Source organism: Mustela nivalis (genome assembly GCF_964662115.1).
Source record: "Mustela nivalis genome assembly, contig: HAP1_SCAFFOLD_195, whole genome shotgun sequence".
Classification (NCBI taxonomy): Eukaryota; Metazoa; Chordata; class Mammalia; order Carnivora; family Mustelidae; genus Mustela; species Mustela nivalis.
Window position 1 is genome coordinate 958,885 of NW_028136437.1, and position 144,179 is coordinate 1,103,063.

General features: G+C 38.3%; 1 long non-coding RNA gene across 1 annotated transcript; it reads left to right on the top strand.

Moving 5' to 3' along the window:
- Window positions 1–10,349: 10,349 nt before the first annotated feature.
- LOC309857016 lies at window positions 10,350–104,422 on the top strand. Its single transcript, XR_014307442.1, has 3 exons — window positions 10,350–10,392; window positions 76,401–76,428; window positions 104,390–104,422. It is a non-coding gene; the product is annotated as an uncharacterized lncRNA (long non-coding RNA).
- The last annotated feature ends 39,757 nt before the right edge of the window (window positions 104,423–144,179 follow it).

A 144,179-nucleotide genomic window follows, 5' to 3' on the forward strand; every position in this document is an offset into this window, starting at 1 on the left:
GCCATTAGATAGTACATCATTGGTTTCAGAGAATTCAGTAACTCATCAGTTGTGGATAACCCTTGGTGCTCATCACATCACGTGTCCTCCTTAATGCCTATCAACCAGTTTCTCCATGTCTCCCACTCCCCTCCCCCCCAGCAACTCTCAGTTTGTTTCCTATAGTTAAAGGTGCCTCATGGCTTGTCTCCCTTTCTGATGACTCCCATTCAGATTTCCCTCCCTTCCCTCTGATCCTCTGTACTACATCTTAATCTCAACAGTCAAGCAGTGGTAGTAATTCAGTCATGGAGTCATGCATATTCTAAATCTAATGAGGTGGATTCCCATACTGCCTTTGTCTCTTCCAGAGCGCTTACATTTGTTATATTATTGCTGCTGTGTTCATGTTTCTCGTTCACTGAATGTCTGATAAAAGAATTAGTAAAATGTGTGACTGCAGAAAATACAATGGTCATGGATGATGAAGATTTTCTCCTTGACCAGACTCGAGTCAAGTTCCTCTGAGTCCTCTTTCTGTCTAGCCTTGACCTTAGGCTCCGCCCACTTAGCCCAGTTTTAGCAAGAAATCTGCTTGGTCATTTTTCAGCAATCTTCTATCCTACTCTTGATATCTGATCAAATTCCTTATCTCTCACCCCTGGTATCTTACCACTTTTTTTTTTTTTAAGATTTATTTATTTTGACAGAGAGAGAGCCTGAGCAGGGGGAATAGCAGAGGGAGAGAGAGAACCAGACTCCCCACTGAGCAGCAAGCCCAATGCCAGGCTTGATCCTGGGATCAGATCATGACCAAGCCAAAGCCAGAGATTTAACCAACTAAGCCACCCAGGTGCTTCAGTATCTATAACCCTTAATATCTGATCCAATCCCTTATTCCCAGGGCACCTGGTTGGTGCAGCTGGTTGAACGTTTGACTCTTGGTTTCTACTCTGGTCATGATCTCACGGTCCTGAGATTAAGCCTCACCTCAGGCTCTATGCTCAGTGAAGAGTCTGATTAAAATTCTCTTTCCCTCTCCCTCTACCCCTACCCCTGCTCCCTCTCTCTAAAATGTATTAATAAGTCTTTTAAAAAATTCCTTATCCCCTGATCTCAATAGTTTATGACCCTAGCCTTCCTTCAACAATATTACTGTCCAGATGGTTTAGCCAGAATCCCTTCATCCTTACCCTTGATGTTCCATCTTAATTTTACATTCAGTGATCCCCACCATGCTCTTTAGCTGTAAATCTCCATTTGTCTGAGCTGAGCCAGATTTCTCTCCCATACTATACAATAAAATCTCATCATAGTAGCATCCCTTGAATAAAATCTTCCTTACTCTCTTTAATGGGTGTCACAATATTTTTTTTTTCTTTAACAGTCAGGAGGGTGCTAATGGAGTACCATGACAAAAGGCCTAACTTCCTATAATGGACATTTCCTTGGTTTACCTGACAAATACTCTTTCTCTCTTCTAAGGAAAATTTCCGGTTCTCAGTATAACTGCCAACTGGCCCAGGGGTGGACAAGTGAGGCAGATGAGACCAAAATGAAAATTCTGTTGAGACACTGGACCTTGAGGATTCAAGCCAAGGACATAAAAGTGTTGGTACTCCATTATTCTGATGGTCCGTTAACTCTTGCTTTTTTGGTTCCTGTGTCTATCACTGCCCCTGCCTTTTTGAAGATAATGACCATTCATCTGAGTACACGGTTCACAGAATCCCTTTGCAGTGGCCCATGCGGGCCAAGGTAGTAGAACATAATAGATCTCTGTAAGTTTTTAAAAAATGTCTTTGTCCCTGTTGCCCATGGCCATTAAAGACCAAAGGTCGGGGGTAGGGGGATATTGGAAAAGGTGAAGTTATAGTTACTCACTGATTTTTTGATTGGTAGAGAGAAAGCAACACCTACATACAGGGCCAGTGGGTGAGTGGAGGAAACATCTTTGGCTCTAGGAGGAATGGGGGAAGGAGAAATATTAATAATCTTTGTCTTTGGAACTGCCCCTGAAGACTTCCCCACACAGGAAAATGACCTAGCGTGACTCTCCTAAACTTCGGCAAGCCCCTTAAATTTAACTGACTTCTAGATCTGATACTCCCTGCTGGATAACTCTGATCATTATTGGATTGTTACTTATTTTATTTTAAAATTATTTTTAAAGAAAATTTTAATCTAAATACAATTAATTAACATATAATACTAGTTTCAGACATACAGGTTAGTGATTCATCAGTCTTTTGTAACACCCAGTGCTCACTGTATCACATGCCTTCCTTAATGTCCATCACCCAGTTACCCCATCCACCCATCCCTCTCCCCTCCAAGAACCCTCAGTTTGTTTACTGTGATTAAGAGTCTCTTCTGAGGGGTACCTGGCTGGCTCAGTGGGTTAAAGCCTCTGCCTTCAACTCAGGTTATGATCTCAGGGTCCTGGGATCGAGCCCCACATCAGGCTCTCTGCTCCCTGGGGAGTCTGCATCCTCCTCTCTCGCTCTTCCTGCCTCTCTGCCTACTTGTGATCTCTGTTTGTCAAATAAGTAAATAAAAATCTTTTTTTTTAAAGTCTCTTCTGGTTTGTCTCCCTCTTTGACTTCATCTTGTTTTATTTTTTTCCTTTACTCCCCTATGATTCTGGTTTGTTTCTTGAACTCCACATATGAGTGAGATCATATGATAATTGTCTTTCTCTGACTGACTTATTTCGCTTGGCATAATACCCTCTACTTTCACCCCTGTCATTGCAAATAATTGCCATTTATTTTAACTCGACAGAGAAGGCCACTAGAAACAGCAGGTGATGGCCCCAGCTCCTGTTCCTCCATGCAGAACATCTGTCAACACCTGTGGACATCTTTTCCTCCCCCCATTCCTATGAATGTTGCTCAGTTGTTACATGGCATGGACAAATGCTGTTGGCTGGTGGCATGGACACACTGGACAAGCTTGGCCTTCGGTAAAACAAAGACTGGCTTCAATTACTCCAACTGAAACAGGAATGCTTGGATGAACAAGCCTGCCAGGAAGTCCCACTGGAGGTACTCAACCTGTGCCCCTTCCCTCCTTGGACCAAGAACCTGAACTTGAGAGATGAATGGCTTATCCAAGGTTATGGCAAGGTTACACAGAGCTGAAACTAGACACAGGTGTACATGCCTATTGATCAAGGCTGGCTGAGAAATCGAACTGCCTCAAATCTTGATTCTTTTTGCCACTTCTTATTCTCTGACCCTGTTTTTCATAGATTAGGATGTAGGAATAATAAAAATATCAGCTAATGGGGTATCCTGACTTTTTGATCTTTTAGTTCTTGTCAGACATTTACCATAATGCTTAGCACATGGATATGTGTGTGCACACACGTGCACATGCATGACACTCAAAAAATTGTTCCCTGATATTAACTTTATCAGTGCACTTTGCATCCACCACCAATTGGCTGTTTTGTCACAAACTGATTAAAGCAGAACTGTCAAGTGAGGAACTTCAAAGCCAAAGCATTAAGTGCTTTGAAAAACCAGCACCTGGGAGGATTTGTCTCAGCATCTGTGATTAGAAGGCAGCAAAAAGAGACTTTGGGGACACAGTTCACCCCTTCATGAAGCAGCCATTCAGAACTTTCTCCGAAGGGCTAATGGCTAATCTTCCAAAGACCAGCAAGAACAAGCTTATGGTCTGTTAAAATCAGATTTTTAAAAGATTTTTATTTATTTATTTGAGAGGGAGAGAGAGAGAGTGAGAGTGAGAGCATGAGAGGGGAGAAGGTCAGAGGGAGAAGCGGACTCCCCATGAAGCTGGGAGCCTGATGCAGTCCTTGATCCTGGAACTCCAGAATCAAAATCAGTTTGATTGACTCAATACAGTCAGGGAGGACAGTCCTCAGGAGTCACAGAATGCTGGTTGCCATGAGGGAGGAGTCTTTTACAAAGTCTGGGCTCTCACAGAAGGAGTCTGAAGCACGTGTATGGAAAGCAGAGGTCAGTTCTGGATTAGAAGCTCTTTCTGAGGGGAAATGAGTAGAAGCAGGGATTAACCAGGACTTGGGCTCTGCTTTATTCAGTTCAAGTTGCTGCAACAAATGATGACAGACTGGGTGGCTGAAACAGCAAAACATGTACTATTCCTTGCAGTTCTAGAGACTGAGAAGTCCAAAAGCAAGATCCTGGGAGATCTGATATCTAGCAAGAGACTGCTTCATTATCTACAAATGCCCATATTTCTGTTGTAGACTTGCATGGATGACAGCTGGCAGAACAATCTCTCAGGTCGTTTCTCAGAAGTGCTTTTATCTCATTCACAAGTGTTCCAATCTCATGACCTCACCACCTCTCAAAGCCCATACCTCCTGATGGCACTCCTTGAGGGTCAGGGCTTCAACATCTGAATTGGGACAAGACACAAACATTCAGTCCATTAGCAAGTGTTGTCATGAGGACAGCATAGCTTATCAACTGGGTATCCCCAGGAATCCATGGGACTAGCAAAGCAGAATCTGGGGGTGTCACTGGTAGGAAAGCAGGAGGTCCCCAAGAGACAGTCCTCATAGCATTTTACAGAGACAGCAGGACCCTTGAGAAACAATAGTTTCCGTGACCCATACACCAGCCTTTATCTATGCCTGTCCTCCCTGCTGGATTCACAGCAAGCCTACTTCTTTCTTTTCCAGTACAAATGGATTTCCACTCTCTGAATCCTGATGAATTTTTGCTCTTTTGCAGTTAGTAGGTTGTCCCTCAGGATTCTGCATGTCTGGATTTGCAATCGTGGAAACTGCCAAAGGTCTAGGGACCTGCATGGCAGAACCCGGCCTCTACCACTATTGCCCAAGGTAGGGACTCTGGTCCCTTGAGTGTCCTGTGCTGCTGTCAAAGGTCTGTGTGCATTGGCTTATTGTTTTTTTTTTTTAATGTAATTGCTTATACGTGTGTTTCATCATGCTCAAGTGGCCTTTCTGTGAAAAAGTGGCCAAGCTACACCTAGAAGTCACTGAAGAAAGTTCTAAGAACTCCTGGTTAGTATGAGGCTAGAGAGAGAGAGAAAGAGAGAAAAGAAATCTGCCTCTCTGCATTTTGCAAGTCCCTGGGCAAAATCTGTTGGCTGTGCACTCCTCACACGAAGATTCCAGGCAGGGAGACCCTCCTGAGCCTCATCTCCCTGAGTTCCTCTTCCAGAAGCAATCCCTAGTTTGAGACCAGGGTTAGCGAAAATAGAGCAGCAAAGCAGGGTCCAGAAGGAAGGACTGCCACAGACCATGGAGCACCAGGGGGACAGGCTGGTACCTCCTCACGGTTGGGGTACAAATGGGCTCAGCTCAGCAGGTATAGGGGTGCCCTTGGCCCCTCTGGTGGGCTTTGCAGTGCCCCAATCTCAGGAAGAAAAAAGGCTGGCTCAGGTGACATATTTTTGACTGGGAAGGAGCTGACAGCAATGGAAATAAACAAGTAGGGAATGATGTTGTAAAGTTGGAGGGTTTGTCCTTTATATCTCAGCTTTCTCTCCTATCTTCCCCTGCTCTGTAGTGTGTTATCAAAGAAGTTTTTGGCATGATATTCCTGTTCACTGATTAACTCTTGAGCTGTGTCTTTTCTGCTGTTCAGCTCATCTGGTGAATTCTTTTACTGTAAAAAGTATCTTGCCCTTGCAAGGGCAATGGCAAGACCTGAGAAATCCCAGAGATTTCAGCTTGCCACCCAGAAGGAAACCAGGCTATTTGGAATGCTGGAAAGGATTCAGAGTAGGGGAAATCGTCTTGGACATCTGAGACCACCCCCACATTCAGCGGTCCACTGGACACAAACCCAGACCTTGATACTGATCCTGAACCATGCTCTCAACTCAGACCCCTGTGATCCTCGCCACAGTGCTTTCAGATCAGTGCAGCCATGCCCATAGGCACAAACTCTTAAGCCTAGATTCTGTCCTGAGAGGTGTGTCCCCGACGGCCTGGCTCCAAATCCTCAAAGATTGGGGACAGTGAGGAACACCATAGGACTCACCCTGCCACCCTGAAAGGAACCATGCCATTTGGAACTCCAGAAAGGATTAAGAGGAACTGAAATCTGCAGTCCTACCTCTGGACACCCCGATATTCAGCAGGCCCCTGGATGCAAACCTGGAGCTTGACACTCACCCTGAACAAATCCCTCGACTGCTTCCTCCCCCAGAAAGATGGACAGAGTGCTGGCAGATCGGGCCTGCCATGTGGTGGGCCCTAACCATAACCTTTGGTTTGGTTCGGTTCTCAGGATTGTGACCCCAAAGGCCTTGCAGTAGGTGCCCTACAATTTGGGGACACATGGGCAATCCCAGAGGACTCAGCCTGCTGCCCAGAAGGAAACTGTGCCATTTGGAACTCCGGAAAGGATTCAGAGGAGCAGAAATCTGCATGCCTAGCTGAGGACACACCCACACAGAGCTGACTCCTGGACACAAAGCCAGAGCCAGACACTCACCCTCACCTCCACTGTCAACTCAGCCACCCTGACAGCTCTCCATGGGGTCTTCAGGTCAGTCCTGCCATGTCCCTGGTTCCTAACACTAACCCTTGGATGGGTTCTGTAATGATCTCCTCATTTCAGGTTATGTGGTGGTTCTGCAGGACATTGTCCTGGTGTGGGATCAAACACACTGAAGCATCCCGTGTGAAGTGGCAAACGTGGTAAAGAAATGACGACTGGGGAATCTGAGTGTGGAGACAGCACGTATTTGTGCTGCTATAACAAGCTGACTGCACTTTGAAATCACCACAGAGGAAATGAATCTTCCAAACAACCATGTTAGCACGACGACACGGAAGCAGAGAGAACATCAGACTTTGGGATGGAGTCCAAGCCCTCCCAGATCCAGGTCACACAACATGGAGAGGACACATGTTAGCAAGAGACTCGTGGGAGAATTAAATCATGGGCCCCTGTATCACAGGTGCAGTAGAAGCAGTGGATTTGGAATTTCAGTTTTTCCACAACGTTCCACCACAAGCTGGTTAGAACTGTGCAAAAGCAGGAAGGGAAGCCCCAGTAAAGTGGACTGGGGATGCCAGAAGGGGAGGCTGGAAGGGGGCGCCTGGTGCTCAGTGCCCATTACAGACTCCACATTGCAATCCCCCACAGGAGAGACTCACCAATTCCAGGCCCCACACGGGAAGCTGGAGGTTCATCTCCTGACTTTTTGTAGGAGCTTTGCAGCTCAGCTGGTGAGAATTCTCCATCACCCTGCCTTTCTCCAAGGGACTTTCCTTCAAGCACCCTTCCCAACTTCTTCCTCCTCCATGAAATAATGTTCCTCTCCTTTGTTTCTCGCACTTGCCTGTGATGGGACCTTAGCTTGCTCAGCCCAGACTGCCATTCTCTGCTCTTCCCAATTAAATCCATGCTGCTGGTCAAATAACTGGCAGATTGAGTTTAAGGCCAATCGAACAAATAAATTCAAGATCTTGCAAGGAACAAAATCAATATGCACAAATTAGTGGCACTCCTAGGTGCTCGGAAGGAACCATCAAAAAGAGACTGCGGAGAACGATCTCATTTACACCTGCATCCAAGACAGCAAGATACCCGGGAGGCCCCTGAACCAAGAAGGTGACAGACCTGTCATCTGACAGCCCTGCAACAATGACGACAGACAGGGAGGGGTACACACGGAGATGGGGAGGCACTGTGCTCAGGGTAGAACCCACACTGGGAAAATACCTACTCTCCCCAAAACCGTCTACAGAGTCCTCACTCTGGCTCCCGAATTTCCGGACTCGGTGCAAGCCTGGAGTGGGTGTGGACACGGGAAGGACCCCGCAGGGCTGAGGTGGGGAGAGCACAAGCACCAAAGCAGGGGGACGCTCCCTGACTGCAGACCATCTGAGGAGCCCAAGGAACCTAATCCGCGAGCACACAAACACAGATGAGGACCTAGGAGCACCCGAGCCCAGAAAGGGGGGACCCCACAGCCCCGCGCACAGCACAGCAGGAGGCCACGTCTCCTCACACAAAACGACGGAAGCCCCAGTGTCTACACAGGGCGCCCTTCCTCTGTGGGGTCCTGAGACCACGAACCCCTTGACAGTGCACTCAGGCGGCTTCTCCTCAGCTCCTCCAGCATCTGGTCCTTAGGAGGTTGGACTGCTGCCAGTGTGGGCGCGTCCTCCACAACGGGTCCGGTCAGTGTGGATGCAGAGCCACACCCTCCTCAGCTTGTCCTGTCAGGGTGGGAGGCGCCCCACATTCTCCAGAAGTCTCCACAGTGGGTCCTGAAGAGGCGGGGCTCTGGTCCCAGCTGTGGCTGTGCAGCCTTGGCTCAGGGCGGAGCTGGGGTCTGGCGCCCTCTGCAGGCGGTGCAAGGCAGTGCAGGACTGTGGGAGCTCACCCTTCAGTGGAAGGTCCTGCTCCCTCCTGGGGTCCAGCTGATGCCATTTCATTCCGGAAATTCAAGCTGCATGGAGCCCAATACCCCCCAACTTCCCCCCAAATAGCTAAGGAACAATGAATTGGAAACAATGTGGAATTACAACAGTCCTTGACCCAAACAGTGTCACTGAACATGGCCCTGATGCAGACCCACACTCTGACCTCAACTTGGTCTCAAGCCTGGACCCTACCCTAATCCAAGACCCTAACCCTAGCCCCCAACCCAAACAATGTTCACAAGAATCAAAAGGTAGAAACTGCAAATATCCATCAATGGCAAGTGCCTAAGCAAATTGTGGTGAAGCATTTGAATTTGGGTACAGGTTCAGGTTTTAGTCACAGTTCTAGATCAGGCTTTGGGTTTAGTGTTAGGGTGAGGGTTTAGAGTGAAGGACAAGGGAACAGAGTTATAGTTTAGGGCTTTAAGTTTATGATTTAGGCTTTAAGACTCAGGGCTTATGGGATAAAGTTCAAGGTCAAATTTGGCGTTTGACTTCATGCTGAGATTTGGGTTCAGGTTTCATGACTTGGAGGTCTGGTTTAGGGTTTGGGTTCGTGGTTCAGGGCTTGGATCCAGGGCTCAGGTACAGGCTTTGGGTTCCATTCCAGGTTTGGGATTCAGGGTTCTAGTTTGGGCTTTAAGGTCAGCTTAGGTTTCAGCGTTGGTAGGGTTTAAGGTTAGGTTTAGGGATGACACATTTTCTTCAGTTGTCATCATGGACAAAATAATTCTATCTGAAGTTTCTAAGTCAGAAATGTATTTCATCTGGGGGCGCCTGGGTGGCTCCGTGTGTTAAGCCTCTGCCTTGGGCTCAGGTCATGATCTCAGGGTCCTGGGATCAAGCCCTTCATCAGACTCTCTGCTTGACCGGGAGCCTGCTTCCCCATCTTTCTCTCTGCCTGCCTCTCTGCCTACTTGTGATCTCTGTCTGTCAAATAAATAGAATTAGTAAAAGCTATTATATGATCTTTTACAAACCATTTCCTATCTTTGCATTCTCATGTGCCAAGACAGACAGGGATTATTTAAAACCCTGAAGAGAGTGCTCTTGCTTTTAAATTGCCTGTAACCTTCGTGTAATAGATTTATGATTGATGATAGATTTAGTTAAAATATAACTATTTAAAATATTTACTCTCAGTAAACGATTTCAACCTATGCTCATTTAAGTAACTTGGTGCATAATCCCTTTTCTATTAAACCATAGTGCAAGGACCAATGCAGCGTTTCCAGGAGAACCCCAAGCTATTTTTCTAGAATGGCTGTATGCTTATATATGGCGTCCTGTTTTCACTCCCTTTGTGGAGCACCTACCCTGGAGGTCATGTAATAACCAATGACCAAAAAAAACAAACAAAAAACCCAAACATCCAGGTCGAAGTGCCATCCCTGCCTGGAGTGGAGGAGACTGCTCAGACAGATCCCAGGCAGGCATCTCAGCCCAGGCCTGTGCTGGGGAAGCTGGTTCCTGGCTTTGGGCGCAATCTGGAAGCCAGCAAACTGACCCAAGAGTGCAGCCGGCGTTTAAGACTGATGATCTATTCGCAGCCAGGCTGCACGTGGACACCGGCTCAGGGAGCCCGGCTAGGAGGCTGCCCAGCGCTGGCGCTGGCAATGCAGTAGCATGCCAGGGCTTAGCCCCTCACCCCAGCCATGGCTCAGGTTTCAGATGTGAGGGGGCGGGGCCAGCGCAGAGAAGGGTCTTTGCTAATTTCCGAAGCTGGAAGTGAGCTCTCAGAGGACTCAGGAGGGAAGGGGGGGGCGGGTCGGGGGCGGCCTTGAGCAGGGGTTTTGCTAATTGCCCAGGCGGGAAGGAGGGGCGCACAGCGCCAGGGTGCTGTGCTGCAGCCCATTCGGGACTGCAGGACACACCATACTCGCTGCCCCTGTGCTCCCACGCTGCAGCCTAGCCTCTGACGCCGCGGTGTCCTGTTCCCGTTCAGGCCTTCAGGCCCCCTGCTGCCCCTCCCCGCCCCATGGCTTCTCTGGAGGACCCTCTGCTCACAGGTAAAGTGACACCGCGACGCGCCCTCACCTGAAGCAGAAAACGCAGGACAGGAGCGGGGTGTGGGGTGGTCGGGGCCCAGCCTCCCGCCAACCCCAGGGCACCAGGACCACCCCGGACGCCGCGCCACACCCTGTCCGCAGGGGGTCGGGCCAGGACGGCGCCACAGGAGGTACCCCCTCCTTCCCCCCGCCAGCCGGCAGGCTAGCCCCCATAGTTCCGCACTCCCACGCGCCTGTCAGAGCCTCCTGCCATTCCCAGGGCACCCAGAACCCAGAGAGTGAGGCCTTGGGTGCTTTCTAGTGACAGATTCAAGGCAATTTTTCGACTTTGGGACTCAGAGTTAACATAGTTTTCATTTGTGATTATTATTTTTGTGTGGGGGCCGTAGCTTTTCTTTTGACCTATGGTTGTTTTCACTCCCGGTTCTGAAGAAGCCCCTAAATCCTAACCCTGTTGAGGACTCCGAAAGCTCTCAGAGCAGCAGTGCTGGGGGACAGTGTGGACACATGGTTTGGTTTCTCCTCTGGCCTGCTTCTGTGGCAGCCCCGCTCTGTCCTCCTCAGACTTCAGAGCAATATCTGAACAAGTGGAGAAGCGACCAGGGGGTCAGGAAGGTGGCCACCGAAGAGTGACTTCTCTGGAGGGTGGCTGAGCTAGCAAGTGAGCATGTTAGTCCAGCTCTGCCTGCATTCAGTATGGAGCTGAACAGGGGCCAGGGAAGGGGAGGAGGAGCAGAGAGCAGGGACAAAGGGACCAAAGAGGAGATTCAGATGAAGGGAAGTAATGGGGAGGAAAGAGAAGAAACTCTAGAAGACAGGTATGTAGAAAGGAAAAGGGATGAAGTGGGCATTGGGAAAGGGCACCACCAGGGAAGGAGAGAGGGGAAGGAAAGAGGGAGGAAGAGAGGAAAGGGGAAAGGGAGAAGGGAGGAGTCAGCATGCCAGGGCTCCCCCTGCATCTGAAGAAGAGGTGGCTGCTCCAGCTTGTCAAACAGGGTGCTCACTCTTTGGCCCCAGTTTCTGCTCCCAGTGCTACTGGGCTTTTCAAGGAAGGCAGGCTGTCCCTTGGGACCTACTGGAGCCCACTGGAGCCCACAGGAGGGTGGGAGAGGTAAGATGCCACCAGGTCCTGTCCTGAGCTGCTCCCAGCCACCAGCCTCACCACATGGTGCAAGAGGGACCCCAGAACAAAGGACGGACACAGGCCAGCATGTCTGCTGGTGGCCCTGGGCACTTAGCTCATCGCAGTGAACCACACGGCCTCCTCAACCCACGCTTTCAAAGCCTCCTTCTTCGTTTCTGGCTTTCATGTCTGTAGGAACATGAGCCAGATCTAACTCATCTCCGACAGACAATTCTGACTCACCCCGTGTCAGATTTTTAAGAGTGGCTGTGATAGAGTAAGATAGCAATGCTCCTACAAACGGACTGTTTCCTCCCACTTGACCTCAACAGTCTTATACATTTTCTTAGCGAAAACATCTTGTCTCCTTCCATTAAGCTCATAACGTGGTCTAGTAGTATACATGCGCCTTCGGTAGATGCGAAGCGATACAGAGGTCCTTTTTTTTTTTTTTAATTTTACAAGGCAAAGTCAGTGAACACATCCAACTTGACCAATACGTCTCTAAAATGTCAATCCAGGCAAAGCTTTTTCTGCCTACAGTTTGGAGCCTACGTAGTGACATTTTTAAAATGCTTTCAGTCCCTCAGTGAGGCTCTTAGAAGCTAGCCAGGGCTTACTACGTGCCAGGCACTGTGTCAGGTGTTGGAGCTAAAGGGAAGGAGAGCTTGGAGGCTGGCTGGGGAAGGACATCCATGACACAACCACAGCTAGAAACGGAGGCCAGTGCTAGAAAAGAGAGAGCAGGCTGCATGGAGAGTGTGTACCATGGGGCTTGTGAGCTCACGAATAAGTGGGAGTAACTGGAGTGGGGAGATGGGGGAGAGAAGAGGGTCTTCCCATCAATGGGAATCACCTGTGCTTGGAGGCAGGTGCCATGAGAGGTCTCCACAGGAAGAAGGAGGCAGTGTGGTTGAAGGGCAGAGAGATGGGGCAGAACAGGCATCAGTCAGTTGGAGGGGTATGAATAGACTGATGGGAGGATTATGGGTGCCTTTGGAGGACTGAGAATTTGTTAGAAGATCAGTGCAGATTTCTATGGAGACAAATGCCAGGAACTGATAGGTCTTTGAAAGGTCACTCTGGCTGCCTTTTGGCAAAGGGGTTGGTAAAAGGCACTTGCAGGTGTGAACACACCAGGTGGGAGGTGAGTGCAGGAAATCGGGTGAGGGAGCATGGGAACTTGGTCCGGGGGTATATAAGGGAGAATAGCCTTTAAGGAGTTCCACAAATTGGCACCAGCTGTGGCTTCATTACAGAGCTGGAAGGGGGAGGTGGGTGTGTCCTGGAGGTTACAGAAATTAGATGAGAAAGGGAAGTCTTTTTAGATCTCTTTTTCAACTAGAGGAACTCTCACCTTATTGATAGAATTCCAGAGTGGGAACCAATGATATGAGGACATCTTTGAAATGTCTGAATATATTCTTCGACATCTTTGAAAGTGACGAGGAGACCTTGGCCTTAGGAGGCCTTGGCCCTCTTTGTAGCCACAAAGATTTCACGTACAGATTTGAGTTCTCCATTTTAAAGTCAAGGAGTCAGTCCTTCCAAAGGACACCTCCTATCATTTTACCCTCTCATCATACCTCACGTGCTGGCATCTCCAAGACCCTCTGTTCCAGGTTGAGAGTATCCACTTTGGCCAGGCTGGTCTTGCCAAGAACACCACCACAGGAAATCTAGAGCCTATAATGCTATTAATAACATCATCTAGGACTGTGTTTGCTGCCCTCATAGCCTCTTCCCACCATGACTCACTGAAGCTTTTAACACATTGTATCCATTAAGCTATAGTTCCCAAAGGTCATCTTCTCTAGTGCCATTAATTTTTAGGGGACCAGGCAAACCTTAAACTTGTCCCCCCTAATTGGACCCCTGTTCCCCCACAATCTATTTGAAAGCCTTTCACCATGATTCTTGAATGAGATCTGAGACCACTGCTGGTACCTAACACTTCTTGGCACCTTGTCTGTTAGGTTCTTGGAAGAGGAGATGGCTATGGAGGTGAGTGGGAATGGGAGTGGGAGGATTTCTCCCTTCACTTTGCTTTTTGTGTTTTCAAATAATGGGTTTTGAGGGGGCGGGAAAGTTTAACCAGACCATTTATTTTCCATCTCCCATCGATAAAAAGTTTACCACTCCCCACTGGAAGAATTTATATCTTTCCTTTGAATCTACAGGAAAATCTCCCAAACCCAGACCACCACCATGTGGATTCAGCCATCTTCTGATTCACCTCCAGATTGTCTCCTCCTAACTGCTCAAGCCACAGGTTAAGGGCGAAATGTTCAATGCCCAAGCAATTAAGTGGGGAACACGTTTATCTAAGCAATTGCATGCAGCTCTCTATCTGCATACAGGGGGTCTCTCCCAAGCCTTTCCAACCTCAGCAAAAGAAGACAAAGCCCCAGCAGTCTGGGGTATATATCATTCATTCATTCCTGTGTTCAACACTCATGGCGGATCCCCACCAAGACAGTGGGAGAGCAAGGACTGGAGAAATCCTGGAAGCTGAAGTCTGAGGAGGATTTCAAATTCAAGTCAGAGATGAAAGAAACATCTGGACTTGGTCCTCAGGTACATGCAGTATTCTGAACTGAGGCTAGAACCAGAGACCATTCTAATGAAAGGCCTCTACAGGTGGGCTCTCACAGGTGGGCCCCAACTCAGTTTCGTGTATATTCATTCATGAAATAGCTCTTTGGGTCAACATGCAGAAGAAAACCATTTCAGAAAACTGACAATGAGGAGAGGAAAGGGAAGCCAAAAGGCTTGTGAATGGGGAGAGAGGAGGAGCCAGGGCAGAAAACCAAGAATCCCTCCCTGCCCTCCTTGCTGCCAGGGAGGTCTGAGGGACTAGTTTCCACCTGGGATCCCAAGTCCAGAACAAAAGCAGCGGGGCCACGGCGGGGGAGGGAAGGGGGTCCTCAGCACGGGCGCATGGGGCTGCGGAAAGATGGGGGCTAGCGTGCCTGCTGGCGGGGGGCACCTCGCAAGGCGCTGTCCCCAGCCCGACCCCATGAGGACCCGGGTTTGGCGCAGCGTCCGGGGTGGTCCCGGTGCCCTGGGGTTCCGGGAGGCTGGGCCTCCACAACCTCCCTCTCCGCCCCCAGGTCGGGTCCGCGCTTTCTGCTCCAGGTGAGGGCGCGGCGCGGTGTCACTTTACCCCTGTGCAGAGGGTGGTCCGGAGAAGCCTTGGGGCAGGGAGGGGCAGCAGGCAGCAGGAGCGGGACAGCGGAGCCTCACATGGGAGCGTATGGGCGGCGAGTCCGGTGGGTCCTGCAGTCCCGACTGGGCCGCAGCACAGCACCGCGGCGCTGCCCGCCCCTCCTCCGCCAGCCCCTCCACCTCCTCCCAGACTCTCAGCCACATCCTCTGTGAGCTCACTTCCAGCTTCGGCAATTAGCAAAGCGCCTTCTCCCCGCCGCCCTCCACCCGCCCCCGCCCCCCTCCCTCCTGAGTCCTCCGCGAGCTCCCTTTTCGCTTTGGCAATTAGCAAAGCCCCTTCTCCGCGCCGCCCCGCCCCCCTCCCTCCTGAGGCCCCGCCCTGGCTGGGGCGCGGGGGGAAGCCCCGGGGGCTGCAAGCTTTGCCAGCGCTGGCGCTGGGCAGCCTCCTAGCCTGGCTTCTTGAGCGGGTGTCCACCCGCGGCCTGGCTGCAAAAAGATCATCAGTCCTGTTAACCCTGGCTGCACTCTCCCGTCAGTTTGCTGGCTTCCTGATTGCGCCCAAAGCCATGAACCAGCTTCCCCAGCACAGGCCTGGGCTGAGATGCCTGCCCAGGATCTGTTTGAGCAGTCTACTCATCTCCAGGCAAGGATGGCACTTCCACATGGATGTTTGGGTTTTTTTATTGTTTTTTGGTCATTGGTTATTATTACATGACCTCCAGCTAGGTGCTCCACAAAGGGAGTGAAAACAGGATGCATGATATACCCCTCACCTCCCATGCTGTCTTTCTCTTAAATAATAAGCACTGCTGAACTATCTTAGATTCTGTACCTTCTCTCCAGCCATGAACCTATCACTGTCTTTAACTCTTGAAAACTTCATTAGACAAATTAATGTGGTGAAGGAAGCAATATGAGAAAGCCTATTAATCTGATGAGCATGGAACTGAACAAACCCTATAGATACTTTCCCTTTGATTTCTAGCCTATCAATACCTACAGTGAGTCACATACACTCAAGATTATTGTTTTTATTGTATACTTCATATATTCATTGATTTTGGACTCGTTATCATTTCGTTGAAGTGTTAAACTATGGTAATAAACAAACTTTTAATTAACTTTTCCTCCTATGATACAAATATAACTTGCACTTGAGCTTTAGCTAATTTTATGTTCTAAAATTGCCAAAACAAAATGATCAAGGTTTCTAGATTATTTACTGTCTTTTCTACTATATAATATTGTTCTATCTCTTCTGTATAAAGAAAATGAATGCTTGGGGCTCTTGGGTGGCTCAGTGTGTTAAAGCCTCTGCCTTCTGCTCAGGTCATGATCCCAGAGTCCTGGGATAGAGCCCCACATCAGGCTCTCTGCTCAGCAGGGACCCTGCTTCCCTTCCTTTCTCTCTGCCTGCCTCTCTGTCTACTTGTGATCTCTGTCTGTCAAATAAATAAATAAAATCTTTAAAAAAAGAAAATGAATGCTTGATAACTAAATGAATGCTTTACTGAACAAATTAAATATGGCAATAGCATTTTATTTTATCATGCTTCACATATTAAACTATAATATTATATCACTAGTCTACAAATAATCTACTCGCATAGTCATTTGGAAGCTTTTAGCAAAAGAATTCTTCCTCCTGATTGTAGTATAAAAGCCACAGAAATATACAGAAGACTCCTAGGATAGAAAGTGAAATCCAGTTATCCGTGATGCCTTGAGGAGGACCTGACCTATGTATGTCCTGGGATGCACTAGTAACTGTTACATGTGATAGGATTATATTTAATATATACAGTTTCATTTACTTCACAAAGGACATATAAATTTGAGAATAAAATATTTGATGAATCTATAAAGTCTATATCTATTTGTAACTAATGTGGTAGAATTAAGATGTTAATTTGAAAAAAAATTCATTGAACACATTCAATTGTTTTTATATATATAAACAGCATTATTTATTTATGTAAATAAATGCATTGTCAGTAAAATCCATTTACTTATCAATCATAAGGGTAATTTTAAGTACTAAGAATAAGAAATATGTGAAAAGATAAGTGTTCAAGAGTGCAGTTTGTGGTAATTAATACAATATGATAGGCTCATGAAAAAGATATATTACTTGAACTTAAAAGCTTCTATAATTAAGCGATGACCACTTGAAATTTGTAATTAGTCTTGCTGCAGTTTTTCCTTGCACTTATTGCCCTTCCCCAGAAGTTCATTAAGAATTTCTGTGAATGTCCTTATGTTTAATCTCATTCATAGATTCCACTGCTGCTCACAAAACAAAGCCAAAAAGAGAGGTAACTCTATGTGGCACTCCATCCACAAGCAATACATTCATAAATAATTAAAAAGCTCTCTACTTCATTTGTTACCCATTCAGCTGATAATTTAAATGAGTAACTGAGGCCATTTTATCAGCACTTTTAATAGAATGCGACTCAGAAACTTCACAGTGTTATTTAAGAAGAAATGCTCACGTGTTAAGGTTTTTATTTTTTTAAATCAACAAAATAATTTTCAAATATTAAAAGCAAATGTCTCCTTTTCCTCCAAGTTTCCTTGCTATGTCAAAGTTACAAATAAATACATTAAAATCGTATTTTGAGTAGTAGATAAAAACAAAAGTTTTGAAACTGTGGGTTGAGTGTCTGGGTTAACTTGTATAAATATCTGAACTCAATGTATTTAGACTTTATTAGATTTTTTTTTAGACTATTTAAAAATACATGCTGAGATAATGACAACATTATTTTATTCATTTTAATAAATAAATTATTTTATTTAATTATGTTTAGATATTTATTTATTAAATTAATGATTTAATATTTAATAATCTAAATTTGAAATATTTTAAATTCTAAAAATATTTATTTAATTAAATTGATATATTTAATATAAATATTTAATAAATTATTTAACCATTATTATAATTATGCAATACATTATGCATTGTGTAATAATTGCATTTTAATAAATAAATAAATGTATTATTTACATTATTTTATTATATTTTATTTCGTTGACAAAGAGAGGGAGAACGCAAACAAAGGGAGCTGCAGGCAAAAGGAGAGGGAGAAGTAGGCTCCCAGCTGAGCAGAAAGTTCAACCTGGGGTTCCATCCCACGACCCTGGGATCACCACCTGAGTCGAAGGCAGATGCTTAAGTGACTGAGCCATCCAGATGCCCAAGGCTTTGTATTCTTCGCTTCTAAATATTGATGCTCCTTCATCTCTGGAGTTAGTAAATTGATGTTGAGAATTCATATCAAAGAATTGATAGTAGCTGTTAAACAGAAACATGTAATTTAGGGGAAAAAAAAGAACAGAAGGAAGAGAAAGGCCAAAAGTCAAAAGCACATTAATATAAAATTTAATTAGATAAAAAAGCTGATATTCCTGAAGGGGGCTAATAAAAGAGCTGCAAAGAGCTGATAGGATTAGGAAAATTGTCCACTCCTGGTCATTTCATAATTTTAAACTATTCCTTATTAATAAATATACATAGTTCCAGAAACACAAGCACATAGGAACATTTCCACCAAGTTTCCTCTAACAGCATTTACAAATTAGACGTTCAAACAATGCAGTTCATTACATGTTGCATCTGTATCTTAAAGTTTAAACACTTTCTGTGACACATTTTCTAACAATTAAAATTAAAATATATATATATATACCTTATCCCTAAATGGAAAATATATATATATATATATATATATATATATATATATATACATAGAAACCTTATTCCTAAATGAAACCTTTCTTTGTTTATTAGCTTAAATAGGTAAATTAGCAACAACAACAACAACAAACAGCTAATATTATAAAGGTAGGAACAATTTACCTTTTCATTTATTGCTATTTTCTAAAAATTCCTATTTTATTTTTTTCTCAAGTCTGTCATAATAATTTTCTAAATCTCCTGCCTTATTCAATTTTTTTCTTTTAGTGGAAATCTCTATTTCATATTTATTTTCTCTTCCTCCACTCTTTGCTCTAATAATTCAATGTATTATTAGATTTTCTGTTTTTCTCTTTATCCAGATATATCTTTTCTTTCTTTCTTTCTTTTTTAAATAATTTGATTTGCTGGCATTTTACATCAGTACATGCTTTCTTATGGATGTTAGAAATGTCTGTGGAACTACTAGAAGAATAAACTTTTTTACCTTTAAGAAGTTTACAGTCTAGAGTGCCTGGGTGGCTCAGTTGGTTAAGTGTCTTCCTTCAGCTTAGGTCATGATGCCAGGGTACTAGGATCCAGTCCTGCATCAGCTGCCTGCTCAGCAAGGAGTCTGGTTCTTCCTCTCCCTCTGCCCCTCCCTCTCTCTCTCTAATAAATAAATAAAATCTTTTAAAAAAAGACTTACTGAAATCTGAGACTGAATTACTAAATTCAGTCTTAATAGAAGACAGCTAAACAAAGCAATGATCACAACTGGAAAATTTAGCGAGATCATGATTTAACATTTTTGGTTGACACAGGACCTCTTTCAGTAACAACTATCCCTAAATATCAATTTCTTTGTAAGGCAAAAAATTTTGACAAGAAATCCAGATCCTTCTGATCGTTTTCATATCAATTTAATGTGACATCCTCAGAGTATATAATCAAATATGTAATTATTCTATCTGTTGCCTTGTATATTGCCTGTATCTTTTTCAGACTCAAAGTTCCATTGAGGTAGAGTTTTTTTTTTTTTAAAGCAGAGATTTTTAAAGTGTTTGATATATACAATATGCTTAATAAGTTTTTAAAAAACCTATGTATTACAGAAGCCTTAAACAGGCTTTAAAAAAAGAAGGTGATATTAGTGGTCATATCAAACAATTTTCAGGTTTCAGTCATGTAAATAACTACATTTCTCAGAGACAGAGAAACATACAAATGATCTGGGTCCAGTAGGATAATGCTAGCATGTGTTGTAAATTCTTTTATATGACCTTATTCTTGCAAGAATTGGTTATGTGGCAGAAAAAAGGTATCACTATCTTATACTTTATTATTTAAAGAGATTTATGGAAGTGTTAATTTCTTACACTACCCCTTTGTTTCAGTGGACCCAATTTCCGTGGTAATGGTGAGAGGAAAGTAGGCAATTTAGGCAGCAGCCAAAATCACCTACAAGGCACTATAAAATAAGGCTTGTTCTAGATCATGGGTCTGTCCAAAGGGGAATGTTAAGGGGTAGAATGGATGATGGATGCATTGTGGACTTATAACTTTAAGATTAATACTGTTATGCCCCAATAATGGGTCTATGATTAAAGGAGCGAGACTGATGTAAAGCAAAGGTCAAGCAAAGCTTTATTTCATGCGAAGCATCAAGAATCTAACCGAACGTTTGGGGCCACACCTCTTATGAGAGAAGGCAACCCTTTGCTGTTTCACAGTCTAGCTTTTAAGGGCAAAGGCCATGCAGTCAGGCCTGGCCACGCACAGGTGACCAATGAGATTTTAACACACACAGGAAACTCCACAGTGAGGCTAGGTGACCAATTGAGGTTCAATTTACCCTAGTATACACATTTGACACAGCCTATTACACCTTGATTAGGATTGGTGCAAAAAAGGTTCCCGAAGGGCGGAGGAGTGGGGCATACTCATTAGTATCTAGGGAGACAACATGCAAACACCGCCCCCCCCCCCTCCGCTCATTGATGTCTCCACCTGGCCTGACCCACCCTTGTATATGGGCTTTGTTACCTGGAGCTGATTTCCAGGACTTGTTTTTAAGTGAATCCCCTGGGGGAAGGGGAGCAAGGACAGTTTAAGGGTTAACCTCAATGAAAGCCTCTTGCTAAAATATAAAAATATAAAATAGGTCCTTACATTACAACAACTCAGTAGGGAAAGTCCCAGTGTGGTGATAAAAGAAGTGAGGTAACTTGCATTGCACATTTTTTTTTAAAAAGTGTAAGTTGTATTATTCCGTGCCATGACATCATACTTTATCTTCATCTCTGTCTACTAGTTTAAAACTAGTTAAACAAATTCAACAATTTTTTTTTAAATATTTTATTTATTTATTTAAGAGCAAAAGCCAGAGAGAGAGAGAGAGCATGAGCAATATGGGGCTCGATCCCAGGACTCTTGAGATCCTGATCTGAACCAAAGGCAGACACTTAACTGACTAAGCAAATGAGACTCCAACAAACTCAACAATTTTATAAAATTTTTATTTGTTGGGGTGCCTGGCTGGAACAGTCAGTAAAATATATAAATCTTGATCTTGGAGTTGTACGTTTGAAATCCACCTTGGGTGTAGAGGTTTTATTTAAAAATAAAATCTTTAAAAAAATTTTTTTCATTTTTTTATTTAAGCCATTGTATGGCAGTGTTGATCACTATATTGTACACCTGAAACTAATATTAACCTTATTTTAACTAACTGGAATTTAAATAAAAACTTTAAAAATAAAATAAAAATAATAATCATAAAAATAAAAAAGAGGAAAAATTATTTGGCAGGCAATTTTCTTAATTGCATTATTATTTATTATTATCATAGTCTGTGTGTGTCGGTGGGAAGTGGCTGGTATTACAGTGAGTTCCATATCTGTGTTACACTGAGTTCCATGTCTGTAGTCAGTCTTTTTTTTCTTTTAGTTTATTTTCAGGGATCCAAAATTCATTGTTTATGCACCACACCCAGTGCTTCATGTAATAAATTCCCTCCTTAATACCCACCACTGGGCTCACCCAACCACCTGCCACCCTCCTCTTCAAAACCCTCAGTTTGTTTCTCAGAGTCCACAGTCTCTCATGGTTTGTCTCTCCCTCCGATTTCCCCCAGCACACTTCTCTCCATCTCCCAGTGTCCTCCACGTTATTCCTTATGTATTGATTCTTATAAGAACTTTTATTTCTTTCCCTATTCTGCTTTGCATATGCTTACCTTAGATGTTAAAATGTTATAAACCTCTCCTGCCTGGTCCATTTTCTCTCTCTTCTCTCATGATTTCTCATGCTCTCCCTGCCAACCCCACATGCCTTACAATATCTGGATATGACTAATTTCTTCCTGAGCTACTTTATTCTACTCTGCCATATGGTTGCCCTTCCCTCTTCTGTACCATAACTTCTATCCCCTGCATTTGTGCTTTAACAATACCTAATTCTTTTCACTGCATCTGTATCTTTGAGGTCAATACTCAGTAGTGCAATCGCTGGGTCATAGGCTAGCTCTATTTTACTGGAAAGAAGGGCCATATGCACCCCAGTGTTCATAGCAGCAATGTCCACTATAGCCATTCTGTTGAAAGAGCCAAGATCCCCTTCAACAGACAAACGGATAAAGAAGATGTGATCTATGGATACAATGGAATATCACTCAGCCATCAGAAAGGATGAATACCCAACTTTTGCATCAACATGGATGGGAATGTAGGAGATTATGTTAAGTGAAATAAGTCAAGCAGTGAAAGTCAATCATCATATGGTTTCACTTATTTGTGGAACCTAAGGAATAGCATGGAGGACATTAGGAGAAGGAAAGGAAAAATGAAGTGGGGGATTGGAAGGGGAAATGAAACATGAAAAACTATGGACTCCAAGAAACAAACTGAGGGTTTTAAAGATGAGAAGGATGTGGGGATGGGTGAGACTGGTGATGGGTACTAAGGAGTGCACATATTGCATGGGGCATTGGGTGTTTTACACAAACAATGAATCATGGAACACTACGTCAAAAACTAATGATGTATTGTATGGTAACTAACATAACATAGTTAAAAAGAAAAGGAGGGGGACAATACCTAACACTCAATCTTTGCTAGTTTCTTGTTTACCTCCTTTTAAGAGTAAGCTCATTAGTGTTTTTTGTTTGTTTGTTTGTTTTTGTCTCAACTAAAAGAAGAAAAATAATACACATTATTTTGAAAACTTTTTGAACAGTGTACAAACGTTAGTCAAGTCCACAATGTCTCATCTCTTCTTCCTCCTAACATGGCTAAGATGAAAAACCCTTTATCTGGGAAAAGATCATTCTCCTGCCACCTTGTGTAAGATTTTGGCTTTAGCTTAGATTATCCTTTCTTTCCTTTTCTGAAAATAAGTTGAAAATATTAATAGCCTCAGTTTCTTCTTCCAAAATATGACTGCTTCTTTACCAAGTGCAAAAGCAACCCATTTTGACCATAGTAAACAGCTTGGACCTACTTTTTTTGGCTCACTGTTTTAGTGAGACAAGTGGAGTGAAGATGACACACCATTTCCAAATGTATTAATAATTGGTAGACCATACTTCTAAATTGAAGATTTGTTGCCATTAAACTATGACCAGACTCGCTATAATTACAGAGGTAAATTCTTTATATTTACTATATTTGAAATTACCATATAATACCAAAATAAAATTATGATTATGTGAAGAGTCTGTAATATTAAGAAGATGACTTTGAAATGATTGCTTATCTAAATGAAATTTCCCATTTTATAATCTTGTATAAGCTTCCGTTGTCATTTCCTATTTAAAATCTATTAGAAGGCACTCTTATTTTCCCTTAAGTGGGAAGTCAAATGTGGAACAAATTCATCCCAAAGGAACTGATTCTATATTCCACTGAAGACCAGGTGGCTTCCATGTGGCATTTTGCCTCTTGCATATTGTTCATCTCCTACAACAAATGGGGGTATGCTCTTTAGTAAACTAATTCAACTCAATTAGAGGCATTGTCTTCAAGGGATAACATCATAGAGACTAGAATCAGAATCATACTTTTGGGAAAATTGGGCCCAGGATTTTTGTTTTGTTTTGTTTTAAGATTTTATTTATTTATTTGACAGGCAGAGACCACAAGTAGGCAAAGAGGCAGGGGGGGGGGAAGCAGGCTCCCTGCTGAACAGAGAGCCTGATGCAGAGCTTGATCCCAGGATCCTGAGATCATGGCCTGAGCCGAAGGCAGAGGCTTAACCCACTGAGCTACCCAGGGGCCCCTGGGCCCAGGTTTTGATGGCTTCTTTCCTCAATCTTATAAAACCTATGTGAACTCTACTGGATGCCAGAACTGCTTAAAAATATTTGGTCCCTTGTAATTTTAACCTTCCAGTATTCAATGCACCTGATCCATGTAATATCCTATAGTATTTTTGTCAAATGAAGACTCTCAAAGTGTGTTTCTTGGGAGACACTTTTCAATTGGTTGCTTACATTTCTGCATTTATTATTTGTTCTAGGCCATCCTTTGAAGATGGATGTATTGAATAGACTTGGAAGACAGAAATAGTATCTTTTTTTTTAACTTAACCTGTTGTGTTTGCAAATATTATCTGCCTCTGTTTTGATTCTTCTTGTGGGAACTGAGGCTCAGAACTGATATATAACTCCCACCCCTACACACACACACACACACACACACACACAAATACACACACACACACAAATACTGTTAATATTCTGGCTACCTCTATTGCTGTGAATAATAAACTATATTATTTCTGAACCATGAGTCTGCGTCTTCTATCAACACCCAAGAAACTACGGCAGACTCATACACCAGCTTTCAAATAAGGGAAAATAATCTCAGATGCTTTATATTTTTTGATAGTGTTACCTACTTCTGAACATATGACTGAACACATATAAAGCTGGAGCCCTTTCCATTTAGAGCTTCTTCTGTGGAAGAACTATGCATTCACTAGTAAACAAAAGTAGATTCATCTTTTTTTTTTTTTTCCTCCTGACACCATTTCCTCTCTCACACTGTTGCTCAAATTGGATGGAGTCTAAGGTCCTTTGAGGAAATTTTTGTTTAATGACTCAAAATAAAATAGGAAGAGTCTAAAGTGCTAAAAATACTTCTAGATAAAAGGTATAAGATAATGCCAGAAAGGATAGTAATTTTATCTAACAACTGCCTGTTCACCCCTTTTTTGTTCATTAACTAATCTCCAAATTCCTGACTAAATCCCTTTTGTAAGCCAGAATGTGAGCTAAAAACTGGGATTTTAAAAAATTTTCATTTGAAATCCAGTTAGTTAACATATATGGTTGTATTAGTTTCATGTGTACAATATAACATATAGCACTCAGTGCTCATCATGACAAGTGCTCTAATTAACCCCCATCACTTATTTAATCCATCACTCCTTTCAGATCCCGTCAAGTAACCATCAGTTTGTTCTCTGTAATGAAATGTCTGTTTCTTGCTTTGTTTCTCTTTCTATGTCTTATTATTTCCCCTTTGCTTGTTTGTTTTGTTTCTTTTATTCCATATATGAGTAAAGGTATTTGTCTTTCTCTGACTGACTTATTTCACTTTTAGCATTATACTGTCTAGTTCCAACCATGTTATTGCAAATGGCAAGATTTCAGTCTTTTTTATGGCAGAATAATATTCCATTGTATATACATACCACTTATTCTTTATTTATTCATCAATTGATGGATACTTGGGTGCTTTCCATATCTTAGCTTTATAAATAATGCTGCTATAAACATAGGGGTGCTAGAATCCCTTTGAATAAGTTTTCTTATATTCATTGGGTAAATACACACCAACAGGATTGTTGGATCACAAAGGACTTCTATTTTTAAATTTTATGGAAATTCCATACTGTTTTCAAATATGGCTGTATCAGTTTGCATCACCACCAACAGTTCACAATTGTTACTTTTTTTTTTAAGATTTTATTCATTTGACAGAGAGAGATCACAAGTAGAGAGAGAGAGAGGAGGGAGCAGGCTCCATGCCTGGCAGAGAGCCCGATGTGGGACTTGATCCCAGGACCCTGAGATCATGACCTGAGCTGAAGGCAGAGGCTTAACCCACTGAGCCACCCAGGCAGCCCCCACAAGTGTTACTTTTTCACATCCTCTCCAACACCTTTTGTTTCTTGTAGTGTTGATTTTAGCCATTCTGACAGGTGTGAGGTGGTATCTCTTTCTAGTTTTGCTTTGCAATTTCCTGATGATACATGATGATGGACATCTTTTCATGTATCTACTGAACATTTGAATGTGTGCTTTGGGGAAACACTTGTTCATGTCTTCTATCCATGGTTTTATTGGATTATTTGTTTTTGGATGTTGACTAAAAACTGGATATTAAGTAACACACAAGACAGGTTTCTTGAGCTTAAATTTTATTTGCATGAGTATCATTAACAGGAAAAAATATGCATATGTGTATGTACAAGTGTGTTTATGTATACATCTATCTATCTATCCTCTATCCCATGTCTTCTAATTGTGGTAAATCCTGTAAGGTGGGGAATGGGATAGTCTGAAGAAATATGCTTCTGGATATGCTGGGTAAGCAAATTTAATTGCACTCAGATGCATTGGATATAAGTGAATCACTGAAATGAGTTATTTAATATTATATAGAAACAAATTAAAAGTTTATGTAGTTGAAAATAATAGGTAGTTAAAATAATTTTTTTGTTTGTTGTTTTTGTGTCTTTTTTTGTTTATATATACTATGGTGTGAATGTTTATGTCTCCCAAAATCATATTATGGAATCTAACTCTGGAAGTGATAGTATTAAAACTTAGGGGCCTTTGGGAGGTGATTAGGTCATAAGTGGGATTACAGTCCTTTTAAAGGAGACCCCAGAGAGTTCTCTTGATTCATTCATCATGTACGTTTACAGTGAGAAGATAGCCATCTATGAGGAAGTGGGCTCTCCCTGGATCTGCCCATTCCTTAAACTTGAACTTCTCCGTTCTAGAACTGTGAGAAATAAATTCCTGTTCTTTATAAGCTATTAAGTCTATATCATGTCCGTTATAGCAGCCTGCATGCAGAAGGACACTATGACCTAAAATGAGAGCAATAAATATAAAGTTTCAGTAAAGTCAGTTGGTACAATGTTTTTTTTTTTTTTTTTTACTTAGAGAAGACATGCTGCTTCATGTTAAACCTTGATATTGTATATGTTTCTTGAAGGGCCACTTCTTACTCCTTTGTGTGTTTTCCACAAAGTCCAGGATGATGCCTTACATAAAGGTAATATTTTATAAATACTGTTGGAAATATATACTTCTCTAAAATCTTATTTTGCCTACAGATTACTTGGATCCACTTTGCCTTGTGTAGAATATTTGAAATATATTAAGTACAGAATGTCTCTCTAAATAACATTTAGAATCATCATTAGTTTATGACTCCTGACTCATTTGTTTATGCAGTGATACTTACTTCAAGAACACTGAAATTTGTAATATAATTTTGAATTAATCACCAAGCTAGTTTATTTTAACTTATGAAAAAATAATTTCTCATGTTGGTTTAATTCTGCTCTTATGTTATGGTCATGACATTTTCATTAAAATAAAGTAGAAAATAGAAGTAAATAATTAATGAAAAATAAAAAATAATAAATAAAAAATAAAAGCAAATCTCTTGTGAAATGTTAAACTTTTCTTACTTATTTTGTTTTGCTTTTCCTCTACCATGCTGGCAAAGCTGTATGTTGCAGATAAGTATAATTTTCTAGGTGGTAGGTTTGTTACTTTTACTAAAATTTTCAAAATATAAAGAGTTGAATAGTCATGGATTGTTTATTAAACTCCTTATCTACACATATAAAAATAAAACAATGATGGTGACCTGGGTATTTCTAAAATTGTATTCTGTTTTTCCATATTATGGTTTACAATGTAATTAATAAAGATTCTGCATATATTAACATCCATCCCCTTCTATCTCATCTGTATGTCCATACAGAGCATGTATGATTTCTATTCATTTCTATGTTGTGGTGAAGAGATTGTCTGAAGTAGCCTATATTTATGCAGGTAGATCTTAAGCTACGGTGCTCTTGTTTATTTGCTTGTTCGTGATCAGTATGTCTGAAAGATGATAACTATTGCATCAGGTGTGACGATTAAAAAATATTATTGGTGCCTGATACACTGTGATGAAATAGGTAAGTCAATTCATAATTTGTTAATTAAATTAGAAAAGAAATTCCTTTGGATTTGTTCTTTATTAAAGTTTTTTTTTAACGAATTCCTTGGGATGTTTTTTGTGTAATATATATCACATGCCTCAACCTTTAAATTTGAATGTAGAAAAGAGTTATCAGAATGAGCCTAGAAAATATTGTTATGGGGGCGCCTGGGTGGCTCAGTGGGTTAAGCCGCTGCCTTTGGCTCAGGTTATAATCTCAGAGTCCTGGGATCGAGTCCCACATTGGGCTCTCTGCTCAGCAGGGTGCCTGCTTCCTCCTCTCTTTCTGCCTGCCTCTCTGCCTACTTGTGATCTCTCTCTGTCAAATAAATAAACAAAATCTTAAAAAAAAGAAAACATTGTTTTGAAATATTTTTGTTCTGTTATATTATGTTAACTTAGGAAATAATGGTAGTTATTTTTATTAGCATTTCCTACTTTCCACATGCCCTTACAGATGAGATATCATGTTTTTCCTACTCTTTTTATCGTGGTTGTTATATTCTTCATGATCAATAACAATCAATGAAAATTCCTAACATTAATTTTCTTTGGGAAAGTGATATTTTAGCAGGAATCCATGACCTAAAATTTTAGCTGTTGTTCTTCCAGGAGATGAGACTATCAATGTTCCCGAAATTTCAAGAAATAGAACTTATTAATTGTGTTGGTTGATGTTTATTGTCTCTGAACTTAGAGGTGCATAATTCAATTTAAAATTTATTTTGGGGGCGCCTGGGTGGCTCAGTGGGTTAAAGCCTCTGCCTTTGGCTCAGGTCATGATCCCAGGGTCCTGGGATCGAGCCCCGCATCGGGCTCTCTGCCTAGCAGGGAGCCTGCTTCCTCTTCCCTCTCTCTCTGCCTGCCTCTCTGCCTACTTGTGATCTCTATCTGTCAAATAAAATAAATAAAATCTTTAAAAAAACGGAGTGGACCTTATGGGGGTGCTTATCTGAAATTGAGGGACATTATAAAAAAATAAAAAATAAAATTTATTTTGAATTGAAAACAAGATCTTACTGAAGTTTAGGCATCCCACTTTATATCAGGCCTCCAGTACATTCTAATTTATTTATAGAAAATATCATAAACATGAATGACACTTTTCCTATTGCATTTATATGAAACTACAATGACTCAAAGATGTCAGATTTGAAAAGCACTACCTTTCTATAATTTCTGTTTCCTAGGAGGAATGGATATACCATTTTAGCTCAATTATCCAACAGTATTCAAAACCACCATGAATTTTAAAACATAGTTATTACACCCTAAAAATCAAGTATGAAAATGTATAAACAACCAAATCTCTATCTGTAAATGAAATACTCCCACACAGACGGGTTTTAAAACTTTCTAACTTAAGGAATTTGATAGCACAGACTCAGGGTAGTAGTTTCAGTGCCTACAGTATACTTTCAGGGAGAGAGTAATGTAAGCTCTGAGTCACTTTCTGCCTAGAGATGACCTAATAGTGGTTCTGGCATTGTTTGTTTGTTTTTGAAAATACGTTCCTGGGCGTCATTCAGAAAATGCAGAGTTTGGCATCTATATAAATTAAGGATGATCTTTTTGAACTTTTGTCTTTCATTACATCAAATTACCATAATTGGACAGAAATTCCACTAAATTAAGCATTGTTAGGAAATGTGTAAATTGGAGCTACTCAAATTAGTTGCTCTTTGAACTATGTGCTGTTGGTTCAGGATTAGATAAGGATTTTGAAGGCAAACCTAAATCATTGCTTCCTTTTTTGAGAGATTCTCAGCATATTTTCTTAAAATTAGCTGAAATAAACAATGTGTTTAGTCGCAAAGTGATTTGCATTTTTGCACAAACTCCCTATCTCCTTGAGAATTATAACAGATATTTCATGAAACATCATTGATCTTTACTTTGTTACACTGCTGTAAAGTACATTCAGAGTTGCCAGTTAAAGGTGTTAGTGTTGAGATGAAATGTCATGCATTTTTCTTCACTTCCATGCAAATGAACACAGTAAATTATTAAGACACAATGAAGAAAAAAAAATTGACAATGAGTTCCAGATTTTAAAAATCACTTGCCATTCAATCCAAATTGTGAGTTTGATCAGTTACCGAACACTTTATAATGCACCCCCGGTAATTTTACAGAGATTACTTTTTTCTTACCAATTCTTGATTATTCTGTCTTGCAATGCAGAGAAAGCTAACTAATTTAAAATAAACTTCCGTTAATTTTGATTGTTATAAACTTAAAATTGACTAATTTCCATATACAGAGTTTAAAATGTTCACAATTTACATTAAATATATATTCTGTGTATACCTTGGAAAAATTATACTGAAAATTGAAATTAAAATGATGTTGTATATAGCTGCAAGAAGCCGCCTGTCCCATTTCATCTTACTATATAAGTTGTGTCAGGTAATTTATAAAATCCCTGCTGCATAACAAATCTATTTTTTGTTGGAATGGGTAGTAATGTTTCTTCTTATTTCGAAATAAGAGTTGGTCTATGAGTGCCTCTGCAACTGTATTTTTCCTAAGTGGCTTCATGGTCTTGAACTGAGAAAGTTCAGAGCATTAAACATCAAAGTAATATATTTTGACATAATTAGACATCAAGGAAATGCAATTAAAATGACACTGAGATATCACTACACACTTACCAGAATGGCTAAAATAAAATATAATGACAAGCCCAAAAGAAAAAAATATACCATTTGATGATACACAATGGCAAGTTGTACCATAACTTAACCATCTCAGACTAGTGTAGTGTTAAATTTGTTTTTCTAAGCCATGTTTTGGGTCACTTACCACTTTTCAAGAATATAAAGTGCTATCATTTTACTTAAAACTGTGAAATTTGGTCAGATTTAAATTTCAATTTATGTTAAAACATTCTGTAAACTGTGTTAGACTTTGACATTTGTTCCCTCAGTTCAGTGAATAACACTATATCATATTCTGAAAAATACGCTAATTTTTTATTATTTTGAAAAATATCCCTTTTTCCTCTTATGGTAATTATGAATATGAATTAATAGTAGAATTTGATATGGTCCAGTATGACCATAAATACTTTATTGTATATTATCAAATTTAATAATGAATATAATGTACTTCTTTGGACAATTTTTAAAGACCAGTCTACTCTTAAAACAAAAAAAATGGAGATGCACTTCTTTAGTTCACACAAATTTCATTTTATTATATATGACCTCAGATAAATTTCAACAAATCATAATTTATTAAAATCATGTCTACTTAAAAATCTCATAGAAGAGTTAAACCATCAAAAATAAATATAAACACACACAACACACACACATCACCCATGTATTGGCAAATCACAATTGCTGTAACAATACATTAGGCATTCCACAGTTAAGGGCTATCAAAATTTCCATCAGTGACAAAAAGATTTGTATCCAAATGGACTGATTTTCCAGAATCCAAGAAAAAGTCTCCTAGGATTTATTTAAAGATAAATATTTGAACAAATACTTCTTAAATTTAGGAAATTCAGAACATACGATTAAAGAATATTTGCAGTGCAGACTATATTCAATCCTTCCTTCAAAATGTGCCTTTGAGTACATAATTCTGTTTTCTCGATCTCAATTGAGCTGTCTTCCAAGGAAGTTTTCCAAAATGTGTGTCTCTGTGTGATAAATGTTCTAAGACCTAACATGCTTCATTGTATTTTTACTGTGCTCTCAAATTTAATCAATAATTTGGATTGATGTATAATACCTAGTTTCAAATATCTTTTCCATCTATAAAAACTCCCAGCTGTCTCTTTATATGCTATTACTATTGAGAATTGTGCTGTCAGTATTATTCTTGTACATTTTAGGTGATCTGTTCTTCTCTTGGGCATCATTTATTCTCTTCTCTGTTTTTGATATTCTTAAAACTCACCATAATGTATACGAGTGGTTTTTAGTGTGTGTAGTTTTTGTTTTGTTTTGTTTCTGATATCTCATGTTTGGCATCATTTTAAGTCTGGTATCTTTTATCTTTCTTTAATTCTCCAAAATTTATCTCAGTACTTATTTAAATATTTTCTTTATTTTTTTTTTCTCTTCTGCTGTATTTGGGCAGAAGTCATTAATTTGTTTGTTTTTCCCAACTCATTTATTCATTTTACAGCTATATTCATCTTAGTCTCCATTTATTGTATTCTTTATTTCAACAATTTTCACTTAATTTATATTCACAGTATAGTATCTTTCTTTTCCTTGTATATGTATATCATTATTTTATCATATACTTTTAAGCTATTTTTAAAAATATTTTATTTATTTATTTGACAGTGAGAGATCACAAGTAGGCAGAGAGGTGGGCAGAGAGAGAGGAAGAGAAGCAGGCTACCTGCTGAGCAGAAAGCCCGATGTGGGGCTTGATCCCAGGACCCTGAGATCATGACCTGAACGGAAGGCAGCGGCTTAACCCACTGAGCCACCCAGGCGCTCCTTTTAAGCTATTTTTTAAAAGTACAGTCATTCTTTTTTTTTTTTTAAGATTTTATTTATTTATTTATTTGACAGAGAGAGATCACAAGTAGACAGAGGGCAGGCAGAGAGAGAGAGAGGGAAGCAGACTCCCTGCTGAGCAGAGAGCCTGATGCAGGACTTGATCCCAGGACCCTGAGATTATGACCTGAGCTGAAGGCAGTGGCTTAATCCACTGTGCCACCTAGGCGCCCCTAAGCTATTTTTTTAATTCCTGTTCCAATAACACTTGGATTGGCATATAAAGTTAACCACATCATATTTTTTAGGTAAGTAATTGTACTTTTTATGTGCATAGTTATTTTGGTCCATGAGTTCAGCTCTTCTTAGGATCATCAAATCTCTGTAAAGTCTGGGTATGCTAGGATTTTCTAAGCAACAATAAAATACATTGAAACCTGGTAGCTTAATTATAATAATGTTTTCTTTCTCAATCATTCATAATAGTATTCCATTCTGAGTAGCTTCCTTCTATTTTGCAGCTTTAGTGTTTGGAAAAACTTGAAATGTGATATTACTGTGATAATGTGAATTAGTCAGGGTTTTTCAGAGAATCGGGAAGAGAAAAAAAGGAAGATATTCTCCAGGGCCAACTCTAGAAGTGACTATTAAAACATCTGTCCAAATTCAATTGAACAAAACTCAGAAATGCCATCTCCAGTGAAATACAAAAAAGATTATATATAGTTCTGGGCACACACATCTCATTTGACCCAATGATGTATATCAATGAAAGACTGAAGGCCAATCACCACTCCATGGGAGAATTTAAAAATAAATTTACTAATGAGGCCAAGAATTCAGAATCACCAATACTTCAGAACTAATAATAACTGCCTTCACTTGATTTTATTCTATAAGATAAATCCTATGATCAAGTTTCAATTTTAAATTCTTACAATTTTAAATTCTTAAATCCTTATGAAGAAGCATCATTTGGAGGGAGCAGTTTTCATAATTTATCATCCATCAGCTTTTTTTTAAAGATTTTATTTATTTATTGGACACAGAGAGAGAGAAAGAGAGAGAGAGAGAGATCACAAGTAAGCAGAGAGGCAGGCAAGCAGGGAGGGAAGCAGGCTTCTTTTTGAGCAGAGCCCGATGTGGGGCTGGATCCCAGGACCCAGAGACCATGACTTGAGATGAAGGCAGAGGCTTAACCCACCACCCACGTGATGAGAGAGCCACTCAGGTGCCCCTCATCCATCAGTCTTAATTGATTGGAGGAAAATGTGTGGAGGAATAATGCCTTAGGGAGCTAATCTCTCTAAAGAATTTTCAAGTCTTTACCCCTTGAAGGTTTTTGTAAAGTTCTGATAGCCTCTAAACATCTAGTGGATTTCTACAGTGACAGGCCTGTTAAAACCTGTCTTCAAACCAGGAATAGAGCTTGAAACATACCAGTCAAGGGCAACTTTGAGTCTTTTAAGGAATTTATCATCATTTCTTTCTTTTTGGTTAATATCTGAAATAGTTCCATATTACACTGGCATAATTTCTCCAGAGCTGACTTTGAAGGAGGCATTCAGTTCCAGCTAGTTCCATATTTTGGCAAGAACTATACTTCTATATTAAAAAAAAAACATATTTTAGGGCACCTGGGTGGCTCAGTGGGTTAAAATCTCTTCCTTCGGCTCAGGTCATGATTCCAGGTTCCTGGGATTGAGTCCTACAGTGGGCTCTCTTCTCAGCTGGGAGCATGCTTCCATTCCTCTCTCTCTGGCTGCCTCTCTGCCTTCCTATGATCTCTGTCAAGTAAATAAATAAAATTTTTAAAAAAACATATTTTATACCAGTTATCCATGTTTATTAACTAAGATATCACAATACAAATAATACAAACAGTTGCTCTTTATTAATACCTTCAACCAAGATCAAAAAATATGTCATATTTTCTCCAAAAATTTTATATCATCTGATAGGTCAGATATATATATAAAATTACTTTTAAAGTTTTAAAAATATCAGCAAATATTTTCATTTAAATGCAAATTTGAAAAAAAATCTACTTTTCCAAACACGACTTTTTATCCTATTTATTTTGAATTTTGTCAACAACTGATAAAATGTTTAGCGAGACTATAAATGTTAGATCGAAAAAAATGATTAATAGATGTAGGTTCAAATTATTATGTTCCATTAAAAATGATTTAGTCTTTGATGAACATCTGTTTGGTAATATGTTGATCCAGATATAGTAAATTAAAGACATATATAAAATTATAGGGAAATGACATCTTTCGTTCCATTATGAGTAGAGCTTTTAAAATGCTATTTGTCACAACCTGTCATCTTGTCATTATGTAGCATTATGTAGCAATTAAAAAATGTATACTCTTCACTTAGAAGTATTTTGGAAATCTAAAATATGACTTTCTATGGTTTGTGTCTCCATATTGCTTTATTGCCAGTTAAAACAAATCCACATGCTTTGATTCAAAGGTAATAAATTCCTCTTATTTGGAAAAAGGATGTTTATTTTTGTTCTCTCACCCTTAGCAGGTGGTTTCATTTTAGCACACTTCAGAGTTATAATTTCATGCTTATTAAAAATATTTATTTTGATCTACATAGATGAATGAAACTTTTATTTTATTAAATTATTTGCCAAAAAATCTGTGAGTTTTAAAAATGTATTTCCTTTGAAGGGTTATTTTAGAGCATTCAAAGAGGATCTAAGAGTGTGGTATTATGCAGTTTTTAAGTAGGTATGAAATGGTTAATTATAGGATTGTTTCTTTAGGCTTATGTATATTGTCCATTATATGCTATAAAATATTTTGAAAGTAAATTTAAAGTATGTTTTATGTAGTTTATTTTTTGGAAAAAAATATTGAAATGACTTATGAAATTCAGTATACTCTCAACATTGATTTATTTTGAAATTTACCAGTTGTCTACTGAACTATTATATGGCAGATATTACTTCAGACTACACTGGTAAATGAAATACTTGGCTTTGTAGAACTTTTATTTTAATGGGTGAGACAATTCAAAGCTATAAACCTTAATAAAAATGGCATAGTGCATTCAAAAAGGAAGAGTACAATGGGGAAAAAGAAAAATTCGATCAGGGTGAGAAAAATCAAGGTTGCTAGGCAGGGGATGGGGAGTTAAATCTTTTAATAGAAAGATCAGGGTAGTTACAATGAAGCTGACAATTGAACAAATGTATGGAAAGGTGATGAATTTGCGCAGAACTATCAGCAATAAGGTCACTCCAGACAAAGGAATTGGCTATCTTGAAGGCCATAAGGTTGGATCATGCCTGGCATATCTGAGGAATAGCAAGGAGGCCACTGTGAGTGACTGAAGAGTAGCAGGGAAAGAGGTCACAGAGGTTAAATGAGTGGCTAGATCATGTAAAAGCTTCGAAGTCATTGTAAAACTCTGGCTTTTATATTTGGAAACTTACTGTGTGATAGAATTTTTGCTAATAACTGAGAGTTCAAATGTCCATAAAATTTCAAGGATTCTTATTCTAGTAAGACAGAATAAAGAGAAAGAGTTCATATTTTCACATGGTGTAAGAAATGCTCGGAGATCCAAGTGTAGGAAGCTATGGGAGCACAGAAGAAGGCACTAAAATCACACCATATATTTGATGACTGTGACTATATATAAATTTGTATTTTCTAGATTTTTTGTAGTCATGGAATCACACAGTATATACTATTCATGGCCTGGATTTTCTTTTCTCGGCATCATTACTTTGAGAATCTCCAATTGTCTTTGCTCTATTGATGGACATTGATGAACATTTCCACTGTTTTCAATTCTTAAAAATAAAGCTGCTATGAAATTCACATACAAGTCCTTGTATGAACATAGGGATTGTTTCTCTTGGTGAAATGCCTAGAATAAAATGGCTATTTGTGTAACTGCAACATATTTTTCATTTAAAAAAATTTTGAAACTATTTTCCAAAGTGGTTGTATCATGATATATGCCAACAACAGTTTAGATTTTTTGTTTCTTCTCAATCTAGCTCAGACCAAGTACAATTAGCCTTTATAATTTTAGCCATTCTAATAGATATGTAAGCATGTCTCATTATGATTTTAATTTTTATTTCTTTAATGTTTAAATGTTGAGAAATTGGCCATGTGCTTATAAGCCATCCATATACTTTTGGTGACATGTCTCTTCCATTATTTCCTTCACATGTAAAATTGGATACTCTGTTTGGTTATTAGTAAGGTTTTTAATTTTTATTCATTTTTAAATAATCAGAGTAGATGTCCATTATCAGATATTTAATTTGCAAATCCCTTCTCCATCTTCACGGATTCTCAATGGAGCTTTGATAGCTGTGTCTTTCAAGAAATATGCTACTTCTTTCCTGGTACACGGAGGTATGACGAGAACATTATCAATGTTGACCTTTGCAAAGAAAATCATGGCTTAAGATATATGTAGTCTGCAGTTGTTGGGAGTGTTCACCATCCTTGCCTCTAACTCATCTCTCACTGCCCACACATTCAGGTATAGGGGAATATTGATTGACAAAATATTAATTGCCAAATAACACTAGTTAGAGAATAAGAAAAATGCAGGCACCTGATTATATAATATTCCTTAAATAAAATATGTTTTTATAAGTGCTATTGGAAGTAAATTCCTCAATACTTTAAACACACAGAATGATGGAATCCTAGATTTTTTTTTCCTTGTATTTACTAAGAAAATGATCATGCCTCAAGTATATTAAAATGGAATAGGGAAAATTAAAAATTGCTTTAAGTCGATTTGCGTGTGTTGTGCGTATGTGAGAGAGAAAGTGAGAGAGAAAGAGAAAGGGAGAAAAAGAGAAAGGGAAAGACAGAGAGGTGGCTGCAGTGAATTGATGAGTTGCAGGATAGATTTTAAAGTTTTTTCTTTTGCTTTCTACATTTCCTTTTCCTTAGGTTCAAGAGAACAATCAGTAATATCTCAGATGCCTGCTGGTAACATCAGCAGAAAGAGTTAGAGGTTCCTAGAAAATTAAAGAAGAGATATAGTTTTCCTGACATAAGAAAAGTCATTTTTTGTCCCCAGCTATTTTCAATGATCTATACCCCACCTGTGTACTTGCCCCAGCACACTTCTTCCAAAAATTCCTGGGAGGTTCTTACAAAGAAATGCAAAAACCTCACTCCTTAAGGATTTTGAGGGAACAAGGCAATGGGAAAACTAACAGTCACCACCAGACCAGGAAATAGCCTAAGCTATTGAGACAATAAATCAGTGGTAAAACTCCTAGTGCTATTTCAAAAGCAATCAAGGCCTTGCATTCCTTGTCCCAGAAAATGAGCCCAAGATCCCATCTAGTTTCTATCTGCTCTTGAAGCCTGCAGAGTTCCTTTCCCTTGTCCAACAGTTACCTCTGCTTTATTCTACCGTTGAAGTTTCTGCCCTCGGTGGAATACAAGCTTCATTCAGGTGAACATGCAATACATATTGCACAAATACATATGTGGATGTGCATGCATCCACAACCTTATGACCAACCATACACGGGATAATAAAACTCTCCCTTCTGAGTATTCATCTTAAATACTAAATAAAAATCTCTCTCCTGTTCAAACAGTCAAGGCTTTGGAACTTATTCCCTGTGAACTCCTTGTATGTTGTAAACAAAGATTCCTTTGTTTGACAACTCCACCTGTTTCTGTGATTCACCAAAGACTGACCTCAGTTAGTTCAGTTACTGTAATGTAATATCAAGCATATCTAGTTAGTTGATCATTTTGTTCAAGTCTTACATATCTTACCAATATGATGACCATTTGTCTATGTAATCTTAAAATAAGGGTGTTGAAATTATTTTCCATTTGTCGTCCAAGGTAGAAGTTATGATTTTTGTTCTTAGTTTTTCCCTATATATCCCCAAATCTGTTGTTACGTATTAAAATTCAAGAATTATTATACTCCCGGGGCGCCTGGGTGGCTCAGTGGGTTAGGCCGCTGCCTTAGGCTCAGGTCATGATCTCAGGGTCCTGGGATCGAGTCCCGCATCGGGCTCTCTGCTCAGCAGGGAGCCTGCTTCCTCCTCTCTCTGTCTCTGCCTGCCTCTCTGCCTACTTGTGATCTCTCTCTGTCAAATAAATAAATAAAATCTTTAAAAAAAAAAGAATTATTATACTCCCTGATGAATTCATCCTTTTACTCTTCTGTAATTTTGACTTGATCTTTATGTCTGATAATGAAATTTGCTTTAAAATCACTTTTCATTATCTTGATATAACCACCAAAGTTATAGTGTGATTAGAGTTAATATAGCATATTTTTTCTTTTACTTTTTAAAGCACTTCTATATTGAATCCTGACAAAGAAACAAAACAGATTTTTAACTCTGGAAGCATCTTTCTAAATTATCCTTTTTTTTTTTTTTTTAATGAAGCAGTAGCAATTTTTGTTAAGGGACCTAAACTGAAAGTAGGTTTAGAAATTTATTTATTTTTTTATTTATTTAGTAAAAGATTTTATTTTATTTATTGACAGCAAGAGAGAGAGAGAGAGAGAGAAGAAGCACACAAACAGGGGGAATCATGTGCAAAGGGAGAGGAAGAAGCAAGCTCCTTGGGGTGCAAGTAGTCCCATGCAGGGCTGGATCCCTGTACACTGGAATCATGACCTCAGCCAAAGGCAAACATCTGCTTAAACAACTAAGTCATCCAAGCACCCCTAGAAAATTAAAAAAAAAAAAGGCCTTTTAAAACATTTTGTTTCTTTCTTGTTTTTTTTTTAAATATTTTATTTATTTGACAGACAGAGAGACAGGAAGAGGAACTATAAGCAGGGCAGAGGGAAAAGGAGAAGCAGGTTTCCCACTGTGCAGAGAGCCTGATGTGGGGCTTCATCCCAGGACCCTGGGATCATGACCTGAAAAGAAGGGACACTTCTTGGAGGAAGCCACCCAGACACCTCTTTTCTTTGTTTTTAATATATGGCAACTGATGCTTCCCAGCCACGAGGAGCATATTACCCATTGATTAAATCTTTGATAACAACCTATTTAAAAAGGTGTGTAAATATATACTTACTCAGATTTATACACTTTGTGTTTTCTTCATAGTTTGGGGCTGGACCCCATGGTCACAACACTGCTTCCAGTCTTTGCCTTCCCATCTTTTGATACCAGGTATTTGGTCAGCAAAGCAAATTAGTATCAAAATTGATAAGCCCTTGGCACCATATCTCTGGAGCAGGGCTTGCTCTTAGCCAAGGCCCAGAGCAGTTGACCTCCCCTCACTAGTGCTATAGCCCCAAGGACTAGGTCCCTGCCACCAGAACTCAGTCTTACATGTTATGCTAAGCAGACAAAACCAAACCAGGAAAGCTCCGACAGCTTTCACTGGCATGCCTCATCTCCAACTCTCTCGACGTCTAGGCAGTACCAGATGACAGGGAGGGGTCTTGGTCCAACATATGGGAGGGAAGGAAGTAGCCACGAGCAAGTACCTGCCTCTCTGTTCCTTTCTTTCATGAGCAGGTTGTAAGGAGGAGGAAGAGGAAGGGGAAGAGAGGTGAACTTCAAGGGGTGAAGGCCTCAGGTAGGCAGCTGGCTCCTGCCAGTAGGAAAGGGACAAAGGAGAAGGCAGTGAGTCTTGCAGGGAGGGTGGGGGGTAAGGGTTACAGCTTATGACGGAATCTGGACAGGAGTAATAGGGATACTAGTCATTTGAGTCCACCATTGGCAAGCTGGGCTGGGTGTCAGGGCAGATAGGCCTCCCTGGGCAACGGCACATGAGAGAAGGTGGAATTCTTCTCTGAGGAGCAGGTGAAGCTTTGGGTGTTGGGAAAGCATAGACAGTATTGTTCCAGGGCCAAGGACAGGTCCGGGTACTCCTGGTTGGAGGTCAAGGCCACAGTATGATCCAGGTCTTCTACCAGCAGCTTGAAGGTACCACATGCCAGCCACCCCTCATTATTGTGTATAACTATCTGGTGCACTTATTGGCTTATCCATCAAATGACTCCTTCAGCAGCTTGAAAACCACCTCCACAGGCACTCCAGGATATGGGAGGCTTCCAGAGTGAAAATTTTGCACAGGATCACCCCCAAAAGACCAGAAGTCACTCTGGTGGATGTAGATCTGGTCAAACATGGCCTTAGGGACCATCCACTTCACAGGCAGTCCACTGTTGGTTCTCATTTTATAGTAACTGATGTGGTGATATCTCTGGCAAGGCTGAAGTCTGAGATCTTCATCATGTTGTCCTTTGTCACCAGCACTTCCCTGGTGGCCAGGTCTTGGTGTATGCACTTCTTGGAGGCAAGGTACTCCATGCCTCAGGCTACCTGGTAGGCAAAGTATACCGGGTGCTTGGAGGAGAGTTGCTCTGCTGCATTGTGGCTGATATTGTAACAGTACTCCAGGTCAGGAGGCCTCTGGGCCTGCAGGTACTCCTGTATGTTGTCTTTGGAGGCATATTCCATGATAGTGTACGAAGGACCATCCTGTGTGCAGGACCCAGCAGGTTGATGGTGTCCTTGTGCTGTCCAATCATCTTCATCATCTCCATTTCTGAGATTAGGTTTGACAGGTCTTTCTCTGCTGCATCTGACTTCAACATCTTCAGAGACACTTTAGTCAAATGGTTGGATTTGTCTTTGTCCAGCCCAAAGTAGGCCTCTCTTAGGGGTCTGCCTAAACTGCCTACAACCAGCCTGCCTCAAGGCAGTTATGAACTCTAGATTATCCTCAAAAACATTAAACCACAAGCTAAAAATTCTCTTCACTAGGTCTCTGTCGCAGGTCTAATTTTCTTATCTTTCATCATTTATCTTTTTCCTAATTCTTATTTTCAGTATAGTTTATTTGGCTTCCAGGTGTTTCCCCGGGTTTCTGTATGCTGTTTCATAGGGAAGAATTATCCTGTCATAAAATTATTTCTTGAGCATTCATTACATCTCTCGGTTAAAATGGGTTCTTTTATGGTATTGATTCATTTGAGTTTTCTCAAAATGGGAAGAATTTTCAAAATGGTGTTTTCCTCAAGGTTCAGAGTATGTCTTAGCCTCATCTTTACTCTTTTTGAAATTCACTTTTCAAATTCTTGTCCCTCTTTTTATCTTTTTAAATTAAAATGTTTCCTTTTACTATTTTTTTATTTGAGTGTAGTTGATAGTCAGTGTTACATTGGTTTCAGGTTTTCAAGATCTCCATACATTATTCTATGATCACTACAAATATAGCCACCATCTGTCACCATATAACACTATTATAATATCATTGACTATATTCTCTACACTGTCCCATATCTCTTTTTAAAATCTCTGATTTTTATGTTTTCTGTTATTCCAATTTTCGACCTCATTTTACTTGGTTACTTTAATAAAATATGCCTGATTACACACTCTATGCTGAAAACCATAGCATTTGATTTATAGTAGTCTTCTTCTTCTTCTTCTTCTTCTTCTTCTTCTTATTCTTATTCTTATTCTTTCTTCTTCTTAATTAACATATAATGTATTATTAGCCCCAGGGGTACAGGTCTGTGAATCGCCAGGTTTACACACTTCACAGCACTCACCACAGCACATACCCTCCCCAATGTTCATAACCCCACCACCCTCTCCCTAACCTCCCCACCCCCCCCCCCGGCAACTCTCAGTTTGTTTTGTGAGATTAAGAGTCTCTTATGGTTTGTCTCCCTCCCGATCCCATCTTGTTTCATTTACTCTTTTCCTGTTCCCCAAACCCCCCACATTGCACCTCCATTTCCTCATATCAGGGAGATCATATGATAGTGACTTTCTCTAGTTGACTTATTTTGCTAAGCATAATACCCTCCAGTTCCATCCATGTCAACGCAAATGGCAAGATTTCATTTCTTTTGATGGCTGAATAGTATTCCATTGTGTGTGTATATATATATATATATATATATATTTCATTTGTTGATGGACATCTAGGTTCTTTCCATAGTTTGCCTATTGTGGATATTAATGCTATAAACATTTGGTGCACGTGCCCCTTTGGATCATATACAGTCTTCTTTACCTCTATCAGAACCCCAGGAAGCTTTATTTATTTATTTACTCACATAAACAGATGATCCAACACAACGTTTTTTGATGTTCCAATGTATTATAATGTCTTACCGCTTAACACTATGCTTACTGCTCTCTTTCACTGTCTGACTAAATCCTCATCATCACTATGCCATTTAATGAGAAAGAACATTTGAACTCAGAGTTCTCTCCATATCAGGGAATGAAGACTCCACCCTTCTGTTTGTGCAGGTAAAATAAATGTTGATGTCTGTCCTGCACATACCCCATCCTGTTCACCAGAATATTCACCATCAAAATATATACACAATGAAAACCATACCTCACCACTTCTATTACCACCCAGCATGCTAAAAACACCATCATATGTTCCTGAATTATTGACTTGATTGATAACCCCACTTCCACACATACTGCACTCCTTTCTCCATGCAAATTTATTTTGGTACAGCAATTTAACCTAAAAATCAAGTCATATGATTTTATTCTGCTGTTGAAAGACTTTTGGTATCTTTTCCTTTCATATTAAATAAAAACTGAAGGCGTTTCAATGTACTAGAAGGTCATACATCAATACGTTCTTCCTCTCTCCACCACTATGAACTCCTCATTGGCCTCCTTGCTTTTCCTCAAAAGTAACAGACAAGCTGTTCACACAAAGTCTATATACTTACTTGCTCTGCCTAGAGCAATCTTTTCCTTTAATATTTGTATAACACTCTCCTTCACTTCCTGGGTCTTTGTGCAAATAACATCTCATAAATGAGATATAACCACCCAAAACAAAATAAAATTAACTTTCATCCCAGCATTCCCCAATGGCTTTTACCTTTCTTGTATTTCTTTGTATCACTTATCACCATCAACCATCAATCATTATTCTATTACTGGTTTATTTTCTTATTTGAGACAGAGAGAGAGAGAATTGGGAGGGTGCGCAGAGGAAGAAGAAAACACCCCACTGCCTAGAAAGCCTGCTGGGGAGTTACATCCCAGGACCCTGAGATCATGACCCAAGCCAAAGGCAGTCACTCAATGGACTGAGCCACCCAGGTGCCCCTCTATTATTGGTTTATTTCACTATTATATTTCAAAAGAATGTGAGCTCTTTGTGGTCAGGTATTTTATATGTTTTATTAATTGAAGTATTCTCAGAAAGGTAGCTGGCAGATTGTAAGGGCTCACTAAACTGTATTTTGTTGTTATTATTGGGCTCCTTTATGGGCTTTACCTCTTACGCTAGAAGTCTATCCTTCAGATGTAAGCGATAAGAATAGAGCCCTGCTGCCTGTTCAAATGTGTAAAAAGCCTGTATTAAGTGGATATTTTAAAAGCTAAATGAATGGCTTAATAGTTGTATATAGGGGAAAAGGGAACATATTTTCCACAGTTTAGAAGTGGAGTTCTTTTATAGAGTTCTTGTACAAGCCTACACTATGGAACGATAATGGGCAGTTGTACATTACAATTATACAAACACTTTGGTAATTTATATCCTTTTTTAGTAATTCTTGACTGGATCATTTAATTCCTTAGGAGCATTATAGCATTTCAACTTTTCATGTTCAATAAACTTATTGGGGTTGCTACCTTTTTTATTCAAATGGAGAAATAGTCATGATTTAATCTAAATAAAGTGTTATTGATTGTGTTGTTTTCTAGGAATGAGTCGCACATGCTAGTTTAAAAGTTTTGTTAAAGTCCCAAGTCTGTCACTGATAAAAGCCTTTTGTAGATTAGTAACTTGATCAAAACGGAAAAGTTATGTAACACCAATTGTTATACTATCTTTGTTTCCATCTTGCATTGTAATAACACCCATCTTAACTCTATTTAAGACAAATCATTGCCAGATGGATTTCTGGCATTGATTGCAGGATATGAAATCTAGTATAACTAAAAGTTTTTGGTTTTAGTAGCATATAAATCAATTTAGAAAAATATATGTATTTGAATATAAGATAAAGTTTTAAATTATTTGGCAATAGTAAACTAAACTTTTTTTTTGTAAATTTTTATTTTCTAAAATTTCATTGAGCTTTCTTGCAATAAGAAACAAGTTACAAAAAATTAAGGTTTATTTACCCCAATTCAAAATTATTAGGAATATAATCATAGAGGTTGAAGTATTTAAAATATTGAACCCAAAATGTTTAATTAGGTAAATTCATGAATGCTGAGCATTCACTGTTAAAATATACTAATAACATTGATAGACTTGTAGAAGCCTAAAATCAAATATTTATTAAATATTTATATCCATATCTTTTCATAGCTTGGTAATTCATTTCTCTAGCATTAAATAATATTCCATTGTTTGCATGTACTACACTTTCTTTGACCTTTCACTTATGGAAGGATATCTTGGTTGCTTCCAAGCTTTTGTCAGTTATGAATAAAACTACTATAGACATCTTTGTGGGTATAGATTTCATCTTCTTTGGATAAATACCAAGAGCTGCTACTGCTGAATCATCTGGCAAGAATATGTTTAGTTTTGTAAGAAACTGCCAAGTTGTTTTCCATTCTTTATTCTCAATACACATGGAAGAACATTCCTGTTGCTCCACATCCTCACCAACATTTCGTGTTCTGTTGTCAGTGCTCTGGATTCTGGGTATGTACTGGTGTCTCTTTTTTGTTTTAATTTGCATTTTCCTGATGACATGTGATGTGAAGCATCTTTTTATATGCTTATTTGCCATCTGTAATATTTTCTTTGGTGAGGTATCTGCTAAGGCCTTTGGCTCATTTTTAATCCGGTTTTTCCCCCATTGTTGAGTTTTTAGGGGTCTTTGTGTATTTTTGATTAACAGTCCTTTGCCAGATGTGTATTTTGCAAATTTTTTCTCATAGTCTGTGCTTTGCCTTTTCATTCTCTTGGCATTGTGTTTCACAGAGTAGACATTTTTAAATTCAGTGCTTGTGCTTTTGTAGCTAAAGTTATTGCGAAAACCAAGGTCATTTAAATTTTCTTCTATATTACCTTCTACATGTTTCATGTTTAGGTTTATAATCCAATCTGAGTTCATTTTTGTGAAGAGTGTAGGATATCTGCCTGGATTTATTTTATTTTATATTTTTAGATTTAGCTTCACCATTGCTACAGAACCATTTGTTTAAAAGATTGTATTTTGCTCTCTTGTATTGCTTTTGCTTTTCTATTAAATATAAAATATAATTGATAATATATATTCTGTTGCTTTAATCTAGTCTCTCTGTGGTATTACAATATCATGCTTACAATTATCGTTATGGTAAACTTTTTTTTAAGATTTTATTTATTTATTTGACAGAGAGAGAGATCACAAATGGGCAGAGAGACAGCCAGAGAGAGAGATGAGGAGAAGCAGGCTCCCTGCTGAGCAGAGAACCCAATGCGGGACTCGATCCCTGGCCCCTGGGATCATGACCTGAGCCGGAAGGCAGAGGCTTAACCAACTGAGCCACCCAGGCGCCCAATCGCTTTAGTAAACTTTGAAGTCAGTCCTCAGTCTTTGTTCTCCTTCAACACTATGTTGACTATTGTGAGTCTTTGCCTCTCCATATAAACTTTAAAATAAGTTTGTTAATATTAAAAAAAAGAACTTGCTGGAATGCATTAATTTTATAGATAAACTTGGAAACCAGTGACCTCTTGAGCTTAGCAGGAGATAGACCATGGACATCAGTTGTCACAGTGGTGCCTCTGGCAGAACCTATTGCAAATCCCTAGGCAAAATGAGACCTCAAGGATCTGAGAGAATGTCTAAGAAGTACTTGATACATCCCTTGGGTATGGTTTATTGAAGTGTCCACCTGTCTGAAAGCTGGGGAATCTAGATAAGGGAGGGAAAATTAGTTATGATAAAACATATCAACAAACATCAATAAATTTTGTAAAACTAATTGTCATGGCTCATATACAATATGACCAACAGAGGGAACATCAGAAGGAAAGCATCAGTTATGTTTATTGTGAAATTTTTTATTCAAAATAAAGCAATGTGAGGGGAAGACACAATGAGAAAATTACCATTTTTTAAATGGTAAACATCTTACAAAATGGAATAGGTTTTATATTCTAAGTAGTATATTGAAAAGTAAAACATTGGGGCGCCTGGGGTTGGGCTGCTGCCTTCAGCTCGGGTCATGATCTCAGGGTCCTTGGATTGAGCCCCGCATCGGGCTCTCTGCTCCGCAGGGAGCCTGCTTCCCCCTCTCTCTCTCTCTCTCACTGCCTGCCTCTCTGCCTACTTGTGATCTCTGTCTCTCAAATAAATAAATAAAATCTTTAAAAAAAAAGAAAAGAAAAGTAAAACATTAAAAAATAAAATTTCATTGAAAAAAATTATTTAATTTTTAAAAAGGTTAAAAATAGCAGAACCATTTTTCTTATAACTGGAAAATACACTGTATATACATCTATCAAAATAACTTGTCATGGGGGAGCCTGGGTGGCTCAGTAGGTTAAAGCATCTGCCTTCGGCTTAGGTCATGATTCCAGGATCCTTGGATCGAGGCCCACATCGGGCTCTCAGCTCAGCAGGGAGCCTGCTTCCTCCTCTCTCTCTCTGCCTGACTCTGCCTTATTGTGATCTCTGTCAAATAAATAAATAAAAACTTTTATAATAAATATTTGAAAAATAACTTGTCATGTCTGGAATCAGGAGCATATGGAAAAAAATAATATCTGAGGACAATACTTCTGCCATGTTTTGTGCCTTGCTAATATTTTTAAACAGTCAGGCAAATTTTAGCCTTATTGAAATACCTGCTAAGATACCTGCAGTGCCTTTTGGAGCCCTATGACTATAAAAATTAATTGCAAATATTCAAAATGTTTACTATGGTGTCACTATTTAGGGCCACCACCAAGTATGTTTCAGAAGTAAGCATAACTGTTACTCTTCCATAAGGCAAAAGGGCATATTTTCAGGAGTTCCATCTGCTGTACCAGGAGGTGAATCAAGTAATGATTTTTGTCTATAAAATAATTCACTTTTCAATCTAACATTCCTCATTCCACATTATAATAATAAAAACTAGGAGGAGACTAAAACAAACAAACAAATACAACTACAACAACCAGCTTTTCCTACAGTGGAAAAGTAAATATAACCTTAGGAGTAGCCTGAAATTTATTTTTAAATATTTTAAGATAAACGTTTTTGTTAGAAAACCATATATTTTATATTACTAAGAAATAACAGGCAACGTTTTATGAACTTCTAAAAAGTCTAGTTACTTGTATTTATCTATTAACTCATCTCTTTATGAAGTAGAACATGATCACACCTCTTGTATCTACCCAAGTTTGTATGCTTTGGTTGTTTTATGTTTGCTATTTCCTTGCTTAATTTTTACAATATTTGATACATAATAGTATCTTTAAGTCCATCTATGATTTCACAGAATTTGTTTGAACTTCATAAAAATGTACCATACTTTTTGCACTGTCCTTGTTTTACTTCTCTATTAGCTTTCCAAGTTTTATTCACTTTAGAGTGTGTAGCTATCATTTATTTTTACTCCTCCATAATGCTATGTTTACAAATTTGTATTTATCTGTACTTTTAAAAATATCTTAATTATATACCATTTCTCATCTCACGTAACACTCATGTTACTTCTACACTTATCAGATATTATGTAACTGAAAACCACAACTCAGCAACAATAGAACACCATTTTTCAAAATTAAATGGCTTACCAGAATTCTTTAATTCTATCCTTTATTTGTATTAGATGACCCTTTATTCTGGTATTTGGCATTGTTCATATGGAGGAAAGCTTATAAGTTGATATTCCATAAATAGAAGGATTTTTATGATCGATTAATTATTTTCATTTAGAATGCATAGAATATGGTTGATTTAATATTTCTTTCTTACTCTCTGCCTGGAACATAGTGCTATCTATGCAATAGCCACTAAAATATTAAGTTAATTACCTAGACTTTAAACTGCATATTAATAGGAATAGCATACAGAACTCTTCTCAGATTGGGACACCTGGGTGGCTCAGTCAGTTAAACGCCTGAGCCTTTAGCTCGGGTCATGATCTTAGGGTCCTGGGACTCAGTTCTGCAACAGATTCCCTGCTTAGCCAGGAGTTTGCTTCTCCCTCATCCTGCTGCTCCCCCTGCTTGTGCTCTCTCTCACTCTCTCTCTTACAAATAAATAAAATTAAAAAAATAAATTCTTCTCAGATAGCTAATATAGAATATCGTCTTTGTATTCATCAAAGGGAAAGTGCCATATAATAATGAAATCCAGACTACTTCAAATTCATTTTTTAACCAGTAAGAAAGTACTGGAAACAAGCCAAAAATGTCTTCAATGAATTAAAGAAATAGATTGATTTTCAATATCTTAATGTTTCTAATGTTAAATTGCAAGATTTTTATACTAGATATCAGTGTAAATATTCATTATACAAGGATATTCTAAAAATAAACCTGAGAAAACTACTTGACATATATGATGACAAAAACCAATGTCAGTTTGGGTAAAACTTACAACACCTACCACCTGAAACTCTTGTTCTATATGGTGCCATCTTGTGATGCTGGGCAGCGGCAGTGAGCCACAGCTCCCAGTCAGCTAGAAGATTACAGGGGTGAACACCTGATATTCTTACAAGCATTCTATATATAGAATATATATATAGAATATATATATTCTTCTTTTTTTAATGTAATATTTAATAAATTGCATGTGATATTTGATACTTCGTTATAAAATAGGCTTTGCTTAAGATGATTTTGCCCAAATGCAGGCAAATGTAAGTGTTCTGAGTATGTTTAAATAAGCTTAAGGTAAGCTATGATATTTGATTGTTTAGGGGTATTAAATGCATTTTCAATTTTTTATGTGTTTCTCTGTACATAGCCCCCTTGTAAGCTGAGGAACATCTCTATATGTATATGTAGCCTTGGTATGGCTTACATATTATTGGCATGAAACATCTAGAACAGTACGTGTGCCATAGAATTGTCTACAACATCAAACAAGTTTCTTGAAAACTTGTGCCAAAGGGGTTATGTCTTTAAGGATTCTTATTTCAGAAGGGTTCTCTCAAACGTAAGATTTTTCAGAAGTTAAGTGAAAATCTGACCAAACTAAACATTTTTCCATTTTCCCTAGTGAGCAAAGATAGCTAAAATCTATCTGCCATTTTCAACACTGTACTCAACGATTGTAATTCTAATTTAAGAACAGATTATTTATATCAAAACCACATGTTGGCCTAATCTTATACAATATTCATAAGTCACACTCAGACCCTTGGACACTTTTATTTGTTGAGTCTATATGGTACTACGGACATTCATCTTTTTTGACCTCATAGCTTCATGTATGTCTATACTTTTGAAAATACATGCATCATAGTTCCATTGTAAAATGTCTGGGTTATAAAATGTGCTATGCTATCAAAATGGTAATAAGAACATACAAATGACCTGATGTAATGAACTGGACCAGATTGCCAGATATCACATTGCATACCAGAAAGATTCAGTGGTAAGTTTTAAAATGGCCAGCTATACACTGACTGAATTATAACTCATTTAGCTTCTTTCTTTGTGTACAGTATTATACATTAGTCAGTATTATAGTAGATAAGTACTTTGGACAGATGTAAATATGCTGTAATAAAAAATGTTTTTCTTCTTTCTTTTAGTCCTTTTTACTTGTAAGACTAGCCACAAATACCACGCCTCCCCCAAAATAATTTGCAATCCAAATTTATCTCTAAATGAATTTATTGCACAGAAAAATATGTATATATATATATATATATATATATATATATATATATATATACACTTACAGAAGACATGTTCAAAAATAGTTACACAACAGCAGGGCCCTAAATGTAAGCAGTATAGTTGTTTTGTTTTGTTTTGTTTTATTTCTTTTAAAAAAAGAGGTTATGTGAAATATTAGGATTTTATTTCCAGGCGTAGTATTTCAAGACAGTTAACTACACCTATGGTGTCAACAGCCTCTTGTTGGCAGTATGATTTTATTGGCTCCATGGAATAACAGCAAGAATTTACTATTGCTTCTTTCTTTTATGACACACACAGAAAAAAAAAAAATTGACACATTTGCTCAAGACCAACCAGAATCTTTTTAACCTATCAAAATTGATGGGAGGCCTTCACTGCCAAAGTCACTGCTGCGTTTTCACAATTCACTGCAGACAATCTGCTACTCCCATTATGATAAAGGAGAGCAGAGTCATAATCAGGGAAGAAAGCTAGATTAATACTTGTAATTATCATTGAATATTTAGCCTGCTATAGGATTATTATTATTAGTGTCATTTGATAATTTTCTCTCATTTTATTAAACACAACTGTGAGTAATTACGCTACCTAATATTTCTCTGTATTGGCTGACTAGCTAGCAAACATTCATGAAAATATCCATTAGCCACACATATAAAATGCTGCATTATGATGCTGTTGAATCAGAACATACCACTACCTGATCCTGTAGCTCTTTGAGGATTTGCAAATCAATTAATTCTATGTTTATTGGATTCTTCCCATACAATTAGAAAATTTATAATCGAGTCCATGAACATTATTAGTTTTACCATTTTAAACCAGCAATCACACTTTGATTTTTACAACAAAAGCAGAAATATAAACACACACATTTGGATCAGTTTTCTCTTAGTCTGTCTGGACTTCAAAATCCTATTCCTCAAGATGATGCACACCAAAGTTCTGGATTAAACAAGAAATTAGATGGCACCTGAACACTTGGTTTAATATTCTCAAAAGGACTATGCAACTTCTTTCTTACATTAAGACATTGTTTTACAAAGATCCACACTTTTATAATGTTAGTATTTTTAATAATCAATAAAGTCAATTAATCATGATTAAAAATCAAACATAAAAATTTCTACTTTTTGCTTTTGCCCCCTCCATTTAGAACTTATTTATAGCCTGATAATTCAAAGGTCCCTATGTTTATGAAAATCTGGACAGAAATAGCTCTAAGATCCCATTCAGAACTTGATATTAATCTAAGTCTTTTGGCTCCATTTATCCTGAGAGCAAAGAGTAGGACAAAGGATTTGAGTACTGTTAGTTTATCTGGGAGATTATCCAAGGTAGAAAAGAATGGGAAAGTGATACAGTGAAGAAGCAACTTTGTCAAAGAGGTACATTGTTGATATAATTGTTGTGGATAGAAAATGAAGGCTTGCTTTTACTGAAAGGTCCTGAGAAACTTCTTTAAGTTGTCCTCATGAAGACCTGAAAACTGACAATTTTACCTATGGTTCTTATTTCCACTTCACTGAGAGCTGTCCTCAGAGGACATTAACTCTCCTACACTTTCAGGTTGTGTTGGAGACATTCTAAAATGAGAGAGAGAACATGAGATGCTATCAGTGTTAAGTAACTGCAATTTCCCATGGAACTATCCACCACAGGTTTGGCTATAATCAGGTGTTGGGCCTTGATATCAGAGGGATTTGAGGCAGTATCATTTTAGGTTAATCATTATATCTGAAATTTCCAAAAACTTCAACTGATGAAACTTTGATTATAAACCTATAAATATAACAATAAATCTACAGTATTCAAATTATTTTCATAGAAATACACAAACAAAGCATCAACTGATTAATATTTAAATGTTACAAAATACTGAACTGAAAGAATTTGGTCATATAACAACGTGTAAGAAGTAGAGCTTAGGTTTAGGTTAGAAGTCAGGATGCATTTGGGACTCAGTTAAGAAATTGAATGGAGGGACGCCTGGGTGGCTCAGTGGGTTAAGCCACTGCCTTTGGCTCAGGTCATGATCCCAGGGTCCTGGGACCGAGCCCCAAATCAGGCTCTCTGCTCAGCAGGGAGACTGCTTCCTCCTCTCTCTCTGCCTGCCTCTCTGCCTGCTTGTCATCTCTCTCTGTCAAATAAATAAATAAAATCTTAAAAAAAAAGAAATTGAATGGATGTCTGACTATCTTATAGGTTTGCTAAAAATCAGTGACTTTGTGTTCACGTGTGGCTATGCGGGAATTTTTAACTTTCTCTAAGAAGTTATTAGATTGATTATATAATGGCAGTAAAGGATGGGGAAAAGCAAAGTACAAACCCCATAAAGACAAAGACACTGAGTATGAGAAAAGAGTAATAGATAAGAAGAATCAATGCATTTGAGGAAAATGGGAATTGAAATACACAATGATTGTTGATTTTTTTAGATGCAGAAATCAAAACTAGCTTGCAAGAAGGAAATAACAGAAGACATGTTGTGAAAAGGCAGTAACGTGGAATAAAGGAGTAGGGAGAGCATATCAGGTAATTTGGATAGGAAGGAGTTAGGAGATAACTGCTTGATAAATTTTATATGGCCCACTTAAATGCACAGATTTCTCTTCTTTAATTTATATGGAGAACAGGGTGTCGTTTCTCTTCCCTTTCAGAGCACCCGAGGTGTACTCTTTCAGACTGAAAACCTGAAAAGCTCAGGACTCAGTTGCTTAAGCACAGCTGAGAGGACATATTTCAATTAAGATTTACAGTTTGCTGTAGGTAGTAGACTGTCAAAAGTGGTTTAACCATATTTTTCATTTAACAAGAAGACTACAGAGAGTGTTTTCTGGTGTTGGTTCAGAGTCTTAAGAAAGTCAAGTGAACTATCTTAGAGGTTTTCATGGCTTTTTATTCACAGTTGCAAAAATTGCTGTTGGAGTTCTCACTATTAAGCCCACATTTCTGGCAGAAAGATAGAGGTAAAAGAGAATGATATCTTGTACGACTGATACTTTGTCATATGGTTACAATGTAACTAGAAAAGAGACAATAAAATATTTGATGTTGTTTTAAGTTTCCTTGTTGTCAATCCCTCAGTGCTTTCTGATACTAAAGGAAAAAGTAGATGGATATTGACCTGGCAACTATCAACACCTGTCAGTCTCTCTTGGATAACCAATATCTCTATAATCTCTTCTTCCCAGTAAAAAAAAAATAAAATATATTCATAAACCACACTGTGCCATCTCAAGTTACTGCACCAAGATAAAATTACAATGATTTTCAGTTGTTCCAAATGGACAGAATACCCTTCCTTATGATATCATGTCTTATAAGATAGATAATTGGCTTGCTACCAATATACCCAGATGAGACTGTGGAAGAGACAGGAAAAAAATAATAATATTTATTTATTCCTTGGGTTGACCCTGTTTACACAGATGCATTACTATTAGAAAAGGTTGGTTTGGGACATTGGAATGAATTTACTTAATGGGTCTGTATGTAATTGGGTTGGAGAAAATTTTTAATTTCTACAAAAATTATTAGAATTCTATCTTATTCCCTTTTGATAATTTTCACATGTTAACAAAGCCAACGTTTTTGTCTAGCAGACAAGATCTTAAATCCTAACAAAACTCAATTTTTTCCTTTTTTTTTTAAGTTTGAGAGCCTCATGTTCTCTCATGCTGCTTTAAATACAACTCAAAAAAACAAAAGGAGCTAAATGGGGCAGTAAGCCCAGACTTTTTATTTTAATTTATTTATCTTATTTTTAATTAAAAAATTAAAGATTGTATTTATTTATTTGAGAGAGAGAGAGCATGAGTGGGGCAGGGGGATGTAGCTGCAGAGAGAGACTGAGAAGTATACTCCCTAATGAGCAGGAAGCCCGATATGGGGCTCGATCCCAGGATACTGACTGAGATCATGACCAGAGACAAAGGCAGATACATGTGCAAAATCCCTTTTTTTCTGGGAAACAATACTTTACAAGAGATGTTTGAAAAAGTACTGGGGAAACAACTTTAATCAGAGATACAAAAATTTAATTGACTTCTGTAAAGCTACAGGGATCCAAATGATGGGAATCCCAGGCCGTTTAGGTTGTGGACCACAGAGTATTCTTCTCTGTAATATTTTATTTTCTTCCATGTCTACTAACTCCAGTCCAAGTTCACTGATCTCTTTTTAGATAGTGCAAAACATGGCAAAGAATACCAAACAAGTGCCCAATATTCTACATTTATTACATCATTTCTAACATATAGAAGTGTGTTATCAAGGCTGGTTCTGTGAACAAACCTAGTTATGCTAAAGTGTGTTTTGTTCTCCAAAAATTAAATTCATGATTATCACACAATTATAAAATACTTGTGTCAAGAATTTTTATTCAAAAATTAATAAGAGAAGCAGATATTAAAACTAGTTCACATGGTTATTTGGGATATAAGCAGAGTTGTGCAGCAGAAGTGCTCTGGGCCCATAATTTGGGTTATAGAATTTATGTTTTCTAATGAAAAATTACTAACTTGCATTATTGTTAACAAGAATCCTGTGCATTACCATCAGTTTTCTACATTATAACCTCTTGCTCTACAGTTTGTAAATAACTTTGTCAATAGCAAGCTAATAAACGGGGTGACTCCAATGGATTGAGATAATCTCCAGAGTTTCTGCTACATAATGAACAGGACTCCATTGAAAGGACACCTAAGAGTTTATTTTGCCCAAAAATTTGATCACTTTTTTCACTGTCCTTACCTATTTTCCAAACCTAGTTCTTTTCAGTCTACAGACAACCCTGTATCTGACTGACTTGTTAATTCTGGGAATGTCTTGCAGATTAATTTGCTTGCCCGAGGTGGTTCCTCTAATTGATGTCTAAGAACCCTAATTAGTTAAGAAAACTTTTTTTTTAACATTTTCATTGCTATTTATTATTATTATTATTATTATTGCTAATATCTCTATTATAAATAATTCACAAGGGCATCTTTCTGACAAAAGACAAAGAGCTGGCTACTAGTAGAAAAAGTACATTTGACTCTGTCAGTGAAAGTGGTAAAGGGATTTGAGAAAATAAGGCAAAGCAGTGGAATTATGTGTTAAAACTTTAAATATTATAGACACATTTACTTAATTTCTAATACTGCTTATAATTAAAAAAGATGTTTTCCATGAACCACGCATTACAGCAAATATATTGTTTATACAGATTAAATTTTCATCAAAAGGGATGCCTGGGTGGCTCAGTTGGTTAAGCAGCTGCCTTTGGCTCAGGTCATGATCCCAGCATCCTGGGATCGAGTCCCGCATCTGGCTCCTTGCTCGGCCGGAGCCTGCTTCTCCCTCTACCTCTGCCTGCCATTCTGTCTGCCTGTGCTTGCTCTCTCGCCCACTCTCTCTGATAAAGAAATAAAATCTTAAAATAAATAAATAAATTTTCATCAAAAAATTATAAGTGTATTTTTTTGTAGGATCATGATAAGCATTTTGCAGATGAGAAAAGTGAAATTTAGAAAAGTATGTCTCTTCAAATCCCTCATACAATATCTGGCCTAGATAGAAGGATATACTATCACAATTGAGGAAGATAATTGAGATTACTTAAAATGATAAACTTTACTGTATAGGGTTTTTTACAAGTTTGCCACAGATTCACATTTTTTAAAATATATATCTATTTGTGTAAAGAGAATGCACTGAGAAGTAAAAAGATAGTGATATATCAGTGCTACCAACTAATGGCTATAATATCATCACCTTATTTATGAACAATGAAACAGTGTGTAATATTTAAATAAATTTAAATAAATTCCTATTTATTTTATATATTTATAAATTTAAATGAATTCCTATTTATTTATTATTAAAGAAATTCCTCTAACAAACAGTATGTTTTGAAGGTTGCTAGCAGGAAAGTGTTGTACGACATGGAAGTAATCAGAAAATGTGATCTAAAATTCTGCTTTCAAGGGCGCCTGGGTGGCTCAGTGGGTTAAAATTCTGCTTTCAAGAAGCTATAACAGTAAGTACTGAGCATTAGCTATTATATGCTATGGATGAATAACTGAAATCTACATTTGAAACTATTGGTACACTATATGTTACCTAATTGAATTTTAAAAAGTTAATAAAAAAAACCACTATTTTATAAAACAATATTCCCAACAGGCTCTTTTGCTTTAAAATACTCACTTTGTTTCCTCTCCGAGAGAACACCAAATGGCGGATGACGCCGGTGCTGCGGGAGGGCCCGGAGGGCCCGGGGGCCCTGGAATGGGAGGCCGCGGCGGTTTCCGCGGTGGCTTCGGCAGCGGCATCCGGGGCCGGGCCGGGCCGGGGCCGTGGTCGGGGCCGGGGCCGAGGCCGCGGAGCTCGCGGGGGCAAGGCCGCGGACAAGGAGTGGATCCCCGTCACCAAGCTGGGCCGCCTGGTCAAAGACATGAAGATCAAGTCCCTGGAGGAGATCTATCTCTTCTCCCTGCCCATCAAGGAGTCTGAGATCATCGACTTCTTCCTGGGAGCCTCCCTCAAGGACGAGGTTTTGAAGATCATGCCTGTGCAGAAGCAGACGCGCGCGGGCCAGCGGACCAGGTTCAAGGCATTTGTCGCCATCGGAGATTACAATGGACACGTCGGTTTGGATGTCAAGTGTTCCAAGGAGGTAGCCACTGCCATCCGCGGAGCCATCATTCTGGCGAAGCTTTCCATTGTCCCTGTGCGGCGAGGCTACTGGGGGAACAAGATCGGCAAGCCCCACACTGTCCCGTGCAAGGTGACTGGCCGCTGTGGCTCTGTGCTGGTGCGTCTCATCCCCGCCCCCAGAGGCACTGGCATTGTCTCAGCCCCTGTGCCCAAGAAACTGCTGATGATGGCTGGTATTGACGACTGCTACACCTCGGCCAGGGGCTGCACTGCCACCCTAGGGAACTTTGCCAAGGCTACTTTCGATGCCATCTCCAAGACCTACAGCTATCTCACCCCTGATCTCTGGAAGGAGACTGTGTTCACCAAGTCTCCCTATCAGGAGTTCACGGACCATCTTGTGAAGACCCACACCAGAGTCTCTGTTCAGAGGACCCAGGCTCCAGCTGTGGCTACTACATAGTTTTATACAAGAAAAATAAACTGAACTAAAGCTTGAAAAAAAAATACTCACTTTGTAATGAGAGTCATTACTTTTGTCTAGCCAAATCTTATAGCACTGTTTATCCCTTCCCTGCTTTATCCCTTCCCAGTATCAATAAAGGCTCACTTGGGTTACCTAGAAGCCATGAGAAAGCTTGTAATAGATCTGGCTGGTTTTCACCAGCAATTTGACCACCATGTGCACAGGGAAGTCTATTGATAAAGGCTTTATTGCAATAAGTTGCAAATACATGGATGATTTTGAATTCTCTTTCTTGAGGTCTTGTTTCATGATAATAAATTTAGGGTGGCTTATTGGAATGGATGTTATTAACATATCTTCATAGTTATAAGCACATGGAATTGTAAAATAGATGAATGAATGTGGCATTACTGACAACTGTCCTCATTTTGAAATCAAATTACAGTGTACTAAGATGAGGAAGCAAAGCAGATTTGGGATTATGAGTGAAATAATTTTAAAAAGTATTAGGGGTATGATCGGACTATTGGGTAATTCAGTAGAAAAATGTCTACTGATTGAGATTCTGTGTTCCCTGATTTCAGAGAGAAGTTAAGATAAATAAGTAACACGAGGAGACTAGGAAGCCAAACATAAGTGATAATTTTGTGCCAGGGTGTGTATACATCTGTTTATCTTCTTGCTTTACCACTAAGGTTGCTCCTAGAGGAGAGTTTAAATATGTGTTGGAGCTAATCTCTGTGGATTACACAAGAAACCACATCCTACAGCTCTCCCTGAAACACCCGTTATGATTTCAATGTAATTTGGTTTTTGCATTTTTAGAAATAACAAAATACTTTGAAAACTCATCTACTTTATTACCACCACAAGTGAGTCAGCTGACTCCACATTTTAACACAGTGAGAGTCACAGAGTAATGGAGGAATGAGTAGAGTTATCAATATATGTGCTTTTAAGAAGTATGACAGGGTAGCAGCTATTTCCAGGAACCAAAACATGGGTCAGCAGCTGTGCAGGAAAAGTGATGGAATAAATGACTCATTTCAGAGGAGTTCTATAACATATTAGTTCTATAATGTATCTTCAGCCCCCAATTACCCGCTTTGATCTAAAGATAAGGATTTACAGTTAAGGTCCCATTTATGATTTGACTGGTAGGGTCTGAATCATGTTTACTATTGTTTTGACTATTACTTGAAACCTATAGTAGTACTTGGGATATGTGTTGTGTATTCTGTGAACATGTGCTATTTTTAGATTAGATAATTTCTGTCTCGAACCCCTGTTCATTTGTTTGTTTTTGTTTATTTGATAGTGGTTTCAGTAAATGGATATATCTGAAAAATTGCAAAGCCACTATTAAAACAAGTTATTATTATATATAGCATGGAATTGCACATTCCTCCTTTGAATCCGACAGAGCTTCACCATATCCTTAACAATTTGGGAAAAACATGCTATTATTTTTCTTTATAAAATTTCTCCTGTTAGGCTGTGATGGTTGTCATCAGCAGTAACTCCTCTGAAGGCTTTGTCAAAAGAGTTGAAAAAATTGGAAAGGTGTGTGAATGAAGCTGTTTGTTGAATATAAAGAAAAGAGCATTGAAATACAATTCACACTCTTACTTCTCCTTCTATGCTTTCAGATGTTTGTCATTTGAAAATTTTGCTTCTAGAAGAGATGTCCTATATAATTCTTACTTTAAGGAGCAAGTTGCTTTTATAATTTTTTTATTATTCTACCATTCCAGTATTTCCATTTAAATTAAATTCAATACCATTTAAAAAAAATCAAAAGTGCAGCCAGTATTCAATTCCTGGGCTAAATAATTTTAGAAAGCTTTGTGTTATTGAACCTACGGGGTTTTTATGTAGTTTTAACTCTTTCTTTCTGTGATTTTTCCCATTAGTCATGTAAGTGACTGCAATATAACAGACATTGAGGATAAAGAAGGACTGAATAGAACAATCCTTGGCCTCATGAAGTTGAGAATCTAGCAAGGGAGTCAAACAATTCAATCATTCAGAGACAATTTATTGAGTGCCTGGCCTAAGATGAGCACAACAAAACCCCAGCCCAGAGGAATCATTTTAATGGGAGAGATAGATAATAGGTAAGCCAACTTTAAAAAAAAAAACGTACTGATTTTTCTTTAATAGAGATGCATATTTGAACTAAATAAGCACATTTTTAAAAGAGCAGTGATTGAGAAGAGGTTTTTAAACTGAGTGGTCCAAAAGGGCCTCCCTGAAAAAGTCTGCTTTGAACAGATTTCTGAATAATATCAGCTAGGAAGCTGCGTAAAAATCTCAGGGATGGGTGATTTTTCCAGTCGAAAAACTGTAAAGGCTCCAAAGTCACAATAGAGCTATAAGTTTCTCTAATAAAGTAACTTCTGACAAAGAATGAGAAGAAATAACTAACCCAGGTTTGAAAGAAAAGGGACAGACTTTCTATGGAATTCATATTTAATTAAAGCTCTAAAGGACAAAAATACAATAGAGCAAAATTCTGGTCACGCTGATATACCTAACGAAAGTTCATAAACAAGCTTTGGGTAGCAAAGAGTGTGTGGGAATGTTGGTAAGAACAGTGGGGAAGAGTCATCCCTGAACATGTTCTTAAATGAAGCAATTCTTGGGTTGTTTTAAAGGGTAAATTGGAGTTTGCCTAAGTGATTAGAGAAGGATGCCTCAGCTTATGGAAGTTCAAAGCCATAAAGATGTGATAAACTACTGCAGATATTTTCATGTATATTTGTTGTTGCTTCTAGTAATGGTGATCTAAAAACTCCTACTTAAGACAACTAAAAATCCAGACAAAATAGCTTTTAAAGTTAAAAATATCAGAATGATTATAAAAATAAGTGAGGGATTACTGGGCCAAAATACGAAATACAATGAGAGCCTAGAGATATATGCCCTGAAGCCATTTTAGCTATGAGAGCATTTGAAACTGCTAAAACACACTGAGCTGTGTTGTTCATAGACTCTTGATACTAGAGAAACAAAATTCAAAATCCAGCAGCAATCAAATTTGAGGACTTTGGTACAACCCAAATTTAACTTGAGATCCCCAAAGCACAAGGAGAAGCAGAAATAAGACTATAGCCTACCTTGCCTTCTGTGTAAACTGAGAAAGTCAATCACTGAATTTGGAGTATGATTGTCTTGTAGAGTCTCAGATATAAGAGAAAATCCTACCAAGGAGGACCATACCGTTATTATAGCTCTTAATTATCCCTACTCAATAAGAGTTTCAAATATAATGTCTTGAACATAGCAAAATGTAACAAAGCACACAAAGAAAAACCATTAACAAGATTTGATAGACAAAATGGGATTAAGTATGATGTTAAAATGATCAATAAAGATTGTAAAATGGCTTGATTACTCTGCTCAAAGAAATGAGAGGGGAAGCAAATTGAACCAAAAACTGACACTAAAAATGATATTGAGAAAGGTTTTATAAATGAACCAAATGGATACTCTAGAACTTTAAAGATATGACAGCTAATTTAAGGTACCACAGGGGTGCCTGGGTGGCTCACTTAATTAAACCTCCAATTCTTTTTCCTTTTTTTTTTAACACCTTAATTTTATTTTATCTCTTTCATTTGGCTCAGGTCATGATGTCAGGGTTGTGAAATAGAGCCCAGAGTTGGGCTCTGTGCTGAGCCTGGAGCCTGCTTAAGATTCTTTTCCCTTCTTTTTCTATCCCTCCCTGCACTCTCACTTGCTCGCTCTCTCTTGCTTGCAAATAAATAGATAGATAGATAGATAATAGACAAAGAAAAATAAAAGCAGATTATGAAAATAAATATAAAGATTTTGAAATGAAAACAAGTTCAAAATAAAATAGAGAAGACCTACACAGCTTAAAGTTCATTCAGAAAATCTACTATTAAAGAAGTCAGTATGACACAATGTTAAGATATCAAAAGATTTGAGCATGCACTTTTCAGAAAGGGTAATCCAAATGGCCACTCATATATAAAAACTGTTTATCTTTATTATGAATCTGGAATTAAATTAAATTAAATTAATAATAAATTAAAACCTAAAATGACATACTATTACACACTTACCATATTGGGCAACAGTAAAATTGCCTTGCAAGAATGTGAAAGAATGAAAGTGCCCATAATAAAAACATTTGAGGTAAGTTGGACAATATTTAGAAAACTTAAAAATAAAAATAAAAATTTGGTCCATTCCTAGAAATACAACATGGAACTAAATGAATATTTTCACCAGGATATGCAAACAGATGATTATAGCTATTTCATTCATAACAGCAGATCAGTAGTGGTCTATTTGCACAATGTTACATTAAATAAGAGAGAATATTAACAAACTGGGAGGAGGGGCTAGGTTGTTATCATAAACAGATCTTCTATGGTGCTGATTATGTTCTATTTCTCAAAATCTTTAAGTTAAAAAAGTTTTCACATTATATCTAGATAGATAGATGATAGATAGATATCCCAGAAGCTGCAATGCTAGGCTAAGACCAGGCTTTAAAGGGCTTTTCTATACTCTACTAAATACTTGAAACCATTCATTATATCATAGCTCAGTGTTCAAATCTCCATTTGTTTCCTCAGGTTCCTAATATTTACCTTAAGGTGACCTGATCCAGACTTTTGATCACCTTTGTCTAAATATTTCTATTTTAACAAAGTCCTTTTTAACACTGAGAGACTAAAACTTAGAAAAATACTCTTTTATCTCACTAGAGTGGAAAATATATAGTTACCCATTAACTAATGATATCCATGTCTACATTAGATCAATGACATTTTTAATTCTTGGGAGCTTTTGGTTAAATGAAATTTTTAAGCTTCCTTTAAATGAAGCTTTAAGCCATCACCACATGAATAAAATTAAAGAACCAAATGAAAACAGGCCAAGTATTTACAGAGTAATAGAATGTGCAATGGTAAGAGTACAATTCTGAAATCATAAAGCCTAAATTAGTGTGATGCATTTTTGCTACCCATGTAATCATAAACCAGTTATCCAAATGTGTTAGCCTCAGTTTTTTCACCCATGAAATGGTGATGATAATACTTATTATGCTGCATTGTTGTGTGTATGTGATGAAGCATGGAGCATGAGAATCTCATATTCCATGCTAAAATGATAGCTATTTTTATACTTATAATAATTCTAGTAATAGTAATTAAATTGTTCAAAATGGTAATATTCATTTATATTGAGGCATTGTATTGACTATTCATAGACACATTTACCAAAATAAATTTCATTTTACTTTACCCCCTCTGAGGATATATATTCCCTAATTCAATATGAATCTCTTTATGAATAATAATTATCATAATAAATATGCTGATTTGTCTTCTATTTGTTTTTAGGGAGGTATCCTTTACTGTTGAACATGAAACTTAAGCAAGTCTGTCTTATTCAAAATTTGCATGCTGTTTTCTTATGAAACTAGATTATAGAGTTGTATGAAATAAATTCATGCAGTTAAGACATTGATGTTTGGAACACTGGGTGGTCAGTTTAGTATTTCAAAAGAAGATTTTAAATTTAAACCTTAAAACTGAGCTCTTTCAGCCTTATTTATAGACCATCCTTCATGTTTCATAAGTACTCCTCCATTGTAAACTAAGTAATACTTTTTGTCACAGTGTATATAATGAAAATGGATTTTATATTCTATTATTTCAGAGTTAGTTGCAGTTTCTACTGCCTTACTTCATTTTTTGAAAAATAGATTAATTCTACAAAAAGTTTTTTCCAGGTTTATTGAAAAAAATCGACATATTTGTAAATTTAAGAAATGATTTCTTATAACATTGCAAACCTTTAACATTGTGTAAATTTTGTACAATTTGATAAATTGGTATACATCTTTATTGCAATATAATCTACATAAAAATGTTAATACATCTACTATCTCGTATAGTTGCCACTGTTTTTTATGCATTTATCATAAGGAATTTTAAGATCTACTCTCTTAGCAACTTTTATGTATATAGTATAGTAGAGATAAACTTCAGAGGTCTTGTGGGTTTTGTTCCAGACTGCCTCAATAAAGTGATTATCTCAATAAACTAAGTCAAATTATTATATTTTTTGGTTTCCCAGTGCATATAAAAAATTATGTTTCCCAGTGCATATAAAAAATAAAAACTATACTGCACTGTTCAAAAGCATTATGTTTTTAAAGAAAAACAATGTATATACCTTAAGTACACTAGTTCTGAGTTTTCAGTGGGTCATAATTACTGATCACAGATCACCATAACAAATACAATAATAATGAAAAAACTTGATATATTGCAAGAATTACCAACATGTGACAAAGAGACACAAAATGAACAAATGTTGTTAGAAAAATGGTGGCAGCAGACCTCTTTTATACAAGATTGCTATAAACTTTCAACTTGTAAGAATGTGATATATGCAAAGTTTAATAAAGGGAAGCACAATAAAAAAAAGTATGTATATCTTATTAACTATGATCATCATGCTGTACATTAGATCCCCAGAACTTTTTCATATTATAGTTGCAAGTTTGCACCCTTGGACCACCTTACTCCACCCCAGGTTCACCCCTTGTCAACTCAACTCTAAGTTTCCATTAGTTTTCCTTTTCCTCAGATTCTGTATGTAAGGGATATCATAATACATAAATTAAAAAAATATACAAAATCTTTGAAATATTTCACTTAGAATAATACCTTCAAGATCCATCCATGCTGTTGTAAATGGCAGTATTTCTTAATTTTTCATGGTTAAGTAGTATTCCGTAGTATATATTTACCATACTTATTTTACTCATTCATCCATTAATGGATACTGAAGTTATTTCCATCTCTTGCTTAGAGTTAATAATTTTATAATAAACATAAGAGTGCAGATATGTCTTTGAACAGTGAACTTCGTTTTCTTTAGATAGATACCTAGAAGTGGGATTACTGAATCATATGGTAATTTTACTTTTAATAATATGAATAATCTCCATACTGTTTTCCATACAAATTTATATCCCTATTACAGTGCATAAGTTCCCCGTTTTCCCCAATATTTACCAAAATTGGTTAGTTTCAATTTTTTGGTAGTATATATTCTAATATCTTGCTGTGTTTTTCAGAGGTAAACAACAACAACAACAACATAAGGACTTTGCCCTGAGATTTTTACGTTGAGCACTTTTTAATGCTCCTGTTGGTCATTTATATAACTTTTTTGAAAAAAAAAAGTCTATTGAGATCCTTTTGCTATTTTTTTAATCATATATTTTTTTCTATTTGTATCTGTTGGTTATTAACCTCTTTTCAGATATAAGATTCGTAAGTATTTTCTTACATTCTGTGGATTGTGTTTTCATTCTCTCTCCCTTTTTTTGGCAATGCAGAAACGTTAGTTTGATGTAATACCATTTATTTATTTTTGCTTTTTTTGCTTGTGTTTTTAGTCTGGTATCCAAAAAACTATTGGCAAGACCAATGTCAAGGAGAATTTTTCCTATGTTTTCCTTTAGGAAATTTAGTTTCATGCATCACCTTTAAGTCTTTAATCTATTTCAAGTTCAGACTTATGAGTGATATAAGGTTCCCTTTTCATACTGTTTATGTGACTATTCAGTTTTAAATATCATTTATTGAACAGACTATCTTTCCCCATTACATATGTTGGCCCCTGTCAAATATTAGGTGACTGTATGAAAGAATTTATTTCTGGACTCTCAATTCTGTTCTACTTGTTTATTGGTCTGTTTTTATGCCAGTATACTTTATTGTTTTGAGCATGAGGGCTTTGTAGTATAGTTTCAAATCAAGAAGTGTAATCTCCCTTCTTCATTCTTTCTCAGAACTGCTTTGATTATTTGTTGTCTTTTATGGTCTCATATAAACTTTAGGATTCTTTACTTACTTCTGTAAAACAATAATATTGGATTTTTTTTAAGATTTTTAATTTATTTATTTGACAGAGAGAGATGACAAGCAGGCAGAGAGGCAGGCAGAGAGAGAAGAGGAAGCAGGCTTCCTGCTGAGCAGAGAGCCTGATGCGGGGCTCGATCCCAGGACCCTGGGATCATGACCAGAGCCGAAGGCAGCGGCTTAACCCACTGAGCCACCCAGGCGCCCCTAACATTGGATTTTTGATAGGAATTGGATTTACAGATGGTTTACGGTAGTATGGACATTTTAACAATGTTAATTCTTACCATTCATAAATATGAGCTATCTTTCCATTTCTGTCACCTTCAATTTCTTTATCAATGTCATAGTTTATGGAGTACAGATCTTTCATCTTCTTAGTTAAATCTATTCCTAAGTATTTTATTATTTTTGATGCTATTGTGAATTAGATTGTTTTCTTTATTTTTTGAGATAGTTCATCATTAGAATGTTAAAATGCTCCTGTCTTGTGCTTACTTTGGCAGCACATATACTAAAATTGGAATGATGCAGAGAAGATTAGCATGATCACTGAACAAGGATGACATGACAAACTGGGAAGCAGTCCATAAAAAAAAAAAGAAACAAAACAAAATTCTTTTCTTTTATATATTGATCTTGTATTTGGTAATTTTACTAAATTTGTTTATTCAAATTTTTTGTGAATTTTTTAGGATTTTTTAACATGTAAGTTCATGTTATCCAAAAAAAGAAAATTTTACTTCTTCCTTTTTTTTTTTTTTTTTTTGGAGTCTCTTATTTCTTTGTGTTCCTTGTTTCTCTGGCTAGGACATCCACTACTGTGTCAAATGAGAGTAGTGAAAATGGACACACTTGTCTTTCTTCTGATCTTTAAGGGGAAAACTTTCAAAAGTTTTGATTGAATATGAGATTAGCTCTGGGCTTGCAATCTGTGTTTTTTCTTTAATGGGTTTTTTAAATTATTTTTTAAAATTTTTTATATAATGTGTTTTTATCCCTAGGGGTACAGGTCTGTGATTCACAGCACTCACCATCACTCACCATAGCACCTGCCCTCTCCAATGTCCATACCCCCACCATCCTCTCCCAACACACCTCCCCCCAGCAACCCTCAGTCTGTTTTGTGAGATTCAGTCTTTTATGGTTTGTCTCCCTCCTAATACCATCTTTTTTTATTTTTCTTTTCGTACGCCCGAAACTGCCTATGTTGCATCTCCACTTCATCATATCAGGGAGATCATATGATAGTTGTCTTTCTCAGATTGATTTATTTCGCCAAGCATAATACCCTCTAGTTCCATCCACGTCATCACAAATAGCAGGATTTCATTTTTTTTTGATGGCTGCATAGTATTCCATTGAACATATATACCACATCTTATTTATTGATTCATCTGTTGAAGGACATTTAGTTTCTTTCCATAGTTTAACTATTGTGGACATTGCTGCTATAAACATTTGGGTGCATGTGCCCCTTCAGAATGCCACGTTTGTATCTGTAGGGTATATACCCAGTACTACAAGCACTGGGTCATAGGGTAGTTCTATTTTCAGCTTTTTGAGGCACGTCCACGCTGTTTTCCAGAGTGGTTGCACCAGCTTGCATTCCCACATACAGTGTAGGAGGGTTGCCCTTTCTCCACATCCTCGCCAGCATCTGTCATTGACTGACTTGTTCATTTTAGCCATTCTGAACGGTGTGAGGTGGTATCTCATTCTGGTTTTGATTTGTATTTCCCTGATGCCGAGTGATGTGGAGCATTTTTTCATGTGTCTGTTGGCCATTTGAATGTATTCTTTGATGGAACATGATAGTGAGCTTAGGGAATCACCAAGTTAATGAAAGAGGTGCCTCTTGTAGGTGAAGTAAGAGTGAGAGAAAGAAAAGAGGGCTTATCCTAGATTGGAGAACTCGGGGCTGAAAAGGACCCTCATCTGGGAGCAGAGAAAGTGGTCCAGAATCAGAGGCACAGAGGACTCCCAACACCTTCCACAGAAGCGGAGCACCTAAAGACATAGTGCCATTCCCCCCTGAAAATCTAGGCATGGAGGTATTCTCTTTAGGCAAATAGGCATCGGAGAATAGTTTGTCCATAGCCCAGTCACTGACTTCAAGAGGAAAAGCTATACCAGCTCTCGAAGCAGGCCGGATAGCTCAAGCAACAGCAGCCAAGCCAAAATCCTTATCCCCTGCATTTCTGAACAATGACAGAGCAGTGGTTCTGTCTAGAACCAGGAGGTATTCAGAAGTCAATTGTTGGGTCCCGGGTTGTGTCCATCAGTTCAGACGCGGCCTTCAGATCAACTCATGATTCCAGGGCCTTGGCATTGACTCTGTTCTCAGGTTCTTTGCTCAGGGGCAAGTAAGCTTCTCCCTCTCCAGCTCCACCCCCTGATTGGGATCTCTCTGCCTCTCTGTCCAAACGTGCATGTGCATGTTCGATAAGATAACAAAGACAAAAACAGTGCACAATAATTGACTGGGGCCAAAGGATGTTTTATTGAATTTGGACCTAGGTTCCTATGGAGGGCAGCCAGGTATAGAGAACCTCCCACCATCCTAAAATGCCCGACCTTCGCTTGGAGCTTCCTTGTTCATTCTCCTGTTCTTTGCCTTCCTGGATCTCCTCACCAACCTGCAGCATCCGCTGTCTGTCGTGCTGTACTGACCCCTTGTTAACACATTGTGCATCCTCTCGGGGCTCCATTGGAACATGCCCATCTTCCTCAAGAGGCACTGTTTGCTTATCGCATGTAACCATTTGGGGGATGGTCATGAGAGGGTGAAGGCAGGCTTGTGCTGCCACATCTCCATGCAGTTCCACAGAGGGTAGCTGATCCACCATGAGGGAGTGCTCAAGGTTCTTCCACATTCGAATCCTCTTCAATGCGTCCTTTTGCACATACAAGTTGTCTTCCTGAAATGGGCACGGAAGTCTTTCAGTTGGCTTCATTGGGCTATGGGTCTCTTCCAACATGCTCTCCGTTGGCTTCTGTGGACTCCAAGAACATGAGTCCGTCCTGGACCTAAGGTTCTAGGGTGTAGACTCTGCCTTGGATGCATGGTCTTTTTGGAAGATTGGGAGGCCTTGTTGGCACCGTTTCTGGAGACCATTGAGGTACTCGTGTGCTTTCTGTGGAAGACTCCAGACATGTCTTTGGCACGGTTGCGGGGGTTCACTTTGAGCTTCCCTTGGGTGGACCTTTTCCTGTTGAGATGCTCCATGATTTGGTGGGAGGGTCTCACCCTTACGCAGGGCTCAGATTTCCTCCCCTGAGGCATTGCTTGCGGTCTGTTAGTTTCTTGGCTTGTCGGTGCTAAGATGGAATGCGGCATCTTGCCTTTCTCCGAGGTCCAGAGGGCTGGTGCTGAACTCACGACCAAATACTATGAATTGGGCCATGGAGAAGGTGACACCGACTCGCTTCGCAAACTGCCTTGGTGAGAGACCCAGGCGGCTCCAGCAGTTTGGGACGGCCTGGGGTCCTCTTGGCCCACCCATGACTACTCCAGTCAAGTGTAGTGATCAGGCCTGGGTTGATGAGGAGTGGTTGCTATGACCTCAAAGCTTTGTGACATCACAGATGCTGGCTTCACTGAAGCAGCTGTCCCTCTCCCATGACCTTGGTGTCCTATGGCTTTAAGTAGGAAGCCCCAGGAAGGACAAAACAAGAGCCCTCTGAACCTGATCAAGAACTCAGGATGTCTTGTGGGTTAATGTCAAACTTCCCCTTTCTAGAGACATAGAGGAAGGAAAATGACATTCAGTATACCTTCCTTTAGGCCAACATATCCCCAGAGACGGCAAGGTGTCCTTTTACACTACAATTTCTAGATATCTCAAGAAAAGGTGAGGTCGCGTGTATGAGCAGCTCTCCGTGGGGTTTCTCGTCCTGTGGGTGAGAGCGTACTTTGTCAGCGTCTTTTGCTTATGGGTCAGTGATGACTAAGGTACGGAAAGTCCCTTTCCGAGGTAAAAGGTGAGGGCATCGCTATATGGTGCCGTCTGTGTCCTCGTCTCCTAGTGTTCTGAAACACGCGGCTAAGGGATGAGGCCTCTGTCTACCTGGCTTTCCCTTAAATACCTTTGAAAGTCTTTGAGGAGAGTGACCTTCTGCATCAGAGCTAACTCTCAGAGAGGTCTACCGAACCCCTTGTTATTATTAGTTAACTGTACTTGTTGTGGTAACGGGTATAGACATGTGGACCAAGACTCTTTAGTCAGAAGGAAAGGGACGGCGTATATAGACGGCTTGCAAGGCCCATTCGAGCAGACCTTTGGAGTGAGCCGCAATGCCCTTGCAAGGACTAGTGGATCAGGAAGTTTGGGTCCATTTCGGCACCTCAGTGTTCCTCTGCCATCGAAGTGAATGAACCCCTGGACCTTGCCTTGACATGAATGTCCCATGCCCTGCTGTTGGGAAATGGAAAAGGCAAGCAGACAAAGGGAAATATCATATGGCTTCCCACAATATGTGCCTCGGGAGGAATACCTTGGCCCTAGTAAAGGAAGGGAATAATGAAGGGCAAGAAGTCAGAGAAGGAGACCCACCAGGAGTGACTCAGGACTCTGAGAATCCAGCTGAGGGCTACCGAAAAGAGAACTGATTAATGGGTGGTCAGGAGTTGTGGCATATATTAGGAGGAGCACTAGGACGTCCATGCAACTAAAGCATCCGTGAATACTCTGTCAAAAATGGATGATGGATGATAGGCAGGCTTTCTCAACAGAACAGCAACAAGAACAACATCAATTCATAGGAAAACAATGTGGCCCTCTCAAAACCAAAGGAAGTCACAGGGAGAAAAGGAAAGAATTATATTGTTTATTATCTTTCCTTATTGAAATGACATGGGTGGGTTTCCTAAAATGTCCTTCTTTGAATTGGGTCTTTATCCTTGTAAATTAGAGTTTACCCACCTCTTCCATCTCTGGATTTGATGAGAGGACATGACAATGCCTTCACTAAATACATAGAAGAGTGGCCCAAGCAAATGACTTGACCTGGCCTTCTGTGTGTTGGCAGGGGTTGGATTACTGCTTCAAAGGCTTCCGTCTAAACTAGAGAGCTGAGATTTTGTAGGTTTCCTGACCTAATCTTGGAAGTTTCTATGTGTCTGGGAATTTATCCTTTTCTCTCAGTTCTTGGATTTGCTAGCATAAATGTGTGGCTATGCCTTTTCGGTTATTCTTTTTTCCTTGCTACCAGTTGTGATGTGGTTTCATACTTGCAGCTGTGTGCTTGTCTCCCTGTTTTATCCCAGTAATGGCTTCTGCGGTTTGTTCCTGTTGTCAAAACTCAAGTGTGAGATCTCCTGATTTTTTTCCTATTGGTTTGTTTGTATTTCCTTAATTTTGATAATCACATGTCTGATTTCAATTTTTCTGTTAACTTTGGAGTTCGGTTTTTCTTCATCTTGTTCCTTCAGTCGTCCTTTTAGGTGGCTTTCTTTTTCGGTGTTTTTAAATTTTGGAAATGCACACATTTAACCCTATATTGTTTCCCCATAAAATGTTTTGGCATCCTCCTCTAAGTTTCTTAGAATTCCTTCGTTCATGGCTCTTCTTTTCCTTTGGATTTTCTTTCTTGCATTCATTACAGTTCGTGAATGTGTTGTGTTTTCCACTTTAGTGTCTGGCTGTATTTCCAATTTGAAAGTGATATCTTCCTGTTTTCATACCTTCGTGATGATAAGTGCACAGGATAGGTTTTGACTTCTCTTCCATGAATTATGACTGGATTTGGACTCGAGCTCATGACCTGCGATAGACAAAGTTAGGTCTGCTGCTGGGAAGAACATATCTTATTGTCCTCAGAGACGCAATCTTACTCATGGACCCCCCAAAGTTCAGGTGGTCTCGAATGCCCATGTGGACGTCTGTTATTCCTTAGCACCTTCCCATCCAGATAATCTGTCCTGTGCTTAACCTGGATATCATAGTTGCCAACAGTATTGGATAAACGTCGCCATCTCCATTCCTGTGTGTTCATAGGCTTCCAACGTTTAGATACACCTTTTTTCATGGTGGATATGTTGGCAATTCTTCCAGGTTTCTGATGTTTTGATGCTCCATCAAGACAAAACACCTTCCGCTTAGCTTTTTTCTCTCGAAGGCATAAAATGACTCTCGCTGACTTAGGCACAAACACTTTGGCTCTCTTCTCCTTGGGAATAGCATAACCTACATCTTCCCTGTTTCTTCACTTGCAAGCTATGAGTATCTTTATAGTCGAAGGAAATCTCCTATGGGCAACAGAAGGACGAGCCTGTTTAATATTTGCTGTTTTCTTATGGATGTTTCTATTTTTTTTTTTTTTTTTGATTTGGAATTTCAACCACTGTTACAAACTGTTTGTATTGACGGGAGTCTTTAGTCCTGAGTACTGAATGTATTATTGATAGGTAATAGTTCACTTTCTCATTTCGGTTGGCTTCTGACTTGGATTCTATTTGCCTTTCACCTATATGGTATTTTCTTGGGGTTGCTTCATTGGTACGATTCCTCGCTTCCTTCCCATATTTTGCATGTCTTATCTTTGTGTGTTTGCATGTGCATGTGTTAATGCTGTGTGGTGTGTGTGTGTTTCACATCACAATTATTATTAAAATACGAGAGAATGGAATTCGGTCTCTTGTGGGTAGCAATTCAATTTGACATGCCTTGAAATCTCACATTCCATTAGTTTCAGGAAATCTCCTTAAAGGAATGTCATCTCTTGTCCTCTTCAAGAATCCCGTGTTCTCACAAAACGGCCTTCCAACAAACAGCACCATTTGAATTCCTCATTAGAGTCATAATGTTTGTCCCAATACCCTTTCTTTTTCGTATGTTTCTTGACTGTCATGAGTTAGTGAAATCGTCTGTTTATTGTCTTTCTGAGAATGATAGATGTGACAAAGTCCAATGCTCTCCGCAAGACTGCCATAAGAGACATGTGGAAGAATTCCTTCTTGCTTATGTCACAGTACAAATTGTGGTGACATGAAGACACTGAGATGGTAGTAGTGTCTAATAACCTCATGCTTCTTCAACCATGAAGGCAACAAAAAGATGACCACAACAACTGCAGTGGGGTGGAAATTGACCTGAAGCCTACAAGGTAAACTCCACAGCGAAAGAGAACGGAAGTTGCAGAGATGATGGGAGAAGGTTGGAGACATGGCTCAGGGGAGATTTGGTTGGTTCGTGGATCAGAGGGCTGGAGTCCATGAAGAGGACCAAAGCACAGGAGAGCAGGGCACCCTGGGAACACACAAGGAACCTGTTTCCCAGTGCCGTTGACTGTGAGACGCAGAGGGTCTGAAGGGCACGAGTACTTGACAACACAAGTGTTGAGGGCTGAAGTTTTCCTATCAGCAGGCTTGGCAGACATCAACTTGAAAGAACACCATCTTTTTCCTGCATATGACACCAACAAGCGACCAGGAGCAGACAGCCTGGAGACAATGATCAGAGAGAGACAATACCAAGAGATGCAGTGGGAAGATGATGAGTCGTGGGAGTGATTCCGTGAAAGGCAGTGTTCGTGGAGATGACTCAATGTGGACATAATAAATTTTGGCTCTCACAACAGCAGCATCAAGACAGAGCTTGGCCAAGACAGGTATGTGAGGACAGAGACTCCCTAGCCAGCCAACACAAAATACCAACAGTGGAACACTTGGAGGATTGCCTTCCTCAGTCCAAGATGCTTAGTCCAAGGAGAACAGACTCTCCCATACGGGACGAGAAGAAAGCTTTGACCACATGTTCTCTTCTGAACACAGCATTCTGCAGGCCTGCGTTCTGTTGAGTTGGTAGAGTTTCTCCTTTCACAGGCACACCAGAGCCCACCAAGGTAAACCTCAGCATATTCAGCCCGGACCCTAAAAACAACAAACGGCCGGAAAGGAGAGCTACTGCAAATGACTGGCCTCCAGGACAGGGTCAGCCACAACACAAACAGCAGTGGCATGCATGCCACATACACTCTCACAAACACACACACACGCATGCACTCAACAAACCTTAAGGGCGAGCCCTGGGTCACTCACGGATCACTTCCTCCTAAATAAATTACCCTCAGGTTAGAAAACAGAATGAGTTTAACGAATACAGAGAGGTGACAGAGACTTAGATCCAATGCAAAGATGGAAGAATCAATTGATTCCCAGGTAAAGGAAGAAGGAGTGATTACGACTAGGCAGTCAGAGTGAAACCTCTACATAGAGCACGCCCGATGCGGGATAGAAAGCTGTGGCCTGGATACTCGCTGTACATCAGAAAACATAGGAGATATCAGAGAATCTCGAAACACAGAGATAAAACTGATAAAGATAAAAACACCTAAAGAACTCCTGAAGAGAAGATTGGCAGGAGACTGGATGCAAAGTTCGGGAACATGGTAGAAGTGGAAGATCCAATTAGGAACCGAGAAGAACAAGCCTAGAAAATAAGGATGCAAATTCTAAGAGAGAAGGCAGAATGATGGAACATGATAGTGAGCTTAGGGAATCTCTAAGGAAATGAAAGAGGTGCCTCTTGTAGGTGAATTAAGAGTGAGAGAAAGAAAAGAGGGCTGATCCTAGATTAGAGAACTCGGGGCTGGAAAGGACCCTCATCTGGGAGCAGAGAAAGTGGTCCAGAATCAGAGGCACAGAGAACTCCCAACACCTTCCACAGAAGCGGAGCACCTAAAGACATAGTGCCATTCCCCCCGGAAAATCTAGGCATGGAGGTATTCTCTTTAGGCAAATAGGCATCGGAGAATAGTTTGTCCATAGCCCAGTCACTGACTTCAAGAGGAAAAGCTATACCAGCTCTCGAAGCAGGCCGGATAGCTCAAGCAACAGCAGCCAAGCCAAAATCCTTATCCCCTGCATTTCTGAACAATGACAGAGCAGCAGTTCTGTCTAGAACCAGGAGGTATTCAGAAGTCAATTGTTGGGTCCCGGGTTGTGTCCATCAGTTCAGACGCGGCCTTCAGATCAACTCATGATTCCAGGGCCTTGGCATTGACTCTGTTCTCAGGTTCTCTGCTCAGGGGCAAGTAAGCTTCTCCCTCTCCAGCTCCACCCCCTGATTGGGATCTCTCTGCCTCTCTGTCCAAACGTGCATGTGCATGTTCGATAAGATAACAAAGACAAAAACAGTGCACAATAATTGACTGGGGCCAAAGGATGTTTTATTGAATTTGGACCTAGGTTCCTATGGAGGGCAGCCAGGTATAGAGAACCTCCCACCATCCTAAAATGCCCGACCTTCGCTTGGAGCTTCCTTGTTCATTCTCCTGTTCTTTGCCTTCCTGGATCTCCTCACCAACCTGCAGCATCCGCTGTCTGTCGTGCTGTACTGACCCCTTGTTAACACATTGTGCATCCTCTCGGGGCTCCATTGGAACATGCCCATCTTCCTCAAGAGGCACTGTTTGCTTATCGCATGTAACCATTTGGGGGATGGTCATGAGAGGGTGAAGGCAGGCTTGTGCTGCCACATCTCCCACAGGAGGGTGGGAGAGGTAAGATGCCACCAGGTCCTGTCCTGAGCTGCTCCCAGCCACCAGCCTCACCACATGGTGCAAGAGGGACCCCAGAACAAAGGACGGACACAGTCCAGCATGTATGCTGGTGGCCCTGGGCACTTAGCTCATCGCAGTGAACCACACGGCCTCCTCAACCCACGCTTTCAAAGCCTCCTTCTTCGCTTCTGGCTTTCATGTCTGTAGGAACATGAGCCAGATCTAACTCATCTCCGACAGACAATTCTGACTCACCCCGTGTCAGATTTTTATGAGTGGCTGTGATAGAGTAAGATAGCAATGCTCCAACAAACGGACTGTTTCCTCCCACTTGACCTCAACAGTCTTATACATTTTCTTAGCGAAAACATCTTGTCTCCTTCCATTAAGCTCATAACGTGGTCTAATAGTATACATGTGCCTTCCTTAGATGCGAAGCGATACAGAGGTCCTTTTTTTTTTTTTTAATTTTACAAGGTAAAGTCAGTGAACATATCCAACTTGACGAATACGTCTCTAAAATGTCAATCCAGGCAAAGCTTTTTCTGCCTACAGTTTCGAGCCTACGTGGTGACATTTTTAAAATGCTTTCAGTCCCTCAGTGAGGCTCTTAGAAGCTAGCCAGGGCTTACTACGTGCCAGGCACTGTGTCAGGTGTTGGAGCTAAAGGGAAGGAGAGCTTGGTGGCTGGCTGGGGAGGGACATCCATGACACAAGCACAGCTAGAAACGGAGGCCAATGCTAGAAAAGAGAGAGCAGGCTGCATGGAGAGTGTGTACCATGGGGCTTGTGAGCTCACGAATAAGTGGGAGTAACTGGAGTGGGGAGATGGGGGAGAGAAGAGGGTCTTCCCATCAATGGGAATCACCTGTGCTTGGAGGCAGGTGCCATGAGAGGTCTCCACAGGAAGAAGGAGGCAGTGTGGTTGAAGGGCAGAGATGGGGCAGAACAGGCATCAGTCAGTTGGAGGGGTATGAATAGACTGATGGGAGGATTATGGGTGCCTTTGGAGGACTGAGAATTTGTTAGAAGATCAGTGCAGATTTCTATGGAGACAAATGCCAGGAACTGATAGGTCTTTGAAAGGTCACTCTGGCTGCCTTTTGGCAAAGGGGTTGGTAAAAGGCACTTGCAGGTGTGAACACACCAGGTGGGAGGTGAGTGCAGGAAATCGGGTGAGGGAGCATGGGAACTTGGTCCCGGGGTATATAAGGGAGAATAGCCTTTAAGGAGTTCCACAAATTGGCACCAGCTGTGGCTTCATTACAGAGCTGGAAGGGGGAGGTTTGTGTGTCCTGGAGGTTACAGAAATTACATGAGAAAGGGAAGTCTTTTTAGATCTCTTTTTCAACTAGAGGAACTCTCACCTTATTGATAGAATTCCAGAGTGGGAACCAATGATATGAGGACATCTTTGAAATGTCTGAATATGTTCTTCGACATCTTTGCAAGTGACGAGGAGACCTTGACCTTAGGAGGCCTTGGCCCTCTTTGTAGCCAGAAAGATTTCACCTACAGATTTGAGTTCTCCCTTTTAAAGTCAAGGAGTCAGTCCTTCCAAAGGACACCTCCTATCATTTTACCCTCTCATCATACCTCACGTGCTGGCATCTCCAAGACCCTCTGTTCCAGGTTGAGAGTATCCACTTTGGCCGGGCTGGTCTTGCAAAGAACACCACAACAGGAAATCTAGAGCCTATAGTGCTATTAATAACATCATCTAAGACTGTGTTTGCTGCCCTCTTGGCCTCTTCCCACCATGACTCACTGAAGCTTTTTACACATTGTATCCATTATGCTATAGTTCCCAAAGCTCATCTTCTCTAGTGCCATTAGTTTTTAGGGGACCAGGCAAACCTTAAACTTGTCCCCCTTAATTGGATCCCTGTGCCCCCACAATCTCTTTGAATGCCTTTCACCATGATTCTTGAATGAGATCTGAGACCACTGCTGGTACCTAACACTTCTTGGCACCTTGTCTGCTAGGTTCTTGGAAGAGGAGGTGGCTATGGAGGTGAGTGGGAATGGGAGTGGGAGGATTTCTCCCTTCACTTCCCTTTTTGTGTTTTCAAATAATGGGTTTTGAGGGGGAGGGAAAGGTTAACCAGACCATTTATTTTCCATCTCCCATCGATAAAATGTCACACAGGAGAGAGGTGGCAGAAACGCACTTTCAGGTTAATTTTTTTACAAGGAAGATTGACTTATGAACCTACTTTGTTATTTCCTTTCATTCAATTTCCCTGTACCTCCTTTTCTATGAAGTGTAACGGTAACCCATTATTATTTTTATTGTTGGCACGTGCTTTGTGAACCATAAAGTGTACACTATAAATGGGAGCGCTTTTCTTTTTTTTTTTTTTGTAGTTTACGAAAAACTAATATTTTTTAAATTAATTTTTTATTTATTTTCAGCATAACAGTATTCATTCTTTTTGCACCACACCCAGTGCTCCATGCAAGCAGTGCCCTCTATGATACCCAACACCTGGTACCCCAACCTCCAAATCCCCCGCCCCTTCAAAACCCTCAGATTGTTTTTCAGAGTCCATAGTCTCTCATGATTCAGCTCCCCTTCCAATTTCCCCCACCTCCCTTCTCGTCTCTAACTCCCCATGTCCATGAAAAACTAATTTAAAAACATTCATCCACCAGAGTACCCAAAGGGCTCCCATATAAACTATCTGTCGTTACATTATGTCCCGATGTGGAGCTCGATCCCAGGATCCTGAGATAATGACCTGAACTGAGGGAGAGGCTTTAACACACTGAGCCACCAGCCCCAATGTATTCTCTTCAGTACCAGAATTTGTAACCAATTGACAGATGAAAAAGGAGGCAGTCAAGTGAAAATCAATAGGTCTTAGACCTGCAAGAAATTTGAATTAGATGAATTCAGCTACTCAGGCACTGTTTCACATTTTCAGATCTCTGCAGAAAAGGAGTTAACCTTTTTACAGCATGTAAAAGAGAAGACTATAACACATACTATGTGTAAGCATGTAAATATCAAAAAATATCCCATTAGTTGCTAAGACACACAGGGCCTATATTTTCTCTCAAATTCATGAATATGTAGGAGCAATAAGTGAGAAGTGAATGTATACTTTTCACTTCGAAGTCTTTTAGAAATCTAAAATATGACTTTCTATGGTTTGTGTCTCCATATTCCTTTATTGCCAGTTTGAACAAATCCACATGCTTTGATTCAAAGGTAATAAATTCCTCTTATTTGGAAACATGATGTTTATTTTTATTCTCTCACCCTTAGCAGGTGGTTTCATTTTAGCACACTTCAGAGTTATAATTTCATGCTTATTAAAAACATTTATTATGATCTACATAGATGAATGAAACTTTTATTTTATTAAATTATTTGACAAAAAATCTGTTATTTTTAAAAATGTATTTCCTTTAGGGTTATTTTAGAGCGTTCAGAGAGGATCTAGGAGTGTGGTATTATGTAGTTTTTAAGTAGGTATGAAATGGTTATTTATAGGATTGTTTCTTTAAGGCTTATGTATATTGTCCATTATATGCTATAAAATATTTTGAAAGTAAATTTAAGGTATGTTTTATGTAGTTTATTTTTTGGAAATAAATATTGAAATGACTTGTGAAATTCAGTATATTCTCAACATTAATTTATTTTGAAATTTACCAGTTGTCTACTGAACTATTATATGGCAGATATTACTTCAGACTACACTGGTAAATGAAATACTTGGCTTTGTAGAACTTTTATTTTAATGGGTGAGACAATTCAAAGCTATAAACCTTAATAAAAATTGCATAGTGCATTCAAAAAGGATGAGTACAATGGGGAAAAAGAAAAACTCGATCAGGGTGAGAAAAATCAAGGTTGCTAGGCAGGGGATGGGGAGTTAAAATTTTTAATAGGAAGATCAGGGTAGTTACAATGAAGCTGACAATTGAACAAAGGTATGGAAAGGTGATGAATTTGCGCAGAACTATCAGCAATAAGGTCACTCCAGACAAAGGAATTGGCTATCTTGAAGGCCATAAGGTTGGATCATGCCTGGCATATCTGAGGAATAGCAAGGAGGCCACTGTGAGTGACTGAAGAGTAGCAGGGAAAGAGGTCACAGAGGTTAAATGAGTGGCTAGATCATGTAAAAGCTTAGAAGTCATTGTAAAACTCTGGCTTTTATATTTGGAAACTTACTGTGTGATAGAATTTCTGCTAATAACTGAGAGTTCAATTGTCCATAAAATTTCAAGGACTCTTATTCTAGTAAGACAGAATGAAGAGAAAGAGTTCATATTTTCACATGGTGTAACAAATTCTCAGAGATGCAAGTGTAGGAAGCTATAGGATCACAGAAGAAGGCACTAAAATCACACCAATATATTTGATGACTGTGACTATATATAAATTTGTATTTTCTAGATTTTTTATAGTCATGGAATCACACTGTATATACTATTCATTGCCTGGCTTTTCTTTTCTCAGCATCATTACTTTGAGAATCTCCAATTGTAAATAGTTCATTTTGATGTTGAATAGTAATCTCTTTAATGAATAGATCATAATTTTTCTTTGCTCTATGGATGGACATTGATGAACATTTCCACTGTTTTCAATTCTTAAAAATAAAGCTGCTATGAAATTCATATACAAGTCCCTGTATGAACATAGGGCTTGTTTCTCTTGGTTAAATGCCTAGAAGTAAAATGGCTATTTTTGTAACTGCAACATATTTTGCATTTAAAAAAATTTTCAAACTATTTTCCAAAGTGGTTGTATCATGATATATGCCAACAACAGTTTAGATTTTTTGTTGCTTCTCAATCTAGCTCAGACCAAGTACAATTAGCCTTTATAATTTTAGCCATTCTAATAGATATGTAAGCATGTCTCATTATGATTTTAATTTGTATTTCTTTAATGTCTAAATGTTGAGAAATTTGTCATGTGCGTATAAGCCATCCATATACTTTTGGTGACATGTCTCTTCCATTATTTCCTTCACATGTAAAATTGGATACTCTGTTTGGTTATTAGTAAGGTTTTTTATTTTTATTCATATTTAAATAATCAGAGTAGATGTCCATTATCAGATATGTAATTTGGAAATCGCTTGTCCATCTTTACAGTTTCTCAATGGAGCTTTGATAGCTGTGTCTTTCAAGAAATATGCTACTTCTTTCCTGGTACACGGAGGTATGACTAGAACATTATCAATGTTGACCTTTGCAAAGAAAATCATGGCTTAAGATATATGTAGTCTGCAGTTGTTGGGAGTGTTCACCATCCTTGCCTCTAACTCATCTCTCACTGCCCACACATTCAGATATAGGGGAATATTGATTGACAAAATATTAATTGCCAAATAACACTAGTTAGAGAATAAGAAAAATGCAGGCACCTGATTATATAATATTACATAAATAAAATGTGTTTTTATAAGTGCTATTGGAAGTAAATTCCTCAATACTTTAATCACACAGAATGATGGAATCCTAGATTTTTTTTCCTTGTATTTACTAAGAAAATGATCATGCCTCAAGTATATTAAAATGGAATAGGGAAAATTAAAAATTGTTTTAAGATGATTTGCGTGTGTTGTGCGTATGTGAGAGAGAAAGTGAGAGAGAAAGATAAAGAAAAAGAGAAAGGGAAAGACAGAGAGGTGGCTGCAGTGAATTGATGAGTTGGAGGATAGATTTTAAAGTTTTGTCTTTTGCTTTCTACATTTCTTTTTCCTTAGGTACAAGAGAACAATCAGTAATATCTCAGAAGCCTGCTGGTAACATCAGCAGAAAGAATTAGAGGTTCCCAGAAAATTAAGATGACATATAGTTTTCCTGACATAAGAAAATCATTTTTTGTCCCCAGCTATTTTCAATGATCTATACCCCACCTGTGTACTTGCCCAAGCACACTTCTTCCAAAACTTCCTGGGAGGTTCTTAAAAAGAAATGCAAAAACCTCACTCCTTAAGGATTTTGAGGGAACAAGGCAATGGGAAAACTAACAGTCACCACCAGACCAGGAAATAGCCTAAGCTATTGAGACAATAAATCAGTGGTAAAACTCCTAGTGCTATTTCAAAAGCAATCAAGGCCTTGCATTCCTTGTCCCAGAAAATGAGCCCAAGACCCCATCTAGTTTCTATCTGCTCTTGAAGCCTGCAGAGTCCCTTTCCCTTGTCCAACAGTTACCTCTGCTTTATTCTAACGTTGAAGTTTCTGCCCTCGGTGGAATACAAGCTTCATTCAGGTGAACATGCAATACATATTGCACAAATACATATGTGGATGTGCATGCAGCCACAACCTTATGACCAACCATACACGGGATAATAAAACTCTCCCTTCTGAGTATTCATCTTAAATACTAAATAAAAATCTCTCTCCTGTTCAAACAGTCAAGGCTTTGGAACTTATTCCCTGTGATCTCCTTGTATGTTGTAAACAAAGATTCCTTTGTTTGACAACTCCACCTGTTTCTGTGATTCACCAAAGACTGACCTCAGTTAGTTCAATTGCTGTAATGGCTTTCACTACTCTGATTCTACCTCTGCAAGTCTCCAAATTTAACTATTTTTTCTCCAAATTCTGCATGTTCTTGGCTTTAAACTGCAACTCTGAAGAGAAGATTTGCTTGTTTAAAAAAAAAAATCAAGAAAAGGTAGTAGTAGTTAACATTGTTACTTTGAACTTCCTGCCCTAAGGGGCTCTCCTGTTCTTTCTCTTTGACTTCCTGGACTAAAACGACAGAAATTTGGCAATACATCACTCCCCAATCCAGATTACTGCCAGAACAGTTTATACTCTTAGAAAAATATTAGTTTAAAAGATCACATAATTAAATACTTAAGCATGTAGTGTAATATAGTGGTTTATAAGAAATATATTTTGGTCATCTGAATATTTGGTTTTCAACCATGGCTACTGACTCACAGCTCCTAAAACTCTTGGGATTTCCTGTGATAAGGGTGAGAGAGGTGTGTTTTGTTCTGTTAATGAAGTGACCTTCAGACCTCACTCAAGGCAAGGGCTGTTTGCCTGAAGGACCAACCACTTGGTGAAAGCCTTCACAACTTTTTGCCTCCCCTTCCTCCCAATACAGGATTATCTGGGGAGGGAAGAGGATCTGGAGATTAGATCAGCAAATGACAATGATTTAGTCAGTCATGACTATGTCATGAAGCCTCCACAGAAAAGCTGAAAGGACTGGGTTCAGAAAGCTTTTAGTTTGTGAAATGTATGAAAAGGCAGGAAGAGTGGCAGTCTTACAGAAGGTAATAGAAGCTCTGTGCCCATTCTCCATACCTTGCCCTGTGCACTTCTTTATCTATCTATTGATTTAAATCTTCTATTATATCTTTTAATAAGCTGGCAAACATAAAGTAAGTATTTTTCTGAGTTTTGTGAGTCCCTGTAGCAAATTAAAAGAACGTAAGAAGTAGGCCACTGGGACCTCCAACCTGTAGTTGCTCAGTCACAAGCACAGGTAATAACCTGGGGCCTACAGTGAGACTGGCATCTGAGGTGGGGTTGGAGATAGTCTTGGAGGACTGATCCATTAACTGATGAAATCTTACACTATGTTCAGGTAGATAGTGTCAGAATTTAGTTGAATTCTTGGAGATCCTGCTGTTGTCTGAAAATTATTTGGCATTGTTGGTATGATGTCCTAAAACCCAAAAAGATATAGCTACCTCAAAATAAGAATACGGTTGACAGCTTATATATAATAAGTGAGTATTTCAGGGATTTAAAATATACCCAATAAATAATGTAAGGAAATAAGGAAAGATTTTGAAATAAAAACAAGAATAAGAACCTAGTGGTACTAATAGATTAAATATATGTAATCTAGTTGAATTAAGAATACAATGGATAGAATACATAATGGATTCAATAGAGATAAGAAGTCACTTAAGGATATAGTCATCTGGATACCAGCAAAGCATTAAAATTATCAATATAAAAGAGGTGTAAGATGTAGGTGATGTGTGTGGAACAAAAGCTAGAGAAGAAATTAGATTTCCTTACTACTCATAGCCTTTGACAAGTCCTTGAAGCTCCTCTGGGGACTCAGCTGCTTCCATGTGGACACATCCACTCAGGGCAAAAAGCATCCTTAGTCCACCCCCCAGGATACTGAAAATCTACTTTCACATGTAAAAATTACTTTGGAAACTTCTTTATCTCTACTCCCCACCCCTGCCCTCAAGATATACATTGGCAATCATCTCCCAAGCATATACCCACTGATACACATCAGAAGAGTCTCTTCCCTGAGTTTTTACTAAATAGTAATAAATGACCTTTCCCTAACAATAGCTAGCCCCCTCAAGGTCCTGGAAACCTTGTTTATAAAATACCTTGGAGGCTTGTGCTATCCCTAACCTCCTCCCAAATTGAAAGTATATAATCAGCCACTCTTCATGACCCTCTCTCTCTACTCCAAATAAATAAATAAATATTTTTAAATAAAATAAAATAAATGACTTTTTTTAAATGAAAGAAGAAAAAGGAAAGAAATATTTGAATATTAATGTACATCTATTTCTCAAGCATAAAATAGTCAAGACACTGGATTAAAACTTACATACAAGAAAAGAAAGAAAATATTCATAACTAGAGTTGACTCTATGAATCCCAAACTAGGGCATACATACCAAAGACACACAAAAAAAATCACAAGTGTTAGAGAGAAAAAAAATAATTCATTAATAAAGAAACAAGAATCAGACTGACAGAATTTTTTTAAATAACATCAGATATAAAAAAGAATGAAGTAATAGCTTTATTATCTTGAAAAAAATCACAAATGGAAACATTTAGATCCTTATAAAATGTCATTGGCATAGGAAGGCATAATAAAAAAATATTTTCAGGAATACAGATCACAGGTAATTTGCCTTAATTTGTGTAGGCAGCACTTAAATACTAATATTATTTTAACAGTTAAAATATACTCTATGATCTTTGAGGTTGGGGAAAAGAGGATGACCAAGTCATCTTGAAATAATTCAGTTTTATGAAAAAAGTAAAAAGATCAAAAAAAAGACTTGTAGAAAAGAGAGATAAAACATATGCATAATAAAAATAAATAAATAAATAAACAGCTGGAGTGCCTGGGTGACTTAGTCGGTTCAAGTGTCTGCCTTCAGCTCAGGTGATGATCCCAGGGTCCTGGTATTGAGCCCTGCATCAGGCTCCCTGCTCAGTGGAGAGTCTGCTTCTCCCTCCCATTGAGAAAAAAAATTTGACTTATTTATTTGAGAGAGATAATCTTTAAATTTTACTTATTTATTTGAGAGAGAGTGAGAAAAGAAAAACATGCACACAGCAGAGGGAATAACAGAGGGAGAGGGAGAAGCACGCCACTGAGCAGGGAACCCCCTGCGGGGCTCTATCCCAGGACCCGGGTATTATGACCTGAGCTATAGGTAGACACTTAACTCAGGTACCCCAATAAATACAATCTTTTAAAAAAAATAAATAATAATAAAAATAAATAATATTTCAGATAGTATGATTTTTTTAATGTGAGACTTGGTATAAAAACAGGATGACATACTTGTCTAATTATAGCAAAGACTTTGATAAGTTTAGATGCAGTAGTACATAAAAAATTTAACTTCTTTCATTAACTGATAATTTAATTAGATTAAATTAAGAGACATCAAAATTTAGAGAATCTAATAGTCCTGATCTATTAATAAATGTAGCCATCCTAACCCCAAAACAAGAGTCTTCAGTAAGTATATAAGCATAAGTTGAACATTTACACAAACAGGCCATTATTTAGGCCAGAAGTATATGCCAATAAATTCCTAGAGTTAAATATCAGGCTATATTTTCCAAGAATAAGGCAATAAAATTAGAAAACAATGACCAAAATATTAAATTCATATAATTGGAAGTTAACTTCATACCTAAAAAGAAATAATACAGCTAATTCAGAAATTTTTAGAATTACAGTACTTTGGTAATATCAACTCTCAAAATGAGTAACGGACAGGTGGGGCTAGCAAGAGACTCGTGGGAGGATTAAATCATGGGCCCCTGTATCTCATGTGCAGTAGAAGCAGTGGATTTGGAATTTCAGTTTTTCCACAACGTTCCACCACAAGCTGGTTAGAACTGTGCAAAAGCAGGAAGGGAAGCCCCAGTAAAGTGGACTGGGGATGCCAGAAGGGGAGGCTGGAAGGGGGCGCCTGGTGCTCAGTGCCCATTACAGACCCCACATTGCAATCCCCCACAGGAGAGACTCACCAATTTTAGGCCCCACAGGGGAAGCTGGAGGTTCATCTCCTGACTTTTTGTAGGAGCTTTGCAGCTCAGCTGGTGAGAATTCTCCATCACCCTGCCTTTCTCCAAGGGACTTTCCTTCAAGCACCCTTCCCAACTTCTTCCTCCTCCATGAAATAATGTTCCTCTCCTTTGTTTCTCGCACTTGCCTGTGATGGGACCTTAGCTTGCTCAGCCCAGACTGCCATTCTCTGCTCTTCCCAATTAAACCCATGCTGCTGGTCAAATAACTGGCAGATTAAGTTTAAGGCCAATCGAACTAATAAATTCAAGAACTTGCAAGGAACAAAATCAATATGCACAAATTAGTGGCACTCCTAGGTGCTCGGAAGGACCCATCAGAAAGAGACTGCTGAGAACGATCTCATTTACACCTGCATCCAAGATAGCAAGATACCCAGGAGGCCCCTGAACCAAGAAAGTGACAGCCCTGCAACAATGACGACAGACAGGGAGGGGTACACACGGAGATGGGGAGGCACTGTGCTAAGGGAAGAACCCACACTGGGAAAATACCTACTCTCCCCAAAACCGTCTACAGAGTCCTCACTTTGGCTCCCGAATTTCCGGACTAGGCGCAAGCCTGGAGTGGGTGTGGACACGGGAAGGACCCCGCAGGGCTGAGGTGGGGAGAGCAAGAGCACCAAAGCAGGGGGACGCTCCCTGACTGCAGACCATCTGAGGAGCCCAAGGAACCTAATCCGCGAGCACACAAACACAGACAAGGACCAAGGATCACCCGAGCCCAGAAAGGGGGGACCCCACAGCCCCGCGCACAGCACAGCAGGAGGCCACGTCTCCTCACACAAAACGACGGAAGCCCCAGTGTCTACACAGGGCGCCCTTTCTCTGTGGGGTCCTGAGACCACGAACCCCTTGACAGTCCACTAAGGGACTTCTCCTCACCTCCTCCAGTGTCTGGTCCTTAGGAGGTTGGACTGCTGCCAGTGTGGGCGCGTCCTCCACAACGGGTCCGGTCAGTGTGGATGCAGAGCCACACCCTCCTCAGCTTGTCCTGTCAGGGTGGGAGGCGCCCCACATTCTCCAGAAGTCTCCACAGTGGGTCCTGAAAAGGCAGGGCTCAGGTCCCAGCTGTGGCTGTGCAGCCTGGGCTCAGGGCGGGTGCTGGGGTCTGGCGCCCTCTGCAGGCGGTGCAAGGCAGTGCAGGACTGTGGGAGCTCACCCTTCAGTGGAAGGTCCTGCTCCCTCCTGGGGTCCAGCTGATGCCATTTCATTCCGGAAATTCAAGCTGCATGGAGCCCAATACCCCCCAACTTCCCCCCAAATAGCTAAGGAACAATGAATTGGAAACAATGTGGAATTACAACAGTCCTTGACCCAAACAGTGTCACTGAACATGGCCCTGATGCAGACCCACACTCTGACCTCAACTTGGTCTCAAGCCTGGACCCTACCCTAATCCAAGACCCTAACCCTAGCCCCCAACCCAAACAATGTTCACAAGAATCAAGAGGTACAAACTGCAAATATCCATCAATGGCAAGTGCATAAGCAAAGTGTGGTGAAGGGTTTGAATTTGGGTTCAGGTTTAGGTTTTAGTCAGAGTTCTAATCAGGCTTTGGGTTTAGTGTTAGGGTGAGGGTTTAGAGTGAAGGACAAGGGAACAGAGTTATAGTTTAGGGCTTTAAGTTTATGATTTAGGCTTTAAGACTCAGGGCTTATGGGATAAAGTTCAAGGTCAAATTTGGGGTTTGACTTCATGCTGAGATTTGGGTTCAGGTTTCATGACTTGGAGGTCTGGTTTAGGGTTTGGGTTCGTGGTTCAGGGCTTGCATCCAGGGCTCAGGTACAGGCTTTGGGTTCCATTCCAGGTTTGGGATTCAGGGTTCTAGTTTGGGCTTTAAGGTCAGCTTAGGTTTCAGTGTTGGTAGGGTTTAAGGTTAGGTTTAGGGATGACACATTTTCTTCAGTTGTCATCATGGACAAAATAATTCTATCTGAAGTTTCTAAGTCAGAAATGTATTTCATCTGGGGGCGCCTGGGTGGCTCCCTGTGTTAAGCCTCTGCCTTGGGCTCAGGTCATGATCTCAGGGTCCTGGGATCGAGCCCTTCATCAGGCTCTCTGCTTGGCGGGGAGCCTGCTTCCCCATCTTTCTCTCTGCCTGCCTCTCTGCCTACTTGTGATCTCTGTCTGTCAAATAAATAGAATTAGTAAAAGCTATTATATGATCTTTTACAAACCATTTCCTATCTTTGCATTCTCATGTGCCAAGACAGACAGGGATTATTTAAAACCCTGAAGAGAGTGCTCTTGCTTTTAAATTGCCTGTAACCTTCGTGTAATAGATTTATGATTGATGATAGATTTAGTTAAAATATAACTATTTAAAATATTTACTCTCAGTAAACGATTTCAACCTATGCTCATTTAAGTAACTTGGTGCATAATCCCTTTTCTATTAAACCATAGTGCAAGGACCAATGCCGCGTTTCTGAGAGAACCCCAAGCTATTTTTCTAGAATGGCCATATGCATATATATCAGGCGTCCTGTTTTCACTCCCTTTGTGGAGCACCTACCCTGGAGGTCATGTAATAACCAATGACCAAAAAAACAAACCAAAAACCCAAACATCCAGGTTGAAGTGCCATCCCTGCCTGGAGTGGAGGAGACTGCTCAGACAGATCCCAGGCAGGCATCTCAGCCCAGGCCTGTGCTGGGGAAGCTGGTTCCTGGCTTTGGGCGCAATCTGGAAGCCAGCAAACTGACGCAAGAGTGCAGCTGGCCTTTAGGACTGATGATCTTTTCGCAGCCAGGCTGCCCGTGGACACCGGCTCAGAAAGCCAGGCTATGAGTCTGCCCAGCGCAGGCGCTGGCAATGGGGCAGCATGCTAGGGCATAGCCCTGCACCCCAGCCAGGGTTCAGGCCCCTGGAGTGAGGGGGCAGGGCCGGCGCAGAGAAGGGTCTTTGCTAATTTCCAAAGCTGGAAGTGAGCTCTCAGAGGACTCAGGAGGGAGGGGGGCGGGGGCGGGGCGGGGGGGGGGCCAGGAGAAGGGGCTTTGCTAATTGCCCAGGCGGGAAGGAGGGGCACACAGCTCCAGGGTGCTGTGCTGCAGCCCATTCGGGACTGCAGGACCCACCATACTCGCTGCCCCTGCGCTCCCACGCTCCAACTTAGCCCCAGAGGCCACGGTGTCCCGTTCTCATTCCTGCTGCCTGCTGCCCCTCCCTGCCCCATGACTTCTCTGGAGGACCCTCTGCTCACAGGTAAAGTGACACCTCGATGCGCCCTCACCTGAAGCAGAAAACGCAGGACAGGAGGGGGGGGGGAGGGGGGGGTGGTCGGGGCCCAGGCTTCCAGCAACCCCAGGGCACCAGGACCACCCAGGACGCCGCGCCACACCCCCTACGCAGGGGGTCGTGCCAGGACAGCGCCACAGGAGGTACCCCCCCCCTTCCAGCGGGCAGGCTAGCCCTCATAGTTCGGCACCCCCACGTGCATGTCAGAGCCTCCTGCCATTCCCAGGGCACCCAGAACCCAGAGAGTGAGGCCTTGGGTGCTTTCTAGTGACAGATTCAAGGCAATTCTTCGACTTTGGGACTCAGAGTTAACATAGTTTTCATTTGTGATTATTATTTTTGTGTGGGGGCCGTCGCTTTTCTTTTGACCTATGCTTGTTTTCACTCCCGGTTCTGAAGAAGCCCCTAAATCCTAACCCTGTTGAGGACTCCGAAAGCTCTCAGAGCAGCAGTGCTGGGGGACAGTGTGGACACATGGTTTGGTTTCTCCTCTGGCCTGCTTCTGTGGCAGCCCCGCTCTGTCCTCCTCAGACTTCAGAGCAATATCTGAACAAGTGGAGAAGCGACCAGGGGGTCAGGAAGGTGGCCACCGAAGAGTGACTTCTCTGGAGGTTGGCTGAGCAAGCAAGTGAGCATGTTAGTCCAGCTCTGCCTGCATTCAGTATGGAGCTGAACAGGGGCCAGGGAAGGGGAGGAGGAGCAGAGAGCAGGGACAAAGGGACCAAAGAGGAGATTCAGATGAAGGGAAGTAATGGGGAGGAAAGAGAAGAAACTCTAGAAGACAGCCATGTAGAAAGGATAAGGGATGAAGTGGGCATTGGGAAAGGGCACCACCAGGGAAGGAGAGAGGGGAAGGAAAGAGGGAGGAAAGAGGAAAGGGGAAAGGGAGAAGGGAGGAGTCAGCATGCCAGGGCTCCCCCTGCATCTGAAGAAGAGGTGGCTGGTCCAGCTTGTCAAACAGGGTGCTCACTCTTTGGCCCCAGTTTCTGCTCCCAGTGCTACTGGGCTTTTCAAGGAAGGCAGGCTGTCCCTTGGGACCTACTGGAGACCACTGGAGCCCACAGGAGGGTGGGAGAAATAAGATGCCACCGGGTCCTGTCCTGAGCTTCTCCCAGCCACCAGCCTCACCACATGGTGCAAGAGGGACCCCAGAACAAAGGACGGACACAGGCCAGCATGTCTGCTGGTGGCCCTGGGCACTTAGCTCATCGCAGTGAACCACACCGCCTCCTCAACCCACGCTTTTAAAGCCTCCTTCTTCGTTTCTGGCTTTCATGTGTGTAGGAACATGAGCCAGATCTAACTCCTCTCCGACAGACAATTCTGACTCACCCCGTGTCAGATTTTTATGAGTGGCTGTGATAGAGTAAGATAGCAATGCTCCAACAAACGGACTGTTTCCTCCCACTTGACCTCAGCAGTCTTATACATTTTCTTAGCGAAAACATCTTATCTCCTTCCATTAAGCTCATAACGTGGTCTAATAGTATACATGCGCCTTCCTTAGATGTGAAGTGATACAGAGGTCCTTTTTTTTTTTTTTTTAAATTTTACAAGGTAAAGTCAGTGAACACATCCAACTTGACGAATACGTCTCTAAAATGTCAATCCAGGCAAAGCTTTTTCTGCCTACAGTTTGGAGCCTACGTGGTGACATTTTTAAAATGCTTTCAGTCCCTCAGTGAGGCTCTTAGAAGCTAGCCAGGGCTTACTACGTGCCAGGCACTGTGTCAGGTGTTGGAGCTAAAGGGAAAGAGAGCTTGGAGGCTAGCTGGGGAGGGACATCCATGACACAAGCACAGCTAGAAACGGAGGCCAGTGCTAGAAAAGAGAGAGCAGGCTGCATGGAGAGTGTGTACCATGGGGCTTGTGAGCTCACGAATAAGTGGGAGTAACTGGAGTGGGGAGATGGGGGAGAGAAGAGGGTCTTCCCATCAATGGGAATCACCTGTGCTTGGAGGCAGGTGGCATGAGAGGTCTCCACAGGAAGAAGGAGGCAGTGTGGTTGAAGGGCAGAGAGATGGGGCAGAACAGGCATCAGTCAGTTGGAGGGGTATGAATAGACTGATGGGAGGATTATGGGTGCCTTTGGAGGACTGAGAATTTGTTAGAAGATCAGTGCAGATTTCTATGGAGACAAATGCCAGGAACTGATAGGTCTTTGAAAGGTCACTCTGGCTGCCTTTTGGCAAAGGGGTTGGTAAAAGGCACTTGCAGGTGTGAACACACCAGGTGGGAGGTGAGTGCAGGAAATCGGGTGAGGGAGCATGGGAACTTGGTCCCGGGGTATATAAGGGAGAATAGCCTTTAAGGAGTTCCACAAATTGGCACCAGCTGTGGCTTCATTACAGAGCTGGAAGGGGGAGGTGGGTGTGTCCTGGAGGTTACAGAAATTACATGAGAAAGGGAAGTCTTTTTAGATCTCTTTTTCAACTAGAGGAACTCTCACCTTATTGATAGAATTCCAGAGTGGGAACCAATGATATGAGGACATCTTTGAAATGTCTGAATATGTTCTTCGACATCTTTGCAAGTGACGAGGAGACCTTGACCTTAGGAGGCCTTGGCCCTCTTTGTAGCCAGAAAGATTTCACCTACAGATTTGGGTTCTCCCTTTTAAAGTCAAGGAGTCAGTCCTTCCAAAGGACACCTCCTATCATTTTACCCTCTCATCATACCTCACGTGCTGGCATCTCCAAGACCCTCTGTTCCAGGTTGAGAGTATCCACTTTGGCCGGGCTGGTCTTGCCAAGAACACCACCACAGGAAATCTAGAGCCTGTAGTGCTATTAATAACATCATCTAAGACTGTGTTTGCTGCCCTCTTGGCCTCTTCCCACCATGACTCACTGAAGCTTTTAACACATTGTATCCATTAAGCTATAGTTCCCAAAGCTCATCTTCTCTAGTGCCATTAATTTTTAGGGGACCAGGCAAACCTTAAACTTGTCCCCCCCTAATTGGATCCCTGTTCCCCCACAATCTATTTGAAAGCCTTTCACCATGATTCTTGAATGAGATCTGAGACCACTGCTGGTACCTAACACTTCTTGGCACCTTGTCTGTTAGGTTCTTGGAAGAGGAGATGGCTATGGAGGTGAGTGGGAATGGGAGTGGGAGGATTTCTCCCTTCACTTCCCTTTTTGTGTTTTCAAATAATGGGTTTTGAGGGGGCGGGAAAGTTTAACCAGACCATTTATTTTCCATCTCCCATCGATAAAATGTTTACCACTCCACACTGGAAGAATTTATATCTTTCCTTTGAATCTCCAGGAAAATCTCCCAAACCCAGACCACCACCATTTGGATTCAGCCATCTTCTGATTCACCTCCAGATTGTCTCCTCCTAACTGCTCAAGCCACTGGTTAAGGGCGAAATGTTCAATGCCCAAGCAATTAAGTGGGGAACACGTTTATCTAAGCAATTGCATGCAGCTCTCTATCTGCATACAGGGGGTCTCTCCCAAGCATTTCCAACCTCAGCAAAAGAAGACAAAGCCCCAGCAGTCTGGGGTATATATCATTCATTCATTCCTGTGTTCAACACTCATGGCGGATCCCCAGCAAGACAGTGGGAGAGCAAGGACTGGAGAAATCCTGGAAGCTGAAGTCTGAGGAGGATTTCAAATTCAAGTCAGAGATGAAAGAAACATCTGGACTTGGTCCTCAGGTACATGCAGTATTCTGAACTGAGGCTAGAACCAGAGACCATTCTAATGAAAGGCCTCTACAGGTGGGCTCCAACTCAGTTTCGTGTATATTCATTCATGAAATAGCTCTTTGGGTCAACATGCAGAAGAAAACCATTTCAGAAAACTGACAATGAGGAGAGTAAAGGGAAGCCAGAAGGCTTGTGAATGGGGAGAGAGGAGGACCCAGGGCAGGAAACCAAGAATCCCTCCCTGCCCTCCTTGCTGCCAGGGAGGTCTGAGGGACTAGTTTCCACCTGGGATCCCAAGTCCAGAACAAAAGCAGCGGGGCCACGGCGGGGGAGGGAAGGGGGTCCTCAGCACGGGCGCATGGGGCTGCGGAAAGATGGGGGCTAGCGTGCCTGCTGGCGGGGGGCACCTCGCAAGGCGCTGTCCCCAGCCCGACCCCATGAGGACCCGGGTTTGGCGCAGCGTCCGGGGTGGTCCCGGTGCCCTGGGGTTCCGGGAGGCTGGGCCTCCACAACCCCCCTCTTCGCCCCCAGGTCGGGTCCGCGCTTTCTGCTCCAGGTGAGGGCGCGGCGCGGTGTCACTTTACCCCTGTGCAGAGGGTGGTCCGGAGAAGCCTTGGGGCGGGGAGGGGCAGCAGGCAGCAGGCAGCAGGAGCGGGACAGCGGAGCCTCACATGGGAGCATACAGGCGGCGAGTCCGGTGGGTCCTGCAGTCCCGACTGAGCCGCAGCACAGCACCGCGGCGCTGCCCGCCCCTCCTCCGCAAGCCCCTCCACCTCCTCCCAGACTCTCAGCCACATCCTCTGTGAGCTCACTTCCAGCTTAGGCAATTAGCAAAGCGCCTTCTCCCCGCCGCCCTCCACCCGCCCCCGCCCCCCTCCCTCCTGAGTCCTCCGTGAGCTCCCTTTTCGCTTTGGCAATTAGAAAAGCCCCTTCTCTGCCCTGCCCCCGCCCCCTCCCTCCTGAGGCCCCGCCCTGGCTGGGGCGCGGGGGAAGCCCCGGGGGCTACAAGCTTGACCAGCGCTGGCGCTGGGCAGCCTCCTAGCCTGGCTCCTTGAGCGGGTGTCCACCCGCGGCCTGGCTGCAAAAAGATCATCAGTCCTGTTAACCCTGGCTGCACTCTCCCGTCAGTTTGCTGGCTTCCTGATTGCGCCCAAAGCCATGAACCAGCTTCCCCAGCACAGGCCTGGGCTGAGATGCCTGCCCAGGATCTGTTTGAGCAGTCTACTCATCTCCAGGCAGGGATGGCACTTCCACATGGATGTTTGGGTTTTTTTATTGTTTTTTGGTCATTGGTTATTATTACATGACCTCCAGGGTAGGTGCTCCACAAAGGGAGTGAAAACAGGATGCATGATATACCCCTCACCTCCCATGCTGTCTTTCTCTTAAATAATAAGCACTGCTGAACTATCTTAGATTCTGTACCTTCTCTCCAGCCATGAACCTATCACTGTCTTTAACTCTTGAAAACTTCATTAGACAAATTAATGTGGTGAAGGAAGCAATATGAGAAAGCCTATTAATCTGATGAGCATGGAACTGAACAAACCCTATAGATACTTTCCCTTTGATTTCTAGCCTATCAATACCTACAGTGAGTCACATACACTCAAGATTATTGTTTTTATTGTATACTTCATATATTCATTGATTTTGGACTCGTTATCATTTCGTTGAAGTGTTAAACTATGGTAATAAACAAACTTTTAATTAACTTTTCCTCCTATGATACAAATATAACTTGCACTTGAGCTTTAGCTAATTTTATGTTCTAAAATTGCCAAAACAAAATGATCAAGGTTTCTAGATTATTTACTGTATTTTCTACTATATAATATTGTTCTATCTCTTCTGTATAAAGAAAATGAATGCTTGGGGCTCTTGGGTGGCTCAGTGTGTTAAAGCCTCTGCCTTCTGCTCAGGTCATGATCCCAGAGTCCTGGGATAGAGCCCCACATCAGGCTCTCTGCTCAGCAGGGACCCTGCTTCCCTTCCTTTCTCTCTGCCTGCCTCTCTGTCTACTTGTGATCTCTGTCTGTCAAATAAATAAATAAAATCTTTAAAAAAAGAAAATGAATGCTTGATAACTAAATGAATGCTTTACTGTACAAATTAAATATGGCAATGGCATTTTATTTTATCATGCTTCACATATTAAACAATAATATTATATCACTAGTCTACAAATAATCTACTCGCATAGTCATTTGGAAGCTTTTAGCAAAAGAATTCTTCCTCCTGATTGTAGTATAAAAGCCACAGAAATATACAGAAGACTCCTAGGATAGAAAGTTAAATCCAGTTATCCGTGATGCCTTGAGTAGGACCTGACCTATGTATGTCCTGGGATGCACTAGTAACTGTTACATGTGATAGGATTATATTTAATATATACAGTTTCATTTACTTCACAAAGGACATATAAATTTGAGAATAAAATATTTGATGAATCTATAAAGTCTATATCTATTTGTAACTAATGTGGTAGAATTAAGATGTTAATTTGAAAAAAAATTCATTGAACACATACACATATTCAATTGTTTTTATATATATAAACAGCATTATTTATTTATGTAAATAAATGCATTGTCAGTAAAATCCATTTACTTATCAATCATAAGGGTAATTTTAAGTACTAAGAATAAGAAATATGTGAAAAGATAAGTGTTCAAGAGTGCAGTTTGTGGTAATTAATACAATATGATAGGCTCATGAAAAAGATATATTACTTGAACTTAAAAGCTTCTATAATTAAGCGATGACCACTTGAAATTTGTAATTAGTCTTGCTGCAGTTTTTCCTTGCACTTATTGCCCTTCCCCAGAAGTTCATTAAGAATTTCTGTGAATGTCCTTATGTTTAATCTCATTCATAGATTCCACTGCTGCTCACAAAACAAAGCCAAAAAGAGAGGTAACTCTATGTGGCACTCCATCCACAAGCAATACATTCATAAATAATTAAAAAGCTCTCTACTTCATTTGTTACCCATTCAGCTGATAATTTAAATGAGTAACTGAGGCCATTTTATCAGCACTTTTAATAGAATGCGACTCAGAAACTTCACAGTGTTATTTAAGAAGAAATGCTCACGTGTTAAGGTTTTTATTTTTTTAAATCAACAAAATAATTTTCAAATATTAAAAGCAAATGTCTCCTTTTCCTCCAAGTTTCCTTGCTATGTCAAAGTTACAAATAAATACATTAAAATCGTATTTTGAGTAGTAGATAAAAACAAAAGTTTTGAAACTGTGGGTTGAGTGTCTGGGTTAACTTGTATAAATATCTGAACTCAATGTATTTAGACTTTATTAGATTTTTTTTAGACTATTTAAAAATACATGCTGAGATAATGACAACATTATTTTATTCATTTTAATAAATAAATTATTTTATTTAATTATGTTTAGATATTTATTTATTAAATTAATGATTTAATATTTAATAATCTAAATTTGAAATATTTTAAATTCTAAAAATATTTATTTAATTAAATTGATATATTTAATATAAATATTTAATAAATTATTTAATCATTATTATAATTATGCAATACATTATGTATTGTGTAATAATTGCATTTTAATAAATAAATAAATGTATTATTTACATTATTTTATTTTATTTTATTTACTTGACAAAGAGAGGGAGAACGCAAGCAAAGGGAGCTGCAGGCAGAAGGAGAGGGAGAAGTAGGCTCCCAGCTGAGTAGAAAGTTCAACCTGGGGTTCCATCCCACGACCCTGGGATCACCACCTGAGTCGAAGGCAGATGCTTAAGTGACTGAGCCATCCAGATGCCCAAGGCTTTGTATTCTTCGCTTCTAAATATTGATGCTCCTTCATCTCTGGAGTTAGTAAATTGATGTTGAGAATTCATATCAAAGAATTGATAGTAGCTGTTAAACAGAAACATGTAATTTAGGGGAAAAAAAAGAACAGAAGGAAGAGAAAGGCCAAAAGTCAAAAGCACATTAATATAAAATTTAATTAGATAAAAAAGCTGATATTCCTGAAGGGGGCTAATAAAAGAGCTGCAAAGAGCTGATAGGATTAGGAAAATTGTCCACTCCTGGTCATTTCATAATTTTAAACTATTCCTTATTAATAAATATACTTAGTTCCAGAAACACAAGCACATAAGAACATTTCCACCAAGTTTCCTCTAACAGCATTTACAAATTAGACGTTCAAACAATGCAGTTCATTACATGTTGCATCTGTATCTTAAATTTAAACACATTCTGTGACACATTTTCCAACAATTAAAATTAAAAAATATATATATACATATATATCTATGTATATATATATATACCTTATCCCTAAATGGAAAAAATATATATATAGAGAGAGAAACCTTATCCCTAAATGAAACCTTTCTTTGTTTATTAGATTAAATAGGTAAATTAGCAACAACAACAAACAGCTAATATTATAGAGGTAGGAACAATTTACCTTTTCATTCATTGCTATTTTCTAAAAATTCCTATTTTATTTTTTTCTCAAGTCTGTCATAATAATTTTCTAAATCTCCTGCCTTATTCAATTTTTTTCTTTTAGTGGAAATCTCTATTTCATATTTATTTTCTCTTCCTCCACTCTTTGCTCTAATAATTCAATGTATTATTAGATTTTCTGTTTTTCTCTTTATCCAGATATATCTTTTCTTTCTTTTTTTCTTTTTTAAATAATTTGATTTGCTGGCATTTTACATCAGTACATGCTTTCTTATGGATGTTAGAAATGTCTGTGGAACTACTAGAAGAATAAACTTTTTTACCTTTAAGAAGTTTACAGTCTAGAGTGCCTGGGTGGCTCAGTTGGTTAAGTGTCTTCCTTCAGCTTAGGTCATGATGCCAGGGTACTAGGATCCAGTCCTGCATCAGCTGCCTGCTCAGCAAGGAGTCTGGTTCTTCCTCTCCCTCTGCCCCTCCCTCTCTCTCTCTAATAAATAAATAAAATCTTTAAAAAAAAGACTTACTGAAATCTGAGACTGAATTACTAAATTCAGTCTTTTTTTTTTTAAAAGATTTTATTTATTTATTTGACAGAGAGAAATCACAAGTAGATGGAGAGGCAGGCAGAGAGGGAGAGAGAGAGGGAAGCAGGCTCTCTGCTCAGCAGAGAGCCGGATGCGGGACTCGATCCCAGGACTCTGAGATCATGACCTGAGCCGAAGGCAGCGGCTTAACCCACTGAGCCACCCAGGCGCCCACTAAATTCAGTCTTAATAGAAGACAGCTAAACAAAGCAATAATCACAACTGGAAAATTTAGCGAGATCATGGTTTAACATTTTTGGTTGACACAGGACCTCTTTCAGTAACAACTTTCCCTAAATATCAATTTCTTTGTAAGGCAAAAAATTTTGACAAGAAATCCAGATCCTTCTGATCATTTTCATATCAATTTAAGGTGACATCCTCAGAGTATATAATCAAATATGTAATTATTCTATCTGTTGCCTTGTATATTGCCTGTATCTTTTTCAGACTCAAAGTTCCATTGAGGTAGAGTTTTTTTTTTTTTTAAGCAGAGATTTTTAAAGTGTTTGATATATACAAGATGCTTAATAAGTGTTTACAAAGCCTATGTATTACAGAAGCCTTAAACAGGCTTTAAAATAATGTAGGTGATATTAGTGGTCATATCAAACAATTTTTAGGTTTCAGTCATGTAAATAACTACATTTCTCAGAGACAGAGAAACATACAAATGGTCTGGGTCCAGTAGGATAATGATAGCATGTGTTGTAAATTCTTTTATATGACCTTATTCTTGCAAGAATTGGTTATGTGGCAGAAAAAAAGGTATCACTATCTTATACTTTATTATTTAAAGAGATTTATGGAAGTCTTAATTTCTTACACTACCCCTTTGTTTCAGTGGACCCAATTTCCGTGGTAATGGTGAGAGGAAAGTAGGCAATTTAGGCAGCAGCAAAAATCTCCTACAATGCACTATAAAATAAGGCTTGTTCTAGATCATGGGTCTGTCCAAAGGGGAATGTTAAGGGGTAGAATGGATGATGGATGCATTGTGGACTTATAACTTTAAGATTAATACTGTTATGCCCCAATAATGGGTCTATGATTAAAGGAGCGAGACTGATGTAAAGCAAAGGTCAAGCAAAGCTTTATTTCATGCCAAGCATCAAGAATCTAACCAAACGTTCGGGGCCACACCTCTTATGAGAGAAGGCAACCCTTTGCTGTTTCACAGTCTAGCTTTTAAGGGCAAAGGCCATGCAGTCAGGCCTGGCCACGCACAGGTGACCAATGAGATTTTAACACACACAGGAAACTCCACAGTGAGGCTAGGTGACCAATTGAGGTTCAATTTACCCTAGTATAGACATTTGACCCAGCCTATTACACCTTGATTAGGATTGGTGCAAAAAAGGTTCCCAAAGGGCGGAGGAGTGGGGCATACTCCTTAGTATCTAGGGAGACAATATGCAAACACCGCCCCCCTCCCGCTGATTGATGTCTCCACCTGGCCTGACCCACCCTTGTATATGGGCTTTGTTACCTGGAGCTGATTTCCAGGACTTGTTTTTAAGTGAATCCCCTGGGGGAAGGGGAACAAGGACAGTTTAAGGGTTAACCTCAATGAAAGCCTCTTGCTAAAATATAAAAATATAAAATAGGTCCTTACATTACAACAACTCAGTAGGGAAAGTCCCAGTGTGGTGATAAAAGAAGTGAGGTAACTTGCATTGCACATTTTTTTTTAAAACGTGTAAGTTGTATTTTTCCGTGCCATTACATCATACTTTATCTTCATCTCTGTCTACTAGTTTAAAACTAGTTAAACAAACTCAACAATTTTTTTAAAAATATTTTATTTATTTATTTAAGAGCAAAAGCCAGAGAGAGAGAGAGAGAGCATGAGCAATATGGGGCTCGATGCCAGGACTCTTGAGATCCTGATCTGAGCCAAAGGCAGACACTTAACTGACTAAGCAAATGAGACTCCCACAAACTCAACAATTTTATAAAATTTTTATTTGTTGGGGTGCCTGGCTGGAACAGTCAGTAAAATATGTAAATCTTGATCGTGGGGTTGTACGTTTGAAATCCACCTTGGGTGTAGAGGTTTTATTTAAAAATAAAATCTTTAAAATTTTTTTTTTCATTTTTTTATTTAAGCCATTGTATGGCAGTGTTGATTACTATATTGTACACCTGAAAGTAATATTAACCTTATTTTAACTAACTACAATTTAAATAAAAACTTTAAAAATAAAATAAAAATAATAATCATAAAAATAAAAAAGAGGAAAAATTATTTGGCAGGCAATTTTCTTAATTGCATTATTATTTATTATTATCATAGTCTGTGTGTGTCGGTGGGAAGTGGCTGGCATTACAGTGAGTTCCATATCTGTGTTACACTGAGGTCCATGTCTGTAGTCAGTCTTTTTTTTCTTTTAGTTTATTTTCAGGGATCCAAAATTCATTGTTTATGCACCACACCCAGTGCTTCATGTAATAAATTCCCTCCTTAATACCCACCACTGGGCTCACCCAACCACCTGCCACCCTCCTCTTCAAGACCCTCAGTTTGTTTCTCAGAGTCCACAGTCTCTCATGGTTTGTCTCTCCCTCCGATTTCCCCCAGCACACTTCTCTCCATCTCCCAGTGTCCTCCACGTTATTCCTTATGTATTGAGTCTTATAAAAACTTTTATTTCTTTCCCTATTCTGCTTTGCATATGCTTACCTTAGATGTTAAAATGTTATAAACCTCTCCTGCCTGGTCCATTTTCTCTCTCTTCTCTCATGATTTCTCATGCTCTCCCTGCCAACCCCACGTGCCTTACAATATCTGGATATGACTAATTTCTTCCTGAGCTACTTTATTCTACTCTGCCATATGGTTGCCCTTCCCTCTTCTGTACCATAAGTTCTATCCCCTGCATTTGTGCTTTAACAATACCTAATTCTTTTCACTACATCTGTATCTTTGAGGTCAATACTCAGTAGTGCAATCGCTGGGTCATAGGCTAGCTCTATTTTACTGGAAAGAAGGGCCATATGCACCCCAGTGTTCATAGCAGCAATGTCCACTATAGCCATTCTGTTGAAAGAGTCAAGATCCCCTACAACAGACAAACGGATAAAGAAGATGTGATCCAAGGATACAATGGAATATCACTCAGCCATCAGAAAGGATGAATACCCAACTTTTGCATCAACATGGATGGGACTGTAGGAGATTATGTTAAGTGAAATAAGTCAAGCAGTGAAAGTCAATCATCATATGGTTTCACTTATTTGTGGAACCTAAGGAATAGCATGGAGGACATTAGGAGAAGGAAAGGAAAAATGAAGTGGGGGTATTGGAGGGGGAAATGAAACATGAAAAACTATGGACTCCAAGAAACAAACTGAGGGTTTTAAAGATGAGAAGGATGTGGGGATGGGTGAGCCTGGTGATGGGTATTAAGGAGGGCACATATTGCATGGGGCACTGGGTGTTTTACACAAACAATGAATCATGGAACACTACTTCAAAAACTAATGATGTATTGTATGGTAACTAACATAACATAATTTAAAAAAAAAAAGGAGGGGGACAATACCTAACACTCAATCTTTGCTAGTTTCTTGTTTACCTCCTTTTAAGAGTAAGCTCATTAGTGTTTTTTTTTTTTTGTTTGTTTGTTTGTTTTTTGTCTCAACTAAAAGAAGAAAAATAATACACATTATTTTGAAAACTTTTTGAACAGTGTACAAACGTTAGTCAAGTCCACAATGTCTCATCTCTTCTTCCTCCTAACATGGCTAAGTTGAAAAACCCTTTATCTGGGAAAAGATCATTGTCCAGCCACCTTGTGTAAGATTTTGGCTTTAGGTTAGATTATCCTTTCTTTCCTTTTCTGAAAATAAGTTGAAAATATTAATAGCCTCAGTTTCTTCTTCCAAAATATGACTGCTTCTTTACCAAGTGCAAAAGCAACCCATTTTGACCATAGTAAACAGCTTGGACCTACTTTTTTTGGCTCACTGTTTTAGTGAGACAAGTGGAGTGAAGATGACACACCATTTCCAAATGTATTAATAATTGGTAGACCATACTTCTAAATTGAAGATTTGTTGCCATTAAACTACGACCAGACTCGCTATAATTACAGAGGTAAATTCTTTATATTTACTATATTTGAAATTACCATATAATACCAAAATAAAATTATGATTATGTGAAGAGTCTGTAATATTAAGAAGATGGCTTTGAAATGATTGCTTATCTAAATGAAATTTCCCATTTTATAATCTTGTATAAGCTTCCGTTGTCATTTCCTATTTAAAATCTATTAGAAGGCACTCTTATTTTCCCTTAAGTGGGAAGTCAAATGTGGAACAAATTCATCCCAAAGGAACTGATTCTATGTTCCACTGAAGACCAGGTGGCTTCCAAGTGGCATTTTGCCTCTTGCATATTGTTCATCTCCTACAACAAATGGGGGTATGCTCTTTAGTAAACTAATTCAACTCAATTAGAGACATTGTCTTCAAGGGATAACATCATAGAGACTAGAATCAGAATCATACTTTTGGGAAAATTGGGCCCAGGATTTTTGTTTTGTTTTGTTTTGTTTAGTTTTAAGATTTTATTTATTTATTTGACAGACAGAGACCACAAGTAAGCAAATAGCGGGGGGGGGGGGAGCAGGCTCCCTGCTGAACAGAGAGCCTGATGCAGAGCTCGATCCCAGGGCTCTGAGATCATGGCCTGAGCCGAAGGCAGAGGCTTAACCCACTGAGCTACACAGGTGCCCCTGGGCCCAGGTTTTGATGGCTTCTTTCCTCAATCTTATAAAACCTATGTGAACTCTACTGGATGCCAGAACTGCTTAAAAATATTTGGTCCCTTGTAATTTTAACCTTCCAGTATTCAATGCACCTGATCCATGTAATATCCTATAGTATTTTTGTCAAATGAAGACTCTCAAAGTGTGTTTCTTGGGAGACACTTTTCAATTGGTTGCTTACATTTCTGCATTTATTATTTGTTCTAGGCCATCCTTTGAAGATGGTTGTATTGAATAGACTTGGAAGACAGAAATAGTATCTTTTTTTTTAACTTAACCTGTTGTGTTTGCAAATATTATCTGCCTCTGTTTTGATTCTTCTTGTGGGAACTGAGGCTCAGAACTGATATATAACTCCCATCCCTACACACACACAAACACACACACACACACACAAACACACACACACACACACACACACACACACACACAAATAATGTTAATATTCTGGCTACCTCTATTGCTGTGAATAATAAACTATATTATTTCTGAAACATGAGTCTGCGTCTTCTATCAACACCCAAGAAACTACGGCAGACTAATACACCAGCTTTCAAATAAGGGAAAATAATCTCAGATGCTTTATATTTTTTGATAGTGTTACCTACTTCTGAACATATGACTGAGCACATATAAAGCTGGAGCCATGACCATTTAGAGCTTCTTCTGTGGAAGAACTATGCATTCACTAGTAAACAATAGTAGTTTCATCTTTTTTTTTTTTTTCCTCCTGGACACCATTTCCTCTCTCAAACTGTTGCTCAAATTGGATGGAGTCTAAGGTCCTTTGAGGAAATTTTTGTTTAATGATTCAAAATAAAATAGGAAGAGTCTAAAGTGCTAAAAATACTTCTAGATAAAAGGTATAAGATCATGCCAGAAAGGATAGTAATTTTATCTAACAACTGCCTGTTCACCCCTTTTTTGTTCATTAACTAATCTCCAAATTCCTGACTAAATCCCTTTTGTAAGCCAGAATGTGAGCTAAAAACTGGGATTTTAAAAAATGTTCATTTGAAATCCAGTTAGTTAACATATATGGTTGTATTAGATTCATGTGTACAATATAACATATAGCACTCAGTGCTCTTCATGACAAGTGCTCTAATTAACCCCCATCACTTATTTAATCCATCACTCCTTTCAGATCCCGTCAAGTAACCATGAGTTTGTTCTCCGTAATGAAATGTCTGTTTCTTGCTTTGTTTCTCTTTCTATGTCTTATTATTTCCCCTTTGCTTGTTTGTTTTGTTTCTTTTATTCCATATATGAGTAAAGGTATTTGTCTTTCTCTGACTGACTTATTTCACTTTTAGCATTATACTGTCTAGTTCCAACCATGTTATTGCAAATGGCAAGATTTCAGTCTTTTTTATGGCAGAATAATATTCCATTGTATATACATACCACTTATTCTTTATTCATCAATTGATGGATACTTGGGCGCTTTCCATATCTTAGCTTTATAAATAATGCTGCTATAAACATAGGGGTGCTAGAATCCCTTTGAATAAGTTTTCTTATATTCATTGGGTAAATACACACCAACAGGTTTGTTGGATCAAAAAGGACTTCTATTTTTAAATTTTATGGAAATTCCATACTGTTTTCAGATATGGCTGTATCAGTTTGCATCACCACCAACAGTTCACAATTGTTACTTTTTCTTTTTTTTTTAAGATTTTATTCATTTGACAGAGAGAGATCACAGTAGAGAGAGACAGAGGAGGGAGCAGGCTCCATGCCTGGCAGAGAGCCCGATGTGGGACTTGATCCCAGGACCCTGAGATCATGGCCTGAGCTGAAGGCAGAGGCTTAACCCACTGAGCCACCCAGGCAGCCCCCACAAGTGTTACTTTTTCACATCCTCTCCAACACCTTTTGTTTCTTGTAGTGTTGATTTTAGCCATTCTGACAGGTGTGAGGTGGTATCTCTTTCTAGTTTTGCTTTGCAATTTCCTGATGATACATGATGATGGACATCTTTTCATGTATCTACTGAACATTTGAATGTGTGCTTTGGGGAAACACTTGTTCATGTCTTCTATCCATGGTTTTATTGGATTATTTGTTTTTGGATGTTGACTAAAAACTGGATATTAAGTAACACACAAGACAGGTTTCTTGAGATTAAATTTTATTTGCATGAGTATCATTAACAGGAAAAAATATGCATATGTGTATGTACAAGTGTGTTTATGTATACATCTATCTATCTATCCTCTATCCCATGTCTTCTAATTGTGGTAAATCCTGTAAGGTGGGGAATGGGATAGTCTGAAGAAATATGCTTCTGGATATGCTGGGTAAGCAAATTTAATTGCACTCAGATGCATTGGATATAAGTGAATCACTCAAATGAGTTATTTAATATTATATAGAAACAAATTAAAAGTTTATGTAGTTGAAAATAATAGGTAGTTAAAATAATTTTTTTGTTTGTTGTTTTTGTGTCTTTTTTTGTTTATATATACTATGGTGTGAATGTTTATGTCTCCCAAAATCATATTATGGAATCTAACTCTGGAAGTGCTAGTATTAAAACATAGGGGCCTTTGGGAGGTGATTAGGTCATAAGTGGGATTACAGTCCTTTTAAAGGAGACCCCAGAGAGTTCTCTTGCTTCATTCATCATGTACGTTTACAGTGAGAAGATAGCCATCTATGAGGAAGTGGGCTCTCCCTGGATCTGCCCATTCCTTAATCTTGAACTTCTCCGTTCTAGAACTGTGAGAAATAAATTCCTGTTCTTTATAAGCTATTAAGTCTATATCATGTCCGTTATAGCAGCCTGCATGCAGAAGGACACTATGACCTAAAATGAGAGCAATAAATATAAAGTTTCAGTAAAGTCAGTTGGTACAATGTTTTTTTTTTTTTACTTAGAGAAGACATGCTGCTTCATGTTAAACCTTGATATTGTATATGTTTCTTGAAGGGCCACTTCTTACTCCTTTGTGTGTTTTCCACAAAGTCCAGGATGATGCCTTACATAAAGGTAATATTTTATAAATACTGTTGGAAATATATACTTCTCTAAAATCTTATTTTGCCTACAGATTACTTGGATCCACTTTGCCTTGTGTAGAATATTTGAAATATATTAAGTACAGAATGTCTCTCTAAATAACATTTAGAATCATCATTAGTTTATGACTCCTGACTCATTTGTTTATGCAGTGATACTTACTTCAAGAACACTGAAATTTGTAATATAATTTTGAATTAATCACCAAGCTAGTTTATTTTAACTTATGAAAAAATAATTTCTCATGTTGGTTTAATTCTGCTCTTATGTTATGGTCATGACATTTTCATTAAAATAAAGTAGAAAATAGAAGTAAATAATTAATGAAAAATAAAAAATAATAAATAAAAAATAAAAGCAAATCTCTTGTGAAATGTTAAACTTTTCTTACTTATTTTGTTTTGCTTTTCCTCTACCATGCTGGCAAAGCTGTATGTTGCAGATAAGTATAATTTTCTAGGTGGTAGGTTTGTTACTTTTACTAAAATTTTCAAAATATAAAGAGTTGAATAGTCATGGATTGTTTATTAAACTCCTTATCTACACATATAAAAATAAAACAATGATGGTGACCTGGGTATTTCTAAAATTGTATTCTGTTTTTCCATATTATGGTTTACAATGTAATTAATAAAGATTCTGCATATATTAACATCCATCCCCTTCTATCTCATCTGTATGTCCATACAGAGCATGTATGATTTCTATTCATTTCTATGTTGTGGTGAAGAGATTGTCTGAAGTAGCCTATATTTATGCAGGTAGATCTTAAGCTACGGTGCTCTTGTTTATTTGCTTGTTCGTGATCAGTATGTCTGAAAGATGATAACTATTGCATCAGGTGTGACGATTAAAAAATATTATTGGTGCCTGATACACTGTGATGAAATAGGTAAGTCAATTCATAATTTGTTAATTAAATTAGAAAAGAAATTCCTTTGGATTTGTTCTTTATTAAAGTTTTTTTTTAACGAATTCCTTGGGATGTTTTTTGTGTAATATATATCACATGCCTCAACCTTTAAATTTGAATGTAGAAAAGAGTTATCAGAATGAGCCTAGAAAATATTGTTATGGGGGTGCCTGGGTGGCTCAGTGGGTTAAGCCGCTGCCTTTGGCTCAGGTCATAATCTCAGAGTCCTGGGATCGAGTCCCACATTGGGCTCTCTGCTCAGCAGGGTGCCTGCTTCCTCCTCTCTTTCTGCCTGCCTCTCTGCCTACTTGTGATCTCTCTCTGTCAAATAAATAAATAAAATCTTAAAAAAAAAGAAAACATTGTTTTGAAATATTTTTGTTCTGTTATATTATGTTAACTTAGGAAATAATGGTAGTTATTTTTATTAGCATTTCCTACTTTCCACATGCCCTTACAGATGAGATATCATGTTTTTCCTACTCTTTTTATCGTGGTTGTTATATTCTTCATGATCAATAACAATCAATAAAAATTCCTAACATTAATTTTCTTTGGGAAAGTGATATTTTAGCAAGAATCCATGACCTAAAATTTTAGCTGTTGTTCTTCCAGGAGATGAGACTATCAATGTTCCCGAAATTTCAAGAAATAGAACTTATTAATTGTGTTGGTTGATGTTTATTGTCTCTGAACTTAGAGGTGCATAATTCAATTTAAAATTTATTTTGGGGGCGCCTGGGTGGCTCAGTGGGTTAAAGCCTCTGCCTTTGGCTCAGGTCATGATCCCAGGGTCCTGGGATCGAGCCCCGCATCGGGCTCTCTGCCTAGCAGGGAGCCTGCTTCCTCTTCCCTCTCTCTCTGCCTGCCTCTCTGCCTACTTGTGATCTCTATCTGTCAAATAAAATAAATAAAATCTTTAAAAAAACGGAGTGGACCTTATGGGGGTGCTTATCTGAAATTGAGGGACATTATAAAAAAATAAAAAATAAAATTTATTTTGAATTGAAAACAAGATCTTACTGAAGTTTAGGCATCCCACTTTATATCAGGCCTCCAGTACATTCTAATTTATTTATAGAAAATATCATAAACATGAATGACACTTTTCCTATTGCATTTATATGAAACTACAATGACTCAAAGATGTCAGATTTGAAAAGCACTACCTTTCTATAATTTCTGTTTCCTAGGAGGAATGGATATACCATTTTAGCTCAATTATCCAACAGTATTCAAAACCACCATGAATTTTAAAACATAGTTATTACACCCTAAAAATCAAGTATGAAAATGTATAAACAACCAAATCTCTATCTGTAAATGAAATACTCCCACACAGACGGGTTTTAAAACTTTCTAACTTAAGGAATTTGATAGCACAGACTCAGGGTAGTAGTTTCAGTGCCTACAGTATACTTTCAGGGAGAGAGTAATGTAAGCTCTGAGTCACTTTCTGCCTAGAGATGACCTAATAGTGGTTCTGGCATTGTTTGTTTGTTTTTGAAAATACGTTCCTGGGCGTCATTCAGAAAATGCAGAGTTTGGCATCTATATAAATTAAGGATGATCTTTTTGAACTTTTGTCTTTCATTACATCAAATTAACATAATTGGACAGAAATTCCACTAAATTAAGCATTGTTAGGAAATGTGTAAATTGGAGCTACTCAAATTAGTTGCTCTTTGAACTATGGCTGTTGGTTCAGGATTAGATAAGGATTTTGAAGGCAAACCTAAATCATTGCTTCCTTTTTTGAGAGATTCTCAGCATATTTTCTTAAAATTAGCTGAAATAAACAATGTGTTTAGTCGCAAAGTGATTTGCATTTTTGCACAAACTCCCTATCTCCTTGAGAATTATAACAGATATTTCATGAAACATCATTGATCTTTACTTTGTTACACTGCTGTAAAGTACATTCAGAGTTGCCAGTTAAAGGTGTTAGTGTTGAGATGAAATGTCATGCATTTTTCTTCACTTCCATGCAAATGAACACAGTAATTTATTAAGACACAATGAAGAAAAAAAAATTGACAATGAGTTCCAGATTTTAAAAATCACTTGCCATTCAATCCAAATTGTGAGTTTGATCGGTTACCGAACACTTTATAATGCACCCCCGGTAATTTTACAGAGATTACTTTTTTCTTACCAATTCTTGATTATTCTGTCTTGCAATGCAGAGAAAGCTAACTAATTTAAAATAAACTTCCGTTAATTTTGATTGTTATAAACTTAAAATTGACTAATTTCCATATACAGAGTTTAAAATGTTCACAATTTACATTAAATATATATTCTGTGTATACCTTGGAAAAATTATACTGAAAATTGAAATTAAAATGATGTTGTATATAGCTGCAAGAAGCCGCCTGTCCCATTTCATCTTACTATATAAGTTGTGTCAGGTAATTTATAAAATCCCTGCTGCATAACAAATCTATTTTTTGTTGGAATGGGTAGTAATGTTTCTTCTTATTTCGAAATAAGAGTTGGTCTATGAGTGCCTCTGCAACTGTATTTTTCCTAAGTGGCTTCATGGTCTTGAACTGAGAAAGTTCAGAGCATTAAACATCAAAGTAATATATTTTGACATAATTAGACATCAAGGAAATGCAATTAAAATGACACTGAGATATCACTACACACTTACCAGAATGGCTAAAATAAAATATAATGACAAGCCCAAAAGAAAAAAATATACCATTTGATGATACACAATGGCAAGTTGTACCATAACTTAACCATCTCAGACTAGTGTAGTGTTAAATTTGTTTTTCTAAGCCATGTTTTGGGTCACTTACCACTTTTCAAGGATATAAAGTGCTATCATTTTACTTAAAACTGTGAAATTTGGTCAGATTTAAATTTCAATTTATGTTAAAACATTCTGTAAACTGTGTTAGACTTTGACATTTGTTCCCTCAGTTCAGTGAATAACACTATATCATATTCTGAAAAATACGCTAATTTTTTATTATTTTGAAAAATATCCCTTTTTCCTCTTATGGTAATTATGAATATGAATTAATAGTAGAATTTGATATGGTCCAGTATGACCATAAATACTTTATTGTATATTATCAAATTTAATAATGAATATAATGTACTTCTTTGGACAATTTTTAAAGACCAGTCTACTCTTAAAACAAAAAAAATGGAGATGCACTTCTTTAGTTCACACAAATTTCATTTTATTATATATGACCTCAGATAAATTTCAACAAATCATAATTTATTAAAATCATGTCTACTTAAAAATCTCATAGAAGAGTTAAACCATCAAAAATAAAAATAAACACACACAACACACACACATCACCCATGTATTGGCAAATCACAATTGCTGTAACAATACATTAGGCATTCCACAGTTAAGGGCTATCAAAATTTCCATCAGTGACAAAAAGATTTGTATCCAAATGGACTGATTTTCCAGAATCCAAGAAAAAGTCTCCTAGGATTTATTTAAAGATAAATATTTGAACAAATACTTCTTAAATTTAGGAAATTCAGAACATACGATTAAAGAATATTTGCAGTGCAGACTATATTCAATCCTTCCTTCAAAATGTGCCTTTGAGTACATAATTCTGTTTTCTCGATCTAAATTGAGCTGTCTTCCAAGGAAGTTTTCCAAAATGTGTGTCTCTGTGTGATAAATGTTCTAAGACCTAACATGCTTCATTGTATTTTTACTGTGCTCTCAAATTTAATCAATAATTTGGATTGATGTATAATACCTAGTTTCAAATATCTTTTCCATCTATAAAAACTCCCAGCTGTCTCTTTATATGCTATTACTATTGAGAATTGTGCTGTCAGTATTATTCTTGTACATTTTAGGTGATCTGTTCTTCTCTTGGGCATCATTTATGCTCTTCTCTGTTTTTGATATTCTTAAAACTCACCATAATGTATACGAGTGGTTTTTAGTGTGTGTAGTTTTTGTTTTGTTTTGTTTCTGATATCTCATGTTTGGCATCATTTTAAGTCTGGTATCTTTTATCTTTCTTTAATTCTCCAAAATTTATCTCAGTACTTATTTAAATATTTTCTTTATTTTTTTTTCTCTTCTGCTGTATTTGGGCAGAAGTCATTAATTTGTTTGTTTTTCCCAACTCATTTATTCATTTTACAGCTATATTCATCTTAGTCTCCATTTATTGTATTCTTTATTTCAACAATTTTCACTTAATTTATATTCACAGTATAGTATCTTTCTTTTCCTTGTATATGTATATCATTATTTTATCATATACTTTTAAGCTATTTTTAAAAATATTTTATTTATTTATTTGACAGTGAGAGATCACAAGTAGGCAGAGAGGTGGGCAGAGAGAGAGGAAGAGAAGCAGGCTACCTGCTGAGCAGAAAGCCCGATGTGGGGCTTGATCCCAGGACCCTGAGATCATGACCTGAATGGAAGGCAGCGGCTTAACCCACTGAGCCACCCAGGCGCTCCTTTTAAGCTATTTTTTAAAAGTACAGTCATTCTTTTTTTTTTTAAGGTTTTATTTATTTATTTATTTGACAGAGAGAGATCACAAGTAGACAGAGGGCAGGCAGAGAGAGAGAGAGGGAAGCAGACTCCCTGCTGAGCAGAGAGCCTGATGCAGGACTTGATCCCAGGACCCTGAGATTATGACCTGAGCTGAAGGCAGTGGCTTAATCCACTGTGCCACCTAGGCGCCCCTAAGCTATTTTTTTAATTCCTGTTCCAATAACACTTGGATTGGCATATAAAGTTAACCACATCATATTTTTTAGGTAAGTAATTGTACTTTTTATGTGCATAGTTATTTTGGTCCATGAGTTCAGCTCTTCTTAGGATCATCAAATCTCTGTAAAGTCTGGGTATGCTAGGATTTTCTAAGCAACAATAAAATACATTGAAACCTGGTAGCTTAATTATAATAATGTTTTCTTTCTCAATCATTCATAATAGTATTCCATTCTGAGTAGCTTCCTTCTATTTTGCAGCTTTAGTGTTTGGAAAAACTTGAAATGTGATATTACTGTGATAATGTGAATTAGTCAGGGTTTTTCAGAGAATCGGGAAGAGAAAAAAAGGAAGATATTCTCCAGGGCCAACTCTAGAAGTGACTATTAAAACATCTGTCCAAATTCAATTGAACAAAACTCAGAAATGCCATCTCCAGTGAAATACAAAAAAGATTATATATAGTTCTGGGCACACACATCTCATTTGACCCAATGATGTATATCAATGAAAGACTGAAGGCCAATCACCACTCCATGGGAGAATTTAAAAATAAATTTACTAATGAGGCCAAGAATTCAGAATCACCAATACTTCAGAACTAATAATAACTGCCTTCACTTGATTTTATTCTATAAGATAAATCCTATGATCAAGTTTCAATTTTAAATTCTTACAATTTTAAATTCTTAAATCCTTATGAAGAAGCATCATTTGGAGGGAGCAGTTTTCATAATTTATCATCCATCAGCTTTTTTTTAAAGATTTTATTTATTTATTGGACACAGAGAGAGAGAAAGAGAGAGAGAGAGAGATCACAAGTAAGCAGAGAGGCAGGCAAGCAGGGAGGGAAGCAGGCTTCTTTTTGAGCAGAGCCCGATGTGGGGCTGGATCCCAGGACCCAGAGACCATGACTTGAGATGAAGGCAGAGGCTTAACCCACCACCCACGTGATGAGAGAGCCACTCAGGTGCCCCTCATCCATCAGTCTTAATTGATTGGAGGAAAATGTGTGGAGGAATAATGCCTTAGGGAGCTAATCTCTCTAAAGAATTTTCAAGTCTTTACCCCTTGAAGGTTTTTGTAAAGTTCTGATAGCCTCTAAACATCTAGTGGATTTCTACAGTGACAGGCCTGTTAAAACCTGTCTTCAAACCAGGAATAGAGCTTGAAACATACCAGTCAAGGGCAACTTTGAGTCTTTTAAGGAATTTATCATCATTTCTTTCTTTTTGGTTAATATCTGAAATAGTTCCATATTACACTGGCATAATTTCTCCAGAGCTGACTTTGAAGGAGGCATTCAGTTCCAGCTAGTTCCATATTTTGGCAAGAACTATACTTCTATATTAAAAAAAAAAACATATTTTAGGGCACCTGGGTGGCTCAGTGGGTTAAAATCTCTTCCTTCGGCTCAGGTCATGATTCCAGGTTCCTGGGATTGAGTCCTACAGTGGGCTCTCTTCTCAGCTGGGAGCATGCTTCCATTCCTCTCTCTCTGGCTGCCTCTCTGCCTTCCTATGATCTCTGTCAAGTAAATAAATAAAATTTTTAAAAAAACATATTTTATACCAGTTATCCATGTTTATTAACTAAGATATCACAATACAAATAATACAAACAGTTGCTCTTTATTAATACCTTCAACCAAGATCAAAAAATATGTCATATTTTCTCCAAAAATTTTATATCATCTGATAGGTCAGATATATATATAAAATTACTTTTAAAGTTTTAAAAATATCAGCAAATATTTTCATTTAAATGCAAATTTGAAAAAAAATCTACTTTTCCAAACACGACTTTTTATCCTATTTATTTTGAATTTTGTCAACAACTGATAAAATGTTTAGCGAGACTATAAATGTTAGATCGAAAAAAATGATTAATAGATGTAGGTTCAAATTATTATGTTCCATTAAAAATGATTTAGTCTTTGATGAACATCTGTTTGGTAATATGTTGATCCAGATATAGTAAATTAAAGACATATATAAAATTATAGGGAAATGACATCTTTCGTTCCATTATGAGTAGAGCTTTTAAAATGCTATTTGTCACAACCTGTCATCTTGTCATTATGTAGCATTATGTAGCAATTAAAAAATGTATACTCTTCACTTAGAAGTCTTTTGGAAATCTAAAATATGACTTTCTATGGTTTGTGTCTCCATATTGCTTTATTGCCAGTTAAAACAAATCCACATGCTTTGATTCAAAGGTAATAAATTCCTCTTATTTGGAAAAAGGATGTTTATTTTTGTTCTCTCACCCTTAGCAGGTGGTTTCATTTTAGCACACTTCAGAGTTATAATTTCATGCTTATTAAAAATATTTATTTTGATCTACATAGATGAATGAAACTTTTATTTTATTAAATTATTTGCCAAAAAATATGTGAGTTTTAAAAATGTATTTCCTTTGAAGGGTTATTTTAGAGCATTCAAAGAGGATCTAAGAGTGTGGTATTATGCAGTTTTTAAGTAGGTATGAAATGGTTAATTATAGGATTGTTTCTTTAGGCTTATGTATATTGTCCATTATATGCTATAAAATATTTTGAAAGTAAATTTAAAGTATGTTTTATGTAGTTTATTTTTTGGAAAAAAATATTGAAATGACTTATGAAATTCAGTATACTCTCAACATTGATTTATTTTGAAATTTACCAGTTGTCTACTGAACTATTATATGGCAGATATTACTTCAGACTACACTGGTAAATGAAATACTTGGCTTTGTAGAACTTTTATTTTAATGGGTGAGACAATTCAAAGCTATAAACCTTAATAAAAATGGCATAGTGCATTCAAAAAGGAAGAGTACAATGGGGAAAAAGAAAAATTCGATCAGGGTGAGAAAAATCAAGGTTGCTAGGCAGGGGATGGGGAGTTAAATCTTTTAATAGAAAGATCAGGGTAGTTACAATGAAGCTGACAATTGAACAAATGTATGGGAAGGTGATGAATTTGCGCAGAACTATCAGCAATAAGGTCACTCCAGACAAAGGAATTGGCTATCTTGAAGGCCATAAGGTTGGATCATGCCTGGCATATCTGAGGAATAGCAAGGAGGCCACTGTGAGTGACTGAAGAGTAGCAGGGAAAGAGGTCACAGAGGTTAAATGAGTGGCTAGATCATGTAAAAGCTTCGAAGTCATTGTAAAACTCTGGCTTTTATATTTGGAAACTTACTGTGTGATAGAATTTTTGCTAATAACTGAGAGTTCAAATGTCCATAAAATTTCAAGGATTCTTATTCTAGTAAGACAGAATAAAGAGAAAGAGTTCATATTTTCACATGGTGTAAGAAATGCTCGGAGATCCAAGTGTAGGAAGCTATGGGAGCACAGAAGAAGGCACTAAAATCACACCATATATTTGATGACTGTGACTATATATAAATTTGTATTTTCTAGATTTTTTGTAGTCATGGAATCACACAGTATATACTATTCATGGCCTGGATTTTCTTTTCTCGGCATCATTACTTTGAGAATCTCCAATTGTCTTTGCTCTATTGATGGACATTGATGAACATTTCCACTGTTTTCAATTCTTAAAAATAAAGCTGCTATGAAATTCACATACAAGTCCTTGTATGAACATAGGGATTGTTTCTCTTGGTGAAATGCCTAGAATAAAATGGCTATTTGTGTAACTGCAACATATTTTTCATTTAAAAAAATTTTGAAACTATTTTCCAAAGTGGTTGTATCATGATATATGCCAACAACAGTTTAGATTTTTTGTTTCTTCTCAATCTAGCTCAGACCAAGTACAATTAGCCTTTATAATTTTAGCCATTCTAATAGATATGTAAGCATGTCTCATTATGATTTTAATTTGTATTTCTTTAATGTTTAAATGTTGAGAAATTGGCCATGTGCTTATAAGCCATCCATATACTTTTGGTGACATGTCTCTTCCATTATTTCCTTCACATGTAAAATTGGATACTCTGTTTGGTTATTAGTAAGGTTTTTTATTTTTATTCATTTTTAAATAATCAGAGTAGATGTCCATTATCAGATATTTAATTTGCAAATCCCTTCTCCATCTTTACTGATTCTCAATGGAGCTTTGATAGCTGTGTCTTTCAAGAAATATGCTACTTCTTTCCTGGTACACGGAAGTATGACTAGAACATTATCAATGTTGACCTTTGCAAAGAAAATCATGGCTTAAGATATATGTAGTCTGCAGTTGTTGGGAGTGTTCACCATCCTTGCCTCTAACTCATCTCTCACTGCCCACACATTCAGGTATAGGGGAATATTGATTGACAAAATATTAATTGCCAAATAACACTAGTTAGAGAATAAGAAAAATGCAGGCACCTGATTATATAATATTCCTTAAATAAAATATGTTTTTATAAGTGCTATTGGAAGTAAATTCCTCAATACTTTAATCACACAGAATGATGGAATCCTAGATTTTTTTTTCTTGTATTTACTAAGAAAATGATCATGCCTCAAGTATATTAAAATGGAATAGGGAAAATTAAAAATTGCTTTAAGTCGATTTGCGTGTGTTGTGCGTATGTGAGAGAGAAAGTGAGAGAGAAAGAGAAAGAGAGAAAAAGAGAAAGGGAAAGACAGAGAGGTGGCTGCAGTGAATTGATGAGTTGCAGGATAGATTTTAAAGTTTTTTCTTTTGCTTTCTACATTTCCTTTTCCTTAGGTTCAAGAGAACAATCAGTAATATCTCAGATGCCTGCTGGTAACATCAGCAGAAAGAGTTAGAGGTTCCTAGAAAATTAAGATGACATATAGTTTTCCTGACATAAGAAAAGTCATTTTTTGTCCCCAGCTATTTTCAATGATCTATACCCCACCTGTGTACTTGCCCCAGCACACTTCTTCCAAAAATTCCTGGGAGGTTCTTACAAAGAAATGCAAAAACCTCACTCCTAAGGATTTTGAGGGAACAAGGCAATGGGAAAACTAACAGTCACCACCAGACCAGGAAATAGCCTAAGCTATTGAGACAATAAATCAGTGGTAAAACTCCTAGTGCTATTTCAAAAGCAATCAAGGCCTTTCATTCCTTGTCCCAGAAAATGAGCCCAAGATCCCATCTAGTTTCTATCTGCTCTTGAAGCCTGCAGAGTTCCTTTCCCTTGTCCAACAGTTACCTCTGCTTTATTCTAATGTTGAAGTTTCTGCCCTCGGTGGAATACAAGCTTCATTCAGGTGAACATGCAATACATATTGCACAAATACATAAGTGGATGTGCATGCATCCACAACCTTATGACCAACCATACACGGGATAATAAAACTCTCCCTTCTGAGTATTCATCTTAAATACTAAATAAAAATCTCTCTCCTGTTCAAACAGTCAAGGCTTTGGAACTTATTCCCTGTGAACTCCTTGTATGTTGTAAACAAAGATTCCTTTGTTTGACAACTCCACCTGTTTCTGTGATTCACCAAAGACTGACCTCAGTTAGTTCAGTTACTGTAATGTAATATCAAGCATATCTAGTTAGTTGATCATTTTGTTCAAGTCTTACATATCTTACCAATATGATGACCATTTGTCTATGTAATCTTAAAATAAGGGTGTTGAAATTATTTTCCATTTGTCGTCCAAGGTAGAAGTTATGATTTTTGTTCTTAGTTTTTCCCTATATATCCCCAAATCTGTTGTTACGTATTAAAATTCAAGAATTATTATACTCCCGATGCGCCTGGGTGGCTCAGTGGGTTAGGCCGCTGCCTTAGGCTCAGGTCATGATCTCAGGGTCCTGGGATCGAGTCCCGCATCGGGCTCTGCTCAGCAGGGAGCCTGCTTCCTCCTCTCTCTGTCTCTGCCTGCCTCTCTGCCTACTTGTGATCTCTCTCTGTCAAATAAATAAATAAAATCTTTAAAAAAAAAAAGAATTATTATACTCCCTGATGAATTCATCCTTTTACTCTTCTGTAATTTTGACTTGATCTTTATGTCTGATAATGAAATTTGCTTTAAAATCACTTTTCATTATCTTGATATAACCACCAAAGTTATAGTGTGATTAGAGTTAATATAGCATATTTTTTCTTTTACTTTTTAAAGCACTTCTATATTGAATCCTGACAAAGAAACAAAACAGATTTTTAACTCTGGAAGCATCTTTCTAAATTATCCTTTTTTTTTTTTTTTAATGAAGCAGTAGCAATTTTTGTTAAGGGACCTAAACTGAAAGTAGGTTTAGAAATTTATTTATTTTTTTATTTATTTAGTAAAAGATTTTATTTTATTTATTGACAGCAAGAGAGAGAGAGAGAGAGAGAAGAAGCACACAAACAGGGGGAATCATGTGCAAAGGGAGAGGAAGAAGCAAGCTCCTTGGGGTGCAAGTAGTCCCATGCAGGGCTGGATCCCTGTACACTGGAATCATGACCTCAGCCAAAGGCAAACATCTGCTTAAACAACTAAGTCATCCAGGCACCCCTAGAAAATTAAAAAAAAAAAAGGCCTTTTAAAACATTTTGTTTCTTTCTTGTTTTTTTTTTAAATATTTTATTTATTTGACAGACAGAGAGACAGGAAGAGGAACTATAAGCAGGGCAGAGGGAAAAGGAGAAGCAGGTTTCCCACTGTGCAGAGAGCCTGATGTGGGGCTTCATCCCAGGACCCTGGGATCATGACCTGAAAAGAAGGGACACTTCTTGGAGGAAGCCACCCAGACACCTCTTTTCTTTGTTTTTAATATATGGCAACTGATGCTTCCCAGCCACGAGGAGCATATTACCCATTGATTAAATCTTTGATAACAACCTATTTAAAAAGGTGTGTAAATATATACTTACTCAGATTTATACACTTTGTGTTTTCTTCATAGTTTGGGGCTGGACCCCATGGTCACAACACTGCTTCCAGTCTTTGCCTTCCCATCTTTTGATACCAGGTATTTGGTCAGCAAAGCAAATTAGTATCAAAATTGATAAGCCCTTGGCACCATATCTCTGGAGCAGGGCTTGCTCTTAGCCAAGGCCCAGAGCAGTTGACCTCCCCTCACTAGTGCTATAGCCCCAAGGACTAGGTCCCTGCCACCAGAACTCAGTCTTACATGTTATGCTAAGCAGACAAAACCAAACCAGGAAAGCTCCGACAGCTTTCACTGGCATGCCTCATCTCCAACTCTCTCGACGTCTAGGCAGTACCAGATGACAGGGAGGGGTCTTGGTCCAACATATGGGAGGGAAGGAAGTAGCCACGAGCAAGTACCTGCCTCTCTGTTCCTTTCTTTCATGAGCAGGTTGTAAGGAGGAGGAAGAGGAAGGGGAAGAGAGGTGAACTTCAAGGGGTGAAGGCCTCAGGTAGGCAGCTGGCTCCTGCCAGTAGGAAAGGGACAAAGGAGAAGGCAGTGAGTCTTGCAGGGAGGGTGGGGGGTAAGGGTTACAGCTTATGACGGAATCTGGACAGGAGTAATAGGGATACTAGTCATTTGAGTCCACCATTGGCAAGCTGGGCTGGGTGTCAGGGCAGATAGGCCTCCCTGGGCAACGGCACATGAGAGAAGGTGGAATTCTTCTCTGAGGAGCAGGTGAAGCTTTGGGTGTTGGGAAAGCATAGACAGTATTGTTCCAGGGCCAAGGACAGGTCCGGGTACTCCTGGTTGGAGGTCAAGGCCACAGTATGATCCAGGTCTTCTACCAGCAGCTTGAAGGTACCACATGCCAGCCACCCCTCATTATTGTGTATAACTCTCTGGTGCACTTATTGGCTTATCCATCAAATGACTCCTTCAGCAGCTTGAAAACCACCTCCACAGGCACTCCAGGATATGGGAGGCTTCCAGAGTGAAAATTTTGCACAGGATCACCCCCAAAAGACCAGAAGTCACTCTGGTGGATGTAGATCTGGTCAAACATGGCCTTAGGGACCATCCACTTCACAGGCAGTCCACTGTTGGTTCTCATTTTATAGTAACTGATGTGGTGATATCTCTGGCAAGGCTGAAGTCTGAGATCTTCATCATGTTGTCCTTTGTCACCAGCACTTCCCTGGTGGCCAGGTCTTGGTGTATGCACTTCTTGGAGGCAAGGTACTCCATGCCTCAGGCTACCTGGTAGGCAAAGTATACCGGGTGCTTGGAGGAGAGTTGCTCTGCTGCATTGTGGCTGATATTGTAACAGTACTCCAGGTCAGGAGGCCTCTGGGCCTGCAGGTACTCCTGTATGTTGTCTTTGGAGGCATATTCCATGATAGTGTACGAAGGACCATCCTGTGTGCAGGACCCAGCAGGTTGATGGTGTCCTTGTGCTGTCCAATCATCTTCATCATCTCCATTTCTGAGATTAGGTTTGACAGGTCTTTCTCTGCTGCATCTGACTTCAACATCTTCACAGACACTTTAGTCAAATGGTTGGATTTGTCTTTGTCCAGCCCAAAGTAGGCCTCTCTTAGGGGTCTGCCTAAACTGCCTACAACCAGCCTGCCTCAAGGCAGTTATGAACTCTAGATTATCCTCAAAAACATTAAACCACAAGCTAAAAATTCTCTTCACTAGGTCTCTGTCGCAGGTCTAATTTTCTTATCTTTCATCATTTATCTTTTTCCTAATTCTTATTTTCAGTATAGTTTATTTTGCTTCCAGGTGTTTCCCCGGGTTTCTGTATGCTGTTTCATAGGGAAGAATTATCCTGTCATAAAATTATTTCTTGAGCATTCATTACATCTCTCGGTTAAAATGGGTTCTTTTATGGTATTGATTCATTTGAGTTTTCTCAAAATGGGAAGAATTTTCAAAATGGTGTTTTCCTCAAGGTTCAGAGTATGTCTTAGCCTCATCTTTACTCTTTTTGAAATTCACTTTTCAAATTCTTGTCCCTCTTTTTATCTTTTTAAATTAAAATGTTTCCTTTTACTATTTTTTTATTTGAGTGTAGTTGATAGTCAGTGTTACATTGGTTTCAGGTTTTCAAGATCTCCATACATTATTCTATGATCACTACAAATATAGCCACCATCTGTCACCATATAACACTATTATAATATCATTGACTATATTCTCTACACTGTCCCATATCTCTTTTTAAAATCTCTGATTTTTATGTTTTCTGTTATTCCAATTTTCGACCTCATTTTACTTGGTTACTTTAATAAAATATGCCTGATTACACACTCTATGCTGAAAACCATAGCATTTGATTTATAGTAGTCTTCTTCTTCTTCTTCTTCTTCTTCTTCTTCTTCTTCTTCTTCTTCTTCTTCTTCTTTCTTCTTCTTAATTAACATATAATGTATTATTAGCCCCAGGGGTACAGGTCTGTGAATCGCCAGGTTTACACACTTCACAGCACTCACCACAGCACATACCCTCCCCAATGTTCATAACCCCACCACCCTCTCCCTAACCTCCCCACCCCCCCCCCGGCAACTCTCAGTTTGTTTTGTGAGATTAAGAGTCTCTTATGGTTTGTCTCCCTCCCGATCCCATCTTGTTTCATTTACTCTTTTCCTGTTCCCCAAACCCCCCACATTGCACCTCCATTTCCTCATATCAGGGAGATCATATGATAGTGACTTTCTCTGGTTGACTTATTTTGCTAAGCATAATACCCTCCAGTTCCATCCATGTCAACGCAAATGGCAAGATTTCATTTCTTTTGATGGCTGAATAGTATTCCATTGTGTGTGTGTATATATATATATATATATATATATATATATATATATATATATTTCATTTGTTGATGGACATCTAGGTTCTTTCCATAGTTTGGCTATTGTGGATATTAATGCTATAAACATTTGGTGCACGTGCCCCTTTGGATCATATACAGTCTTCTTTACCTCTATCAGAACCCCAGGAAGCTTTATTTATTTATTTACTCACATAAACAGATGATCCAACACAACGTTTTTTGATGTTCCAATGTATTATAATGTCTTACCGCTTAACACTATGCTTACTGCTCTCTTTCACTGTCTGACTAAATCCTCATCATCACTATGCCATTTAATGAGAAAGAACATTTGAACTCAGAGTTCTCTCCATATCAGGGAATGAAGACTCCACCCTTCTGTTTGTGCAGGTAAAATAAATGTTGATGTCTGTCCTGCACATACCCCATCCTGTTCACCAGAATATTCACCATCAAAATATATACACAATGAAAACCATACCTCACCACTTCTATTACCACCCAGCATGCTAAAAACACCATCATATGTTCCTGAATTATTGACTTGATTGATAACCCCACTTCCACACATACTGCACTCCTTTCTCCATGCAAATTTATTTTGGTACAGCAATTTAACCTAAAAATCAAGTCATATGATTTTATTCTGCTGTTGAAAGACTTTTGGTATCTTCCCCTTTCATATTAAATAAAAACTGAAGGCATTTCAATGTACTAGAAGGTCATACATCAATACGTTCTTCCTCTCTCCACCACTATGAACTCCTCATTGGCCTCCTTGCTTTTCCTCAAAAGTAACAGACAAGCTGTTCACACAAAGTCTATATACTTACTTGCTCTGCCTAGAGCAATCTTTTCCTTTAATATTTGTATAACACTCTCCTTCACTTCCTGGGTCTTTGTGCAAATAACATCTCATAAATGAGATATAACCACCCAAAACAAAATAAAATTAACTTTCATCCCAGCATTCCCCAATGGCTTTTACCTTTCTTGTATTTCTTTGTATCACTTATCACCATCAACCATCAATCATTATTCTATTACTGGTTTATTTTCTTATTTGAGACAGAGAGAGAGAGAATTGGGAGGGTGCGCAGAGGAAGAAGAAAACACCCCACTGCCTAGAAAGCCTGCTGGGGAGTTACATCCCAGGACCCTGAGATCATGACCCAAGCCAAAGGCAGTCACTCAATGGACTGAGCCACCCAGGTGCCCCTCTATTATTGGTTTATTTCACTATTATATTTCAAAAGAATGTGAGCTCTTTGTGGTCAGGTATTTTATATGTTTTATTAATTGAAGTATTCTCAGAAAGGTAGCTGGCAGATTGTAAGGGCTCACTAAACTGTATTTTGTTGTTATTATTGGGCTCCTTTATGGGCTTTACCTCTTACGCTAGAAGTCTATCCTTCAGATGTAAGCGATAAGAATAGAGCCCTGCTGCCTGTTCAAATGTGTAAAAAGCCTGTATTAAGTGGATATTTTAAAAGCTAAATGAATGGCTTAATAGTTGTATATAGGGGAAAAGGGAACATATTTTCCACAGTTTAGAAGTGGAGTTCTTTTATAGAGTTCTTGTACAAGCCTACACTATGGAACGATAATGGGCAGTTGTACATTACAATTATACAAACACTTTGGTAATTTATATCCTTTTTTAGTAATTCTTGGACTGGATCATTTAATTCCTTAGGAGCATTATAGCATTTCAACTTTTCATGTTCAATAAACTTATTGGGGTTGCTACCTTTTTTATTCAAATGGAGAAATAGTCATGATTTAATCTAAATAAAGTGTTATTGATTGTGTTGTTTTCTAGGAATGAGTCGCACATGCTAGTTTAAAAGTTTTGTTAAAGTCCCAAGTCTGTCACTGATAAAAGCCTTTTGTAGATTAGTAATTTGATCAAAACGGAAAAGTTATGTAACACCAATTGTTATACTATCTTTGTTTCCATCTTGCATTGTAATAACACCCATCTTAACTCTATTTAAGACAAATCATTGCCAGATGGATTTCTGGCATTGATTGCAGGATATGAAATCTAGTATAACTAAAAGTTTTTGGTTTTAGTAGCATATAAATCAATTTAGAAAAATATATGTATTTGAATATAAGATAAAGTTTTAAATTATTTGGCAATAATAAACTAAACTTTTTTTTGTAAATTTTTATTTTCTAAAATTTCATTGAGCTCTCTTGCAATAAGAAACAAGTTACAAAAAATTAAGGTTTATTTACCCCAATTCAAAATTATTAGGAATATAATCATAGAGGTTGAAGTATTTAAAATATTGAACCCAAAATGTTTTATTAGGTAAATTCATGAATGCTGAGCATTCACTGTTAAAATATACTAATAACATTGATAGACTTGTAGAAGCCTAAAATCAAATATTTATTAAATATTTATATCCATATCTTTTCATAGCTTGGTAATTCATTTCTCTAGCATTAAATAATATTCCATTGTTTGCATGTACTACACTTTCTTTGACCTTTCACTTATGGAAGGATATCTTGGTTGCTTCCAAGCTTTTGTCAGTTATGAATAAAACTACTATAGACATCTTTGTGGGTATAGATTTCATCTTCTTTGGATAAATACCAAGAGCTGCTACTGCTGAATCATCTGGCAAGAATATGTTTAGTTTTGTAAGAAACTGCCAAGTTGTTTTCCATTCTTTATTCTCAATACACATGGAAGAACATTCCTGTTGCTCCACATCCTCACCAACATTTCGTGTTCTGTTGTCAGTGCTCTGGATTCTGGGTATGTACTGGTGTCTCTTTTTTGTTTTAATTTGCATTTTCCTGATGACATGTGATGTGAAGCATCTTTTTATATGCTTATTTGCCATCTGTAATATTTTCTTTGGTGAGGTATCTGCTAAGGCCTTTGGCTCATTTTTAATCCGGTCTTTCCCCCATTGTTGAGTTTTTAGGGGTCTTTGTGTATTTTTGATTAACAGTCCTTTGCCAGATGTGTATTTTGCAAATTTTTTCTCATAGTCTGTGCTTTGCCTTTTCATTCTCTTGGCATTGTGTTTCACAGAGTAGACATTTTTAAATTCAGTGCTTGTGCTTTTGTAGCTAAAGTTATTGCGAAAACCAAGGTCATTTAAATTTTCTTCTATATTACCTTCTACATGTTTCATGTTTAGGTTTATAATCCAATCTGAGTTCATTTTTGTGAAGAGTGTAGGATATCTGCCTGGATTTATTTTATTTTATATTTTTAGATTTAGCTTCACCATTGCTACAGAACCATTTGTTTAAAAGATTGTATTTTGCTCTCTTGTATTGCTTTTGCTTTTCTATTAAATATAAAATATAATTGATAATATATATTCTGTTGCTTTAATCTAGTCTCTCTGTGGTATTACAATATCATGCTTACAATTATCGTTATGGTAAACTTTTTTTTAAGATTTTATTTATTTATTTGACAGAGAGAGAGATCACAAATGGGCAGAGAGACAGCCAGAGAGAGAGATGAGGAGAAGCAGGCTCCCTGCTGAGCAGAGAACCCAATGCCGGACTCGATCCCTGGCCCCTGGGATCATGACCTGAGCCGGAAGGCAGAGGCTTAACCAACTGAGCCACCCAGGCGCCCAATCGCTTTAGTAAACTTTGAAGTCAGTCCTCAGTCTTTGTTCTCCTTCAACACTATGTTGACTATTGTGAGTCTTTGCCTCTCCATATAAACTTTAAAATAAGTTTGTTAATATTAAAAAAAAGAACTTGCTGGAATGCATTAATTGTATAGATAAACTTGGAAACCAGTGACCTCTTGAGCTTAGCAGGAGATAGACCATGGACATCAGTTGTCACAGTGGTGCCTCTGGCAGAACCTATTGCAAATCCCTAGGCAAAATGAGACCTCAAGGATCTGAGAGAATGTCTAAGAAGTACTTGATACATCCCTTGGGTATGGTTTATTGAAGTGTCCACCTGTCTGAAAGCTGGGGAATCTAGATAAGGGAGGGAAAATTAGTTATGATAAAACATATCAACAAACATCAATAAATTTTGTAAAACTAATTGTCATGGCTCATATACAATATGACCAACAGAGGGACCATCAGAAGGAAAGCATCAGTTATGTTTATTGTGAAATTTTTTATTCAAAATAAAGCAATGTGAGGGGAAGACACAATGAGAAAATTACCATTTTTTAAATGGTAAACATCTTACAAAATGGAATAGGTTTTATATTCTAAGTAGTATATTGAAAAGTAAAACATTGGGGCGCCTGGGTGGCGCAGTGGGTTGGGCTGCTGCCTTCAGCTCGGGTCATGATCTCAGGGTCCTTGGATTGAGCCCCGCATCGGGCTCTCTGCTCCGCAGGGAGCCTGCTTCCCCCTCTCTCTCTCTCTCTCACTGCCTGCCTCTCTGCCTACTTGTGATCTCTGTCTCTCAAATAAATAAATAAAATCTTTAAAAAAAAAGAAAAGAAAAGTAAAACATTAAAAAATAAAATTTCAATGAAAAAAATTATTTAATTTTTAAAAAGGTTAAAAATAGCAGAACCATTTTTCTTATAACTGGAAAATACACTGTATATACATCTATCAAAATAACTTGTCATGGGGGAGCCTGGGTGGCTCAGTAGGTTAAAGCATCTGCCTTCGGCTCAGGTCATGATTCCAGGATCCTTGGATCGAGGCCCACATCGGGCTCTCAGCTCAGCAGGGAGCCTGCTTCCTCCTCTCTCTCTCTGCCTGACTCTGCCTTATTGTGATCTCTGTCAAATAAATAAATAAAAACTTTTATAATAAATATTTGAAAAATAACTTGTCATGTCTGGAATCAGGAGCATATGGAAAAAAATAATATCTGAGGACAATACTTCTGCCATGTTTTGTGCCTTGCTAATATTTTTAAACAGTCAGGCAACTTTTAGCCTTATTGAAATACCTGCTAAGATACCTGCAGTGCCTTTTGGAGCCCTATGACTATAAAAATTAATTGCAAATATTCAAAATGTTTACTATGGTGTCACTATTTAGGGCCACCACCAAGTATGTTTCAGAAGTAAGCATAACTGTTACTCTTCCATAAGGCAAAAGGGCATATTTTCAGGAGTTCCATCTGCTGTACCAGGAGGTGAATCAAGTAATGATTTTTGTCTATAAAATAATTCACTTTTCAATCTAACATTCCTCATTCCACATTATAATAATAAAAACTAGGAGGAGACTAAAACAAACAAACAAATACAACTACAACAACCAGCTTTTCCTACAGTGGAAAAGTAAATATAACCTTAGGAGTAGCCTGAAATTTATTTTTAAATATTTTAAGATAAACGTTTTTGTTAGAAAACCATATATTTTATATTACTAAGAAATAACAGGCAACGTTTTATGAACTTCTAAAAAGTCTAGTTACTTGTATTTATCTATTAACTCATCTCTTTATGAAGTAGAACATGATCACACCTCTTGTATCTACCCAAGTTTGTATGCTTTGGTTGTTTTATGTTTGCTATTTCCTTGCTTAATTTTTACAATATTTGATACATAATAGTATCTTTAAGTCCATCTATGATTTCACAGAATTTGTTTGAACTTCATAAAAATGTACCATACTTTTTGCACTGTCCTTGTTTTACTTCTCTATTAGCTTTCCAAGTTTTATTCACTTTAGAGTGTGTAGCTATCATTTATTTTTACTCCTCCATAATGCTATGTTTACAAATTTGTATTTATCTGTACTTTTAAAAATATCTTAATTATATACCATTTCTCATCTCACGTAACACTCATGTTACTTCTACACTTATCAGATATTATGTAACTGAAAACCACAACTCAGCAACAATAGAACACCATTTTTCAAAATTAAATGGCTTACCAGAATTCTTTAATTCTATCCTTTATTTGTATTAGATGACCCTTTATTCTGGTATTTGGCATTGTTCATATGGAGGAAAGCTTATAAGTTGATATTCCATAAATAGAAGGATTTTTATGATCGATTAATTATTTTCATTTAGAATGCATAGAATATGGTTGATTTAATATTTCTTTCTTACTCTCTGCCTGGAACATAGTGCTATCTATGCAATAGCCACTAAAATATTAAGTTAATTACCTAGACTTTAAACTGCATATTAATAGGAATAGCATACAGAACTCTTCTCAGATTGGGACACCTGGGTGGCTCAGTCAGTTAAACGCCTGAGCCTTTAGCTCGGGTCATGATCTTAGGGTCCTGGGACTCAGTTCTGCAACAGATTCCCTGCTTAGCCAGGAGTTTGCTTCTCCCTCATCCTGCTGCTCCCCCTGCTTGTGCTCTCTCTCACTCTCTCTCTTACAAATAAATAAAATTAAAAAAATAAATTCTTCTCAGATAGCTAATATAGAATATCGTCTTTGTATTCATCAAAGGGAAAGTGCCATATAATAATGAAATCCAGACTACTTCAAATTCATTTTTTAACCAGTAAGAAAGTACTGGAAACAAGCCAAAAATGTCTTCAATGAATTAAAGAAATAGATTGATTTTCAATATCTTAATGTTTCTAATGTTAAATTGCAAGATTTTTATACTAGATATCAGTGTAAATATTCATTATACAAGGATATTCTAAAAATAAACCTGAGAAAACTACTTGACATATATGATGACAAAAACCAATGTCAGTTTGGGTAAAACTTACAACACCTACCACCTGAAACTCTTGTTCTATATGGTGCCATCTTGTGATGCTGGGCAGCGGCAGTGAGCCACAGCTTCCAGTCAGCTAGAAGATTACAGGGGTGAACACCTGATATTCTTACAAGCATTCTATATATAGAATATATATATTCTTCTTTTTTTAGTGTAATATTTAATAAATTGCATGTGATATTTGATACTTTGTTATAAAATAGGCTTTGCTTAAGATGATTTTGCCCAAATGCAGGCAAATGTAAGTGTTCTGAGTATGTTTAAATAAGCTTAAGGTAAGCTATGATATTTGATAGTTTTGGGGTATTAAATGCATTTTCAATTTTTTATGTGTTTCTCTGTACATAGCCCCCTTGTAAGCTGAGGAACATCTCTATATGTATATGTAGCCTTGGTATGGCTTACATATTATTGGCATGAAACATCTAGAACAGTACGTGTGCCATAGAATTGTCTACAACATCAAACAAGTTTCTTGAAAACTTGTGCCAAAGGGGTTATGTCTTTAAGGATTCTTATTTCAGAAGGGTTCTCTCAAACGTAAGATTTTTCAGAAGTTAAGTGAAAATCTGACCAAACTAAACATTTTTCCATTTTCCCTAGTGAGCAAAGATAGCTAAAATCTATCTGCCATTTTCAACACTGTACTCAACGATTGTAATTCTAATTTAAGAACAGATTATTTATATCAAAACCACATGTTGGCCTAATCTTATACAATATTCATAAGTCACACTCAGACCCTTGGACACTTTTATTTGTTGAGTCTATATGGTACTACGGACATTCATCTTTTTTGACCTCATAGCTTCATGTATGTCTATACTTTTGAAAATACATGCATCATAGTTCCATTGTAAAATGTCTGGGTTATAAAATGTGCTATGCTATCAAAATGGTAATAAGAACATACAAATGACCTGATGTAATGAACTGGACCAGATTGCCAGATATCACATTGCATACCAGAAAGATTCAGTGGTAAGTTTTAAAATGGCCAGCTATACACTGACTGAATTATAACTCATTTAGCTTCTTTCTTTGTGTACAGTATTATACATTAGTCAGTATTATAGTAGATAAGTACTTTGGACAGATGTAAATATGCTGTAATAAAAAATGTTTTTCTTCTTTCTTTTAGTCCTTTTTACTTGTAAGACTAGCCACAAATACCACGCCTCCCCCAAAATAATTTGCAATCCAAATTTATCTCTAAATGAATTTATTGCACAGAAAAATATGTATATATATATATATATATATATATACACTTACAGAAGACATGTTCAAAAATAGTTACACAACAGCAGGGCCCTAAATGTAAGCAGTATAGTTGTTTTGTTTTGTTTTGTTTTATTTCTTTTAAAAAAAGAGGTTATGTGAAATATTAGGATTTTATTTCCAGGCGTAGTATTTCAAGACAGTTAACTACACCTATGGTGTCAACAGCCTCTTGTTGGCAGTATGATTTTATTGGCTCCATGGAATAACAGCAAGAATTTACTATTGCTTCTTTCTTTTATGACACACACAGAAAAAAAAAATTGACACATTTGCTCAAGACCAACCAGAATCATTTTAACCTATCAAAATTGATGGGAGGCCTTCACTGCCAAAGTCACTGCTGCGTTTTCACAATTCACTGCAGACAATCTGCTACTCCCATTATGATAAAGGAGAGCAGAGTCATAATCAGGGAAGAAAGCTAGATTAATACTTGTAATTATCATTGAATATTTAGCCTGCTATAGGATTATTATTATTAGTGTCATTTGATAATTTTCTCTCATTTTATTAAACACAACTGTGAGTAATTACGCTACCTAATATTTCTCTGTATTGGCTGACTAGCTAGCAAACATTCATGAAAATATCCATTAGCCACACATATAAAATGCTGCATTATGATGCTGTTGAATCAGAACATACCACTACCTGATCCTGTAGCTCTTTGAGGATTTGCAAATCAATTAATTCTATGTTTATTGGATTCTTCCCATACAATTAGAAAATTTATAATCGAGTCCATGAACATTATTAGTTTTACCATTTTAAACCAGCAATCACACTTTGATTTTTACAACAAAAGCAGAAATATAAACACACACATTTGGATCAGTTTTCTCTTAGTCTGTCTGGACTTCAAAATCCTATTCCTCAAGATGATGCACACCAAAGTTCTGGATTAAACAAGAAATTAGATGGCACCTGAACACTTGGTTTAATATTCTCAAAAGGATTATGCAACTTCTTTCTTACAATATGACATTGTTTTACAAAGATCCACACTTTTATAATGTTAGTATTTATAATAATCAATAAAGTCAATTAATCATGATTAAAAATCAAACATAAAAATTTCTACTTTTTGCTTTTGCCCCCTCCATTTAGAACTTATTTATAGCCTGATAATTCAAAGGTCCCTATGTTTATGAAAATCTGGACAGAAATAGCTCTAAGATCCCATTCAGAACTTGATATTCATCTAAGTCTTTTGGCTCCATTTATCCTGAGAGCAAAGAGTAGGACAAAGGATTTGAGTACTGTTAGTTTATCTGGGAGATTATCCAAGGTAGAAAAGAATGGGAAAGTGATACAGTGAAGAAGCAACTTTGTCAAAGAGGTACATTGTTGATATAATTGTTGTGGATAGAAAATGAAGGCTTGCTTTTACTGAAAGGTCCTGAGAAACTTCTTTAAGTTGTCCTCATGAAGACCTGAAAACTGACAATTTTACCTATGGTTCTTATTTCCACTTCACTGAGAGCTGTCCTCAGAGGACATTAACTCTCCTACACTTTCAGGTTGTGTTGGAGACATTCTAAAATGAGAGAGAGAACATGAGATGCTATTAGTGTTAAGTAACTGCAATTTCCCATGGAACTATCCACCACAGGTTTGGCTATAATCAGGTGTTGGGCCTTGATATCAGAGGGATTTGAGGCAGTATCATTTTAGGTTAATCATTATATCTGAAATTTCCAAAAACTTCAACTGATGAAACTTTGATTATAAACCTATAAATATAACAATAAATCTACAGTATTCAAATTATTTTCATAGAAATACACAAACAAAGCATCAACTGATTAATATTTAAATGTTACAAAATACTGAACTGAAAGAATTTGGTCATATAACAACGTGTAAGAAGTAGAGCTTAGGTTTAGGTTAGAAGTCAGGATGCATTTGGGACTCAGTTAAGAAATTGAATGGAGGGACGCCTGGGTGGCTCAGTGGGTTAAGCCACTGCCTTCGGCTCAGGTCATGATCCCAGGGTCCTGGGACCGAGCCCCAAATCAGGCTCTCTGCTCAGCAGGGAGACTGCTTCCTCCTCTCTCTCTGCCTGCCTCTCTGCCTGCTTGTCATCTCTCTCTGTCAAATAAATAAATAAAATCTTAAAAAAAAAGAAATTGAATGGATGTCTGACTATCTTATAGGTTTGCTAAAAATCAGTGACTTTGTGTTCACGTGTGGCTATGCGGGAATTTTTAACTTTCTCTAAGAAGTTATTAGATTGATTATATAATGGCAGTAAAGGATGGGGAAAAGCAAAGTACAAACCCCATAAAGACAAAGACACTGAGTATGAGAAAAGAGTAATAGATAAGAAGAATCAATGCATTTGAGGAAAATGGGAATTGAAATACACAATGATTGTTGATTTTTTTAGATGCAGAAATCAAAACTAGCTTGCAAGAAGGAAATAACAGAAGACATGTTGTGAAAAGGCAGTAACGTGGAATAAAGGAGTAGGGAGAGCATATCAGGTAATTTGGATAGGAAGGAGTTAGGAGATAACTGCTTGATAAATTTTATATGGCCCACTTAAATGCACAGATTTCTCTTCTTTAATTTATATGGAGAACAGGGTGTCGTTTCTCTTCCCTTTCAGAGCACCCGAGGTGTACTCTTTCAGACTGAAAACCTGAAAAGCTCAGGACTCAGTTGCTTAAGCACAGCTGAGAGGACATATTTCAATTAAGATTTACAGTTTGCTGTAGGTAGTAGACTGTCAAAAGTGGTTTAACCATATTTTTCATTTAACAAGAAGACTACAGAGAGTGTTTTCTGGTGTTGGTTCAGAGTCTTAAGAAAGTCAAGTGAACTATCTTAGAGCTTTTCATGGCTTTTTATTCACAGTTGCAAAAATTGCTGTTGGAGTTCTCACTATTAAGCCCACATTTCTGGCAGAAAGATAGAGGTAAAAGAGAATGATATCTTGTACGACTGATACTTTGTCATATGGTTACAATGTTGACACCATAGGTGTAGTTAACTGTCTTGAAATACTACGCCTGGAAATAAAATCCTAATATTTCACATAACCTCTTTTTTTAAAAGAAATAAAACAAAACAAAACAAAACAACTATACTGCTTACATTTAGGGCCCTGCTGTTGTGTAACTATTTTTGAACATGTCTTCTGTAAGTGTATATATATATATATATATATATATACATATTTTTCTGTGCAATAAATTCATTTAGAGATAAATTTGGATTGCAAATTATTTTGGGGGAGGCGTGGTATTTGTGGCTAGTCTTACAAGTAAAAAGGACTAAAAGAAAGAAGAAAAACATTTTTTATTACAGCATATTTACATCTGTCCAAAGTACTTATCTACTATAATACTGACTAATGTATAATACTGTACACAAAGAAAGAAGCTAAATGAGTTATAATTCAGTCAGTGTATAGCTGGCCATTTTAAAACTTACCACTGAATCTTTCTGGTATGCAATGTGATATCTGGCAATCTGGTCCAGTTCATTACATCAGGTCATTTGTATGTTCTTATTACCATTTTGATAGCATAGCACATTTTATAACCCAGACATTTTACAATGGAACTATGATGCATGTATTTTCAAAAGTATAGACATACATGAAGCTATGAGGTCAAAAAAGATGAATGTCCGTAGTACCATATAGACTCAACAAATAAAAGTGTCCAAGGGTCTGAGTGTGACTTATGAATATTGTATAAGATTAGGCCAACATGTGGTTTTGATATAAATAATCTGTTCTTAAATTAGAATTACAATCGTTGAGTACAGTGTTGAAAATGGCAGATAGATTTTAGCTATCTTTGCTCACTAGGGAAAATGGAAAAATGTTTAGTTTGGTCAGATTTTCACTTAACTTCTGAAAAATCTTACGTTTGAGAGAACCCTTCTGAAATAAGAATCCTTAAAGACATAACCCCTTTGGCACAAGTTTTCAAGAAACTTGTTTGATGTTGTAGACAATTCTATGGCACACGTACTGTTCTAGATGTTTCATGCCAATAATATGTAAGCCATACCAAGGCTACATATACATATAGAGATGTTCCTCAGCTTACAAGGGGGCTATGTACAGAGAAACACATAAAAAATTGAAAATGCATTTAATACCCCAAAACTATCAAATATCATAGCTTACCTTAAGCTTATTTAAACATACTCAGAACACTTACATTTGCCTGCATTTGGGCAAAATCATCTTAAGCAAAGCCTATTTTATAACAAAGTATCAAATATCACATGCAATTTATTAAATATTACACTAAAAAAAGAAGAATATATATATTCTATATATAGAATGCTTGTAAGAATATCAGGTGTTCACCCCTGTAATCTTCTAGCTGACTGGAAGCTGTGGCTCACTGCCGCTGCCCAGCATCACAAGATGGCACCATATAGAACAAGAGTTTCAGGTGGTAGGTGTTGTAAGTTTTACCCAAACTGACATTGGTTTTTGTCATCATATATGTCAAGTAGTTTTCTCAGGTTTATTTTTAGAATATCCTTGTATAATGAATATTTACACTGATATCTAGTATAAAAATCTTGCAATTTAACATTAGAAACATTAAGATATTGAAAATCAATCTATTTCTTTAATTCATTGAAGACATTTTTGGCTTGTTTCCAGTACTTTCTTACTGGTTAAAAAATGAATTTGAAGTAGTCTGGATTTCATTATTATATGGCACTTTCCCTTTGATGAATACAAAGACGATATTCTATATTAGCTATCTGAGAAGAATTTATTTTTTTAATTTTATTTATTTGTAAGAGAGAGAGTGAGAGAGAGCACAAGCAGGGGGAGCAGCAGGATGAGGGAGAAGCAAACTCCTGGCTAAGCAGGGAATCTGTTGCAGAACTGAGTCCCAGGACCCTAAGATCATGACCCGAGCTAAAGGCTCAGGCGTTTAACTGACTGAGCCACCCAGGTGTCCCAATCTGAGAAGAGTTCTGTATGCTATTCCTATTAATATGCAGTTTAAAGTCTAGGTAATTAACTTAATATTTTAGTGGCTATTGCATAGATAGCACTATGTTCCAGGCAGAGAGTAAGAAAGAAATATTAAATCAACCATATTCTATGCATTCTAAATGAAAATAATTAATCGATCATAAAAATCCTTCTATTTATGGAATATCAACTTATAAGCTTTCCTCCATATGAACAATGCCAAATACCAGAATAAAGGGTCATCTAATACAAATAAAGGATAGAATTAAAGAATTCTGGTAAGCCATTTAATTTTGAAAAATGGTGTTCTATTGTTGCTGAGTTGTGGTTTTCAGTTACATAATATCTGATAAGTGTAGAAGTAACATGAGTGTTACGTGAGATGAGAAATGGTATATAATTAAGATATTTTTAAAAGTACAGATAAATACAAATTTGTAAACATAGCATTATGGAGGAGTAAAAATAAATGATAGCTACACACTCTAAAGTGAATAAAACTTGGAAAGCTAATAGAGAAGTAAAACAAGGACAGTGCAAAAAGTATGGTACATTTTTATGAAGTTCAAACAAATTCTGTGAAATCATAGATGGACTTAAAGATACTATTATGTATCAAATATTGTAAAAATTAAGCAAGGAAATAGCAAACATAAAACAACCAAAGCATACAAACTTGGGTAGATACAAGAGGTGTGATCATGTTCTACTTCATAAAGAGATGAGTTAATAGATAAATACAAGTAACTAGACTTTTTAGAAGTTCATAAAACGTTGCCTGTTATTTCTTAGTAATATAAAATATATGGTTTTCTAACAAAAACGTTTATCTTAAAATATTTAAAAATAAATTTCAGGCTACTCCTAAGGTTATATTTACTTTTCCACTGTAGGAAAAGCTGGTTGTTGTAGTTGTATTTGTTTGTTTGTTTTAGTCTCCTCCTAGTTTTTATTATTATAATGTGGAATGAGGAATGTTAGATTGAAAAGTGAATTATTTTATAGACAAAAATCATTACTTGATTCACCTCCTGGTACAGCAGATGGAACTCCTGAAAATATGCCCTTTTGCCTTATGGAAGAGTAACAGTTATGCTTACTTCTGAAACATACTTGGTGGTGGCCCTAAATAGTGACACCATAGTAAACATTTTGAATATTTGCAATTAATTTTTATAGTCATAGGGCTCCAAAAGGCACTGCAGGTATCTTAGCAGGTATTTCAATAAGGCTAAAAGTTGCCTGACTGTTTAAAAATATTAGCAAGGCACAAAACATGGCAGAAGTATTGTCCTCAGATATTATTTTTTTCCATATGCTCCTGATTCCAGACATGACAAGTTATTTTTCAAATATTTATTATAAAAGTTTTTATTTATTTATTTGACAGAGATCACAATAAGGCAGAGTCAGGCAGAGAGAGAGAGGAGGAAGCAGGCTCCCTGCTGAGCTGAGAGCCCGATGTGGGCCTCGATCCAAGGATCCTGGAATCATGACCTGAGCCGAAGGCAGATGCTTTAACCTACTGAGCCACCCAGGCTCCCCCATGACAAGTTATTTTGATAGATGTATATACAGTGTATTTTCCAGTTATAAGAAAAATGGTTCTGCTATTTTTAACCTTTTTAAAAATTAAATAATTTTTTTCATTGAAATTTTATTTTTTAATGTTTTACTTTTCTTTTCTTTTTTTTTAAAGATTTTATTTATTTATTTGAGAGACAGAGATCACAAGTAGGCAGAGAGGCAGGCAGTGAGAGAGAGAGAGAGAGGGGGAAGCAGGCTCCCTGCGGAGCAGAGAGCCCGATGCGGGGCTCAATCCAAGGACCCTGAGATCATGACCCGAGCTGAAGGCAGCAGCCCAACCCACTGCGCCACCCAGGCGCCCCAATGTTTTACTTTTCAATATACTACTTAGAATATAAAACCTATTCCATTTTGTAAGATGTTTACCATTTAAAAAATGGTAATTTTCTCATTGTGTCTTCCCCTCACATTGCTTTATTTTGAATAAAAAATTTCACAATAAACATAACTGATGCTTTCCTTCTGATGTTCCCTCTGTTGGTCATATTGTATATGAGCCATGACAATTAGTTTTACAAAATTTATTGATGTTTGTTGATATGTTTTATCATAACTAATTTTCCCTCCCTTATCTAGATTCCCCAGCTTTCAGACAGGTGGACACTTCAATAAACCATACCCAAGGGATGTATCAAGTACTTCTTAGACATTCTCTCAGATCCTTGAGGTCTCATTTTGCCTAGGGATTTGCAATAGGTTCTGCCAGAGGCACCACTGTGACAACTGATGTCCATGGTCTATCTCCTGCTAAGCTCAAGAGGTCACTGGTTTCCAAGTTTATCTATACAATTAATGCATTCCAGCAAGTTCTTTTTTTTAATATTAACAAACTTATTTTAAAGTTTATATGGAGAGGCAAAGACTCACAATAGTCAACATAGTGTTGAAGGAGAACAAAGACTGAGGACTGACTTCAAAGTTTACTAAAGCGATTGGGCGCCTGGGTGGCTCAGTTGGTTAAGCCTCTGCCTTCCGGCTCAGGTCATGATCCCAGGGGCCAGGGATCGAGTCCGGCATTGGGTTCTCTGCTCAGCAGGGAGCCTGCTTCTCCTCATCTCTCTCTCTGGCTGTCTCTCTGCCCATTTGTGATCTCTCTCTCTGTCAAATAAATAAATAAAATCTTAAAAAAAAGTTTACCATAACGATAATTGTAAGCATGATATTGTAATACCACAGAGAGACTAGATTAAAGCAACAGAATATATATTATCAATTATATTTTATATTTAATAGAAAAGCAAAAGCAATACAAGAGAGCAAAATACAATCTTTTAAACAAATGGTTCTGTAGCAATGGTGAAGCTAAATCTAAAAATATAAAATAAAATAAATCCAGGCAGATATCCTACACTCTTCACAAAAATGAACTCAGATTGGATTATAAACCTAAACATGAAACATGTAGAAGGTAATATAGAAGAAAATTTAAATGACCTTGGTTTTCGCAATAACTTTAGCTACAAAAGCACAAGCACTGAATTTAAAAATGTCTACTCTGTGAAACACAATGCCAAGAGAATGAAAAGGCAAAGCACAGACTATGAGAAAAAATTTGCAAAATACACATCTGGCAAAGGACTGTTAATCAAAAATACACAAAGACCCCTAAAAACTCAACAATGGGGGAAAAACCGGATTAAAAATGAGCCAAAGGCCTTAGCAGATACCTCACCAAAGAAAATATTACAGATGGCAAATAAGCATATAAAAAGATGCTTCACATCATATGTCATCAGGAAAATGCAAATTAAAACAAAAAAGAGACACCAGTACATACCCAGAATCCTGAGCACTGACAACAGAACACGAAATGTTGGTGAGGATGTGGAGCAACAGGAATGTTCTTCCATGTGTATTGAGAATAAAGAATGGAAAACAACTTGGCAGTTTCTTACAAAACTAAACATATTCTTGCCAGATGATTCAGCAGTAGCAGCTCTTGGTATTTATCCAAAGAAGATGAAATCTATACCCACAAAGATGTCTATAGTAGTTTTATTCATAACTGACAAAAGCTTGGAAGCAACCAAGATATCCTTCCATAAGTGAAAGGTCAAAGAAAGTGTAGTACATGCAAACAATGGAATATTATTTAATGCTAGAGAAATGAATTACCAAGCTATGAAAAGATGTGGATATAAATATTTAATAAATATTTGATTTTAGGCTTCTACAAGTCTATCAATGTTATTAGTATATTTTAACAGTGAATGCTCAGCATTCATGAATTTACCTAATAAAACATTTTGGGTTCAATATTTTAAATACTTCAACCTCTATGATTATATTCCTAATAATTTTGAATTGGGGTAAATAAACCTTAATTTTTTGTAACTTGTTTCTTATTGCAAGAGAGCTCAATGAAATTTTAGAAAATAAAAATTTACAAAAAAAAAGTTTAGTTTATTATTGCCAAATAATTTAAAACTTTATCTTATATTCAAATACATATATTTTTCTAAATTGATTTATATGCTACTAAAACCAAAAACTTTTAGTTATACTAGATTTCATATCCTGCAATCAATGCCAGAAATCCATCTGGCAATGATTTGTCTTAAATAGAGTTAAGATGGGTGTTATTACAATGCAAGATGGAAACAAAGATAGTATAACAATAGGTGATACATAACTTTTCCGTTTTGATCAAGTTACTAATCTACAAAAGGCTTTTATCAGTGACAGACTTGGGAATTTAACAAAACTTTTAAACTAGCATGTGCGACTCATTCCTAGAAAACAACACAATCAATAACACTTTATTTAGATTAAATCATGACTATTTCTCCATTTGAATAAAAAAGGTAGCAACCCCAATAAGTTTATTGAACATGAAAAGTTGAAATGCTATAATGCTCCTAAGGAATTAAATGATCCAGTCAAGAATTACAAAAAAAGGATATAAATTACCAAAGTGTTTGTATAATTGTAATGTACAACTGCCCATTATCGTTCCATAGTGTAGGCTTGTACAAGAACTCTATAAAAGAACTCCACTTCTAAACTGTGGAAAATATGTTCCCTTTTCCCCTATATACAACTATTAAGCCATTCATTTAGCTTTTAAAATATCCACTTAATACAGGCTTTTTACACATTTGAACAGGCAGCAGGGCTCTATTCTTATCGCTTACATCTGAAGGATAGACTTCTAGCGTAAGAGGTAAAGCCCATAAAGGAGCCCAATAATAACAACAAAATACAGTTTAGTGAGCCCTTACAATCTGCCAGCTACCTTTCTGAGAATACTTCAATTAATAAAACATATAAAATACCTGACCACAAAGAGCTCACATTCTTTTGAAATATAATAGTGAAATAAACCAATAATAGAGGGGCACCTGGGTGGCTCAGTCCATTGAGTGACTGCCTTTGGCTTGGGTCATGATCTCAGGGTCCTGGGATGTAACTCCCCAGCAGGCTTTCTAGGCAGTGGGGTGTTTTCTTCTTCCTCTGCGCACCCTCCCAATTCTCTCTCTCTCTGTCTCAAATAAGAAAATAAACCAGTAATAGAATAATGATTGATGGTTGATGGTGATAAGTGATACAAAGAAATACAAGAAAGGTAAAAGCCATTGGGGAATGCTGGGATGAAAGTTAATTTTATTTTGTTTTGGGTGGTTATATCTCATTTATGAGATGTTATTTGCACAAAGACCCAGGAAGTGAAGGAGAGTGTTATACAAATATTAAAGGAAAAGATTGCTCTAGGCAGAGCAAGTAAGTATATAGACTTTGTGTGAACAGCTTGTCTGTTACTTTTGAGGAAAAGCAAGGAGGCCAATGAGGAGTTCATAGTGGTGGAGAGAGGAAGAACGTATTGATGTATGACCTTCTAGTACATTGAAACGCCTTCAGTTTTTATTTAATATGAAAGGGGAAGATACCAAAAGTCTTTCAACAGCAGAATAAAATCATATGACTTGATTTTTAGGTTAAATTCTGTACCAAAATAAATTTGCATGGAGAAAGGAGTGCAGTATGTGTGGAAGTGGGGTTATCAATCAAGTCAATAATTCAGGAACATATGATGGTGTTTTTAGCATGCTGGGTGGTAATAGAAGTGGTGAGGTATGGTTTTCATTGTGTATATATTTTGATGGTGAATATTCTGGTGAACAGGATGGGGTATGTGCAGGACAGACATCAACATTTATTTTACCTGCACAAACAGAAGGGTGGAGTCTTCATTCCCTGATATGGAGAGAACTCTGAGTTCAAATGTTCTTTCTCATTAAATGGCATAGTGATGATGAGGATTTAGTCAGACAGTGAAAGAGAGCAGTAAGCATAGTGTTAAGCGGTAAGACATTATAATACATTGGAACATCAAAAAACGTTGTGTTGGATCATCTGTTTATGTGAGTAAATAAATAAATAAAGCTTCCTGGGGTTCTGATAGAGGTAAAGAAGACTGTATATGATCCAAAGGGGCACGTGCACCAAATGTTTATAGCATTAATATCCACAATAGCCAAACTATGGAAAGAACCTAGATGTCCATCAACAAATGAAATATATATATATATATATATATATATATATATATATATATATACACACACAATGGAATACTATTCAGAAAAAAAGAAATGAAATCTTGCCATTTGCGTTGACATGGATGGAACTGGAGGGTATTATGCTTAGCAAAATAAGTCAACCAGAGAAAGTCACTATCATATGATCTCCCTGATATGAGGAAATGGAGGTGCAATGTGGGGGGTTTGGGGAACAGGAAAAGAGTAAATGAAACAAGATGGGATCGGGAGGGAGACAAACCATAAGAGACTCTTAATCTCACAAAACAAACTGAGAGTTGCCGGGGGGGGGGGAGGTTAGGGAGAGGGTGGTGGGGTTATGAACATTGGGGAGGGTATGTGCTGTGGTGAGTGCTGTGAAGTGTGTAAACCTGGCGATTCACAGACTTGTACTCCTGGGGCTAATAATACATTATATGTTAAGAAGAAGAAAGAAGAAGAAGAAGAAGAAGAAGAAGAAGAAGAAGAAGAAGAAGAAGAAGAAGAAGAAGAAGAAGAAGAAGAAGAAGAAGAAATAGGAGACTACTATAAATCAAATGCTATGGTTTTCAGCATAGAGTGTGTAATCAGGCATATTTTATTAAAGTAACCAAGTAAAATGAGGTCGAAAAGTGGAATAACAGAAAACATAAAAATCAGAGATTTTAAAAAGAGATATGGGACAGTGTAGAGAATATAGTCAATGATATTATAATAGTGTTATATGGTGACAGATGGTGGCTATATTTGTAGTGATCATAGAATAATGTATGGAGATCTTGAAAACCTGAAACCAATGTAACACTGACTATCAACTACACTCAAATAAAAAAATAGTAAAAGGAAACATTTTAATTTAAAAAGATAAAAAGAGGGACAAGAATTTGAAAAGTGAATTTCAAAAAGAGTAAAGATGAGGCTAAGACATACTCTGAACCTTGAGGAAAACACCATTTTGAAAATTCTTCCCATTTTGAGAAAACTCAAATGAATCAATACCATAAAAGAACCCATTTTAACCGAGAGATGTAATGAATGCTCAAGAAATAATTTTATGACAGGATAATTCTTCCCTATGAAACAGCATACAGAAACCCGGGGAAACACCTGGAAGCCAAATAAACTATACTGAAAATAAGAATTAGGAAAAAGATAAATGATGAAAGATAAGAAAATTAGACCTGCAACAGAGACCTAGTGAAGAGAATTTTTAGCTTGTGGTTTAATGTTTTTGAGGATAATCTAGAGTTCATAACTGCCTTGAGGCAGGCTGGTTGTAGGCAGTTTAGGCAGACCCCTAAGAGAGGCCTACTTTGGGCAGGTGGTGTTGGAGGAGGCCATTGGGCGGGACAAAGACAAATCCAACCATTTGACTAAAGTGTCTGTGAAGATGTTGAAGTCAGATGCAGCAGAGAAAGACCTGTCAAACCTAATCTCAGAAATGGAGATGATGAAGATGATTGGACAGCACAAGGACACGATCAACCTGCTGGGTCCTGCACACAGGATGGTCCTTCGTACACTATCATGGAATATGCCTCCAAAGACAACATACAGGAGTACCTGCAGGCCCAGAGGCCTCCTGACCTGGAGTACTGTTACAATATCAGCCACAATGCAGCAGAGCAACTCTCCTCCAAGCACCCGGTATACTTTGCCTACCAGGTAGCCTGAGGCATGGAGTACCTTGCCTCCAAGAAGTGCATACACCAAGACCTGGCCACCAGGGAAGTGCTGGTGACAAAGGACAACATGATGAAGATCTCAGACTTCAGCCTTGCCAGAGATATCACCACATCAGTTACTATAAAATGAGAACCAACAGTGGACTGCCTGTGAAGTGGATGGTCCCTAAGGCCATGTTTGACCAGATCTACATCCACCAGAGTGACTTCTGGTCTTTTGGGGGTGATCCTGTGCAAAATTTTCACTCTGGAAGCCTCCCATATCCTGGAGTGCCTGTGGAGGTGGTTTTCAAGCTGCTGAAGGAGTCATTTGATGGATAAGCCAATAAGTGCACCAGAGAGTTATACACAATAATGAGGGGTGGCTGGCATGTGGTACCTTCAAGCTGCTGGTAGAAGACCTGGATCATACTGTGGCCTTGACCTCCAACCAGGAGTACCCGGACCTGTCCTTGGCCCTGGAACAATACTGTCTATGCTTTCCCAACACCCAAAGCTTCACCTGCTCCTCAGAGAAGAATTCCACCTTCTCTCATGTGCCGTTGCCCAGGGAGGCCTATCTGCCCTGACACCCAGCCCAGCTTGCCAATGGTGGACTCAAATGACTAGTATCCCTATTACTCCTGTCCAGATTCCGTCATAAGCTGTAACCCTTACCCCCCACCCTCCCTGCAAGACTCACTGCCTTCTCCTTTGTCCCTTTCCTACTGGCAGGAGCCAGCTGCCTACCTGAGGCCTTCACCCCTTGAAGTTCACCTCTCTTCCCCTTCCTCTTCCTCCTCCTTACAACCTGCTCATGAAAGAAAGGAACAGAGAGGCAGGTACTTGCTCGTGGCTACTTCCTTCCCTCCCATATGTTGGACCAAGACCCCTCCCTGTCATCTGGTACTGCCTAGACGTCGAGAGAGTTGGAGATGAGGCATGCCAGTGAAAGCTGTCGGAGCTTTCCTGGTTTGGTTTTGTCTGCTTAGCATAACATGTAAGACTGAGTTCTGGTGGCAGGGACCTAGTCCTTGGGGCTATAGCACTAGTGAGGGGAGGTCAACTGCTCTGGGCCTTGGCTAAGAGCAAGCCCTGCTCCAGAGATATGGTGCCAAGGGCTTATCAATTTTGATACTAATTTGCTTTGCTGACCAAATACCTGGTATCAAAAGATGGGAAGGCAAAGACTGGAAGCAGTGTTGTGACCATGGGGTCCAGCCCCAAACTATGAAGAAAACACAAAGTGTATAAATCTGAGTAAGTATATATTTACACACCTTTTTAAATAGGTTGTTATCAAAGATTTAATCAATGGGTAATATGCTCCTCGTGGCTGGGAAGCATCAGTTGCCATATATTAAAAACAAAGAAAAGAGGTGTCTGGGTGGCTTCCTCCAAGAAGTGTCCCTTCTTTTCAGGTCATGATCCCAGGGTCCTGGGATGAAGCCCCACATCAGGCTCTCTGCACAGTGGGAAACCTGCTTCTCCTTTTCCCTCTGCCCTGCTTATAGTTCCTCTTCCTGTCTCTCTGTCTGTCAAATAAATAAAATATTTAAAAAAAAAACAAGAAAGAAACAAAATGTTTTAAAAGGCCTTTTTTTTTTTTAAATTTTCTAGGGGTGCCTGGATGACTTAGTTGTTTAAGCAGATGTTTGCCTTTGGCTGAGGTCATGATTCCAGTGTACAGGGATCCAGCCCTGCATGGGACTACTTGCACCCCAAGGAGCTTGCTTCTTCCTCTCCCTTTGCACATGATTCCCCCTGTTTGTGTGCTTCTTCTCTCTCTCTCTCTCTCTTGCTGTCAATAAATAAAATAAAATCTTTTACTAAATAAATAAAAAAATAAATAAATTTCTAAACCTACTTTCAGTTTAGGTCCCTTAACAAAAATTGCTACTGCTTCATTAAAAAAAAAAAGGGATAATTTAGAAAGATGCTTCCAGAGTTAAAAAGCTGTTTTGTTTCTTTGTCAGGATTCAATATAGAAGTGCTTTAAAAAGTAAAAGAAAAAATATGCTATATTAACTCTAATCACACTATAACTTTGGTGGTTATATCAAGATAATGAAAAGTGATTTTAAAGCAAATTTCATTATCAGACATAAAGATCAAGTCAAAATTACAGAAGAGTAAAAGGATGAATTCATCAGGGTGTATAATAATTCTTTTTTTTTTTAAAGATTTTATTTATTTATTTGACAGAGAGAGATCACAAGTAGGCAGAGAGGCAGGCAGAGACAGAGAGAGGAGGAAGCAGGCTCCCTGCTGAGCAGAGAGCCCGATGCGGGACTCGATCCCAGGACCCTGAGATCATGACCTGAGCCTAAGGCAGCGGCCTAACCCACTGAGCCACCCAGGCGCCCCGGGAGTATAATAATTCTTGAATTTTAATACGTAACAACAGATTTGGGGATATATAGGGAAAAACTAAGAACAAAAATCATAACTTCTACCTTGGACGACAAATGGAAAATAATTTCAACACCCTTATTTTAAGATTACATAGACAAATGGTCATCATATTGGTAAGATATGTAAGACTTGAACAAAATGATCAACTAACTAGATATGCTTGATATTACATTACAGTAACTGAACTAACTGAGGTCAGTCTTTGGTGAATCACAGAAACAGGTGGAGTTATCAAACAAAGGAATCTTTGTTTACAACATACAAGGAGTTCACAGGGAATAAGTTCCAAAGCCTTGACTGTTTGAACAGGAGAGAGATTTTTATTTAGTATTTAAGATGAATACTCAGAAGGGAGAGTTTTATTATCCCGTGTATGGTTGGTCATAAGGTTGTGGCTGCATGCACATCCACATATGTATTTGTGCAATATGTATTGCATGTTCACCTGAATGAAGCTTGTATTCCACCGAGGGCAGAAACTTCAACGTTAGAATAAAGCAGAGGTAACTGTTGGACAAGGGAAAGGAACTCTGCAGGCTTCAAGAGCAGATAGAAACTAGATGGGGTCTTGGGCTCATTTTCTGGGACAAGGAATGAAAGGCCTTGATTGCTTTTGAAATAGCACTAGGAGTTTTACCACTGATTTATTGTCTCAATAGCTTAGGCTATTTCCTGCTCTGGTGGTGACTGTTAGTTTTCCCATTGCCTTGTTCCCTCAAAATCCTTAGGAGTGAGGTTTTTGCATTTCTTTGTAAGAACCTCCCAGGAATTTTTGGAAGAAGTGTGCTGGGGCAAGTACACAGGTGGGGTATAGATCATTGAAAAGAGCTGGGGACAAAAAATGACTTTTCTTATGTCAGGAAAACTATATCTCTTCTTTAATTTTCTAGGAACCTCTAACTCTTTCTGCTGATGTTACCAGCAGGCATCTGAGATATTACTGATTGTTCTCTTGAACCTAAGGAAAAGGAAATGTAGAAAGCAAAAGAAAAAACTTTAAAATCTATCCTGCAACTCATCAATTCACTGCAGCCACCTCTCTGTCTTTCCCTTTCTCTTTTTCTCTCTTTCTCTTTCTCTCTCACTTTCTCTCTCACATACGCACAACACACGCAAATCGACTTAAAGCAATTTTTAATTTTCCCTATTCCATTTTAATATACTTGAGGCATGATCATTTTCTTAGTAAATACAAGGAAAAAAAATCTAGGATTCCATCATTCTGTGTGATTAAAGTATTGAGGAATTTACTTCCAATAGCACTTATAAAAACATATTTTATTTAAGGAATATTATATAATCAGGTGCCTGCA